The sequence below is a fragment of the Aplidium turbinatum genome, chromosome 3, assembly GCF_918807975.1.
Source record: "Aplidium turbinatum chromosome 3, kaAplTurb1.1, whole genome shotgun sequence".
NCBI classification, from domain to species: domain Eukaryota; kingdom Metazoa; phylum Chordata; class Ascidiacea; order Aplousobranchia; family Polyclinidae; genus Aplidium; species Aplidium turbinatum.
In genome coordinates, this window is record NC_137474.1 from 26,441,691 (window position 1) to 26,585,869 (window position 144,179).

The following is a 144,179-nucleotide window of genomic DNA, read 5'->3' on the forward strand; positions in this document are numbered from 1 at the left end:
CCTAGCCAAAGAAAAGACTTTAGTGCATTTGTCAAATAAGCCTACTTTGCACCTTTTAAAATAAAACTTGATGATCAAGATAAGTCTTGGGCACGCCACAAGGTATGCAAGCAGTGTATCGAGAGTTTGCGGATGTAGACCAAGGGAACACGAGACAAATTGCCATTCGGTATACCCATAGTTTGGCGAGAGCCTAAAAATCATTACACAGACTGTTACTTTTGCTTGGTGCAAACTTCAGGGTATAAAAAGAAAAACAAACGTAAAATTGAGTACCCAAGTCTTCCATCAGCTATAGCCTACCTCCAGTGCCTCATTCAGCTGAAATCCCAGTTCCAGTTTTCGTTCAAACACCTATGCTCGAAGATTTGGATCATGATGAATGTTTTAGTGATGACAAGCCTAATGATGAAGATTTTGCAATTGAAGATGATTCAGAACGTGTAGTATTCCATCAACATGACTTGAATGATTTGGCACGAGATTTGGGACTAGAAAAAAAGCTTCGGAACTCTTAGCATCCAGACTAAATGAAAAAAATTTACTTGGGAAAGGAGCGAAGGTATCACTTTCGATCGAAAGAAAGTGCGTTTTTACCGTACTTTCGAAGTGATAGTAGCTTTGTGGCCGAGATCTGACCTTAAACCTGGTGATCCTAATATTCTAAATGAGCCACTTGTTGACAGAGAGAAAATTATTTTCCCACCTCTGCATATAAAGCTCGGCCTGACAAAGCAATTCGTTAAAGCATGGTCAACCGAAAGTAGCTGTTTCAATTACCTCGTTTTGGCTTTTCCTGGCCTGTCAATACAAAAAATTAAGGCTGGTGTAGCCTATTTAATTGTCCACAAATTTGGAAACTCATCAAAGATGAACATTTCAGTGGTTCAATGTCAGAATTGGAAGAAAATGCGTGGTTATCATTTAAAAACTTTGTCAAGGGATTTCTTGGGAATACTCGGGCAGAGAATTATATCTAAATTGTTCAGAAGCTATTCGAAAGCTACAAAGAACTCGGCTGCAACATGAGCATCAAGATGCATTTTTTGCATAGCCGTCTTGCTAATTTCCCGGAAAACCTTGGTGCGGTCAGCGATGAGCAAGGAGAAAGATTCCACCAAGATTTGAAGGTGATGGTGGAAAGATATCAGGGAAGATTGGATTTAGATATGCTGGCTGACTATTGCTGGAGTAATAAGCGAGACTGTTCATAGCTTGAACATTCCAGGAAAAGCTACAAGTGTAAATTTTTGCCTTAAAACTCGCACTTTATTTGTCCTGCAGAAGCAATATCCGTTTTAAGGAACAGAATATAGCTGTATGAATGTTTATTTGAAAACCATGGAGTTACTTTCGGTTGCTTGTAGTTCTTAAAACGTTTTATACAATAAACGCAGATCTCTTAAATGTTGTACTTTTCTGGGTTATGAGACAAAGTGGTGGGTGCCTAGCTCAAAAACTTGACGTGATAGAGAAAAACCGATGTCATTTTTGGATTCAGCGCCCAAAAGTTAGTCAAAAACAATTGTAAGATCAAAGTCAACAAAAATTGTGTTCCCTTGTGTTATCAGTGGTTGACTGGTTTGTTAGGCATTATAGAACATTTTCAGGCATTATCGAACATATTCAGGGGTTGTCGAGCATTTTCAGGGGTTGTCAGGCATTGTAGAGTAGCTACTTTCAGGCATTGTCGGTAATTTCAAGGCATTGTCTAAGATTTCCAGGCATTGTCGATCATTATCAATGGTTGACAGGCTTGTTGTTAGGCATTGTCGGAAATTTTCAAGCATTGTCGAACATTTTTAGGTGTCAGGGGTTTTCAGGCATTGTAAAGTACTTTAGATTCTTTCTGGCAGGCATTGTCGGCAGTGGCGTAGCTAGGGAATGTGCTGCCCGGGGTGGATTCAGATTTTGCCGCCCCTTCAAGAAAAAGCATGTGAAAACAGTCCCGGATTTAGGGGGGGCAGAGGGTGCAGGTACCCCGGACCCTCCGATTTTTAAAGGGCCCCCTACGTAAAAAAAGTGTGATTTTTTTTTCTTTTAGCTTTTGTGGTTTCTGCAAAATGCTGTGCAGTGCTGGATGGATGAGGATTTCCAGGCATTGTCGAACATATTCAGTGGTTGATAGGTTTGTTAGGCATTGTCGAACGTTTTCTTGGGTTGTCGATCATTACCAGGTTTTGACAGGTTTGTCAGGCATTGTCGATACTTATGATAGCCAGGTCGTTTAAACGCTGCTGTGTTTGTGTATACCGTAAATACGTTTACAACCTACGCAAAATAGAAAGGGATCATTCTGCTGCGCATGCAGAGCTGGGAATAAAAATGCATGAAAATGTTCGACAATGCCTGACAAACGTGTCAAAAACCAATAATGATCGACAATGCCTGGAAATCCTAGACAATGCTAGGAAATGCCCAACAATGCCTGAAAGTAGCTTAATCTAGAATGCCTGACTACCCCTGAAAATGCTAGACAACCCCTGAAAATGTTCGACAACGCCTGGCAAACCCGTCAACCACTAATAATGATCAACAATGCCTGGAAATCCTAGACAATGCCTGGAAATTCCCAACAATGCCTGAAAGTAGCTATTCTACAATGCCTGAAAACCCCTGAAAATGCTCGACAATCCCTGAAAATGTTCGACAATGCCTGAAAATGTTCCATAATGACTACCAAACCTGTCAAGCACTGATATTGAATGACAATGCCTGGAAATCCTAGATAATGCCTGGAAATTCCCAACAATGCGTGAAAGTAGCTACTCTACAATGCCTGACAACCCCTGAAAATCCTCGACAATCCCTGAAAATGTTCGAAAATGCTTGAAAATGTTCCATAATGACTACCAAACCTGTCAAACACTGATATTGATCGACAATGCCTGGAAATCCTAGACCAGGGGTTTTTAAACTTTTTGAGCCGCGCCCCCATTTGACGTGCCATCCAAACTTGCGCCCCACCAAACTACAAAATTAGCAAACATTAAAGTGTAATGACTACAGGAATTTATATTTAGCTTTCATCAATGTGAGGGATGTAATTGTTTTTGGAAACCAAAAGTTTAATTCGAGGCTTTGTAGCTGATAATGACTACTTCAGATCGGCTTCACAATCAATAAGTTTGTTTCGATGTTTTGTTTTTATGTTCAAAATTGTAGAAAGGCCACTTTCGCACAGATAAGTGGGCAAAAACGGAAGAAGTGTGCGCATCGCCACGCTACCCACTCCCTTGTATATGTGCAAATGTTTAACCCAAAAATCAGTTAGTGGCATTGCTTCATAATCGTCTTTTGCACTGGAGTTACACTTTATTTCCAAGAATTCTTCTTGCAAACCGTCGGGAAGAATGTCCTCGTTAGCAAGAAAGGGATTTCTTGTCATCTTCCATTCTGGAAGGTCGGTGTCACCCAAGTCTGGGAAATAGCGTTCGAATTCTTGTTTCAAAAGCTCACCTTCCAGTTCAAGTTGCTTTTTGTCAAGTGCAGTATCTAGGTTGGTAAATGAAGCTGCACTTCCTATTTGTATTCGGCGGTGCCACAACCCCAGCTAAGCTTTGCCACAAATGCTCGAATGGAATCATAGCTATTAATCCGGTTAGTATTTCTGCCCTGCAAGAGCAGATTTACGATATTGAGGGCCTCAAAAATGTCCACGAGGTATGCCAACTCCAGCTGAAACTTCTCTGATGAAAATGGCAGAAGGAGATCTTGCTTCCCATGAGCTTCCAAAAATAGCATCAGTTCATCTCTCATTTCATACACGCGGGCTAACTGATTACCTTTCGATAACCAACGAACAGATGTATGGAAGAGGAGAGTCTTATGGTTCGAATCCATATCCTTGCACAGCTTGGTAAACAGTCTCATATTGACGGCACTGGTTTTGACGAAATTGACGGCTCGTATGATTACTGTAAGCTTATCTTTCATTGCAGCTGGTAGAGTCCTGGAGGCCAGAGCCTCACGGTGAATCACGCAGTGAGATCCAATGGCATTGGGACTTTTTTGCTTTATCCTGGCAATAAATTCACTTAGTCACACGCGTTTAGTCACATAGTTTGACATCGCTTGCGCCCCCCTTGTGAACCTTTCGCGCCCCCCAGTTTAAGAACCGCTGTCCTAGACAATGCCTGGAAATTCCCAACAATGCCTGAAAGTAGCTACTCTACAATGCCTGACAACCCCTGAAAATGCTCGACAACCCCTGAATATGTTCGATAATGCCTGAAAATGTTCGACAATGCCTCACAAGCCTGTCAACTACTGATAATGATCGACAATGCCTGGAAATCCTACACAATGCCTTGAAATTCCCAACAATGCCTGAAAGTAGTTAGCCTACTCTACAATACCTGAAACCCCTGAAAATGTTCGACAACCCCTGAAAATGCTCCACAACCCCCAAAAAGCCGACAATGCCCGACAATGCCTACAATGCCTGACAATGGGTATTTAAAGGTACCCTCTGTGACTGTGATTTGTTTTCAATCGCCAGAATCTCCATAAAGCAGTCCATGCGGAACGAGAATGTGACGTCATCACAAGCAATCCATACGTCAACTTGAAAACGAAGAAAGTTTTATTTAAACAAAAACCAAAAAAATATATTAAAAATAAAGTTGTTTTGCTTTGCCAAGTTTGAAGTCAATGCATACAGCCATAGCTACGCTGTTAGCCTTCAAACATTGTTACGCACCACTGAGTTGCATATCTAAATGTAAGATATCTATGGTTTACCGCTGTGACCATCAACAACAATTTGTACTGAGACTTCAGCAATAACTGGATAACAATTACTGAATATCCATGTTGCCAGATTATTTGAAAATCTCTAGCCCATCTTCACTAAAAGGCCAGACCAAAAGTAGCTCAATCTTTTCTTTATAAAGATAGTGCAAAGACTCAGTATTTGTAAACTTGCATTTACAAAAACTAAAATTACATCCTATTTACTTATCAAACCAGTAACATTACTTAATCCATGCTACTTCAAACCCTGTAGCCTAAAAAAATTTGACAGTTTATCATGGTATGCACATCAAACTTGCACCTTTGAGCAAAACTACTTTCAATATCACAAATATTGATATCATATTACAATGAAAAAATCATAGTCAATGTTCTTTCAGAACATCATTAAAATGATATTCCTAGCCTACTTCATAATGAAGCAGCTACTCAGATCACAGCATTGAAGAAAGTTGACTCCCAGGTAGTAGCCCAACTTCACACTCAATCCTCGCCAAAAAATACAGACCACATTGCCAAACAGCACTATTTACATTGCCTGATGCATCAACTGCATGAATTGGTTGACAAAACATAAACAACATAACATGTGTTTTTCTATTTGATTGCTGTTGCTCTACTACTGTGTCCTAGATAGCAAATAGCTGAGCATATCAACCCCAGGACGAGCAAAGACAAACAGCAGTTTAAACAAAAAAAGCAGAAAAAAACTCAGAAGGTTACAAGCACCCAGCAGGGTTTCAAAATTCTACTAACGAAGAAATGTAGGCTAGTGTGTATATCCTAATGAATATCTATAATAAGCTTACCTCAACTCGCCAAATGCATTATTTTACACTTACTTTCTTCAGATAGTGAATCGAAACTTACATTCTGCTAAAATTTCTACACCAAACAGGCCTACAAAAGTTTCCAAAATTGTCGATGCTACATTGACATACCTACAAAGAAAAATGTTAGTGTGTTTCATACAAAATGTAACACTATAAAGTTACGCGTTGGGCTCGCAGTCGAGAGCCTGCATGTTCGACTCCAGCCACCCGCACTTTCTGTTGTTTCTCTGGGCAAGAAACTTTACGATAATTGCCTCTACCCAGTGATCGATTTCGAGTAATGGGTAGTACCAAATTTAAGTCATAAGTAGAGTAGACAACCGGAAACAGACATTGCCGTCGGCTGCAGCGTGGGTCAGGTGTACGTCGGAAGGCCTACACCGATGCATAGCGCTTAAGTCCGCTTACCCGCAATGCAGGATAAAGATATAAAAAACAAACAACAAACAAATTGATTCAAATAACTTGACATTTTTGCCCAAATGATTTTTACAAACAACTACATTACTAGGATATTGAGGAAAAAACCTCATAAAGTTACCAGTAGCCTATCTCTGTAGCGCACTCAGCATGGGGCTCAAACCCGCCACCAAAAATGAAGTTTTTGTATGTTCCCCATTTATACCTTTTGCTTACAGGTTAAATATGAATAAGACACAACAGGGCTGAGCATTATAATATATTTTATATATTTACAAATAGTTTTTACATATTTACAAATAGTTTTAACAGTCGAACGTTTTCGGCTAACTTAAGCCTTCATCAGGAACCTGAAAATATCTATTTAAAATACAATAAGTTTCAACTTCTTGAAGGTAAAATTACATCAGGAAAAGGCAACTAGGCCTACATAAATAACTACAAAAGCTATTAACTCCAAAAAGCTCAGCTATTAACTACAAACAAATTTGCACCACAGGGAACGTGATACATCAAGTAAATGTTGAGGAGAATGGACACGCCTCCAGCAAATAATTGTTTGTTTAAATTTTGGTTGTAGTGTTTGATTAACACTAGCCTACTTCCTGAATTTTGGTATCAAATTGAGATTTGCCTATGCGCAAAATTTTAAATAAGTCAGTAGAGAATTTTCGATCTGTGCAAAAAGAACACTCCATGTCCATGATATGGTATTTGATGGCACTTTTCTTTAACTCCCTAAAGTTCTGATGCTCCCGTACTCTCGTGGTCAAATGTATGGTGGACATACCGATGTATCGTACGTCAATCCCGAATCACATGGACATGTAAAACTGTAGGCTATCATAAAGATTGCTTCCTCCCTGTAGAAGTCTGTAAAAATATAAGATGTTTAGAGCAAACTTTTAAAATACAATAAATGCACACACTGCCAACAGTTTGCAGAAATAACTTAGATTAAGCGATATTAAACTGCGAAAAGTCGGTTCAAAACTTTTTAATGTCGACTGTTTGTTTTGTCGTTCCTGCAAGTGGTGGGGGGAGGACAAGAACAATTGCTGAGGTATCAGCAGCTTCGCTAGTCATTTTATAATATTTTACACTCCACTTACAGTACACAATAATTTCTAAAATAAATGAAACATGTTTACTGTCCCTCAATTAGACATTGTACTAACCCATGAACCATGCCACATGGTTCAAGAGGCAACATTTTTGGTGGATCATGGGTCAGAACTGTTGGTGACAAAGTTCCATCTTAGCTTTACTTAATTAGAATGAAGTAAAGTCTAAAAGAACTGTACTAACTCCTGCACTATATAGCCCATTACAATTTCTGAATTCTATATCTCGATGCTAGCTGTATTTAAGTTTCTGTAAAGCTCCAAACGCAAATGAGAAATTTTACTGAAACACCTCAAAATCACACCCCACCCTCTAACTTGCAAAATTTTAAAAGATTCAATCCAGAACTTTCCATAAATACTATTGAACTAAATGCAACTTATTTAGCCAATAAAAAATCTACTATAAGGTTTTATTCGAATTTTGACGGGGGTGGCTCATGGGTCCATACCTTCCCGGGGGCAAATTTTTTTTCCCACGAGATTTCTGTCTGATTGATTCTAGTCACTCTAAAAGTAAGATTTTCCGAAAGTGTTTTGAGAGATTGGTTGATTCAGATTGCGAAATAACTATTTGCCAATGAAATTCTGCAATGATAATAAAATATAAGCTTTCCCTAACCCTACTTTTTTTGAAAAGCTTTTGTGCACAGCAAAAATTAATTAAAAAAAAAAAAAAGTTTGACTTCGACGGGCGTCGAACTCACGATCACCATGCAGAGGATGAAACCACTGAACCAACAGTGCCAACGAGAAAAATTGCATTCACACGGTTTTAATACAAAGTTTTACCAAAATATGTAAATGAGACAGAAATCTCGTGGGAAAAAAAATTTCGCTTCCCGGGGAAGGTATCGACTAATAAACCACTTTTCACATTAAAAGCTATAATTGGTTAACTAATTACTCTATGATGACGAAATTTCAGCACAACTCAGTGTGATCACTTCAGTAGGCTATATTGTGTAAAAAATTCAACCACATAGGCCTATAATTATGCGATCAACAAAAATATTTAACAACATTGACGGTGATCAGAGTGGTTCAAGGGTGCAAAGGCGTTTGGACCCTTGAACCACTCTGATAAGCTAGACCAGGGTTACTCAACTAATCTTAACAAAGGTCCAGTTTGACAAGTTCAATATTTTTATCGGTCCGGTGAATAAGTTATTTCACACGCAAGTTAAACTACTGTATCTGCAGTTCAGTACCAAACCACTTTTTTAGATAAAATGTAACTCGAACTGGATATCTGAGAAAGTGTTGCGGAGTCTGGGAGTCGAAGACCCCAGCAACTAGGGTATAAATCCCATATAATACAAACGTTGCGTTTTTGCAACAGACAAGTAGGTCACACTTTGTTCTATTTCTAGGTCGAACTGCTTGAGATTTTGCGGTCAGTCCAGTTTCATTAGTTAGGTTAGTGCTGTAGGAGTCAGAAACAAGTTAGCTTATCTGTTTATTAGCCATACTGAAGTTTTAACATAGTTCTGAATTTCGACAAATTTTTGGAATAGCCTACGATGGCTGCAAGAAATATTCGGTAAGTTGCATTTTTATATGACAAATTTTCTTTAGTGTGTATCTTAATTTAATGTAGCCTATTAGGTATTGCTTGGTTCACTTATATAAAATCTAGCTGTATTCTAAGTAGAAGTGTTTTCGTGTTCAAAATGCGTGGCAATTTTTGTTGCTTTTTCGCAACGTTTGTCATCACAGATGCGCTGAACGATGCGTTTTCGCAACGTTTGTCATACCGTGAGCTTTCGATGTGCGACCGCTCTGCATTGTATTATGGATTGATTGCTGTTGATAATGAAATATGCTAATCTGTAAATAAAGTTTTCTTTACAAACTATAATCTGACCCCTCAACCCATCTGCTATCTGTCTTTGAATGTTTTATAACATATTATATTAGTTTCGTACATACCGTAATTACAATATAAAGAAAACCCCATGCAAAAATATTTAACCGTTATCCAAGTTAGAATTCATTTGTAAATTAAGAATTATATATTAATTATTAAAATTCTACAATGTGCTTCAAAGATCTGTTGAAGGTTTTCAAGTAATACCCCACAAGCCTGACTTATCTCCCATATCATAACAATTTTTCAGTGTTACAGGAAATCTTTTGTGCTAACTGTTGGCCTAATTTAGTGATTGTTGTCGAAAGAAAATTACAGTGTTGTTCTACTTTTCTAATTCTAGTTTTCTCACACGTGTGGTTAATTATTTTGTCTCCATTGTTAGGAAAAAGAGATTGGATGAAGTGTTGGAAGAACTGGAAAGATTCTCTGACAAAAAAAGTTTTGAAGAAGAAATTTATGATAACATCACTGCTGTTCAAACGTCTGAAGAAATTACAGTGTTTATCGCTCCACTGGATAATGGAAGTATCACTGATGAAGATTCAGGTGACGAAGGAAATGTGCAGCTGGGCAATTTACCGCGTGATCAGCTTACGCTTACGGCTGAAGCTATAGTGGCAAGGCCCCGCACCCGGGTTCCTAGCGCTCCAGCACAAAAAAAGTCAAGACTACGAAAATGAGTCAATGAAAGCTTGCCCACGTCTGACATTGAGCTAAATCACACCGTATAACGGCCGTCTGTAGCTGATCTTCCACGGACACCAAGTGAAATTTTTGAGCTATTTTTAGACGACGATGCCATTGAAGTTTTACAAATTGAAACCGTAAAGTAGGCTATGCATCTAAAGCTGGAAATCACAATTTTGTTCTATTAGCTGAAGAAATGCGAGTGTTTGTCGGCGTATTTTTTTCCAGCAATAAATATTGCAAACTGCCAAGCTGACTTAGTGTACGGTATACTAATTATTACAATATTTAGCGAATATTTAGCTAGTTGGCGAAAGCGAATGGAGTGAGGTGGTATGGGCATGTTTTGAGAAGGGATGAAGATGATGTTTTGAGAAGAGCGCTGGAGTTGCGAGTGGAGGGTCGTAGAAAACAAGGAAGACCAAAGAAAACGTGGAAAAAGCAAGTTGAGGAAGAAAGTAGCAAGGTGGGCTTGACAAGAGAGGACGCGCTAGACAGATTGATGTGGAGGCAGGGTGTGAAGACGATTGGGGCACTTGGAGGTGAATCCGGCCACCCTTTGTAACGGGGACATCACCGGATTAAAACTGGACTACCACTAACTTACTACTACTACATTTCAGAAAAAAACACTGTCACAGACAGATCACAAACTGATATGCATACAACTAAACTGACTAAATACACTGCCGGCGGTGTGACAAACGATGCGTTTTCGCAACGTTCGATTTTTGAAAATATTTCAATAAATCAACAAAACTTAAAAAAAATTTTGGCAATTATCATCCCTTTACACACTATGAAAGATGATATGTGACCTTCACGAACTTTTTAAGCATCTTTATTTTTCATATCTTGTATGGGTTAAAACTTATTGATAAGGTTAAAAAAGTAAAATTTTAGGCATTTTGTGGCAGCAAATGCCGAGAAAAATAAAGTCGTACTTTATTTACAGTTTGTGAAAATTTGGTTTATGAAACTAAGGGTTGGATGCACCAACACCAATTAACTTAAACAAGGATTAAAGTTAATGATTGTTTAACTAAACAGTGATTAAAGTTAATTCGTTGTTGGTATGCACCAACAAAAGTTTGTTCATGATTAGTTGATCAATGATTTAATCAGACTGCTGATGGTTTTTGCTAAGTCATAACTGTAGCAATGAGTATTTCTTTGATTTGTTATGGGATTCAATACAGTTCAGTGGTAGAAAAAAGTACATACGGTACATTGTTTGTTCATGGCAATGGCAAAGAGCGTTATATTTGCTGATAAGTTATTTGTAGGGGGTATGTTAAAATACAAACTTGGATTACAAACTCTCAGTACCCCCCAAAATAATGCCACTGGGAGTAAAAAAACATACCATGAAAAAAAATTGGGTTGCCCCTACAATAACTGCCCGCTATCGGGGGGTTTTACGAGCGATTGTCAAAATACATGAGATTTGATACCTAAAATTTGAACTGGTGGTCATAGAAGGCTGGGACTAATCTCAAAAGTTTCGTTTTGAAAAGTTAAGAAGTGGCCTATTCAGAAGTATCAGGTGTATGGATTGGCCCAGACAGGCCCATTTTTGTCCGAAATGGCCTATCGTGATTGTATGAAATTCAAAATTTTACCCTAGTAAAGTAAAGGGGGGTCCCATACTTGATTCAAGTGTCGGGTATGAGAAGATAAGGTTCTCATTGTACTAAGCCTTTGGCACTAAGGAGAGTAGGGTGGCCAGTTCCTTTCTCTCGGCCGCCTTTATTTCAGCCACTACGCCCACCCAATATATTACACCCTGGGTAGAGGTGAGCGGTGTTTTCAACAACCAGCTGAAGCCGGTAGTCGAACCAGGTTTGCATAATTGGAAAGCCAACGCCTTATCCGTTGCGCCATCCCACCCTAGTAATAGGGGATATTTTTTTTGTTTAAAACGTTATAATTCGAATTGGTACTTTTAAATGAATCATATGCATTATGTAATCAAGATTTTCTTTTTTCACTCCATCCTACTGCACATATTGCAATATAACAATTTCTGCTATTTGCTTTTAGCCTAATTACGATCTTTCATTTTTGCCTCAAAATAATTTTCATCGCACAAAATTTTGCAACACTGTAGGTTACATCATTATAACATAGCATGATGCCCTTCTTTGTATACCGGACACTTGTATCATTACTCGCTAGTGAACTGATGGATGAGCATTATCGCTATATCTTATGTTAAAACTTTTAAAAAAATTGGCCTTTCAGCAACAAAAATGTCTTTTTTTCATAATCCTGCCCCTCCCCACGGTCAAAAATCGTTCCGGCGCCCCTGGCTACAATAGCCAAATTTTGGTAAGTAACCCATAACCTCAACTATTTCATATACCGTACAATTTTAAATCAGTTGCTGTCCATGAAAAGTGAAGAACCCTTTACAATTACATTTTGGTCATTCTAATTCAATCACACATTCCATAGATCAAAAAGCGCAGCCTGATGTTGCAATTACCAAGAACTAATACAATACCAGTACTAGAAACCTTTGTTGGTAACTTAATCAAGCTTTAAACCTACTCTGGAGCTGTATTAACTCTGTTATTTAACTTGCCTAGTTAATCACAGTTTGATCATGGATTAAACAGCCCTTGGTGTTGGTGCATACTTGTAGTTTAATTCAAGATTGTAATTCAAGATTGTAGTAATTGTAGTTTAATTCAAGATTAAGTTAATTGCAGTTTAATCACTGTTGGTGCATACGAAAGTCTCACTTAATTGTAGTTTAATTCAAGATTAAGTTAATTGCAGTTTAATCACTGTTGGTGCATTCGACCCTAAGGGTCGAATGCAGAAAGGTAGCTCAAAATAAGCCTAGCTTAACGCCAAGCTCTTCTCAGGCAAGCGGAGTTTTAGTCAAGCTCGGCTTAAAACTTGAGCGCGATGCAGAAACTAATTTGCAAGGTCGCTTGGCCAAGCCACTCTTTGAGCTGCGCTTCATAATAAAACTGGTTTTAAGCCACGTTTTTGACGCAAAGTGTGACGTCACTCGACTTGCCATGGTGATTTTTTGACAAAGCATGTTGACAGCAACTAGCAAGCATGTAGTGGTAGACAACAATTTGTAGGCTACAAGTAGCAGTTGTTTTTTAACAACATTGTAACTGAAAAATAGCAGTGAACCAAAACTATCTGGAGGTTTGTCAAGGGGCTAAATAGGGAGGGGTAGGCTATTAATAAAAATTAAAAGTATTATTGAAGTCTACAAAATGGCGAGAGAGAGAGGATTCTTTATGAGAGCCAAAAAATCAACTAGCAAGTATGAACAAACAGCAACTTGTACAAGTACTGTAGAGTTTTTTCTTTTATATCTACAGAACTTCGTTGATAAAAAATGGTTGTAGAAAGGCAGAGCCTCATCTTACTGAATGTATAGCCATAAAATACCTTACCTGCATGCTGTACTACAGCCTCTGCAGGTATACTTCGGAAATAGTTTTTACAACAAAAACATAAAATTGCCGAAGTGATAAGCATTGGTTAATCATGCATCCAATATTTTGTTTGCTAGCAAGAGGAGGATAACAAACGTTTGTTTATTTTTTACCAGAAAACGGTTTACTTTTTAGCAATAACATACGGTACTTTATGGATACATTAGACTTGCTTGAAAGATTCATTGAAGATGAAGAACCAACGGTTAACTTATCACGCAGGATGATTAGGGATGCACAAAATCCATTTGACTATTATGATGATGACCAGTTTCATGCACGCTACAGATTTAGCAAAGCTGTTGTAGTAGAACTGTGCCAGCAACTATCCGATAGTTTCACAGAGCGAAGTCAATCCCTCTCACCAATGCTACAGTTGCTTGTTACCTTGAGATTCTATGCAACTGGACATTTTCAACGGAGTGATGGTGACTTGATTCAATGTCACCAAACGACTGTATGCCGTACGGTAAAAAAAGTTTCAGCATATATAGCTGCAAGGAAAAGCACATTCATAAAGTTTCCATCATCGCCAGCAGAAATTCTGCATACCAAACAAAAGTTTTATGCTATTGCCAATTTTCCTCGTGTAATAGGTGCAGTTGATTGCACACATATACCTATAGTTTCACCTGGTGGTGAAAACGCTGAAATTTTCCGGAACAGAAAAGGCTATTTCTCAATAAACACCCAGTGCATTGTTGATGCAGAATTACGCATTACAAATATTGTCGCATCATGGCCAGGAACAACCCATGATTCACGGGTCTTTGATAATAGCCGGATTTGTTCCCAATTTCAACAAGGCAATGTTAATGGAATACTGCTAGGAGATGGTGGTTACGCTTGCCGAAGTTATTTACTGACTCCGCTGCAAAACCCATTAGGTGCAGCACAAGTGCGCTATAATAGAAGCCATATCAAGACACGAGGAGTTGTGGAAAGAGCTTTCGGTGTTCTTAAACAAAGATTCCGCTGCATGAGAACGCCGCTGCGGACCAAATTAGAAAATACATTGGTTATCATTGTTGCAGTGGCCTGTCTGCACAATGTTGCTATCTCTCACAATGATATGATTACGGGAACGGACTTCCAAGAAGACGTTTCAAGATATTCACATCAAAATGACAACAATCAACAAGGCAACTTGTTTCGAAGCCAGTTTATCACTGAACACTTTTCTTAAAGGACTTCTGTTGCTCTGCTGCATTACCATCATTTCTGTTAACTCTGTACATTTTATTGTCGAATTTACAAACAAAACCAATGCAATGAATCGTTATAGGTAAATTGTTCGTAAACAGTTGTTCGTAACACAATTGTTCGTAAAACAATTGTTCGTAAACTGTTGTTCGTAAAATGAAATCCGTAAAACAATTCTTCGTAAAGCATTTCTTCGTAGGCCTATACATCAAATTTCAACTGCATGCACGAAAAAATGCTTTAGGAAGAATAATTGTTTTACGAAGAATTAATTTTACGAACAATTATTTACGAACAATTGTTTACGAACAATTGTTTTACGAACAACTGTTTACGAAAAAACGTCGGACACCGCAATGGATAAGTCTACTGTGATTTTTTCAAATTGAACAGTTTAGCTTCATGTTCTTCTATCATGAGCTTGCGTTGCAGCTTGAAATTGGCCATTTTTGCCAAGTGTTCTTCCTTGGCCAACTCCAGTGCTTGTCTTTTAACAGCAATTTCAGTTTGGAGCAGTTCTCTCTTCAGCGCATCTATAGAAGTACTTGCCTTCCGCTTTAGCTTGGGAGCGTTCACACTTTTGCAAGTGCTAGACCCCATTATTTGTTCATTATCATCATCAACTGGGTGTAACACCACTGTGATACTTGGATCATCACTGTCGTCTTGTTGACTTTCTTCACCTGCAAGAAAAAAGATAATGTACAACAGTAGTTCACACATTTTCTAGTACCAGTGTTTATTCTGTGGCAGTACTGACTATCCATCTGTGCTATTGGTTAACTTTATGCAAATTGTCAATGCTTGTTCTTGTTACTCAAATCAGCTTCTGAGTTTTATGGTATCATTGGTTTTTGTTTTCTGTCAATCTGTTGGGAATTACAACTTCTTGATAAGGATTCTGTGTGTGTACTACTGAAAGAATTTGTAATGAAGTACAATCTTTAAAGACAGGTTTCTGATGAAATAGTATAATGAGATAGATTAAACCTCACTCGATATCACTCTTACCACAAAGGACGTCCACATTGGCTTCATCAGCTGCAGGGGTGCTACATGACGGTATTGTAGCATCAACTTCAGCATCATCATCAAAGGGATTATTCAAACTTTCTATCTGAGCAGGAATCATGCCTGTGTGTGTAAAAATTATTGATAAATGTCTCTGTTTGAAGCAAGTAGAACTGTATATTGTAAAAGGTAAAATGCTACACTTACTTGCAATTTTTTCCGCAATATCGTCAGGAGCAATGATGGGCTTCCCCCCTCCTGTTGCAAAAATTTCTCGACGAATAGCTGCTTTGTGTTGTTTCGCTCGAAATTTTAAATTTTTCCATAAACTTTGCAATTGCTTTGTTTCTCTCTGCGGCCCTTGTGTACTCGAACAGAATATATCGGTTAATTTTTGCCATGTATTGCTTTTCATTTTGGTGGTGACTTTGTCGGTTTGTTTGCATTCAATAGAGTGAAAGAAGTTAAACGTTCCATCATTCACAATTTCCAGTAGTAACTTCTTTTCTGCCTCTGTGTAATTGCTGGATCTGTTTTTTTTTGGTAGTACTGTTGTAGGCCTACCAGTATTAATTTCCATGTTTTGTTTATTAGCATTCATAACTTATTATTATCCTACAGTTGTATGTATTCCACATGTAACTCAAATAAATCTGGTCAGAATTTTCTCTTTAACCTGGTCGTATGAAATGCTTCTAGTAAGCTTCAGCATTTCCAGAAAGGCCTACAATGTTCTACAGACGGAGAATGCACATTTTAGCAAGCTTCAAAAAGTGCCCTGCACGATGGACTGATTACACAACTTCACCGCAATCCTTTGAAATCGAGTTTGCAAAAATACTTAAGTCAAGATGCGCTGTTGTTAAGTCGCCTTTTTTGGCGACTTAAATTGGTGGCTCAAAACCTGGCATGAAACGAGTTTTAAGCTAGGCTTAAAGTAAGAATAGTTTCTGCAGCGCAAAACTCGGCTCAAGCCACTATCTAAGCTCGACTTGCTTAAAACTAGTTTTGAGCTACCTTTCTGCATTCGACCCTTGGTGATGTGGCCAATAAAAAGTAAAAATTTAAAGCTTGTTAGTAATTTGGAGGTGCGCTTAAAATTAATGTAAAGTTATTGGGTTTTTATAATTTTTGGTATTTACGTGACTGTAAAAAAATTGTGGTTTTTGTTGTTTTTTAAAATAAGGCTAATTCAACCCTCACGCAATCTCATTCAATTGCTCACCTGTGAGCGACAATTTGAGTGTGAAAAGATAGGCTAATAACTAGTCCAACAAAAGTTTTATATTTTAAGTAACTTATAGGCAGGGCCGGATTAACCATTAGGCTATAGCCTTAGGCTCTGGAAAAATTCGGTCCTCAATTTTTGTAAGGCTGGAAGTGATACAGATCCAGTACAGTTTTTGTTTAAAAACGAATGACTGGGTTCAACCAATACATATGAAGAGCCCATTTCCAAAACCACGTAAGCGCCACATTTACCGAAATTGAGTTTGGAGCAGGCCTTTTCAACCTGGGAGTCGCGAATCGTTTTTCGGAGGTTGGCCAGGTGCTTGAAATTCCAGTGTATTGTTTTCAATTATTTTTTGCCAGAAAAGATTAAAAACTGTGTTTTTTTCGCAATCGCCCATTCCTCTACTTGAGGTTATTATATCGTTTAAGCTTTCAGACGTTGCAAAGGCTTTAACTATAGGAAACCATTCGATATTTTTCACCAAGTTCTTAATTGTAGCTTACGTTGTTTTGTGCAGACTAAGTAATGATAACCAGTAACAACGCTATGGTAAAAAAGCAAATTATGTAGAATCCTATGCAAAATATAGAATTCTCACAATCGTTTTCAATAGCATTGAAAAAAATTGGTGTCGGATATTTTGTTTGGAAGTTCTTTCAGCAACAGGTGCACGCATTGATAAACTTAATAGTTAAACAATTGATTGAGTTTCGCTTTTAGCAGCATGATCGTTGCTTGCTTCACATTCACACGTTTATTAATAGTTAAAAATATGCAGCACCAACCATCTCACTGAAATTGATTTAAATAAATCCATAAAAGATTGCAATAAATTCAACCGGTGAAAATGCGAAAACGTAGATTATTCTCATTATTTCTCCTATTATCTAGCCAAGCTTGATAGAAAATGGAAATAACAATCGGAGGAAATGTAATAAAAGCCGTGATAACATCGCAAAAAAAACGTTTTTCGTTTCGAAAGTTTACGTTGGAACAGCAAAACTAAAAATAACAGGATGTGGGCATGAATCAAGTTTGGTTAAATTTTGCATTAAATATGCTTTTGTTGAATACTTTTATGACGGGATGCGAGACTACATTGATTGCTCTGAGGAGGTCGCGGTGGAAAAAAGGTCGAAAACCCCTGGTTTAGAGTGTCATTAGGTAAAGTATTACCATAAGTACCTACTATCCTCTTCTTTCTTTCCAAAATTTTTTCCATCTGCTTCAAACTTGACAATAAAAATTGTGTTTGTTTCCAAAACCAATTATGAGTCATTTTTCTGTTATGTTTATGTTATTTTGCAGTAAATAATTTCAATTTTTCATGTATGTATTTTGACTACTTTTTGTAGCTTGGTTTGCAAAATGAGGCCCTTCTCTAGTAAACAACCTTAGGCCTACAGTACCTTAATACGGCCCTGCTTATAGGCAACTCCAAATATTTGTCTGTGTTTAGATGGTTTTGAATGTGAGATACAAGAAGATTGAAGGAATGGTTGGTCCTGTTGAAAAGCTGAATGACGAAGTTGAATCAGTGAATGCCTTTTACTATCTAGGAGATAGATTGAATGCCAGTGGTGGTTGTGAAGCGGCAGTGACTGTGCAAAAGTAGGTTTGGTTGAGTGAAATTCAGAGAGTGTCGAGAGTTGTTATGTGGTAGAAGATTTCCGTTGAAAATGAGAGGAAGAATGTATACTAGTTGTGTGAGATCTGCAATGCTATACGGAAATGAGACATGGTGCTTACGGAAAAACGAATTGGCGATTTTAAGAAGAACTGAGAGAGCGATGGTGAGAGCAATGTGTGGTGTGAAGCTGGTGGACAAAAGGAATACCGAGGAACTTATGAACTTGCTTGGGTTGAATGAGAATGTTGATAAGTCGGCGAATGGAGTGAGGTGGTATGGGCATGTTTTGAGAAGGGATAAAGATGATGTTTTGAGAAGAGCGCTGGAGTTGCAAGTGGAGGGTCGTAGAAAACAAGACCCAAGAAAACGCGGAAAAGGCAAACTGAAGAGGAAAGCAGCAAGGTGGGCTAGACAAGAGGACACGTTGGACAGATCGATGTGAATCCGGCCACCCTCGGTAACGGGGACATCACCGGATTATTAAAGCTGGACTACTATTGCTTTAGAGTTTAGATATGCCACGAACGTGCAGAAACCAGCAGATAGGAAAAATGTTGAGGGTGCAATATCAGTTGGCAGATCAGGAGATCAAACACCAAGATTATTTGGATTTCCAAGACATTAGTCAATCGAATGGGAAGGCCATAGGCTACGCTTCATGCCCAGGTGGGAACTGCCAGGATTAGACTTTGTCAGTCCGAGGATGAAGATTCCTGAAATCATTCACACAATTCAGTTATAACCTAGACTCGGCATGGAAGAATTTTCGAAAACTCCTCATTTCGGCAAGCAGCATCCCCTTCCTAATTAGAGGACATGTGTGTCAGAAGCGTAATGCTTTATGCCAGTCATTGTGGAGGACATCAAACGTTTGAGCCATAATGACAATGCCATGGTGAGGTGGATACTGGATACCCTCAGAGCGACGGGCGGACAGAGTATCCAGTGAACTATTCAGAAGGCTTGGCATCCACCAAGCAGAATAGGTTGTACGGTGGAGGAGATTTGGTACGGCCACGTGCAACGAGTAGAAGAAGACTCCTGGCCTAAGAAGGTTTGATCGCTGGAAGTAAAAACGCGAAAGACCAAAGAAAAGGTAGTGCGAAAATATGCGGGTTGCGGAGCGACATCGGAAAGCGTCAGATCTGTTTGTTGGTTATAGGCATAATTTCTTGTGTGCTTGCGCCTTTACCTACAGAAAAGGAAACACTCTTTACTTTTCTAAAGTTTAGTGCAATGTTAGATGCCATCCGGAGGGTTGCGACTTTATGTTTAATCATTTAGCAATGTGAAAATCTATTTTTATTAGTTAAACAAGCTCCCTAAACATAGCGTAAAGTATTCTTTAACAGCCTTAAGGGACCCTCCACGAGAAAATAAAGACGTAAAACCATGCACTAACTAACTCATTTAATTCCGCAACTAGACGTTTTGTTTTTGTTTTCTCAAATCAAAAATTCATAATCAACAAATGAGTACCTGTTGTGTAAACCTGTTGTGTAACAATGTACAATTCCAAAAAGAACAACCTTTTATTAACGCATAAACGGCGTTTGTTTGTACATACAAGACTGCCACCACGCGGTAAAACAAGGTGACCCGACTTGTCACAGGGGCCGGAACAAAGGCGAATCACACCATAAAAAGATTAAATAAAGTGAACTACGCGTAAAAAGGTATTTCATCGATGCGTCGCTGTGACGCATGCATAGGCAGTAGGTTGATATCCGCAAAGAACCGTACAAAATTACAAACCGATCCAGGGATTTCATAAAATTTAATCGAAAACAAAACTAACTATTGTCATATTTGATAAAAGTTCAACGAACATTAGGGGTGCACGGCGGGGGTGCTTTTTATTGCATTACGCGCCTAGCAGCGGGTGAGGGATGACAACATAACGGAGACAGACGTTGAAACACCTCTCCAGAGACGACACTGTTGACTGCGGAACCTCTTGACCGACCTCAAGCGGGCACGGGACTTGTGCAAATCATTATGTAATACTGCTCAGTGTGTGGCAGATGACCGTCACCGCATCAGGAAAGCTTGTCTATGGCGTGATAGAGATGCATGAGGGACAGACAGTGGACGGGAAGGCACGAACGCCGGTCCCGCCCCACCGGGTCGCGGGTCAGCCACGACAACGCATTGTAGTTTTCAAGGACAAATCTGAAACAAGACGACGACACGAATTAGGACCAGCAGCGAACGACGTTGCCGTTATATTGTCACTTGTGCAAACTTATACAACGCACGATGAATACAGCATTGTCGCCAACCAGGCATAAGAGGCCTACCTGAGCACTACCGCCGTCTTGTTCGAGTCTAGCGGATGTAGGTTCGGCGTGGAGGCCTCCTCGCTGACACTCGCTGTAAAGATACAAATATCAGCCACGATTTGTCCAAATGGAGGTCAGGTCATGACTTCGACTGTATTGCCAGGAAAAACACTCCACGATCAGATTAAACCAAAGGTAAGTGTTAAAAACGTAAAGTGTAGGGTTGGGTGATAAAAGATAGTTTTGTAATGGAATCCCTGAACACATCTTACTTCGTATGTGCAGCGCAGAGCGTAGGAACACCGGGCATCGGGTACGCGCTTGAGGACAAGTTGACCAGAACCATGATGGTAGTGGACCCGGTGGGGCCGTGGACACCATATATCCCAGGGCCAGTGGTTGCTGCAGTAGGGACGCGTCTTCGGACGTGCCATCGCTCGACAGTAGTCTCTCAGTGGGATTATGTGGCTGAGGAAGTGATGGAACGTCAAAAAAAACATCAAACTTAAACGCAATTGCGCATTTGCCTGGAGCAGCACCGCCACATGTTTGCATGGTTAGAGGAACCGAACAGACTTGGACCAATTACAATAATTGTAATGATGATCGTAATTGAGACTTTTTGTTGTTGTGTAATTGCAATTCCAAAAGATTTTGGTCCAAATTACAATTACATTTGGTAAGTCACAGGCGTGGTATCAGCACAGTAGTTTTGTTAAGCCGCTAGTTGGGATTGAAAATTGACAACTACATCGCAACCCGATCTTTATCAAATGCAATTCTATTAGTTTTTGAAAAAAATCAAACTGTAAAAACTTATCGATAAACATTTATATTAAAACGATGTTAAAACATTTAATTTTTGCAATTATTTGAAACATGCAATTAATTAGATTCGGAAGTGCAGTAATTGCAATTTGAAAATTTCAGAACAATGCACTGTAATAATGTAATGCAATTATCAAAAATGTTGATGTGCAAATGTAATTGAACTGAAAATCGTGTAATTGATCCAACTCTGGAACTGACCTTGCTGAATGCATCCTCGTCACCGATTGAAAAGTGGTTGTGATTGGCTGCTGGGGACGTGGCATCCATGAGGCTGGGAAAGTCGGTAAATATGTCCTCATCCACCAACCCACTCAGCACGTCCGCTGGGAGGATGGCTGAAGGAAACATGAAAATCAGCAAACCTACTTGCCGATCTAACCAAGGTCGCGCTTGCAATGTTCCGCGTGAACAGACCAGATTAATATTTAGCATCGTGTATTACTTGGGAAGACAGGTCACTCGGAATACGTGAAATCGCGAACAATACTCAGCACAATCGCAGAGGATCAGCACTCAAATGACAATCAATGGTTTGACCGGTTTCACATTGAACGCACCGACCCAAATGTGCCATTAACCAAAAAGTAATCCGACCCAACACAAAGCAACGGCGCTCTTATCTTTTGGCGGCCTCATGAATTAAACTATACAACCGTTAAATGACGTACATGTGTCGGTTTGGTAGGGATCTTCCTCGGTGGCGGCGTGGTTAGATCCAGGGAGCTGAGTGACGGCCGATGTAGGGAAGACGTAGATGTGGGTGCATGAGATGTCATTGGGAGTCTTCAGTTGGGAGCTCTGACTCACAGACATGCTTGAACGGCCAAAGTTATTGGTCAACACCACATCTGTATTGGAAAGAAAGTTGTTACACCTCGCAGACATCTCACGAACCTGTTGATAGCATCCCCTATCCCAAACACAAACAACGTTTGAGTTGATACCTTGACGTTCGATACTTGATTAAAGACGTGATATCATCTTTCTACTCGTTTTTCAAGGAAACCAAAACAAAGTAGCAGCGGCCACACTCAGAGAGTCGACAGCGACTGACCTGGCATTATTCTGAGGGAGGCGTCAGGCTCGAGCGAAGTCAAACATGCGCTTATGACGTTGGCGGATTCTCCACCCGACTGGAGCTTGCACTGCGAGCAACTATCACGACGACCGCTTGATAGAAGGCACTTCCTGTTCAGGTACTTCGCCCAGTCTGTCAAATGACGTTGTCATCAGTGTGAGCTCATAGGTAGCATGTTGATGAGTCATGTTGACGATATCAAACAACGACCATATGAATAAGTGATGGCAGTGGAGCCATCGACGACTCCTTTATTAGCAATGCCATTAATAAATGCTTGGTATCCACATAAATAGCATCATGAATCATAAATGAAATTGTAAAATAGAGTTATTTCTGCAACGGGCCATCTGTTGATACCAAGGATTCTTAGCCGGGGTGGATTTACCCCTCGGGTAAATTTAAGCCCCAAGGGGTAAATTTATTAAAGTAGGAAAAATAAAGAGCATGACATACCATGTAGTCAAAAATGACGATAGCTGGACCAGTATTTTACTTTTACAAATATTTTTTATTGCTTGGAGTCTTTCAAATGTCACATGTAAACAAACGCATATCACTGTGATTCGCCGGTTAGTTCTTTGTTTTGTAAAAGACCAAAAATTATAATTTAGTAAAGTAAAATACGTATTACGTATACTACAAAAGTTTAGTGGACTTGTGGCAGCATTTGTGTATCTAAATAGCTGGTGGAAGGAGAAGCGATATTTAAGTCTTCGGGTAAACGAGAGTGGCAAGGTTGACAATCCCTGATGATCTACCCAAAAGATCAATAGAATATAGAAGAGGTTAAAAATGCTGAACACAGCTGACCTCGTATCTCGCCGTGGCTCAACCTTCCCAGCTTCCCAATCACAACTCTCCATGACTTGGCGGAAAATCTGGAGCAGGTGTTGATACAAAACTTCCACAACTTTGCGATGGCGTCACTCCTCACTGACGCGCGATGCTTTCTCCCCACCAGGAGCCTCCTGTGCGACATCTTGTGGTCAGAAAGCAGCAAGCAAGAAATCAAACCGCATCAGAACAAGATTGATAGCCACTGACCTGGGCGGGACTGCGATGTTGATGCAACCGCACTCCAGCAACCCTCCTCGACGGTCGGTGGCGGTAACGAGCACATACTTTTGGTTGTGCGAGAGGCAGTATGAGACGTACAAGGTGTTGGACTCGACTGTTCGGTTAACGACCTCATTGTTACGCTCGTGAGGCAGGGATAGAACATAAGGGGGTAAATACAAATTGCTTTTGTGGCTCTGCAATGTAACAATCACAAGCATGCGGATTAAGAAAGTCACACAAACGACAAGCGTCAACGCAGTTTACATAAACACAAACTCACCAGGTTAAAATCGTTGAGAGATTTTTGCTGAGAAACTTTTGGTCCAAATCCGGTCATGGACCTAACACTGCTCTCTTGCGGCATTGTTTTACGACATTGCGAAAAGACGCTAAAGGACAGCGACCTGAGCACGTGACTAAATGAGGCACTTCCGTTCGATGACGTGGCTTGGAGGACTCGGTCAACCGGAACAATCTGGACGTGAAAGGAAGAATTTGATTGGTGCACTGCCTAAGAGCGGGTACTTGAAGAAGCCATTGTCAGTGGCAACTGGTAAAACTTGCCTGCAATATGAGATGGTCCTTGATCGGCTTGGGTAGAGATTTCTGCAAAGATAGGAAGCACTGCCACAGACCATGAGACATCGTGCCCTCGAACGGATCAAGGATATAGACGACGATGGAAGATGCGGTGGTTGGGTCATAGGGAGCAGGATAGGAGGAACGGGAGTCTTTTAACCTAACATCATAACACAGGTTGGATAGTGGCTACCTAGCAATTTACTTTGCACAGCGCCTGAACTTGATCGGGACATCATTTTAGGATAAATTTGGTTTGCAATTGGTTCGCTGAGTTTTCAAATGAGGTCCGTTTTCCCGTATTAAATCTGTTTTTTTTTTTTAAATGCAGCCATGACACGTTAACCCTTTGAGGACCAGTGGTACACTTATGTACCCCAGATTAGACCTGTTAAATATTTTCATTTTTTTAGCCTCTCGCATTGATTCCCATGGTTTCCAATGAGAAATCCGAAAACGACAACTATTTTGCTCTCAGATGATGGGATACCTTGCCTCAAGAGCCCTAAATACTTTTTGTCTACCTTTGCCAAAATCACCCATTTTCGACCTGCTACGCTATGATCCAGGCGGTGGAATTCTATACTTCAACATAAACACTTTCATCAATGCCCTTACGATAGCTAGCTCACCAGTGTTAAATCAATTTCTGGATGTTTAGCAGAATTTTAGGAAGTTTGGAGGGAATTAAGGGCAGCACTTATCGCCACTAGTGTTGAAAAGACATCTTACTTGTATCAGGCCACATTTACACATCTTTTGAAATTTCTCAATGGGTCTCTAAGAGAAAAAGATAGAAAATCTCAGGCCTCTTTCTGTAAGACGAGACCCATTGCGGAACATATAAGCAAAAGTGCTGCCCTTAATTCCTCCACACTTCTTAAAATCGTGCTAAACATCCAGAAATTGAGTTTAGACTAGTGAGTTATAGATGAAAGGTGTTTCTGTTGAAATATAGAGTTCCACTGCCTGGATCATGGCTTAACAGGTCAAAAATGGGTGATTTTGGCAAAAAGTAGTCAAAAAATGTCTATGGCTCTTGAGGCAAGATAGCAAAATGGTTGTCATTTTCGGATTTCTAATAGTGAAAACCATGGGAATCAAAGCAAGCTAAAAAAAAATTGAAGTTATTTAATTTCAAACAGGTCTAATCTGGGGTACATAAGTGTGCCACTGGTGCTCAAAGGGTTAACGTGTGATGGCTGCAGAGCAGTAGAAAAACCAAATTTGATACGGGAAAACATATTCCATCTAAGGATTCCCCACCCTCGAAACCCTCTTATCTTTGTTGCACCAGAAATTGTGTTGACCGGATAATTTAAAAGGTTATCAAATTTATCATCACTGAACTTCTACGCAACATGGAGAAGCCGAAACAGGTTGCTAGACCTTACCATCTGCTTTGTCTATAGTGAAAATACAAAAACGCTCTTAGTTTGATAGCAGGCATGGCCTCACTTGGTTGGCTGAGGGGATGGCATGATGGCGTTGCGTGACTGGCTGGGCAAAATCGATTGCACACTTGGTGGCGTGGGAGGGATGCATTGCGGGCGGGATCGACTGTCCCGGATGTAGAGTGATGTCAGATCGAGACTTTGTTCCTCTTTGAGCATTTGTCCTGCGGATAACAATGTGGCGGTTGGAGCCTCGAATGAGAATGCATTGGAGCAATCTTTGCCTACAATCAGGCATACCCACCTAAGCTGACCACGCAAGCGTGTGCATACATCTGCAACTTGTCGGCTTCGTTGTTGGATTGATAGTCACTCAGCCACGAACAACCTTCTGGAGGATCAGAGCTGATGTTATCTTCTCCCACACGCATGATCCCGGAGTCTTTAAAGGCTTTGTTGTAAGGCTTTAATCGTCCCAAGCGATAGGACTGCAACAATAGTAGGTACCAATACTGAAATGTTCACGTAGGCAGAGGTTATTGAAGATGCACCTTTTGTTACATGATCAACTGCACCAGTGAAAACTGTGGTAAGCACACGGTTAGTATCAGCCACCAATATCACCACTCACCTCGAAGAAGGAGCTCAATTCTTTAAAAAACAATTTCGCACAAGTTAACACTTGGTTGGTGTCAGGGCTGAGGACGACATAGACGATGTCGCGCGGAGGGGAGTATGGCTCAAGCAGCAACTTCTCCCAATACTTGAGCGCACTAGGCGCGATGGCAAGCCAGTCCTGATCGTAACCTACCACGAACGACGGAATGGGTTGAGGTTCTGCGTCTGAACATGAACGAGCATGGTTAGTGGCAAACAACACAACACGAAGAATTACTCGGCCATCATAACTTACTTTTTCCTGCTTCTTTGCAGAATTCCCTCCAGGTGAGGGGGCCTTTCACGTGCTGCGTTGTTTCGAAGGATCTTGTGGTCCGCTTTTTCTGGATAGCATCTTGTAACACTGGCTTAAGTGACACTAGAAGGCGGTAGAGATCGAATGTGCTGGCACTAGCCAACGCGTCGCCTGCAAAATACTTGTGATGATGTCACTGCGGTGACGAGGTGGAGCAGCAAGCAGTAGCAACAACTCACATTGTGACGTCATCCAGGGATGAATGGAAGATAAAAGAGATTGCGCATCCACCTTGACGGGATGATCGAAGGTGGACAACCCGCAAGTTAAAGCTTGAGCGAACGCTTCACATTCATCTACAAAATACGAATCGACCGTGATGTCATTGTGACGCAAGGAAGTACAGCCGGTCATTGAGCGCAGTAACGCACAATGCAAATCAGCTGCAATTGTAACTATCTACTTGGTACAACTCAATCCTTTCACGAAGATCAATCACCTCTTCGCGCCACAAAGTTTTCAACGTAATTCCCGGAACTTGGGGCGGTGGAAACTTGCACGAGGTTTGAAGTGGTGAATGGGGAGAGGCAGTTGTCCATCGTTAAAAGGAGAATGTCATCTGCAACACAAAACATCAAGAACCTGTTGTCCACTAGTTTCTTTATCAGCATCGCATTTCTGTTGCTGGCCCACGACATGCAACATAGCACTGGGACCGAGTCGAAGGCACAAACCTTGGAGAGAGGAACTGTCCAGCTTGCGGGCGTGAATGATCTCGTTTTCATGACGTGCTCCGACCACTTCCAGTTCATCTTCCAGAAAGAGCCCGGCGCCTACGGAAGCGATGCGGTTGCGAACAGCGCTGTCGATCAAAACGAGCGTTAGCAGCAGCGAGATTTGCATCAAGGAGGAGGTGGTTATGAGCTCTTTTAACTTATAGAACGTCGGTAGAAAGTTCGTCTTGTTGTACCAATGTACCACACGCACATGCAGCAAAGTAAAATAACGGATTCAGTATATTTACTCTTTAAAGGCGCACAAAAATTCGTTGAATCCGGTGATGAACTTAGCTTCGTGATTTTCAAACTGGTTCAGAATTGCTTGCTGTACCATTGAAAGTGAAGATCGCTCATCTAAACAATGCCAGGAAGCAACCGCCATTGATTATGACAAAACACGAGCTACTGACCTGAACCCGCAGCTGCAAGGATACTGCGCCTCCTGGCCGGATAAGGCGGGAAGGTAGCCGAGCTCCACGTCCGCGCCGTTAATGTTCGTGTTGCAGACGCATAGGGCGCATTGGTCGAACGACTTGTCCCAAAACAAGTTCATAATCGAGTCGGAAAGAAGAAGATTCAAGAAAAGTGCTCCACTGCCGTGTTGGTCAACGTACAACCTCTTTGCAGAAAGGTGGGATCCCGGGGTGGGGTAGGAACGGGGAGATTCAATGCTACGGATCCCTCCTTGTCCATGACTAGGGGTGGGAACGGAATAAGGCTGGCCCGATGCGGGAGTCCGTATTGAAGATAGGCTGGGTGTGCCGGGAGTGAGTCCCCCTGGCATGGTGTTGGGTGTAGTCGGAGGAATAAAAGAACCGGGAACTTCGTGGGGGAATATAAAATTCGTAGGCGGAACATTGGAAGGAATCTGCTAAAACACAATGATTGACAAAACGGAATATGTTTAGTCAACATTTGCCGGTTTCATCATTAAGATGAATGCGCTCACCTCCCAAGACGGCTTGTATGGCTTGTCAACCACAGATATTTGTCCGAGCCTGGAGATGGTACGGTAGTTTGTTGGAATTGGATGTCTGCGCATGCGCGAACCGGATTTGTCATCCTGAAGCGCAGACGATACAACCCGCTGTGTGGCGTCACCATGCGGCATATGCACGGCAGGATCGAGCTTGTCCACGTCGAGGTTGCGTTTGTAGAAGCCGTGCTCTGTGACATTGACCGTCGATTGGTCAAACGTGGACCCGTTGGTAAGCAGGTGGTTAGGAACGTAGCGGCCTTCGGGAGAGAAAGCTGGCTCCAACGAAGGTGGGGTCGGGAACATTCGTTGCAAATCTGTTGAAAAACCTGACGTGATGATGTAGCCTACAGTTGGAAATACAAATCCTGAAAACAAAGATGCTGTGGAAGGCGATAGTTCGGTTAAGATATTGTAGGCGTTTGCAGAAACCACAGACGAAGTGTATGCAAACCTTGAGTGGCGTAAGACGTGGTGGCAGGAGCAGCAGGCAGCGCAACAACATCACTGACTTCTTGAGGAGGAGTCGGAGCACCCTCTTCTTCATCTTCTTCCAACATTGGACTTTTTAGATCATCCATGGAAAACTATGACAACAAAACGCAACGTCACGTGAACACTACCAACTACAAGCAACATTAATGAGGCATACGACCATATGTCGTAAAAACTGTGTGGCGTGCATTGAGCTGGTCACTTTCTACCAAGTTATTCAATTGGGATCCCTGCCAAATCACAATTCTACAAGCTTAAAAGTTTCAGTGTCAACATGACATCACTAAAGTTTTGAGGCGATCATTTAAATGTTGCTACTGCAAGATCTTCCTCTTTATTTGAGCTTCTGGAGCCGAGAGTATCCTTTCACAATCCCAGGTTCACCAGTGTCCCTGACTACACTGGAAGGCTACTAGAGCAGCAAGTCTTTGGTTTTGTCATCCAAGAAACGCAGACTTTTTACTCTGTTAGGCGGATTGCAAATAATGCATTGTTGATGATACGGCCTGTGGTCAATTCCTCAGCATTACATTCACAAGAGGAAGATACCACGCCAACCGCGAGATAACTAAAAGCATCACGGACTGATGAACGAAGTTTTGGTGCAGTCCGAGATATTTCACGATGACCTGGCAAACCGTACTCACATCCATGTCTGATTTGTTTCCCATCGACTTGTTGGAGCTAACATAGTTTCTGGATGACGGAAACATCGCAGGGGTAGGGCCACCACTCTGAGCTGCAACAAATCCAGTCGGTAACATCTCGTGAAGAAAAATAAATCAATAAAATAAAGTTATGTTCGGTACAAACAGTAAACCGGATGACGCGCGCCGACTGTTCAAGCAACGCATAACGCATTGCATTCATTACTCTACAACACTTCCACATGTGCACAGAGCATTAAGACTGAGTGTGGTCGTCTTACGTGGTATTCCATTCAGTATGCCAGAAGATGAATTTTGGATGAGGAGGGTTTCAAGGTGGCTCCTACTTGATGGCTCCTGTGAACACGAAATCTGGTTAATGAATAATTCCATACAAAACGATCGGTTAATTAGAAAGTATACATGGCTTTCTGGGCAACATCACCTAGGACCAGGTTTTTTTTTTAAGGTTTGGTTTGGGTGACCGCTAAGTAGTTTTAAGAGACCGCAAGTGTTTCATTTAAATACCAAAAAATAGCCATATTTGCTTAAGACATAGCGAGAAACAACCATTACTTTTCTACTGTAGTTGCAAGTCCAAATTTTGGGAAACCGCTGGAGAAATTTGGGGAACCGTTTCGGTCCCCCAAAACACCTTAAAAAAAACACTGCCTAGGACTATTTCTTACTTTCATCATTTCGTAAAACGACACTAAGTCAAAACACTTAAATACTTTTGTAAACTACCAAGTATTAATTTGGACACAAAGTGTAAACAAAAGCTGTCAATAGCTCCAAGTAACTTGTATTTCCGGGCATAATACTTTATTTTGTCGGGAGCAGTGGCAGAGTGGTTAGCGCGTTGGGCTCGCAGTCGAGAGCCTGCATGTTCGACTCCAGCCACCCGCACTTGCTGTTGTTTCTCTGGGCAAGAAACTTTACGATAATTGCCTCTACCCAGTGATCGATTTCGAGTAATGGGTAGTACCAAATTTAAGTTATAAGTAGAGTAGACAACCGGAAACAGACATTGCCGTCGGCTGCAGCGTGGGTCAGGTGTACGTCGGAAGCTTTACCGCAATGCAGGATAAAGATATGAAAAACAATTCATTATCGAAGTTCCACTATGAAAATAAATGACCGAAATATTTAAAACGCATTTATCTCAAAAATAACTTTATGGAAATTGGGCCCTTCTTGAATTCAAGTATTCAATTGTTTCCGAACTAGTTGATAGCCTGCATTCTGTAACATAGTCAAAATCATCCCGACGTTTATTAGTCAAATCTTTATCTTTTTTCACGAAAAATTCAACGGCCTCAGCTTCTATCATGTTACCAATTACCACGCACCAAGTTACAAAGCAGTTTGAAGCAGTAACATTGTGTAGCATTTCATACCGTTGTTTTTGTATGTGTATTTTGATAATGTTCGACTGTAATATATTTTCTGAGCTTTATTTTAAGGTAAGAAATTTAGTCCGTTTTGAAAAACAGTAGTGTCGATATTGCAGCTACAGTTTCTCTTTCAGAGTGAGTGTTTGTTCCTTTTTGCTCAGTTCAATTGTTTTCATTCTTGCAATTTGACAGGGATAGGAAGTACAATAAGGCAATGTAGCCTACTAATTGTACTGTCTTATATTACAAAGAAATGAGTTAATCTCTTGCCCTTTAATTGATCATTATACCACAGGTTAAAAATTTTTGGATGACGTCATCATGACTTTTATAAGCAAAAAATAAGCAAAATGCCTTTCCACCACTAGTGGCGCTAAATGCTGCTTCTTAATCTTCTAAATCCCCTTACACTTCTCAAAATAATGCCAAATATTCAAAAGTTGATTTTCACTTGTGACCCAACAGTAAGGCATTGGATGAAATGTTTCCAGTTGAAATAATGAGTTCTTCCGTCAGGATCTTGGTTTTTTAAATGTCAAAGTGATCAAGTCAAAAATGGGTGTTTTTGGTGAAAATGGAAATGTTTAGGCTTCTTGAAGCAGAGTATCCCATTATCTGAGACATAGGCGTAGCCAGGGGTGCGAAAGGGGCCATGGCCCCCCAAATTTTCAAAGTTTGGATTCCGAAGTTGAGCCCTTTGTTTAAAATATAATGAAATTTGTAGAAATTTATAACGTTTTCCAAGACATCTGGCTATTAACACCCGCAAGGATTTGTTTTAGACACACAGAAAGACACCAATAAATTTTGCAAATCGTAAATCGCGCAAAAAATTTACGTTTCTTTTAACTAATTTGTGGAGCAATTTCAGAATGGCTTACACTGTTGGGTTTTTGTGTAGTTATTGAGTTTTTGTGTAACTGAGTTTTTGGTGTTCTCTAATTTTAGCCGCAGTTTTTGCCCGTTTGTGTGTACGAGCTACCTTTAATAAGTTAATAGCTGTTTATCTGCTAATAAATTTCATACAAATATTACCCTAAAAGTGTTTCCAGAGAGCGCTATAATCCATTATTTAAGTGTAAATTTGCAAAAATTTTCCGGGGGCGCATGCCCCCGGACCCCCCTACAATACGCGTGCCTTCGGCACGCTCTAACCCCCACCAGTTTTATTGCTTCCCTTGCTCAACCCACCAGGATACGCCACTGCACATCAGGTGGCGATGGCTTAATCAAACACTTTGTCGTTCTCATCATTTCATCAAATATTTGGCCCACCCCAAAAATTTTTTTCTGGCTACGCCACTGATCTGAGAGCAAAATCGTTGCCATTTTCGGATTTCTTATGGTCAAAATCATGGAAAATAATGCAAAAAACTAAAAAAAAGATGCTGTCCCACCGTTTTAATATTCTTGACATCATGTTCAACAATGGATTGTCCAGGCCAGGGGGAGGCGGCTGGCCAGCCTTGTTGAGGGCACTTCTTGAGGTTTATGTCGGAGAACATACTCGTTGGTCCTGCGCTATCATCGAGGTCGTTGAAGGCGTACGGGTCAGTGGTGGTACCTAGTTCGCTCTTGACCGGACCTGGAAAGCAACACAAGTGAAGAAAGGGGAACCTTGTTTTACCATTGGGCTAAATGTTCTTGTAGAAGAGTTAAAGATGAATTTATGTGGCAAACACGGTTGGAGGTTTGAAGCAATGACATGAGAGTATTCGACCTGAGATATCATCATCTCCAACAGTAAAACAAACTTCATAAGATAACTATGTAACAGCGACACTCACCAAGCAAAGAGTGCTGCGCATCAGAATCCAGAGCAAATGAAAACGACGGATCGGTGTTCAGGAATTCGAAATCGTCGGAGCCAGCAGGGCCACCTAGCGGGCTCGAAAGCGCAACTATCCCGCGCAACTTCATCCGCTTGCTGCTTGGACTAAAAAAAATCATGACAATGGCAGAGATAAGAATGATAGTTCAGAAAATCAGTCTCATGCTTTCGTGGGTAATGAGCCGCAGCCACATTGTAGTGAACCAGCCCCGACGTAGTCGTTATGCGAGATATCTACCCCACTACCATCCAATCGATGCCTTGCAAGTCGTGGACGTCACAATGAAGCAGACTACAATTTATCATTAAGTCGCCTTACATCCAAACCAAATGTCAACAGTAGCGGTTCCTACCAGGAGTATGGGCGTTGTTTGGCACTGTACTTGCTGCTTAGAGACTTCCGAAAGAAAGGGCGATTGTGACCATCAAATTGAACAGAAGGCAATTTCGAGGATCGCTGGACATAGGGAAGCTTGTAATCCTTCCAGTCTTCAATCTAAGAATATCAAAGTAAATTGCAGCAATCCCAAACAATATTCACTAAACATCATGCCATGGTGGTCACATACATATAACTCAATAGTCATAACATTGTATGACCACGCTCGGGGTGAGGATGGTTAATCATCAAAGTCAAATAAAAGGATCCATATGTTTCAAAGCGAACTTTCAGCAGAGCATGTCAAAAGCTAGAAGCCAAAAGGTAACAACTACAATTTCATGAAAACTCACCATCCTCTGAATCTCTAATGAACCTTCTTCAGTTGTAGGCACTGGTAGGTTAGACAACGATGGTTTAGCCAACTCTTTGCCTTCCCAAACATCAGAAATACTGCCCAGGGGAATGAATGGCGCCGGCATCTTCTCGTTGCTGTGCATGTGATTTGACAAGACCAGGTTTGGATTGACTTCTTGGAACTGCTGAAGTTGAGGGATGGTCTGAGGATTGGGTTGGAGGGCGAGGAAGCTGTGTGGTGTCATCATTCCATCGCAATCGTATGCGGGGGTGGTCGTGGATGAGACTCCTGCGCCATAAGTCGAACTTTCTCCCCCAGCTAAACCTTCATCCATGCATCGATGGTGGAAAGGGTTGTAGTTGTGAATGAGCGAAGGTTTCTGGATGTCACCGAAACCAATCGTGTCGTTGGTGGCGATCGACCTGTTTGATGCGTCACAATAAGTGATCGACCATCAACGGGTCAAAATGATTAAACTGAATAAAAAATGAACACTGATCTCAATCAAGACGAGGTTTGCTACTCTAAACAAGGCAGGAAAGAAAGGAATGCAAACATTCAGGAAATGCACATTGCACAGCAACATTCAATGAGATGCAGGCATCTCACAAGGATGGCATGCCTAATATGTCGCATCTTAAGCTCACCTTGCAGCTTTAAAGGAATCCGAAAAACTCCACTTCAAGGGGGGTGTGATACTGCTAGAAGGAGGGTGAATCCCATCGGGGGGATTCGTTTCAGAATGAGTAGGGTTGGTGCTCATTGAATCTTGGCTCAGATTAGATTGTGAGCTGCAAAACGAAAATCAAATTAATACCACACAATGGTCAATCATAGTTAACGAAACCAGAAGGATCCATCGTTCAAGCAACAACTCCATCACAAAACAACATGAATTGGACACAAGTAGTAGATACAATAAGCAATACTTGAACATTTTGTGTCGTTGGCTCACACTTGCATACCGTCACATGATGTCTTGCAACCATGATTATTTTGTCAAGTCCGAGCTTGCGTCATTTAGACCCACTGACCCAAGCATAGTTTCAACATTCAACTATGTTGTAAAGCATCGTTACCGATGTACAATGTTCTTGGTACAGGGATGGCAGGTACATGTGATATTGTAATAACAGCAGTTTGTTCATACAGAGCATGTTGAAAATGGTCAATCTACGTGAGCCAGACCTCAAAGGTCGACCTTTCTAATGATGTACGTAAACACAGTTACAACTCTGTAATGCTTTCAAGGTAGAGATTGAACACAGCAAATCAGAAAACAATTGCAAACCTCTGGCCACTTAAAGACGGGGTCTCAACGGTCGGCATGGCTGCAGACACTGGTGTGGGTATAGGTCCGGGTTCAGTGGCGCGTTTGCTATTGGCTCGGACGCGATTGGTGAAGTATCCTGGTTGGCATGGTAACGGCGTTCGTATGAAGCCAGTCTTTGCCTTCACAGGATCGGGGGCTGCATGGAACAACAAGGTGAATAGACAAATGTCGGTCACGTCTATGGGCGATCGTGGTACACTCTGCCGCAAATCCCATGTCAACAATATATGCGGATATAATATGAGCAATCCAATGAGAAGACCTAAAACAATCAGTTGCAGCGAATCGCCGTTTTTGTTTTGGACCAGTTGTCTGGTAGGTTTTCATGAAAACCGATTCTGCCTATTTTTTGGCCATCAAGTTACAAAAATAAAGCTGTACTGTGCAGTGTATGCATGAAGAAAAACCCAGATGCTTCAGAAACAGTGATATGTTCTTTTTAGTTTCCTTGGACTCGCAAGGAGCCAAAGTATGCTGTTTCATTCGTGTGCACTCTGCCAGGAGGCAATGGGATGTGACAGCCATCTTTGGCTTTTTGTAAGTCTTACTCTTTGAAGGATTGTTGCAGAAAGCAAGACAGACTTACTTCGCTGGGATGATGGCTCAGTCGTACTAGATACTGAAGCTGGCCCATACGGGGTCGCGTTCAATAAACCGCCAGGTGTCGCTGAAATACAGAAGACAATCAGCCCTGATGTCACAGTTCTTTCTATCTCTTACACGAAAAGAGATTTTGGAAAAATTGATGACGTAGTTTATTGAAATATCAAACATTAAACAGTCAAATAAATGTAGAATAGTTCTATTTTTCGAGATTGTACATTGCTTCCAGAAATACTCCGACTTCAAAATAGATATAGGCCTGCGCTACTAATTGCAACAGCAACTTTACAACCTGAAATAACATCTTATTCTATTCAATATCAACTAGGACTCTTCAATATCTTCAACATACTTTTCATTATGACTTCTCAACTTCTAATCCCCACCCATAATACAAAACTCTCTCAACCAAGAGCCTCAAACACGCGGACCGCGAGGACTTTTTGTGCGGCCCGCGAGGCGTTTTTAAATTTTGAAATAATTAACAATTACAGTACAATGAGCACATATTTTTGCTACAGATTTAGAAAGATAAAATGCACTCTAAATTTACTCAAAAAATCTGAACACGCCAATCAAACTTCACACGACTTTTAAGCACTACTGTCGCACCATATTATTGAGTGCGAGAAACTCGTATTGTTTTATCACAATCACAGTTGAGCAAACAAAACCCAGACAACATACCTGCAGCAGGGGTGGAAGGTTTCACGTCAGGCGGAATATGATTAGAAGATGAAGGTACAAGAACGAGATGAGACGGATAATTCATATGAATCCCTCCTGATTATCACAATTGTGAATGTACTTGTATGAAATGCCATTATAACTTTATAATTATTGTCTTGTCACATTGCTCGTAACTGCATGTGTACAAAACTTTCGATTGTTTAAGGGCAAATCATCAACTTTCGTCCATTATATATATAATTGATTTGATTATACTGTATTTAGCGTAGATCGGCTTAATCTTAGTTGAAGCTTTAAACTGTCGCTTCGCTAACCTCTGGTGAAAGATAAGCAAGTCTCAACAACTCACCTACAATGACCTCGACAACGGGAGGAACAGGTGCATGGGAATCTCCATCACCCATCATCTCTTCCTGAATAGACAATCATCACACTTACTAATCAAAACATTTGTTATCAAAATAAACAATGCCAGTGAAGTTATATATTCTGATATACAGTAAAGTGAAAATGTATCCTACCATGGTGGCATCGTCCATGTTCCCAAGTGGGTAGAAAGGTTTCCATTCTTCAAGCAATTTTTGAACAGTCGACTCGTGTGGTCGGTACACCACCCCGGTTAGCTTCCCTTCTAAGCCGTAAGGCGAGAGTATCACTGCAACACATGCCAAACGCTCACTACCACACGACTACTTTAGTCAAGAAAGCCAACGTATAACCAACAACAAGCGAGTATATTCACGAAAGTGAAAGTGATCTAGCAATGAAGCAAAGACTAACATACCAGAATCTGAAACGTTGTTTTCATTCACTTGCTGAATGTAATGATGGGTCAGTCTTTCCACGTTTCCATGGCGAGTTATTTCAACTGTCGTGCAGACTGAACTCTCACCGTGCAAGAAGAATGAGAAAGAAAAAGAAAATCGATCACTGAAATAAAACACAGCAAGTTGAGCTTCCGCATATCAGCTAGTGACGCAATACGGCGGCTTTCCATCAGAATTGCGGAAGATGTCGCAACGACTTTATGAAGGTATTAACGATTCCTGCGGAAAGTGTTGAATTAAAACTTTATTCCATTGCTAAGAATGATCAATCGAGGTCCACGTGTTCTACTCAGACCGAGACAAACCTTAGTAGCATGTTGATGGTGTGAAAAAATTTACACATTTACCACACTTTCAGAATGAAAGATGTTACTAAGGCATCCAAATCATGATCCGAATTCATACCCGCCTTTGCAATGCATTTCTAAGGTAGGTTTTACAACCAGAGTAATTGTTTTGTGCATACAATGATCGAAGCGCGAAACAGCCGTTAAATTGAAGCCGGTAACACACTTCGGAAGGTATTTAGTGCCGCAGCAGACTATGGAGACTTATGAAGCTGAAAATCATCTCGCCGTACCACTGAGTGGCGATATAGACAATACAATTTGTAACAAGGCTCATATCGACACCTCATGGAAGTAAGGAAACCGCGTCTGCTGGCGCCAGTGCAGATCACACAAAACCTTCATCACGTTTGTCATTGCTGCAAAAACACTAAGGCGCGTGTCCAACAACAGCAAGCCACTAAAGATGCGCCTTCATAATTCGGCGCTCTTCGTCTAGCTTAAAATTGTGCTAGCAATGTCAAGCTAATGCACCTTTCGCGAACTTCAATGGCATTGCAGTTAGCTAAGCAAAACACTGGAAACAGTAAAACTGGTCCAAACGGTTATTTGATGAAATAAATTGAATTTTTCGTGGTTTACATTTTAAAAATAGTGAAATCACAATCTCCCTTTGACAGTTGAAACTGTACATTTGTACCAACATAAAAGCACACGTGATTCCAACACTGCCCGGCATCTACTGTTGCACTTTAAGCATTGATTGAAAGATACGTGTCTGTTTCTCTAAATCAGTGGTTCTCAACCTTTTTCAGCACAGGGGCCAAATTCCAAACCTAACTTTTGTAATTGTAATGGGCAACAACAAAATAAATGCAATTTAATGTGAAACTTGATGTTGACTTTGACTTTTAATAAGTTTCCCAAAACGAGGGTAACTTTGAAAAGTACAGTACTCAAACGCTGGTTAAGATGATGGTTCGTCAATCGGTTGTGATATTTGGATTTAATTCCAACCATTTTGCTGTAAGCTACGTTGGACATAGGCATTTTTCAGTGCTTTACCTTATCAAGCTAGGATACTTCCCTCTGGATCTCGACTCCAAAAATGAAGTAGATGATCACGTTTGAATGCTTGCGTTAGTTTTACATTTGACTGCAAATCTAGCAGCTCCAACTGAAAATCATTGCCTCTATCGCCATAGATGTTGCAAATATTTTCATCATGGGCAGGAAAGAATATTGAACCGTTATTGCGACTTTCAAATTCATCAATCATGTCGCTAATAAGCTTTGTTTACTTTCAAATGATCCGTTAACTTGGCGCACTGGCTTAACCATCGAACGGCAGCATAGGCGCCGGGTTTTGAAAATTGCCGGGGGGGCAAACTTTCTAGCCGACTGATTGCTTACATTCAAAATGCTGATGTTTGTTTGTCAGCATTGATGTTTTTTTTGCGTCTATCTGCCATTGTATATCGCCAAGCTTTATAATGTAGGCTCAGGCCTCGAAATTCACGGCGGACATACCGTCATAGCATGTGATGTCCTCGGGAAGTACCATCTAGATCGGTCATATTTGTCCGCCGAGAAATAACACAGGAACTAGCGATACAAATCGTCATTGCATAGCACGAACAATTGTTGCAATAATAGATTTTCCAGCGCATTCTAGCGCGCATCTAGAAAATGTGAATACTGTATCCCTTAGCTTCCATTCAAGGAGGAAAACTTTCGATTTTTACGTTGCTTCAACGATTGATGACATTGAATCAGCGTAACAAAGGTGAATTCTTCGCTAAGAATCGATAGGAGTACAGGTACTTCTACACTAATCACGCGCAATTTAGTTCAAGTTTTACGTCACAATGTCTGGCTTTGGTCTCCGAGTAATAATGATACGGCAAGGTTGGTTACTAAATTAGATTATACGAGTAGGCTATTGCAGCAAGATGCAACAAAATTTGTTAAGTTTTGGTATTACAGTAAGAAAGAAAAGACCTAAAGAAAATTCACTTTCGCTCACATGACACGCAAAAACAAACTTAAAGAAAAAAGCCTGTGAAACTTTGCACAGCAGAAAATAGTAGCGTTGGTGTAGAAATTTTCCGACTCCTGCCCAGAGTATTGTGACGCAATAAGCCACACGACCTCGTTCGGGGGAAGTTAATCAGTTATGTGACGTATTGACCAGCTACACGGCGCTTTGACTCTTCAAGCGCAAGTCGTTGGTCTGATGAAAGCCTTTCAGAGTGACTTTACTGATTTTTTAAAAAGCCTTCTAAAACCGTAGTTATAGTTCTGAAATGGTGATAAATTATTATCAAGATAAAGTGATTAAGCATGACGATCGACGGCTAAAACTAGTGTGTCCGCCGTGAGACTTGATTTGTCCGCCGAGATAGCTGCTCAGACCGGACACGTTTGTCCGCCGTCAACAAAAACGAATGTTGAGGCCTGTAGGCTACTTCGAATTCTATGCTAGTCACTTTGAACTTTAGCTCTTAATACGCGTAGATACTAAACTGAGCAAACTGCACTTCGTTATTGACACTCCCAAGAAAAAACAAAGCAGAAGAAATCAAGAAAAACGTTTTTCAATCATTGTTACTATGCTTCAACGGCACCATGCTGGCGTTTATCAGCTACCGTACTTCTGTTTCTTTTGTTATCCTAGGAGCAGCGCTCTTGTTGCAACAAGTAGATCTTTTAATTGAGATCGATCCGCAATGAAGGTCAAACTAACGCAAATTTGAACTTACAATCATTTGCTTTAGGATTTTTTTAAAAATAATTTGCGGGGGAGACAGCCACCCCGAGCTAAATTCACGGGGGGGCGCCGCCCCTCCGCCCCACCGGAGTCGGCGCCTATGAACGGCAGTAAACATGAGCATTGAGCAGGTATCCATAGTCCATAGTCAGCACCAGTATCTGCTATAAATTGCTCAAATTTGCCATGATCAAGCGCATTTGCACGAATCCAATTTACTGTTGATGTTACGATTTCACCTTCAATCATTATACACCTTCAATGACCGTGTAAAATGCTTCATATACTGTTAGTGTTAGCTTACCAGTGTATAATATACAGAAATAATCGATTCGATATACTGTAGTAGGCCTACATGTAGTAGTAGTCCAGTTTTAATGCGGCGATGTCCCCGTTACCAAGGGTGGCAGGATTAACCTCCAAGTGCCGAGTTACGATCCAATCCGAGTTACTATCCGATGGTCATCAAAGACAATGTGGTGACCGGTCATAAACACATCATAATAACATTTCAATACAATAACGTACTATCAGTGGTGCCACATCACAGGAGTAACATTATCCTCTTCACGAATCACGCCATGTGCTAACAAGTCCATGAGGAGTGAGGACCATGATTCTGTCCTAACATACTCATCTGTTGCAACTGAACACAGCTTTGACGAGTCAAATGTGCTTAGAAGATTTGAACGAAATGCACAAAACATATATAACCTATCTCTGTTGTTGTGCCGACTTGCCGTAAATGAAACCAAAGTGAGAAATTGCTCGCACATGTTAAAGTCTGGTGTAACTCCCCTGATAAACACAGCTAATTGCTCTGTATCCATAGTGTGGAGAAACGTTGGCATTTTTGCCTGGAACACTTAAATTATGTGACAACCATGTATTCTCGCCATTTTAGGCAGTTCTAGCACAAATAACATTTTGATGCATTGATGAGTGCTGCAGCAAGAATGGTTGCAAATTGCATGCGGCCCGTTGGGTCGCGGTCGAGAATTACTGCCCTAGATAGTCTGCCAAAGCTTCTTTGTTAACTTAATCCTGGTAGTACAGTATTGCAATGCATACTTGCAGAGGCTTTGAACCACTGACGCAAGTTCGGTGGCCAAGATTGACAGATTGAAATCAATTTTGCTAATTGTGCATTATTCCAACTAGGTACCTCTTATTTGAAAGCTGTTTTGAAATACCACATTGCACAACTGCCCATGCTAATGCCAAAAATAAAACCAACCATACCTTCTAATTTCTATTGTGGTAAAATGATGTGTTTACAAACTTAATGTTAGTTATTGAGATGGAGGTTTTCACAGTGTTCAGAAAAAAGTAATTTTATTACCGTCATGATGTTAATTGCAAACAAACCTTATATCCTCATCTGTATCCAAGGAAAATGGCTTGACAAAACACTGACCCAGTCTAACGAAGTTTTCATGGAACAAGCACCTGTGAGAAGCGAACGCATTGTTAATACTAAGGAGGCCAGCTGATCAGGAAATGAAACGCGTCAGCACTATACCAGGATACCATTCTTATTAAATAATTTATGTCTTTGTAAATGTCGTTCAAAAACGTGATTTTATACGATATCAGAAAAAGTTGAGTCAAAAAGCAACCTAATAAAATTCACATACTATTACTGAAAACTCCAGCTGCACCTTATGAACAACAAGGCTAGCTACTGTGCATGTTCAACACATAACAGATCATATCAACCAACATAAACGCAATGAAACATTCGGTAGTGACAATACTACACTTTCACAAACGACACACTCAGTATGAAGTACACGATCTTACTCATACAAATCATGACCATAACACAAAGGCTGGTACAGGGATTGCTACGGTTTGCATGGAACATGCTATGGCATAAACTCTTTCACGCTTAATAAAATAATTACAATTTAAGTGCTGTAAATTGTTGCAAGTATGTATATTTATAGTATTTATAGTAAAACAATAAAATCTTTATATGCATGGGAGGTCATTAGGCAATGAAACAGTTTTAGTAAAATAATATATTTTCTGCTTTGTTGTATTTAGTAGAAATGATAATGGATGGAAAGCTTACAAGAGAATTCACGATCAGTCATTAGTTTCAGCAAACTCAATTACCTTTCTACAAGATTGTGAATAGCTTTAAAAAGTAACCTTCTGCATTCGTATGACAGGCCGTCGTCCCAGCATCCTTTATCCTCATCTACAACAAATCAATTGTGAACTTTAATAAACCTATAGTGTACATCATTATTGCTATAAATTAAGACCTTTGTTTCATGCACTAAGTTGGCAACCGATGGTAAATGTTTGTTTTAGTGACCTGTGACAGAAATCTAGGTACAAATCTACACTAAAATAACTACTTATGAAAATTGTTGAGCTTCTTTTGAAGATAACCACTGATGAATCACGGACTGGAAGAACACTCAGTGATTCCACAACTCCATGCTGAATGCCATAGTATTGCCATACCACTGGAATAACATTGCCATAATAGGAGGGAACTGAAGATGGTAATGGTGGGATGCGATTTTACTTACTGTGCAATTGCATTGTCAGTATATCGACGGTCGAAAACAAAAAAGTCGTAAGTGCAGTTTTACACTTTGGAGTAAAAGGCAAAAAAACAAAATTTTTTTTTCTTTTTTAAATTTTGTTATTTTGAACATTAATATCTGTAACTATTAAATGAAGCACGTTTCTATACTTTACTGATTGCCACATTTCTTTTTCAATGAAATTTTCAAATAAAAGGAATTAAGAGCAATTTAATCACTTGTGTTACGTTATGTTAATGTGTTACATACGTCTTTTTTGTTTTCAAATTTTTCATGAATGGCTTGGGATATCTCGTTATACAAGCACGATAGAAACAAGCTGGAAATAGTAGTAGATAGCCCTAAATGCATAGGTTTTGAAAATACAAAAAAGCGAATTTCTCAAAAATGTCACTTACGACTTTTTTGTTTTCGACCGTCGATATAGTGTTAGTTGTGTATAAAGACTGAGCGACATCAAACACTTTACACACTTTTTTTACAAATTGCTGCTGGCTAGTTATTGTGGTTTGCAAAATGACCTAACTTGATCAAGGGGGAAAAATTTTTTGAAAAAAAAAATCATTTAAGCAGGCCACACTCCCCATTTTTTTGGCGAAACCCCAATAACCCCACTATTTGCTATATCTCATCCCGCGATGGAGGTAGAGAGCTAATTTTGCCACCAAAAGATGCAGAATATAAAAGTTTATATCCAACTTATGAATGTACCATAGCCCTAAACCCTTTAGTTTTTTCTATAATTGAGAATAACTGTTTTTGACAGTAAAATTTGCATCTTTCGTAACCAAATGCTTGTATTTCAGATCATGGCTCAGATCAATGTCATTAAGCTATTACATATAGCCTTTATTCAAACTCACAACTGTATAACTAGTACAGTCATTGAACAGAAGACAGTATTGTTGTTCTCAAACTTTTTCACAGAATTAAATCAGTACAATTTTACAAGTTTCCTTCACCAATATACAGCACTGTGCACTGGTACACAAAATTTTATGATGATTATCTCAAAATTGATTACAAAGATGTAAGAAGTCGAATAATAATGAATTTTCCCCAGGTCACCAAAATAATGCTTTTAAGCTGGTTAAGTAATTACCTCAGGTTTTAAAACTGCTGGCGTTAAATATCACATCAAAATATACTCAGCAATATGTCTGTGATAGAAACTCTTTCAACATTACTTAAATGTAGGCTATATCCTTTGTTTACAGGTTAGAGGTTATAATAAAAAGCTATTACACAATAAATGTCACGTCAGAGTATTCTGAGGAATGTATCTGTAATGCAAAAGCTTACAAAATTATGCTGTTTGCCAACACTCCATCATGTAATTAGGATATTTTTGGAGGCAGCATGAGTTAAAACTTGGAAAAGGTCCCAATTTTAAGCCTACTGTCTCTGATGTTGCAAGTCTTGTAGAAGAAGACATTCGCCAAACTTGGGTTTTTGCAAACTTAGGAAGTGTTTTGTTATCATCTCAAAGAATTAAAGAAAAGATCAAAAGCAGTTTAAATCTTATTTCTAGTTTGAAGGCACAACCAAGAAAGAGACTCGCATCTCCAAGCTACTTGCAAAAAATTGCCAGTTTTGAAAAACAATGTAGGCTAATGAGCTATTTGACATTTGCTCGTGTAAATGCAAATTCGCATTTGACAGTACCATCAATGAAGAAGATATCCCCTGTACAGACCATTGGAGAACAAAGATTATTTGCTCTTGTCCAATGTCTTCAAGCGTTCATCCAAAAGAGCTAAAATTTCTTTTAGATCAGCGTTCAGAACGTAACATGGTGATTGGTGGTGTTGATGTGGCTGTCAGTCGCAAAAATTTGAAGCAAATGCAAGACAGAACTCTCAGAACTTGCCATAAACACGCTAGTGATGAGTTTGATCTTACTAGTAAGTAACAGTAATGAATTAGAGACATCTTCTGAAGAGGAAATGCCAAAGTCATCATCCAGTCAGTGAATTAAGTGTATGAGTGGCAGTGAAGAGAAAATTGCTTCAACATCATCAACTTCAACAAAAAATGAGAAGCTTCATGAAAGCATTGTAATGTTTCTGAGCCAGCAAAGAAATGCTTATTGACCACAGTGAAAAATGGCTGAACCCAAAGACAGCTGCGCTGGGTGCACTGCATGCCAACATTGATGTGTCTAGGATTTCAACAGCAAAAAAAGCAGACACCAAAGCTCTGTTGTGGTCAAACCGTCCGCTGGCGGCATTTATGGTAGCAACTTCTGCATTTTCACCATGTCTGACAGCAGGGAGTATTAGTAAGGATGATTGGGAAGTGTTTCGAAACAACAATACTTCTTGTGAGCGATTGATAGGCCACGTGAAGAAAACAATTATATAATAGCCAAAAGATCCGTGACACAAGTGATGTTGACATAAAGACAAAGAGTTACGTTAACAATGCATATTATTCGCAATGAGAAATTAACAGGACAATGTAGTTTGTCTAGCATGTATTGTATAGTTTTGTGTTGATTGTTTCATGCCTCATTATTGAATAAAACATCACTGTTCTTATACAGCTTACAAGTTTGATTTAAAGGTTATGTTTAATAACTGAATGACAACCGTGCAAGCCAAGATCTGAAATACAAGCATTTTGTTTCAAAAATGGTCCAGATTTTACTCTCAAAACAGTTTTTCTCAATTATAGAAAGAAGTAAAGGTTTTAGGGCTATAGCATGTTTATAAGTCGGATAGAAACTTTGGTATTCTGCATCTTTTGGCGGCAAAATCAGCTCTCTATCTCCACCATGATACGAGATATAGCAAATTGAGGGGTAATGGGGATTTTGCGACAAAAACGGGGAGCGTGGCCTGCTTAAACAATATTTTTTTTCCCAAAATTTTTTTTCCTTGATCAAGTTAGGTCATTTCGCAAACCACAATAACTAGCCAACAAGTAAGTTGGTCGGAGTGTTACACCCTAATCAGCACTCTGAGGGTGGTAAACTGGTAAAGTAGATAATTACCATCTAAAGTTCATGAGCATGGCCAAATGGCCATAGCTCAGTATGTCAAATTCAATTGCAGACGGCAACACTAAACCTACAATAAGTTTATACCTAAAAGAGTGCCTTAAATTAAACTTTGGGCATAATTATGTTTTTGTACCACTTTATTAAAACTATAGTTTGTTTGTTTATCTTTATCCTGCATTGCGGGAAAGCGGACTTGAGCGCTATGCATCGGTGTACGCCTTCCGACGTACACCTGACCCACGCTGCAGCCGACGGCAATGTCTGTTTCCGGTTGTCTACTCTGCTTATGACTTAAATTTGGTACTATACCCATTACTCGAAATCGATCACTGGGTAGAGGCAATTATCGTAAAGTTTCTTGCCCAGAGAAACAACAGCAGTGCGGGTGGCTGGAGTCGAACACGCAGGCTCTCGACTGCGAGCCCAACGCGCTAACCACTCGGCCACTGCTGCCGACTAACCACTCGGCCACTGCTATAGTCATTGTGTAGTGGCGGCACTATATATAAAAGATATGTAGCGGCAGTATTTAAAGATGTATGATCATTGATCACCCATATAGCTGCAGTACTGCAGTAGTGTAACGACATCCCGAGTGCGGTAGTGGTGGGGATGAACAGAGAACGGCGTCTATATTCTTAGTAGTAGTTTATTGTGATTGCACAAGCCAACTTGACACATTGGAACAAAAAAGAGTAAGACCAGTCTGGCAAAATTAAGCCTTGAATTCAAATAGAATACAAACGGATTGAAATCAACCTTGAAACTGAAGCCCATAACGAGAGTATAGTTGGAGCACACTGCTCATCTTAAAAACTATTGAAACTACTTTTCTACATTCGACTGCACGTTGAAACTTCTTGAAACATATAACAAACTTACTTATTGAAAACCAACTCATTCCATAACTTATCGAAACTTACATACCAAGAGTTAAGACTCCTACTAGTTTTTATCATCTAGAAGTGAGACGCTAGACGTTGCAGTTTAAGAACCAGGTTGTAGATTACAGTGACCTTTGGTTTATCATAACTCAAATGGATTTTAGCATGTCAGTTGCTGGAAGGAGCCTGAGCCTGAGAGCCTTGAACCTGGAGGAGGAGGAAGAAATAGAAAAAAGAACAGATCGAGAAATTTACAGACAAATGGATGAGACATGAGGAGAGTAGATACAAAGGATGGTAGAAGAGTCTGACAATGAATCTGAAGAAATGAATGACAAAACAAGAGAAGACATAGTTGTTGGAATGGAAGATTTAGAGGAAGAGAGAAAAGATGTAACTGAAGAAAGTGTAAATGAACAGAGGAAAGAAAAGAGAACAAATTGAAAATAAACAAAAAGCATGTTGGAAAGTACCTTGCAGTGTTTTGGGAGAAGCCAAGAACATATTATTGGGAAAAACTTCTGAAGGTCTTTAGAGACGAGGTTAATGGAAAAGTTGAGCAAGCTGAATTTTAGTTTTTGCACAAGAAATTAATTTCAGAAGATGCAGTGCATTAGGACTGGCCAACAAAGGAGGACAGATATCCTCAACGTTGAAAATTATTTTTGGGGCCTTTCAACTGCAATGTTAACTACTGCCAGACGTGCAAAATCATATTTTGGTTTTGCCGAAGAAGAGGAAGTAAAAGAAAAACTTGAGTTCCCAAGTAAATATGGACTTCATAATGCATAAACTTCTTTGTTTAAACAAGATGTTACAATTTCATCCTTATCTGTATTATAGCCTACCTATTTCTTCTGCTTTGTGTTGCTTTTAACAAACAAAATTTGCTGTGAAAATTGATTGTGTTTTTTTACCCAGTGCATAGTTTTTATTGCCCCAAACACTGGGAAAAAAAAACAACACAAAATATTCGATAAAAATAAAAAGAATAAACATAGTGCTCCAATTTTTTGGATACATCAACGGAGTATCAATATTTATCAATAGAGAGTAAAATTGGACTTTTTGGCCTATTTTTCAGTGAGAAAATCAAAAGTTTGTTAATTTTGCATTTTTTTGCCCCACTTGACCATATATTCAGTCGCCATCTCCGCCTGAAGCAGACTGCGCATCAAACACGGGTCATCCGCCTCCACGAGTCACGGTTTTGTTTCTTTGTTTTTTGAGTGCTACACTTGCTCATTGTAAAATTCGTACTAAAATGTTGCACAAATTTTACGATTTAACTCCCAGTCTCAAACTGTTTCATGGAAAAATACCAGACACCAAAGTCTATTGGTCTATTCGAATGAGTTACCTTTCAAGCCTTGTTGACAAATTTGATCAACATGAGGTTCATCTCCCCACCAAAATATCCACAGCTCTTTTGCAAATGAATCCTGCAAAGCAATGCGAAATTTCTGTGAAATTGCATGAGAAGATTATTTAAAGTTCAATTCAAGTAATACAGAGCCTGAAGACGTTCACAATTGGAAACATGGTCAGCAAGAATTCACATTTCACAAACAACTATATATATATATGTTATGCAAATAAAAGAGTGAAGAACATATAACAAAACATATTTTCAAATTTGTTTTGATCACTGTTACTCTTCTGCAACAAATAAGACATGACAAAAATGCCAGCTGGGTAAAATTAACAATGTGTCAAGTTATCACTACCGAGTACCGGTACTTATGATTGAACTAGTAAAAAAAATCCACCAAAACAATTCATACAAAACAAGCCACTGAAATTTACAATGACAAATGAAAAGTGCTGCATAGTGTGTATCAGGCGCATGGCATGAAGTGAAATGCACAAGACACCACACACTTCAGTGACGTCATCCAAACAGCACAGTTTCCAACACAACAAATATCATTAATCATGACAGCCTTTAAATGGGCAACTAGCACGGAGTTGACTTGGATAAGCTGTGTTGAGAAAAAAGGACACAGTGAAATATATAAATTATGAAAAACAACAGTATTATGTGCCACCGGTATATACTTTTTATTCATAGCCTCAGGCAACATTGCAGCGTACAATTTAAGATTTGTTAATTTCTTCAAAGCAGCTACTTCTGAAATTATACACAGGCAGTTCTTGTAGTCAAGCTTCCTTCCGATCAACCCTTGACGTGTTTTAGTTATATTTTGTAAGAATAAACTAACAAATAAAGCAATTTCAAACTAACCATAACACTAACAGTAACAAAATATTCATAACAGTACAATATGTAGACTGTGTGATGGATAAACTCACCACATACAATATATAAAAAAAGTCATACGAAAGACTAACTACACGGCTTCAAATCTATTTTCAATGAAGCATAAGTGAAAATAAGCAATATTTAATAAATCACCTCAATACACAAATATATTACACAGGCCAACAAAAAACATTTGACACAAAGTGTGAGAGTCATTTTAGAATATTTCAAGGACCCTGAATTTGAAAATGCAATTCGTTTTTTCTAATTGGCTCTAGTTTTTGATATATATATATATAATATAATATATTGGAAATTTAAAGTATTTTTGAAATCGTTACCCAAAAACTTTTAATGAATTGGCAATTACTCACTTTCAGCACTGTTTAGCATGATGATGATCTCATAATTGCGTTTGACTGGTTGCTATTGCAATAAGTTCAAAATACAAGCAATTGTTGAAATGAACTGCGATTAATGGAAGGGGGGGATGAATGTTTTAAAAATGGTTGAAAATCAATGCAATACCAAAAAATAGCTTGAAAATCATGTGTTAATGAATGCAGTTTTATATTAAAAAGGCACATACTGAAATTGGTTACTTATACAGTAGGTGATTGCAATCTCTTTGCAAGGATGATGGTCTTCACAATAAAAACACTAACTCTGTCTTGTGAAGACGCCTGTGCAATGCACAGTGTGCATGGGCTGCTTAATGTGAACTTGATGGTACACATTCAAGCATACATAAACTTTACAGGGCCACCAGCTTTGTCCAATGGCAAGGCAAGCCAAGACAATTGAAGCTGGTTACATGCTGCACTGCCGCAGCCTTCATCCACCTTCACATTCACAACTTGATCAGCCTTTTCCGTCATTAAGGACTTGGGTACTTTGGACTACGTTTTGTCTGGACTCTACCTTTCGACCAATCTGGCATGGGTGACCCTTCTGGGAGCAGTTAGATCCGCCAGTACAGCTCTAGAGAGTACTTGTAGTAGTAGTAAGCCAATTTTAATCTGGATTTTAATCCCGGTTATCAAACGTGGCCGGATCCACCTCCACATCGATCAGTCTAAAGTATCCCCATTTCTCAAGCCGACCTTGCTCCTCCTCAACTTGTTTTTTGCACATTTTCTTGGGTCTTCCTTGTTTTCTTTGACCCTTCACTCGCAATTCCAGCGCTGTTTTAAAACATCACCTTCATCCCTTCTCAAAACATGCCCATACCACCTTACTCCAATCACCTTCGCCAACTTATCAACATTCTCATTTGTTCATAAGCTCCTCAGTATTCCTTTTGTCCATCAGTTTCACACCACACATCGCTCTCACCATCGCTCTTTCAGCTCCTCTTAAAATCGCCAGTTCGTTTTCCCATAAGCACCCTGTATCACTTCTGTACAGCATTGCATATCTAGTATAAATTCTTTCTCTCATTTTCATCAAAAATCTTCTACCACGTAACACCTCTTAACACTCCCCGTATTTCAATCAACCAAACTTTACCCTTGCGGTCACTGCCGCTTCACAACCAGGGTCTGCTACTATTCGGCTAGTCCGATTGGGCTGATCCGATTCGGCTAGTCCGATTCGGCTATTACCCTTTTCGGCTACAGCCCGATTCGGCTAGTCCGATTTGGCTGATCCGATTCGGCTAGTTCCCTATTGGGCTACAGTCTTTAGCGGTTAGTTCCCTATTTGGCAATTTTTTTGAAAATCCAACGATAATCCTTCTGTAATCCAACATCGTTTCTTTTGCATTCCGACAAAGAAAAACAAATTGAAATGAAATTTAGCGAAAAATGTTTGAACTATTAAATTTAACTGTTTGCTCACATAAAATGGACAACGACGTCTTCTGTTTATTTAGAGAATGTTGTAATATCGCTTCTTTTATAGTTGAAATCATCGAAGCTTTAGATGAGTGGGGTTTAGACCTAACCATTGAGATCTTAAAACTAAAAAACGAATTAAATTTATTTTTGAACTATCAATGTTTGCTCAGATAAAATTGACGTGTATCATGCATCGCCGTCTGCATGCAAACTTAGAATATATTAGAATCCTCAACTATTACAAAATTCTAAATCCAACGACGCCTTCTGTTTATTTGCACTAGAGAATTTTGTATTTTATTCCACAATAGTTGATCTCGAAGCTTTAGATGAGTGGAGTCAAGACCTAACCACTGAGATCATAAATCATATTTATGACACCGGTTACATCCCCAGTGATATGGTACGATCCATATTCATAACTTTACCAAAAAAAACCGGAGCAACAGAATGGTCACTCCACAGAACAATTAGTCTTGTGAATTACGTAACAAACAGCTCACTCCGAATCATGTTGATGAGATTGAGACGAAAACTACAATCGGAAATTTCAACAGCACAGTTTTTATTTGTTTCAGACAAAGGGACCACAAAAGGAATTTTTACATTAAAAATGATAACAGAGAAATGTATGTCCGGTTCTTCTGTTTATTTAGAGGATTTTGTATTTTAATTCGACAATATGGTTTCTTTTGCATTCTTGCATTTTATCCAGTGTTTACCTTTGAGTGCTTTCCCAGACGGCAAAATCCGTCATTTTTACATTCATTCAACGTCTGCAGACGTTGAATCAATGTAAAAATGACGAGTTTTGATGTCTGGGTTCGTTCAAAATATGTGTTTTACATGAAAATAACAGTTTTCATGATTACCAATAGGGGTTAATGAGATGAAGTCTCAGCCAAAACGTGTCAACGAAAAAAAGACAGTTGCCAAATAGCGTTTGCCATAAAAGATGAAGTTAAAACCTAAGTGGCAGTTTAGAGTAAACCTGGGTTTCGGCGTTACATGACCTGAAATTCCTTTGGTTAGTTCCTTCGTTAGAGTCTCAGTTGATGTTACTTGATCATGGCAGAGGAATCGATTAGTACGCAGCGCAAAGGTGAGGTTTTTCTACATGATGGCTACATGTTTCAACTAGCTCAATATAGTCCAGACGGGCTTAAGAAATACTGGCGTTGTTCCCGACGTGATGAGAAATGCAAGGCTCGCATCCACACTTGTGTGGCAACAAATCAGGTAATAATGTGTGTTATGATGACTATATTTTGATCATTTGAGAAAATGTGCCAAGAAATGTCAAGTACTTGAATTGTAATAATCGCAACCATTGTTCACCTGCATTGACGTTGGACCTGGGAATGCACCACGGACTGGCCTACCCTAATAATTACAACTGCTTTGATAGTGACGTTGTGCTATTACTCATTACTAGGGCCATTTTTTTTACCTAAAAAATTGAAAAATATGACTTTATTTTTTGAAATATATGATAATATATGACTTTGTTTTAAAGCATCAAATTTATGCTAATCTCTAATTAATAACTCGTATGTAAGTTTTTACATGTATTTTGAACAATAACACACTCGAACAACTAACAAAACACTTCTGTTTCGCTTGACAATCATTACAAAAATGCAAATGTCTAATGCATCCACTGGCGCCGACTTACGGGGTGGCCAGCCACGCCACCCCATAACCTCTATGGCATGATGGCAGCCACCCCGTTTAGGTTACATTACTTACTGCAAATAAATGTAATTTGAACGGACGTTTAAATCTTTTTTTGATCATTGGTTTTCGCTTCAAGTCAACGTAAAGCAAGAGGTGAACCAATACAGGATTGCGAAGAAAATGATTGTTTTTGTCACAAGCATGATACTCGCGTAACATCAAGCAAGCTACGTGAAGATTACGCAACACGTGGCTACGAGTTTTTTCCTTGTTGTTGTTGCGATCGTTTTATTTGTTACTTGTCATAAGTCATTGTTACATTTGTTAGGTTTACAATGGGATTTATTAATCAATAAAATACGATCTTTCCATTGCCTCCCTCAAAAATCTTTTTTGAAAAATTTTAAACTGCTCATAATATCGCTATAAATTATGCCAGCTATAAAATACTTGGAAATAAAATTATCTCGATGATTTATAGCTCCACCTCCTAAATGAATATCTATTTTCAAATTTTATTAAAAAAAATGCAATTTTTGAAACTTTTTGAGTTTTTATTTAAAAAGTGCACCTAGTAAAGTAGCAGTGTTAACGTTCTGCAAATTTACACGTTTACATGATTCTATTCGAGGAAAGCTACACCCCCTGCCAATTTCCAATAATGAAAGCAACCTTTTTCAATTAGTCAAGATTTTGCATTTTGAATTATTTTCCGATTTCAATTGGAGTGTACTGTCATCTACGTCTTGCTTTAATTTCTACTTTGTTATCTACTTCATGCAGTAATAATGTAATATTGCGTGTCAATGCGTGACAAATTGTGAGGCGGGAATTTATTGGTCTTACATAGGAGTTGCTTGTTACATCATAGAAAAAATTACGAAAAGTTGTCCTGTAAAAGTTTGAGGAGGGAATTTATTGGTCTGACATAAGTTAGGAGTTGCTTGTTACATCATAGAAAAAATTACAAAAAGTCGTCCAGTAAAAGTTTTCCCCGACATTCCAGTTTTATTCAGCATAAAGATGCCACCGAAAAAGCGTTCAACTGTCGCAACTGTTTGATCTATTTGCAAGCAATGAAACAAGATCATTAATGCTTCCAAACGTGGTCTGCATTGTGAAAATATACTTATCGTTGCCTTCCACCACCTGCGAGGCGGAGCGATCGTTTAGTAGTGCACTCAGGCGCATAAAAACCTACTTGTGATCTACCATGACGCAACAGCGATAGAACCACATCCTAATTTTAAATGTTTATCAAGCTGAAGCTTAACGGTTACAACTTGACCAGTTGATTAACAGTTGGATTGACAGAGCTGCCGTTCGCAAAAATACTTTTGCCAAATGTTAAATGTCGGAGCGACAACGTAACAATAAAATTCACAACATACTTCCTGTGGTTTGTTGTAAAGTTGTTTTGTAAATAATCGAGCTACAAATCAGGTGTGAAAAGACAATTGCATCTACGAAACACGCTTAGTAAAAAACAAAAACATGCAGTTTGAAAGTTTTTAGGTTGCCATATTGTGCTATCCGCCACCCCGTGCAAAATTAAAAGTCGGTGCCTATGCCGGTGTCATAAATATGATTTATGATCTCAGTGGTTAGGTCTAAACCCCACTCATCTAAAGCTTCGAGATCAAAATACAAAATTCTCTACTGTAAATAAACAGAAGGCGTCGTTGGATTTAGAATTTTGTAATAGTTGAGGATTCTAATATATTTTAAGTTTGCATGCAGACGGCGACGCATGATACATGTCAATTTCATCTGAGCAAACATTAATACGGTTCAAAAATAATCGTTGTACCACGCATTAAATGCTTTATCGGGATTGTAATCCGGCATTGCGGGACCATCTAATGACCCTAAATTGTTTCAACTGCTTGCAGCTCAGTAAATTGTTTCAACTGCATACCGCCTTTCATAAAACCTGACCATTTATTCCGTTATGATGTCACCATTGAGGGTGGAAGTCACTAACCCACAGCGTTCTCAACTATGAAGACACTTTACCCATGGATGTCAACTAACCTAGTTCTCCTTTTTAACAACGATTCAATGTCCGACAACATTGAATCGATATAAAAACGACAATATTTCCAGCGGATGTAAATTAGCACTTCGGATTAACACTTCGTTAAAATAAACATCGGGAATTGCAAACAAGACTTACAGCGCTGGTGATTGCAGCTGGATATATTCAATACAACAGTAGTGACTATGATGCGCTGACCTAATTCTGCGTCACTCTTTGATAGTACATATTTTCGACATTTATTCTACGATCATGCTATTGCAAAATTAAATAATTGGCTAGAAGAAACCGGCGGCCAAACTTGGCCGACGGAGGAGGTAGCACAGGCGGTCATTCAACCACTACTTAGCGGCCATGGCCGCCGGCTGCTTTAAGGCTTGTTTCAGATTTCAGTAGGCCTACGCACAAGAGAGCAACAATACGCACAAAACACCTTTTCGGTCACGGAGGCACACGAGCTCTTTAACTACGACAAGGTAGCAATCCAAAGAAGAGGGAAAAACGAAATAAAAATCAAATAAATTATTGTTTTTAAAAATGTTCAAGCTTGGGGACGCATTAACATTACACAGTAACGTTGTATCAGCATTTGATCACAATATATCAACAACAAAAACGTTAATTTCGCTAACTGCTGACTTCTCCGTGCTGGCGTGCTCACTACTACCACATGTCGTGTTTAGCAACAATGCGAGAAAAAAGTAGTCACGTGCTCAGTTGACCGACTTTGCCGCCTTCTTCATGCAATTTCGTCTCTGGGCAAGCAAATTTTTGCAGTATTTCAGAGTGACGTCGCCGATCGCCATTTTGTAAACAAAAACTTTTCACCGGCGAATATTTTCACTAGCCAATTGGACTAGTACTGCAACATTTCTACTAGTCCGCGCAAATTTTCACCAGCCATTGGCTAGCGGACTACCGCTAAGATCGAACCCTGCGCTTCTTAAATTTATCTCTTAGATCTTCCATTGTGACACACAACAAAACTAAATCATCAGCATACAGTTAGCCTATATCCAACAGTGAATCTTCTCTTACACATTCGGTGATTACATCAATCACAATTGCAAAGATTAGATAAAGAGAGAACAGAACACTAGTGTACACCGACTTTTGCAGAAAACTCGTGTGAGAGGGCAGATCTAATATGAACTCTCGTCCTTGCACTGATATAAAGAGGAATGGCCCGTTTCGGTGAGTCCGATTCGGTGAGTCCGATTCGGTGAGTAGGATTTGGTGAGTCCGATTCGGTGAGTCCGATCCCTTAACGGGGGATTTTTTCAATTTTTTTTTTAAATTATTGGGTACCGTAGCCTAATTATCATTGCCGTTTTAGGGTTAAGGGTTAGAGGTTAGTAACTCACCGAATCGGACTCACCAAATAGTAGCAAACCCGATATAAAGACCCATCAGGCTTGCACGTGTGCCTCTGGTAGTTCTTCTTTTCTTATCACTAGGGCAATTTTTTGTCACTAAAGTTATATACTTTTTTTTGGTTGTACCAATTAACAAAAGAAATGTAGAACTAAAATTTCATGGTTGTGGGGTCAATATTTGAGAAGTTATAAAGTTACTAAAAGTCACTTTTTGTGCTTTTAGGCTACTTTTCATTTGTTAAGTTACCGTATTTTATTTTGCATACGTTTTTTACCTAATTTCCCCATTTATTTATCTTTTTTTTGCTACTGGAGAGATGAATTTAAATTCTATGTAATGCCCAGACTTTTAATATATTTTCTACTATGGTACGGATTTAAGTTTGCACAAGTCCATGCTGGTTCATATTGCGTGTATTCTCAAAAATTCGTAAACGTTAAGTAATTTTTTCGAAGAAACAAATTATGTTATATAACTATATTTAGCCACTTGTTTTCTCTGCAACAGCTAAACTGTTTGATTGACAGAAATTTCTTGCCAGAGAATGTAAAACATTACATATGTGTATTGTGTAATTTGAATGTGTAATTATAATTTGAGCACAAATTCAAACTAATTTAGATGCTTTTTATGTTGAATTGCTGCTACTGTATTTCTTTCGCTTTCTTGTTTAAATTGCTTGAATAAAGTTACTTTTTTGCAAAATTAAAGTTACATTTTTGAGTTTTTTAGGTTACAAAAAAACGCCCTACTTATCACCAATTCCATCACCTTCAGAACTCTATCAAACACATTTTCCATGTCCACGAAACACATGTACAAGTTTTTTTTTCTTTGTCTGAATACTCCTCTTGCAACCATTTCAAAATAAAAACGGCATCTGTGATTTCCTTCCCAGGCATAAACCCAGTAACCCACACTGCATCTCGTCCAGGTTAACAAAAGATCTTATTCTATTCCCAAACACTCTTTCCACTACTTTCATTGCATGCACCAACAGTTTTACACCCCTATATAACCCACACTCCATCACATCACCCTTTCGATTGAAGATGTGGATCAGTGTATCACCATGCTCGTCTTCCATTCACACTGCCTTTTCTTGAATTACTCTCTTTATCCAATCTGCTACAATGTCGACTTTTAACACTTTAATCCGTTTTCTTCGTTCATCATCACTTTCATAATATGTTCTTGCAAAATTCTTCCACAACCTTTTTCACTGAAACCAAGTCTTCCATTTCTTCGTTTGATACATTGTCCACAATCCACATCTTTCCCATCCTGCTTCAGAACCTTCATTAACTTGTATACTTCATTAGGACTGCTTTTTTAATTTGGTCAATTCCTGTTCAGCTTCTTCATAGCTTCCGCAACTATTTACTTTGCCAGAGTTTTCAATCGCTTGTAGTTGAACTTAGTTTCTCCTGATCTATTTCTGCACCAATCCTTGTAAACTTTTTTCTCACCAACCACTTCCCTCACCACCACGTATCTCCTCCATCAATTCTGCCTTTTGTTTTCTCACAAACTTGCAAAACTCCAATCTTGAAGGATCTCCATGTCACATTGTTGTGAAGAAGACTTTCAACTCTCTTTTTAAAGCTATCTCTTGTTTCGGCATCATCTAATTTCCAAACTTTTCTTTTGATCACCCTTGTTTATTTACAGTCTTCTTGAGACCTCTCTTGTCAGTCGATGACCCCCAATTTATGTTGAAGTTTGCATGGTATCGCTTTCACATCTTTGCTTTGTTGTCTGTTCTTCCAGCATACCAACTCAAAGTCAATTTTGTGTTCATTTCCACCAAATTTTGTTTCCACATTTAAATTTGAGACAGATTGTTGGATGTTGGTGCAAAAAAACAATTGCTTTTTTAAATTTTGTTGAAATTTAAAAAAAAAACAAGTGCAAAAAAAAGACTCACATCGCTAGTTACTCATCATCATCATAATCCATCGTCGGTTTGCTCCCAACTAGTGGGGGTGGCCGATTGTTTCCGCGCAGCAATTGTTTTTATCCCTTTTCTCCATTTCACCCTGTCCCTTGCATCTTCCTCCTTCAGTCCGACTTTTTTAAATTCATCCTTCACTTGTTGTTTCCACGTTCTTCTTGGACGACCGCGTTTCCTCTTCCCATCCACCTTTAGATCTAGTGCCTTTCTAAGAAAACTTCCTTCCTCTTTCCTTATCACATGTCCATACCATCTTTCTCCATTTGCCCTTGCCATTTGGTCTATGGTCTCTCTCATCTCTAGCATATCCAACAATTCTTCAGTAGGGTGGGCCGTTTTTGACTTTTTTTCGAAATTCAAAAACGGCTAGTTATAAAAAGTGGCACATGCATGAAAAAATTACGTGTGCAAAATTTCATCAGTTTGGGGGTGCATCTTTTGCCCCCGCAGGGGGGTCAAACTTTCAATTTTTTGAAAAAAAATGGGAAATTTTACTTTCCGTTTTAACATAATTTTTTTTATAATTTTTCTAATGGCTAGTTACAAATTGTAAGTAGGATGTACCCAGAACTTTCTTATGTAAAGGCATGTTCGAAGCTTAAGGTTTACTGCCCCCGCATCGACGACAAAAATGCTGAATTTTCACCAATTTGAGATGCTATTTTGTCATTGCTCAATAAACAAACTTGTCGCAAAAGGGCGAGATGGAGTTAACGCTGTACGCTCATTTATGTTCTGTCCATTAACTTTGCAGGATGATACGAATGAGGTACGAACATCAGAACATATTTATGATAAAGAGTTACAAAAAAAAATGAATAACGTTTTGAAGTCAAATTCTAGAGGTGGGCCTAAATTTCACCAAAATTTGGACCAAATGAAAGAATCTGCAAAGCAAAAATATTTGAAATCGGTTGTTGTACTTGTAGCCTGAGTGTTTCAATTTTCTGCAATGTACTTGCCCTCAGGAAAATCGTGTCCCTGTTACAGAACAACAGTTCCTTCTTGATCAAAGAACAACTCGCATAATGGTGATTGATAAACATGATAAATCGGTAACAAAATCTAAGTTTAAACGTTTTCCGAGGAGAGTCGCAACTCAAATGGAAAGTAGGCCTATCATGTGCATAAATTTGCAAAGCATATATTTTGATGGCCGAAAAGATTAAACCATCAAACAAAATGAAATTGCCGGGCGACTTCGAAAACATTTCGCAGTTGAAGAGCACAATAGCCTACTTTACTTGAGGAGCCAAGTTCTCATTTCAATGGTCATTTTACTGTAGCCAACTGATCTAATGTGTCAATTAGCTACCGGGATTCTTGAATATCTTGAATCCAATAAAATTAGCTACGATAATGTAATGGCAATTGGATGCGATGGAACCGCAATAAACAAAGGTCAAAAAGGCGTCGTGATAAAGCTCCTGGAAGATCATTTCCAAAAGCCACTTTAATAGTTAATATGCCTACTCCATAGTAATGAATTGCCTCTTAGGCATCTTATAAAAGATATGGCAATACTAGCAGACCTGATAGCTTCACTGGGCCCATTATAAAGCAGCTAGCCACTGTCACACAACCAGATGTTGTAAAATATAAAGCAGTTCCGGCACCAGAGATTGAAATTGATGAAAATGACCTCAGCACTGACCAAAAATATCTTCTACACATGCACAGAGCAGTGAAAAGTGGAGATATAGGCTATCATTATCAATTCATTTCGCATATAGGAGTCCAGGTATGATGAACCACTCAAGATGGTTGAACACAGCCAATAGAATTCTACGTTTATATGTTGCATCTAACGCGTCAGCTGTATTGGTGGAACGTGTGGACCATATTATGAATGTTTATATTCCAGTATGGTTTGCCATTATACAGGAAAGCAATTTCACTAATGGCCAAAAACATTTCTTTAAAATTCTACACTCTGCTCAGAAGCTATCGAATAAAGCTTGCAATATCCTCAACAAAGTAATATAGAGGAATGTGTTTTATGCCCATCCTGAAAACATTTTGATTGCACTCATATGATATATCATACCAAAGAGTAGGCTATGTAAGGGAACTATAGGATGGAGAAGAATTTTTAATTCAAGAATATTATCACCTCACAGCACTCGTCAGCAAAAATTCACCCTGTCAATATTGCAGTTCAGTTCCGAACGTTACTTTGAGATGATAGACTGGCAAAATATTCCAGTTACGGAACCCCCTGCAATGCGTGGTGTTGACAGCAATGTGATAAAAGAGCACATCAAAACAAAGATGCCTTCACAACAGTTGTTTTCTCTGCCACACACAACAGATGCTGATCACATGTGGTGGACAGCGTTGAAAGAGATGGGTAGCCTACTTTAAAGCAATATTACAATCGAATCAAGGAAAAAAATTCCTAGGTTCCAGTCGAAACAAGATTTTATGATTCATTAGACTTTAACCAGAACTAAATTTGAGCAAAATCTGGGGAACTGGCTAAAAGACCTTGTTGTTTGTTGTATTTTTAACACAATTTCGTTTTTTTTTGTTAACACAAGTTCTTTTTTATCGTTACATTGCTGTCAAACAAAGTTTACTCTTGTATGTGGTTCTGTAGTAGCCTATCAAGTGAACGTTTAATGGTTTGTAAATGACAAATTTGTGTAAACAAAATCATGATAACAATTCACGTGGAACTGTACAGTACATTCCATTTACGGAACCTGCAGATCATATTGCTTTTATTCTGAAGTAAATTATAGGATTGCGTTTGATAGCTGCAACTGATCAAACGTAGCCTACTACTGCTTTTAATTTAAGCAAGATTACGTCTTATAGTTTGTCAGTTCGTATCATCCTGCAAAGGTAGTGGACAGAACATAGGCTAAATGAGCGTACAACGTTAACACCATCTCGCCCTTTTGCGACAAGTTTGTTTATTGAGCAATGACAAAATAGCATCTCAAATTGGTGAAAATTCAGCATTTTTGTCGTCGATGCGGGGGCAGTAAACCTTAAGCTTCGAACATGCCTTTACATAAGAAAGTTCTGGGTACATCCCACTTACAATTTATAACTAGCCATTAGAAAAATTATAAAAAAAATTATGTTAAAACGGAAAGTGAAATTTCCCATTTTTTTTCAAAAAATTGAAAGTTTGACCCCCCTGCGGGGGCAGAAGATGCACCCCCAAACTGATGAAATTTTGCACACGTAATTTTTTCATGCATGTGCCAATTTTTATGACTAGCCGTTTTTGAATTTCAAAAAAAAGTCAAAAACGGCCCACCCTATTCTTCAGTCCTTTTTTCCCTTCTCGTTTTCACCCCACACATTACTCTCACCATTGACCTTTCCGTTCTTCTCAGGATTGCCAGTTCACTCTCTCTCAATACCCATGTCTTGCTACCATATAGCATTGCAGGCCGCACACAGCTCCGATATACTTTTCCTTTCATCCTTAGTGAAAATTTTCTGCCATACAACATTTCCCCACATTCCCTGAACTTTGCCCAGCCCAATCTTGCCCTTGTTGTCACCGCTGCTTCACATCCACCACTTCCATCTATCCGATCACCCAGATAACAGAAGTCTGTCACTGTTTCGATGCCATGGCAGAACTCATCATCATGGCCTTCCACTTCATTCCTTCCTTTACTGCACTTCCCACAAACAAAACACTTCGCCAATCTTGTTGCGGCTCTCTTGACATTAGCACATCTTGCATGTACCCACTTTCCACATTCCTTGCATTGCATTGAATTTCTCATCACTAGGCTAGTAAACGTTAAATAATTGTTTGTTTGGTTGTTATAAACTTGATTAGAGCCAAATAGCCATTTATATAACTTGGAAATATGGCTGGAATTATTTCAAGTTATGTCCATGAAATTAACGACACAACGTTTAGTCTATGGAATGGATACTCGCAAATGCCGAAAAAAATAATTTTGCTTTATCTAGAGCCAATTCGAAAAAAACAAGTGCATTTTAAGAATCAGGGGCCTTGAAATAACGACTCTGTACCTGTGAAAACTTTTTTTTACTTAGCTAGATGTAGTGTGTTCAATCCTATATCCAAAAATATATTGTCATCAAAAAAATAAAAAATTGTAACAAAGAATATATTGAATCTATGAACATCGAACTAACCTTCACATCGAAACACTTTACAGTGGTTTTCAACAAGTATTAATGGTTTTACTTGAAATCAACTCACATGATTAGTCGGTAAACTGTGGACATCTTTCTTGGGAGAACGACGCCACACAGCCAAAATATCAAGAGAGAGACACTTTGTGAATGCTGTGAGGACAGGGTCATCACTTAAGGTAAGAGAATCAGAAGAAAACTTTTGCCACTTGATTCCACTCAAGTCAGCCTGAAAAGATTAAACACAACTTTAAACCCAATTTTGCAGTCTTCACTTATGCAAAATTACTGTTCAACACACAGGTTTTAAACTGAAGACTGCACAACTAATATACCATGTGACATGGTATTGCTTTAAGTTGCATTGTAAATTATGTTGTTGCTGATAGCTTTGTTACTACGTTGCCTTAAGTTCCTTTGTCACTTTTACTGACCAGTGTTAATTTTCAGTCTGATTTCAGTTTGCAGTTTCTGTCTTCAGAACAACCTAGCTGCATTTTAGCAGAATAAACTTCTCTAATAGAGGAATTGTAGATGGTTTCACTACACCATGTAAACTGGGTCTGCTACTATTTGGCTAGTCCGATTCGGCGAGTGTCCCATTCGGCGAGAGCCCTTTTCGGCGAGTTCCCTATTTGGCAATTTTTTGATTTTTTTTTTAATTATCGGGTACCGTAGCCTAATTATCATTGCTGCTTTTACATCGATTTAACGTCGCTAAATGTTGAATTAAGACCCTACCTCTAACCCCTAACTTCTAACCCCATCCCTTACCCCAACCCTAACCTCTAACCCCAACCCTAACCTTTAACCCTTACCCCAACCTTAAAACAGCAATGATAATTAGGCTACGGTATCCAATAATTTAAAAAAAATTCAAAAAATCACCGAATAGGAAACTCGCCGAAAAGGGCACTCGCCGAATCGGGCCATTCCGATGTAAACTAGTGGTCTCAAACTTGTTTTCAGAAAAAATATGTACTTTGCAATGTATTAATGCTAAAAAATCAATGCTTTGAGTTTGACCTTGCTTCTGATTTTTATACAAATAAAGAAATTTGACTTACCAAAGCAAATACTGTTGAATGACAATCATCCAATCGAGCTCCATTTGCTACAGAGTTCGACGTACTCATTATGACTTATACGTTATACACATTCAACCAAACTAGGCATAGTAGTGCTTGTTTCATCTGCTAAAAGACTCCAATTTGCCACACACTTTCTTGTTCAAACATTACAAAACCAACTTTGGCATCTGACAGCCTAACAATTGCTACAAAAATAAACAAACAAACAAACAACATAAACAGTAGGTGATAAATACTGCAGTACGGTACCACTAAAAGGGAGATCAGGAGTCAGGACATTCTGTCAAGGCTAACCTGCCGCAAGACAACTGACTGTGGCGGATATCTTGTATATTACACAGATTTATATTATCAATATTTAATTCCTTTCACAATTTATTTCACTAGGCACTTGCTGTAGCACAAAAGTTATATAACAAGCACGGTACTTCAAACAAAAAGTTTGATGCTAAATTTTTCAAAAAGCAAACAAGATGTAAAATTGTATATATTCAGGCAATACGTATGACCATAGGCGTCGATTTTTTCTCAGATGAGAGAAATTCTGGGTGGGCAAGAGTTTCAAACAGATTTCATTGAATGTGTATATATGTTCGCAAATTTGCAATGGTTAGTCTTTCTCACAAAGACGTTTTGGAAGCTGGATTTAAGAATGCGCGAATAGATGTTTGACTTTGATTCATGTTTAGTTTAACAGGCCTCGAAATTCGTTTTTGTTGACAGCGGACAAACGTGTCCGGTCTGAGCAGCTATCTCGGCAGACAAATTAAGTCTCACGGCGGACACACAAGTTTTAGCGTCGATCGTCATGCTTAATCACTTTATCTTGATAATTCTTTGCCATTTGAGAACCATAGCTACGGTTTAGATGGCTTTTTAAAATTTCAGCGAAGTCAGTCTGAAAGGCTTTCATCAGACCAACGACGTGCGCTTGAAGTCAAAGCGCCGCATAACTGATTAACTTCCACCGAACAAGGTCGTGTGGCATCTTGCGTCACAATGCTCTGGGCACAAGTCGGAAAACTTCTACACTAACGCTAGTATTTTCTGCTGTGCAAAGTTTCACTAGGCTTTTTTCTTTAGGTTTATTTTTGCGTGTCATGTGAGCGAAAGAGAATTTTCCCTGGGCCTTTTCTTTCTTGCTGTAATACCAAAACTTAGCAAATTTTGCTGCATCTTGCTGTAATTAAATAACCTACTCGTATAATCTAATTTTGTAACCAACCTTGCCTTTATCAACATTACCCGGAGATCAAAGCTAGACATTGTGACGTAAGACTTGAACTAAATTGCTTGTGATTAGTGTAGAAGTACCGGCACTCCCATCGATTCTTAGCGAAAAATTCAACTTTGTTATGCTGATTCAATGTCATCAGTCGTTGAAGCAACGTAAAAATCGAAAGTTTTTTTGCTTGAATGGAAGATAAGGGATACAGTATTCACATTTACTAGACGTGCGCTGGAAATTATATTATTGCAACAATTGTTTGTGCTATGCAATGACGGTTGGTATTGCTAGTTCCTGGGTTATTTCTCGGCGGACAAATATGACCGATCTAGATGGTACTTCCCGCCGGTACATGACAACTGGGCGAGACAAAGTGTGGGCGATACCCACTTTGGCGAGACCAGGTGGGCGACGAGCCAGGTGGACGATGAGTCATGTGGGCGACGGCCGACGAGTCATGTGGGCGACAAACCAAGTGGGCGACAAACCAAGTGGGCGACGGACCAAGTGGGCGACGGGCCAAAGTGGGCGACGGTTGCGAAAGTTTATTGGTGGTGACATATATAATTTATCTAGTTGCTTTGCGGCGTCACGGTTTATCGTAAAGCTTAAGAGAAACCCCTCAGAAAAGAGACAAACGAATGGCCAAAGAGTGGTTGAAGTCATCGAAGCTTGTCAGTCGTTATAAAGTCATATTTTCTGTTTTAGATCATGAAATATGACTTTTAATTTTTACTTTAAAATACAATAATTGATTTGTGGAAGGGAGGCAATGAGAGTTCTCACGCTGAGTTTTACGAAGCTCTGGAAGCAACATTTTCATTATTTTTTGTAGTCTAGCAATAGCGCTTGTTGTTTGATGTTAATTTGCATTGTGACATCATCTTGACACATTATTTCACAACACACAATCCAGTCTCTGAATATTATAAACACTTGCGGTAGGTCACTAGGTCAGCCAGTGCTGAGATCTTAACTACTAAGTAGCTGGTTTGGTAGGTACATGCATTAGACATTTGAATTTTTGTAGTGATTTTCAAGCAAAACAGAAGTTTTTTGTTAGTTGTTCGAGTGTGTTATTGTTCAAAATACATGTAAACACTTACATACAAATCATTAACTACGGAGATTAGCATAAATTTGATGCTCTAAAAATAAAGTCATATTTTTCAATTTTTAGGTCATAAACAAAATGGCCGTAGTAATGACTGTCAGTCACAATGTGTGTAGTGTATTGAAATGTGATTGTTATGTTATGCTTATGACCGGTTACCAGATTATCTTTTGGCAACCCTGGCAAGTATCCCGGAAGGACATTCTGTTGTCAGTAATTAATCAAAGTAGAAGTGCATGTTATTTCTGTATATAATACACCAGTAAACAGACAGAATATGACATTTGGCGACGAGGAAAATATTTAAATCTGTAGCCTATTAGTTCAAGAGGTCCAAGCAGACAGTGAATTGTTCTTATCGTGTTGTCCAAACTACTAGTGAGCATCATGAATGGAGCTGCAGTTACCTGCGAGGTGTCAGCTGTATTACCCTTTGATGTCAATGGTGATACACAAAGCCAGGGACAACGTTGGAAGCGATGGAAACGGGCGTTTTCATTGTATATCACTGGAAAAGGTGTCACCAGTGATGAACAAAAACAGGCTCTGCTGCTGCACACTGCTGGTGTGGATGTGCAAGAAATTTATTTTTCTTTGGTTCCAGACAATGAAGGTAAAACTCTGCAAGAGACTTTAACATTGTTGGATGATCATTTTCTTCCTAAGGCTAATGTACCTGTCAGTTTGTACCTACCAGTTTGTACCTGTCAGCTAAAATGTCAGTTTAGAATGTCAAAGCTCACATTTTTTGGGCATGACTTGCACCAACAAGGGGTAAGTCCCAGTGCAGAGAAAATTGCAGCTATTCAAAAAGCACAACCTCCAACTTCAGCTAGTGAAGTCAGATCATTCATGGGTCTTGTTCAGTTTTCAGCTAAGTTTATCCCAAATTCAGCAACCATTGCAAGGCCTATACTAGACTTGACCAAAAAGACTGCAAAGTTTCAGCTAAGTTAAGCTATTCAAATTAAAAATTGACTACAAAAATGCAGCAGCCTAACGATTGAGTCAATTCGGGTCTAAATTTAGTTAAAAATTAAAAAAAGAGAACGCTTCTGCGTAGCTTCGAACTCATTCCCTCTGAAATACCAGCCGGAGACATATCCTACGCGCCACCGAATCAGTTGAACATAATTGTCGAATTTAGAACTTATATAGGCACTCTTCTCGTCTTTTGCTTTGAAAGAGAAAAAGAAAAAAATGTCTATATAGCAGGGGTTCTTAACCTTTTTTCTTTCATTACCCACTTCCGCTACTTAATAAACCTATATTCCCCTCATACTTTTAAAACTGACTGAAAAATCAAAATGAATCCTAGTAACCTGTGTGACATATCCCAAAGCACAATGGTATTTAACAAAAAGAACAATTTCAATGAGAAAAATAACATTAAAGATTGTCCATTAATGTCAATGCGATTTTTGTTCTTGCTTTTCAGCGACGATCGAGTCAATGTCAGGCTCTATTTTTGAGATTGCACAACGCAAATCTGATTCCAGATGAATTGTAAAACAATGCACTAGGACTCGGTGTTTGTTAAAAAATATTACTTTTGTGACTAACTAATCAGATTTACTTCCTTGGATATTCGAGTAAAACTTAAAACAATTTCCCACTTCCAGACCAGAAAGAATTTCCCACTGCATGGATATTCAGTAATTTCCCACTGGTGGAAAATTTCCCACCGTTTAAGAACCACTGGAGTACACATAGAACAACAAACCCAACTTCAAATTACCCACTTGAAATCCTCAAATTCCCCACTAGTGGGTAATTACCCACAGGTTAAGAACCCCTGCTATATAGTGACGTCATGATCGGTCAAATAGTGTTTCAGATTCAAAGACCAGAGTCGGTCAAATAGGATGCAACCTAATTCGTACCTTAAGAAGATCGAGTGAAAAAATTAAAAAAAGCCGAAGTCGCTGATCGCAGTTTCCGCAAACATTTTTAAATTTCTCGCAAACAAACAAGAACTCTTAGGATCATTACCAGAAATTCTAAAATGTTTGTGGAAACTCTGATCAACCCTAACCCTTTTTAAATGTTTGCGGAAACTCCGATCAACCCTAACCCTTTTAAAATGTTTGCGGAAACTGCGATCAGCGACTTTGGCAAACTGTTAGGATCATTACCGGAAATTTTAAAATGTTTGCGGAAACTGCGGAAAAACGGAAACTGCGATCAGCTACTTCGGCTTTGTTCTATTTTTTCTCTCGATCTTTTCAGTTTGTTTGTTTGCGGAAACACCCTAACCCTAAACCTAACCCTTTTAAAATGTTTGCAGAAACTCCGATCAACCTTAACCCTTTTAAAATGTTTGCAGAAACTGCAATCAGCGACTTCGGCAAACTGTTAGAATCATTACCGGAAATTAAAAAATGTTTGCGGAAACTGCGGAAAAACGGAAACTGCGATCAGCAATGGTGTATTTTTTTTCTCGATCTTTTCAGTTTGTTTGTTTGCGGATACCGCTAACCGATACTTCGATACCCTAACCCTTTTAAAATGTTTGCGAAAACTGCGATCAGCGACTTCGGCTTTTTTTAATTTTTTCTTTTGATCTTTTCAAGGTACGAACTGACGGTACGAATTGTTCATGGTACAAATTAGGTTGCATCCGGTCAAATAGCCACTGTCAAAAAAAAGCGCTTTTGGATAGTATCAAACTCATTCACTCGCGAACACCAGCCCGAAAAAAATCGCACGCGCCATGGACTCAGTTGAATAAAATTGTTGAATTTAGAACTTAAATAAGCACTTTTTTCTTCTCTCGTCTTTTGCTTTGAAAGAGAAATAAGAAACGTCATGACCGGTCAAATAGTGTTTCAGATTCAAAGACCGGAGCCGGTCAAATAGCCACTGCCTTAAATAAAATCAAATATTGGTTAGGTTTGCCACTATTAATAAATTGGCAGTGGCTTTTTGACCGGCGCCGGTCTTTGAATCTGAAACACTATTTGACCGATCATGATGTCGCTACATAGACATTTTTTTCCTTTTTAAAGCAAAAGACGAGAAGAGTGCGTATATAAGTTCTAAATTCGGCAGTTATGTTCAACTGATTCGGTGGCGCGTAGGATAAGTCTCCGGCTGGTGCTCCAGAGAGAATGAGTTCGATACGGTACTACGCGGATGCGTTCTTTTATTTTTATTATTACATTTTTGCGTTTTACATACATTTTAGGCAGTGGCTATTTGACCGGCGCCGGTCTTTGAATCTGAAACACTATTTGACCGGTCATGACGTCACTATGCAATCACTTATTTTCTTTTTCTCTTTCAAAGCAAAAGACGAGAAGCGCGTATATAAGTTCTAAATCCAACGCTGTTATTCAACTCGTCATGTGGCGCATGCGATACGTCGCCGGCTCCTATTCTTGAGGCACTAAGTTCGATACTACTCGGAAGCGTTTTTTTTTTTTATTTATTTTTTTTTTTTTAACTAAATTTTGACCCGAAGTGCACTTTTGTAGTCAATTTTTAATTTGAGTTGTCTACAGCTCATTTTTATAGGTCTTTTCAAATGGGAGCAATAAAGTTAGAGTTTTTTTAATTTGCTGGAATTTGAGAATTTCTCTGGGTAATTTTCCGTTTGTAGCCGTGCTAACTATAGCCTACTACATAATTTTTCATTCATGCACGTTTTAAACCTTTCAAGGTTTTGCCACCTTTTCCCGTTCATTAACGTGCTGGTAGGACTATATCGATTTTTGTAGTTGGTATCTTTTTGTCCCTAACGCGTTGATGACGAAAAAATAAAATGATTGATTGATTGATGTGACCGTGTTTGCCGAACGAAGCATTACATTTTTGCTCTCAACAAGTTAGTTATATACAATGCTTCTTTTAAAAAAATGGTAATGGTATGTAAATGTAATGCAACTCAAATTAAAAATTGCCTACAAAAATGCACTTCGGGTCAAAATCTAGTTAAAAAAACAAAAAAAGGAACGCTTCCGGGCAGTGTCGAACACAGTCCCCCTAGAATAGGAGCCGGCGATGTATCGCACGCGCCACGTATGGAGTTGAATAATATGGTCGGATTTAGAACTTATATACGCCCTTCTCGTCTTTTGCTTTGAAAAGGAAAAAGAAAAAGAGTGACTGTATAATGATGTAATGACAGTCAAATAGTGTTTCAGATTCAAAGACCGGAGCCGGTCAAATAACCACTGCCATACTTCTTTTAAAAGAAATGATAATGGTAAAACCATTTTTTAAAGAAGTATTGTATATAACTAACTTGAGAGAAAAATGTAGGGTCAATTCTCAAATTCCAGCAAATTAAAAAAATTCTAACATTATTACTCACATTTGAAAAGACATAAAAAATGGGAAAATTGACCACAAAAATGCGCTTCGGGTCTTAATTTAATTTAGATAAAAAAAAAGAATGCTTCCGGATAGTATCGAACTCATCCCCTCTAGATTGGCAGTCGGAGACGTATCGCACGCGCCACGGACTGAGTTGAAGAGTACGTGTTGAAGTTAGAACTTATATCGTCGCTTCTCGTCTGTTGCTTTGAAAGAGAAAATGAAAAAAGCACTTATGTAGTGACGTCATGACCGGTCAAATAGTGTTTCAGATTCAAAGACCGGAGCCGGTCAAATAGCCACTGCCTATTTTTATTGTACATAAATAAATCTGAACATGAGTATTTTAATTTAATTTTATTAATCAAATGATGTTTTTTGCAAAAGGCAATTAAATTATTGAACCGGGGTTCCTCCAGCTTTTGGAATATTTCATTGGGTTTAGTTCTACTAAGAAGGTTGAAAACCACTGCAATAGGCTAACAACACATAAAATCAACTTATTATGAATGACAAACTCTAAATCAATTGGTAATAAAACTAATATCTGTATGCTTTGCTTTAAAATTGTCATGCCTGCGTAACCCAGGAGACAATACTATAATATCTTGGCTTTGGGGTCAATACTCTACTTCGTTTTATTATACTTTAATTGCAAAGAAACATTTACACACTTTTATAGTTTTATTTCCTTATTTCAAGTCAAGAATTTGAAAGCAACCTCAATAAGGTTTACATTGCAATGATTGTTTTAAGAACAGCGTTCAGGCCATTTGCCCCCAAAATATTGCTACGTATGATATGAGATGCTTCAATGAGTTCAAAATAATCTAATTTGCTCATCTCAAACTCTCACTTTTCAATCTTAGGCTAAGTTGAACAACCAAAAACAGCCATTCATGGCGACAGCTGCTGTTTCAGCAGTGCTAGTTTATTTGCTTCTGATTGGTACATTTCACGCACGTGATCACTCTAAGAAGTTAAATTATCCCGATCAACACGATTATTCCAGTCAGTATTTTGGCGGATTTTAGGACATTCGACCACGAAATAAAAGCTTGGGCACAAGAGTTCATGACTTTATACAGATGGAAGAGGCACACTGAATGAAGAGTTAAAAAGCTAAACTATTTCATTGTTCAAAACATAAAAAAAAATAATTTAGGGTACAAATTATCCAAATTGTGCATGATCTTGTGCCTGACGAATGGACATTCAAATCAAAGTAGACGGAAAGACAAGTCAACCAAACTTTGAGTTTATCTCGATATATCTTCAAGCATGTCATTCAAGCGTCATATCAACTGACAAGTCAAAAATTTGCGTGCATTGGAGTTGTGTTGAACGGATGAAGCATTGAAGCAGCTCGCGTTTGAATTTTGTTGAGCTTCCAGACTCAGTTTATTGTGAAAATTATCTGATGTTTGCCGTTTACAGTTCAGTTCAGTTTGTTTTTATTTCTGACCATCACAACGAAAAAGCGATATATAACAAACATAGCAGAGGAGCCTGGTTTTGTCTGCGGTGGCCGACACTTGTCTGAGCCCGGAACAGTCGGTTATTATCGCAACCATTGTACATAGCGTCATTTTAGCGTGTACCTCAGGGATATCTAGAGAAGGGGATATGAAGGCTCGCAACGATTGCCTTATTCTCGTGACACTACCAGGGCGGTAGTTTGTAGTGCTTTAAACATGTGGTTCTTTTTAAAATCGTAGAAAGTTTTGTAGTGCAGCTGGTACAGTGAGCTACAGGAGACAGTTAGCAAATGTTACGTAGAGCATATTTAAAGAATACTTGCTTCCAAAGACAGTTGAAAAGTTACCAGTAAGCTGTTTTTTTGAACAAAGCCTTCGCGGTAGGCTAGATGTAAAGCAAGTATATGGGTAGTTGAATTAACAAGCAACCATGAGCATGCTGTGAATATCCAGGCCTGATGCTAATAGCGCAATGCAAGTTATCATAACAAAATTTATTAAACTGCTATCGGTGCCAATTGTCATTTTACGATAAACACAGATTATTTACGATAAACAAAAGCCCTTCTATTGTCAGACGTAATAAAAGCCTTCGTATCCCCTTCTTTAGATATCCCTGGTGTACCTATGGTACCAATTTCATGTATCGTAGTGTATTATTTGTATTGTTGTTCATTCTTTGCATGCCCTTTGTATTTACGTGTTAACTTAAACGTGAGTGATTCAAACAATTTGTGTATCGTGTGTTTTTATTCATTGGCTCACAATTGTCGTCAATTCTTTTTTAGTTATGCCATGTCAGCCTGTCATAACTAGGGTTCGCTATGTTCCCGACAATTATTCACCAAATCAAACGTCATATAAAACCGTTATGGTCTACTTAACCTAGCTGGCATCTTACGTCATGGAAATTGCTAGAAAATGTCCAAATATTGCACCATCGGTCGTAAGACCTGATGAAATATTGCATCACTACCTTTGAACACCGGTTTGAATTGCGTGACAATGTCTTTCGTTATGACGTCACAGTACTGCGTACGTGAGTTTGAGATATTGAAAATTATTTTCGTCATTCGTAAAATTGTTGCTTGAAAGTGAGTCGCAAATTTAACTGTTTTGCTTATTGCTTGCTAGCTGGACAAATTTTCCGTCTTTTATCCAAGTAATCTGTTCTGTAGTGACAAGTTTTAGTGGTGTACGGCGTTGCATTCCATTTTCGACAGCCAGGTGGCTAATTTTACAGAAATACAATTTTGAATAGACGTTTCAAAGGAGTGTTTCTTTTTCGGTCATTACATACAGACGAACGGATTCGGGAATCTTTTGTTACAATTTTCCCACGAAGATGTGGCACGAAGCAGCTAAATCCGTTTTCGGGATTTTGCTGTACTTCGTTACGTACCACAAACCTAAGTTGTTTCTGATAGAACACAAGGGTCGAATTGCCTTCGCTGAGCACCCCAACATCGGGAGCTCCCACTCTCGCATGTAAGGCAACGTCGACCAACGGGTGTGAGGAGTAGCGACCCTCCCCCGCACTGGTGACCCCCGACGTTCAGAACAACGCAGGGCACTCTGCCTTTGCGTGTCTCGGGCAAACCCAGCCCTCAGACACTGGTGGGGTGTTATGTGGCACGAAGCAGCTAAATCCGTTTTCGGGATATTGCTGTAGGCTACTTCGTTACGTACCACAAACCTAAGTTGTTTCTGATAGAACACAAGGGTCGAATTGCCTTCGCTGAGCACCCCAACATCAGAAGCTCTCGCATGTAAGGCAACGTTGACCAACGGAGGAGGATTAGCGACCCTCCCCCGCAAAGAGATTATGGTTTACCGCTGTGACCATAAAAAATAAAATACGTTACTTTGTCTAGAGTTTGGTACTGAAGCAAAATAAAAGACGAAGTTGTTGGTTGGTAGGCTACAGAAGCAAAGAAATAATAAAAGAAGATCTTGTTGGTTGGTAGTCTACAGAAGCAAAAGAAAATTAAAGACTTTTCTTCTCAGTTGGTACTGAAGAACTTCAAGTTAATAATTAAAGGCGTTTCTTTGTTGGTTCTGAAGAAAAAACAACGTTGACATTCATTTGAAGAAAAAAGATTAAAGACAATCGATCTGTGCTTGAAGATTCAAGTGAACGAATCCAAGCAAGTTTTGTGGAACTTTTGGACTTCATTCATATACCCTTACATCTACGGTATTGTGCATTTAAATTCTTTTTTGTATTTTTTACGGTCTTTGCAGTTAAGTTTTTTATAACTTAATTTTGTGTGTTTGTGTAACTCAATTTTTTAATTGTTAAATTTAGCCCCAACATTTAATATGTCTACACTCGGTGGCGACAGGGACTCGGCCGCCGTAGACTCGACTGAGTTTAAGCCTGATGATGTTCTTTGCGGTCGGGCAGGACATTCTGGGGAGGGACCCAGTAACGATGAGGCTAAGTCAGTTCGAGAGGCTCGGCATCTTAGAAGGGATATTTTGACTCAAATTGGGGAACTTTCTGTAGCCCTAGGTTCTTTGAGTGATGAGCAGGAACTGTTAATTTTTAGATCTAAGTTCTCTACTTTAGAAGAGGAATTACGGCATTTCCATGCTCTTTTGACTAAAATTTTTAACTCTGCAATCTTGGCAGAACTTCGTGATAGGGTAGATCCCGAATTTAACTCGTTGAAAAATAACTTCGAACAAAAAGAAAGTGAGTTCTCAGATATGTTAGATGCTGACATACATCCTGAGGATAGCGCCTCAAATGTAAGCACTAGGATGTCAAGGAGCTCGTCACGAATAATTGCACAAATTAACCTACAGCTAAGACGAGAGGAGCTCCAGATACAAGCCGAGGCCGAAGCGAGAGCTGCTGAGGCCGCCGCGAGAGCTGAGGCCGAAGCTAGAGCTGCTGAGTTCGCACTCAAAGACGCTCAGTTGAGGGCTGAACAACGTAAAGAGGTAGTTTTAGCTGAATATCGTTCAGAGTTGGGCTCCCGGCGTAGCTCTAAGAAGGGATCTTCTAGGCATTCCAGAAGGGAACATCAATCACAGTTTAATTTACATAACCTTTTCCAGACGCCTGTTCAATCTGTAAGTGGACCAGTGCAATCCACACGTTTTCAAGCTGTTTCAGGAGGTCTCGGGGCCGCAGCTAAGGGTGTTCCGAAGGCTGTAGAGCCAAGGCCTGTGAATTATAACCGAACTCCTCCCCCAGAGCGTGCAGGTCACGGGGCCGCCATTAGCAGTAATGCTTTGCCCCCTTCACAGTTTTCTGCGCCGCTGGTTTTTGATCGCCCAGCTACACGTAATCTGGGTGGTTGTGAGAGGCATGTCGCGTCTAATGATTTTAAAGTGTTTGAGGATCGTGATCAGGCTGTGCATGTGACTGAGCCCCCTCAGCCCCTTAAGGGATATAGTTTGTCTTCTCTCGCTAAATCGAGTTCTCAACAACAGGATTGCTTTTTTTAATACCAAAATAGTAGGACGTTTTTCGATAAGGCGGCCTTGATTGGTTACGATGGTAATAATATGCCATTTATCTTCTTTAAAAATCGTATTACGGCCTTAATGGCAGCTTCGCCCTTTAAGGGGACTCGTTTGACTTTGTTACAAGCAGCTTGTGTTAGAACAGCTGCGCAAACGATTGCTAATTTGGTTTCCGACACTCCTGGCTTGTCAGAAGAAAACAGGATAGAAATGTCGTTAGCTCGCTTGTCCCAGCGTTTTGGGGTTCGTGGAGGTCTTTTCGCCGAACCAGAAATTAGAAAGTATCGCTATGGTAGCAAATTGACTTCGATCTTTTCCAGTGATTTGAAAGAGTTTAAAGATGAATTGTCGCAGTGTCTGCTCTACGCGCAAGCTTATGGTCGGCGTGACAAATTGGAAGGACGTTTTGTTTTGAATTTGGCTAAGCGACTCCCGTTGGACGCTAAGCAGCGTTACCTTGACTTTTTAGGTGATCAGTATGGTGGTACTGATGAGCCTACTTTTCAGAGTTTGTTTGAATTTGTTGTACGAGAGGAAATGCGTAAGTCGACTGATTTTAGCATTATGCTAATGGGCGATTCTGGTGAGTCGCAGCATTTTAAAAAGTTTGGCAAAGGAAAATTGCCTTCATGTCCGGTTCGGCAGACGTCGGTAAAACCCCATGATGATGTGATGTCAGAGAGTTCGCAGTACTCAACTGCTGTTGGCGCACCGCGCGGTGGTGTGGCCATACGTAGAGACATGCCGGCATGCATTTGTTGTTCGTCACGGTCAAGTTGAATATCATTTTTTGTCTAATTGTAAAGAATTTTTGCGCTTGACACCTAAAGATCGGAGAGATGTCATTGTGAAAGCTGGCAAATGCTTGAATTGTTTGCGCCAGCATATGGTTAGGGATTGCGTTCATGCAAATAACTGTCGTAAGTGTGGGCCTAACAACGATAGGAAACACTATTTTCTTCTGCATGATTTTTATGTGACGTCACGTGATTCTCTGGGTTCGATCGGCAAAGGTGATGCTGGTGCCAAAGTTCCTGTGCGTAATGTTAAGATTGGAAATGTTAAAGCAGCCTTTAATCGCGTTACTGCTGCTCGTGTTTTGAATCCGATGACTGGCAAATCGAAGTTGGTGTATTGTCAGCATGATCCTGGTTCGCAGTTGACGTTTGTTTCGAGTGATTTGGTGTGCAAACTTGGCCTTAAACCGTATGATAAAGCGTCGTTTAAAATGGATACTCTGGCTGGTCAGAAACCTACTTGTGCTAACCTTGTTAAACTCAACATTCAGTCGTTAGAGACAGATGAACTGTTTTGTGATATAACTTCGGTGGTTAACCCAGCTTGGGCTGACGATGTTAAAACTTTACCGCGTAAACAGGATTTAAGTGGTTTTCGTCATTTTCATGACGTGAATATGTTTCATTTGAATGATTGTAGTACTGTAGATGTACTAATTGGCAACGACAACGCTTATTTGATGTGGGCAAAAGAAGAACGTGTTGGTGAAAATCGTAGTGAACCGCATGCTTTACTCACTCCTCTCGGTTGGTTGGCTTGTGGTGGTAAGTCACCCTTGGATGAAAGCGTTGCAAATGTGTGCAGAGTGCAGACGTCTTCAGAGTCGGATGTCATCTCTGGTTTTCAGCGTAAAATTGAGTCTCGTGATATGGAAATAGCAGACCTGAATAAAGTCATTCAGGATTTGACGTTGCAAAATGAAACCTGTGAATTGTCTCGCAATGACATTTTGGCTAGAGAATTTGTTGAACCGAATATTAAGTTGAAAGATGGTCGATTTGAGATACCTGTACCGTTGAAGGAAGATATTGATTTACCTAACAATTTTGTGTTGGCGTCAGATAGAGCTGCTGCTTTAAGGAAGAAGGCTTTAAAACAACCTGAACTTTGTGATTTCCTTACTGACACCATGAAGGATCTTAAATCTAATGGCTATATTGAGCGTGCTGGTGAAGCAGGAAATGTAAAGGGATTTGAATGGTATTTACCTTACTTTGTTACGTCACAATTAAAAAAGCGCATTGTTTACGATGGAAAGTCTGAATTTCGAGGAACTTGTGTTAATGATGTAATGTTTTCGTGTCCTGATTTGTTAAACTCTCTGGCAGATCTCTTGGCTAGATTTCGGCTTGAAAGGTTTGGTTTCATGGCTGATGCGATTAAATACTTTTTTCACATTTTGGACTCTTCAATACGTAAGCCCAATTTTATTGAACTGCTTACGTACACAGGCAGTGCCGTTCGGATCGTGAACGAACGCCTTTTGGTACCTTTGAGTGACGACCCTAGGGATTTTACTGTCATCACCCCTGCCTCACTTTTGACCCCATACTTAGACTCATACTGTGCTGTTGGGCAACCACATGATCGTGACCAATTAAGAAGGGATTATCGGTTCAATTTGTCACTTTCTCAGCAGTTTTGGAGTAAATGGATCGATTACGTGTTGAGAGATATTTCGTGCCTCGCCCCCGTAAAGAACACCTAAGTGTTAGGGTTTGAGCCTGGTTTTGTCTGCGGTGGCCGACACTTGTCTGAGCCCGGAACAGTCGGTTATTATCGCAACCATTGTACATAGCGTCATTTTAGCGTGTACCTATGGTACCAATTTCATGTATCGTAGTGTATTATTTGTATTGTTGTTCATTCTTTGCATGCCCTTTGTATTTACGTGTTAACTTAAACGTGAGTGATTCAAACAATTTGTGTATCGTGTGTTTTTATTCATTGGCTCACAATTGTCGTTAATTCTTTTTTAGTTATGCCATGTCAGCCTGTCATAACTAGGGTTCGCTATGTTCCCGACAATTATTCACCAAATCAAACGTCATATAAAACCGTTATGGTCTACTTAACCTAGCTGGCATCTTACGTCATGGAAATTGCTAGAAAATGTCCAAATATTGCACCATCGGTCGTAAGACCTGATGAAATATTGCATCACTACCTTTGAACACCGGTTTGAATTGCGTGACAATGTCTTTCGTTATGACGTCACAGTACTGCGTACGTGAGTTTGAGATATTGAAAATTATTTTCGTCATTCGTAAAATTGTTGCTTGAAAGTGAGTCGCAAATTTAACTGTTTTGCTTATTGCTTGCTAGCTGGACAAATTTTCCGTCTTTTATCCAAGTAATCTGTTTTGTAGTGACAAGTTTTAGTGGTGTACGGCGTTGCATTCCATTTTCGACAGCCAGGTGGCTAATTTTACAGAAGTACAATTTTGAATAGACGTTTCAAAGGAGTGTTTCTTTTTCGGTCATTACATACAGACGAACGGATTCGGGAATCTTTTGTTACAATTTTCCCACGAAGAGAGTAGGCTATGGTTTACCGCTGTGACCACAGTTTAAAATATGGCACAGTCGCAACACTTCGTGACGAGACTTTTTACTCTCAATTTTATTCTGTCAAAAGCTTTTTTTTCTCACACGCTCAACCATTGTTGCAGTGGTGCTGCAATTGTGTTTGCCGTAATCAGGGATATCTAATGAAAGGGATACGAAGGCTTTTAATACGTCTAACACAACATTTCATAAACTGGGGGGTAAATTTCCTCGTTTTGGGGGGTAAATGAGCTAGCCTATCAATCAAAGTATCCACATCAGTTGACGGGGTAGAAAAATTGTGCCAGTTGTAGGTATTGGTATTGTAGATATCATTGCACCGCGTGACGGAGATAGCTGGAGATGATCTCAATCAAAACTTGAAGGATGACATCATCAGTCATCTTCAAAACTGGCAGGAGGAGTTTGAACGATATTTTCCCGAGATAAGGCTACTGGCAGCATTTTGATGAAAGTAGCGAGATATCCTTTTGTATTTGAAGTGAAAGATGTTCCTGAAGCAGTCCAAGAAGAATTTACAGAATTAACAAACGATTCTTTTGCAAAAGATGAGTTTCACTCTTGCAAGTTAGAAAAGTTTTGGGTTAAAATATATGATTGCTATCCAAGGATAGGTAGGCTATTCAAGCTCTGAATGTTCTGGTCACGTTTTCTTCAACTTACCTAGCCTATGCGAATGCGGCTTCTCCGTATTGCTTAGGCAAATCTAAACCACGAAGCCAACTTCATGTTGAATCCGATATTTGTTGTGCATTATCTCCAACTTTACCAGACATTGAACAACTCGTTGCCAGAAAGCAAGGGCAGCCGTCGCATTGAATATAACTGATGGAATTTGTTACTTTCGTTTTTTTTTAAATGAGTACGGTAGGCTATCATTTTATCACTATCATTTTATCACTATCATTTTATCACTATCATTTTATCTATTGGGGCTAAATCTGACATTCATCGAAATGAAATTTAGCGCAAAATGTTTGAACTATTAAATTGAAATGTTTGCTCAAATAAAATCGACATGTGGGCTATCATGCGTCATCGTCTGTATGCAAACTTAGAATATATTAGAATCCTCAACTATTACAAAATTCTAAATTCAACGACGCCTTCTGTTTATTTAGAGAATTTTGTATTTTATTTCACAATATCGTTTCTTTTATAGCCTAGTTGAAATCAGGGATCCCTGCCTAGTTGAAATCAGAAATCAGGTACTTCAGAGATCCCTGGTTGAAATTATCGAAGCTTTACATGAGTGGGGTTTAGACCTAACCACTGAGATCTTAAATCATATTTATGACACAGGAAACATCCCTAGTGATATGGTACGTTCCATATTCATAGCTTTACTAAAGAAAAACGGAGCAACAGAATGCTCACTCCACAAAACAATTAGCGATGTGAATCATTTAACAAAGATCTTACTCCGAATCATGATGACGAAATTGAGGCCAAAACTAAAATCGGAAATTTCAACAGCACAGTTTAGATTTGTTCCAGACAAAGGGACCACAAATGGAATTTTTACATTAAAATTGTATGTCCGATTCTTCTGTTTATTTAGAGAATTTTGTATTTTATTCCACAATATCGTTTCTTTTGCTTGCATTTTTGCTTGCATTTTTGCTTCTTTTGCTTGCATTCTTGCATTTTATCCAGTGTTTAGCCTACTTTTGAGTGCCTTCCCGGACGACAAAATCCGTCTCTCTCTTTCTCTCTCGTTTGACTTGTAGTAGCTTAGATTGGCAATGCCTCATCGTGCAGCCATGATACGGTAGTTGGGTGCAGTTTTCGAATACCAATGATTCCACTTGGGGGCCGTAAGATGGGGCATTCATGGAGTATGTGTTGCATTGTTTGTTCTACAGCTCCGCAGACACATATCGGCGTATTATGCAACCACCACCTAAATAGATTAGCTCCAGTGCAGCCAACATCACATCTGATCCTGTTCAATGTGACCCATGCCTTTCTTGAGAGGTCTGCTCCAGGAGGGATGGAGAGTGCTGGTATAACTGAAAACTGGGGAGGGATATGTGGCAGCTCGTTCCATTCCTGGGCCAATGTCTCCATGCAGCTGAAGTTTTTATCCACAAGCTGTGTAGCATATCGATGGAATGGGCGCCTTGATGACAGGCGTTGGGGTCTGAGTGGTCCATATCTTTGGGAGTGACTGTGGAGAAGGTGTTGAGGATCGAGTCTTGCATGCAAAGCCAGTTTGTGAGAGGCTTCTTCCCTACGGACATGAGCAGGAGCAATGCCAGCCAAAGTTGGCAGATAAGCAGTAGGTGTGGGGCGGAGACAGCCAGTGATGATGCGCAAGGTGTCGTTAATGCATACATCCATCTTTTTTGTGTGTCTGCTACGGTTCCACACAGCTGTGGCATATTCGGCTGAGCTGTAGACCAAGGCTAGTGCACTTGTACGCAAGGTTGATGCTCGGGCTCCCCATCCTGTTCCTGCAAGGCTTCTCAAGAGGTTATTTCTCGAGGTAACTTTGGCACGGAGTGACTCGATGAGGGGTCTGTAGGTCAACTGTCGGTCAAGTTTTACTCCAAGGTAAGTTGGGTTTGGAGTAGGCTATATGGTGAAGGATTTCCTTTTAGCGAGACAGACAGTTGACGCTGGAATTCCCGATTATTTAGATGGAAAGCGGAGATTGTTGTTTTCGACGCATTCAGTTTGAGCCTCCACTTGTCCAGATAGTCAGCCACCAGTTTCAGGTGGCTGACTATGACAAAATCCGTCATTTTATATGTCTGCAGACGTTGAATCAATGTAAAAATGACAAATTTTGTTGTCTGGGTTCGTTCAAAATAAGTGTTTTATGTACTGATTAACAATAGAGGTTAATGAGGTAGTCTCAGCGAAAACGTGTCAACGAAAGAAAGACAGTTTCCAAATAGCGTTTGACATAAAAGATGAAGTTAAAATCGGTTAAAAAAGACTGTAGCCGAATAGTAGCAGACCCCCTCTATCCAGGGTGTAATAAATTGGGTGGGCGTAGTTGCTGAAGTAAAGGCGGCCAAAAGAAAGGAACTGGCCACCCTACTCTCCTTAGTGCCGAAGGCTTAGTACAATGAGAACCTTATCCTTTCATACCCGACAGTTGAATCAAGTACGGGACCCCCCTTTAACCTTATGTAACTTACACTAACTGTTTTTTGTAGGTGACTGCACCAGCTGTAGCCCTACTACAAAACTTTCTGCAATTTTGAAAAGAAAAGCATGTTTCACGCGCTACAAACTACCGCCTTGGTAGTGTCATAAGAATAAGGCAATCGCTGTGAGTCTTCGCAGTTCGGATCCCCTTCTTTAAATATCCCTGGAGTAATACTATTAGGCCTACGGTAATAGTAAGCTACTTTGATATGTGATCAATATGAAGACAGTTGGAAGATGTGGAATTTCATTTATAACATGTGATGATGAGGCCAAGCAACCTGCTGCTTGTCTCCCGCGCTAGAGCAGTGGTTAAGTGCCAGACTCAAGATCAAGTTGAGCTGGTTTGTCTCTCGGTGTGTGCGCTTAAGCAACGCATTTTAGAATTGTTCTCCATTCAGCGGCAGCTTAAGAATGGAATAACCCACAGACAATATTCAAGAACAACAGGAAACTTCACTCTGTCAATCTCGGAAGCGTCAGTGCTTCAAAGCCTCTTGGTTACAAGAGTAGGTGCTCACTGCCTTCCTACAATCCCTCCTCTGTCTTCCTCAACCATACTTGCAATTGTTTCTTGTTGTTTTTTGATTTATTGAGTTAGCGAGTTGGGATAAAAACCTGATTTTGTATAAACTTATAATGGCTTTAACAACGATAACTTAAATCCGTGGTACACATTGGCATTTCTCTAGCTTGCTATTTCGATAATGAAATGAAATTCAACACAATGGCAAATAGTCTCCAGAAACCTACGGCTCCAGGCACGCGGCAAAGGCGACAATCAGAGATTAAACGTATTGGTCATCAGGCGGGCCACGTCACGTAGAACAGTGAAAGAACGCAAATTCAACGTTGCTTAATTCAGCCAGCCAAGTTACAAAATTCATCACAATTATAATGGAGAGGGCAATTGACCCGTCGGAACATTTCGGCCCCTAATTATGGCACATAAATAAATAAAAAGTTGAAGTAGAAGGGTCGATTCCCGAAATGCAATAGCCTACACAGAAAGTATGTAGCTACATCAAAGCTACACAGAAACGGTGACTATCCTTTTATAGCAGTGCAAGGCACTGGGATACCCTGGCCACAATGGCCTGGCGAATACTTACACGATTAACGATTAATATCTACGTTAGTTTCAAGAGACACACACAGTAGCAAACAAATCAAAGCATTACACAGTAACTAACTAGCTACTTATGATGACGCAAATCACTGAGATCGCTGGCGAATACTTACACTTACCTCAACTTGTAGGTTTTAACTGCCCTTTATCAGAACTGACGATGCACTGAATAAGTGCGAAATATATTTTCTGTAACATCTACTGACAACTGATCCCTGTTACCTTAGCAATTGAGGTTTTAGCTTTCTAGATATGGAACAGGGATCGTTTCAGAATAAGACTAGGTCAGAAAGCGAGGCAGACTCCGACGCAGCTCAGCATCAGCCAAGAGCAGTTAGCTAATGATAGACTATGTTATGAGAGTTTGAATTTTGTGTTATCTGGCTTTGAAGGTTGCCAGCATGACAGCCACAACAAATGTGCAAACGAAAATGCGTTGTGGTCGTCGTTCAGGCGGCTCTTCCCCATAATTGTGGTTGCCGTGCTGGCAACCATCAAAGCCAGATAGCACAAAAAACTTATTAATTTGAATTTCTCTGCTGGCTATGTCTTTCTTTATTACATCATAGAGTACAGTGGAAGCAATAAGTGTTCTTGATGTTGCTGTGTATTTTCTTCCAGTGCTGTGATTTTGACGTATTGGAATACCTACGATTTATGCTTATTGCTTATTTGTAAAAACCCCACAGCTGTTAAGTGAATTTTGACAGTTTTCGCGCAAACAATAATTTTTAAGGAAGAAATTTTATTAAAAAAAACTTTCTTGGTTTTCGAAACTAGTTATTCTAGAGAAGGGGATATGAAGGCTCGCAGCGATTGCCTTATTCTCATGACACTACCAGGGCGGTAGTTTGTAGCACGTTAAAATGCGGTTCTTTTTGGAATTGCAGAAAGTTTTGTAGTTCAACTGGTACAATGAGCTACAGAAAACAGTTAGCAAATGTTACGTAGAGCATATTTAAAGAATACTTGTTTACAAAGACAGTTAAAAAGTTACCAGTAAGCTGTTTTTTTAACAAAGCCTTTGCAGTAGGCTAGATGTAAAGCAAGTATATGGGTAGTTGAATTAACAAAGCAACCATGAGCATGCTGTGGATATCCAGGCCTGATTCTAATAGCGCAATGCAAGTTATCATAACAAGATTTATTAAACTACTATCGGTGCCAATTGTCATTTTACAATAAACAGAGATTATTTACGATAAACAAAAGCCCTTCTATTGTCAGACGTAATAAAAGCCTTCGTATCCCCTTCTTTAGATATCCCTGTACTAGGCCTATATATAGTCATATATAACGACATATAACTAAATATAACTATATGCACTTATAGTTATATAACTATAGTTATGATAGTGTAGTATGTAATACACAATTGGTTTCTAATCGGAAGTAAACTTTACTTACCCTTACCTTAGGGTTTAATCTTGCAAGCAAAAATTTGAATCACACCCATTGTAGTTTCGAAAACCAAGAAAGTTTTTTTTAATAGAATTTCTTCCTTAAAGATTATTGTTTGCCCGATAACTGTCAAAATTCACTTAACAGCTGTTGGGCTTTTATTAAATAACCTCATATTTATAGTCTAGCTTTGCTCTCACATGGCTTGGACGTGTAAATTGTTTTGTTATTTGTATTACAAATGATCGTAAAAACCGCCATTCATTAATTACAGAATCATTTTTTAGCATTGTAAGCTATCACGAAAATGGAGCTGTGGGAAGACTGTGCATTAAAAATCTTCATTGTTTTCGTTGTTTTACATTCTTGAATTGCGTCTCGCTTTAATCACAAAAAGACAATTAATACACAAAGTGCTTCCAAAACTTTTACTGTTTAGTTTTGGTAATTTCGCAAAACAACAGCTGCTGATGGTGGCCGAAAAAAAGGGCTTCAGCAGGGCGACATTGGTCAGCCAAGCGACAGCGCGCGCAGCCAGAAAAACGTGCCAGTAAGTTTAGCGAAATTCGTCGACGTACAGACAGCGCGACGTTAACTGACTTGAGCGACTTTCACGTTCGGGGCGCTTACGCGCCGCTGACTTTATTGTCGATTTTCGGCAGCGTTACGCCGGTTAAACGATGAGCAGATCGGTGGCGGCTGGCTGGCGATTATCGCCGGCGGGTCGCCAATAACTTCGCTAGCGTGTAGCTGGCTAGACGCCAATCTTTGTTACTTAAGTATAAGCTTGCGTAATAAAGTAGCCTATGTGTTAGTTCACGATATAGACTACAATCCCAGAATCCCGATAGCTCAGTTGTTTAGCGCGTGACTTCGTGAACGAAGAAGCTTCAAGATCAAGCTGCGCTGGTTCGACTCTTGGGGTTTGCGCTTGAGCAACGCATTCTAAAGACTGCTCTCCATTCAGCCGCACCCGCACCTAATGGATGAAATAATTCCCCAGCAACAAGACTTCAACAATCGGAAACTTCACTCTATCAATCTCGGTAACCGGCCCTGCGTCAAGAGCCTTTACAAGTAGGCCTACTACGGTATGCGAAGCGAAACTACCAGGGATAACCTATCAAGGCTTTGTCAGTCCGAGGATAAAGATTTAAAACCAACCAACCCAACCAGTAGCCTAACTGGTTAGCCCAACAAACGGCATTTCACCGGTGGCGATTACCATGACATCATATCGAGTAACCTTAATAAAAAATTAAAGTACAAAATGTAGGCCTAATTAAAAGTAAAGTAAACAATATCACACCAAATCAGAAGAATCGGTTTATTTAAATACAGAGCTTTCGCCACACAAGTGTGGCTTCATCAGTATAAACTGCAACAATAATAAAGAATGATATACTATTAAGATGGTTATAAAATTTAATGAAAGTGTTAAAAAAGTAGATAATATAGTAAAGAAATAGAAAAGATCAAATATTATACATAACTATAAGACTATAGGTCAATACACTAGATAATAAGATGATAATTAACATGTAAAAATTCAAATCTATTAAAATTGTAATTGGAGAGAACTTTTAACTATAAAACTAGTTTCTACGTATTGTAGCTCCTATCATTTGATTAAAACTAATAATTAAAACTTTTAATTAATTAAAACTTTTTATTAAAACTTTATTTTTAAACTTTTTTTTTTTATTAAATTTTTTTTTATTAAAATTTTTATAATTAAAACTTTTAATTAGTCATTTTATTTGACTAATTAAAAGCATTGCCCTGGACATTTGATTTCGACCTGGAGAGAAAGAAGTTGCTGTTACTTTGAAAAACGCAGAAACCAAATTGTACCGTAATCATAATTTTACTGTAGTCTACTATTCACGCAACAGACGAAATAAAAGTTTCTCTCTCGTTCTTTTTTATTTCCATTCCTCGGAGCAGAACGATTGTGGAAACGTAAATGCAGCGTTTTCTCGAAAAAAAAAATCACATGACTGGAAACGCACCACCGTCTTTCTGGCAGAATAATTTTTCCGCTTTCCGCCTAAAAAAGTTATCCGTGAATAAGTGCGAGGCACAAAATGCGACATGACATACCTTCGAACGATCTACGAATAAAACTATAATCCGCAACACGTGCCACTTAAATTTTACATGCATCGGATTCAGTATTAAATTACCTTTCCAGGGATGTGCACCAATAGGTCGGCATTTGGAAGGAACTCCCAGCAGAACGCTTCAAAGATGGAGCATATATTTACGATAAACATTAAAATAATACGATTTTTGCGTAATAGACACCACTCCAAACATCTTCAAATAAAACTATAATCCGCAACACGTGCCACTTAAATTTTACATGCATCGGATTCAGTATTAAATTACCTTTCCAGGGATGTGCACCAATAGGTCGGCATTTGGAAGGAACTCCCAGCAGAACGCTTCAAAGATGCAGGAGGATACATTTACGATATTCAAGAAAATAATACGATTTTTGCGTAATAGACACCACTCCAAACATCTTCGAATAAAACTATAATCCGCAACACGTGCCACTTAAATTTTACATGCATCGGATTCAGTATTAAATTACCTTTCCAGGGATGTGCACCAATAGGTCGGCATTTGGAAGGAACTCCCAGCAGAACGCTTCAAAGATGCAGGAGGATACATTTACAACAAACATTAAAATAATACGATTTTTGCATAATAGACACCACTCCAAACACCTTCGAATAAAACTATAATCCGCAACACGTGCCACTTAAATTTTACATGCATCGGATTCAGTATTAAATTACCTTTCCAGGGATGTGCACCAATAGGTCGGCATTTGGAAGGAACTCCCAGCAGAACGCTTCAAAGATGCAGGAGGATACATTTACGATATTCAAGAAAATAATACGATTTTTGCGTAATAAACACCACTCCAAACATCTTCAAATAAAACTATAATTCGCAACACGTGCCACTTAAATTTTACATGCATCGGATTCAGTATTAAATTACCTTTCAAGTGATGTGCACCAATAGGTCGGCATTTGGAAGGAACTCCCAGCAGAACGCTTCAAAGATGCAGGAGGATACATTTACGATATTCAAGAAAATAATACGATTTTTGCGTAATAAACACCACTCCAAACATCTTCAAATAAAACTATAATTCGCAACACGTGCCACTTAAATTTTACATGCATCGGATTTAGTATTAAATTACCTTTCCAGGGATGTGCACCAATAGGTCGGCATTTGGAAGGAACTCCCAGTAGAACGCTTCAAAGATGCAGGAGGATACATTTACGATATTCAAGAAAATAATACGATTTTTGCGTAATAAACACCACTCCAAACATCTTCGAATAAAACTATAATCCGCAACACGTGCCACTTAAATTTTACATGCATCGAATTCAGTATTAAATTACCTTTCCAGGGATGTGCACCAATAGGTCGGCATTTGGAAGGAACTCCCAGCAGAACGCTTCAAAGATGGAGCATATATTTACGATAAACATTAAAATAATACGATTTTTGCATAATAGACACCACTCCAAACATCTTCGAATAAAACTATAATCCGCAACACGTGCCACTTAAATTTTACATGCATCGGATTCAGTATTAAATTACCTTTCCAGGGATGTGCACCAATAGGTCGGCATTTGGAAGGAACTCCCAGCAGAACGCTTCAAAAATGCAGGAGGATACATTTACGATATTCAAGAAAATAATACGATTTTTGCGTAATAAACACCACTCCAAACATCTTCAAATAAAACTATAATCCGCAACACGTGCCACTTAAATTTTACATGCATCGAATTCAGTATTAAATTACCTTTCCAGTGATGTGCACTAATAGGTCGGCATTTGGAAGGAACTCCCAGCAGAACGCTTCAAAGATGGAGCATATATTTACGATAAACATTAAAATAATACGATTTTTGCGTAATAAACACCACTCCAAACATCTTCGAATAAAACTATAATCCGCAACACGTGCCACTTAAATTTTACATGCATCGGATTCAGTATTAAATTACCTTTCCAGGGATGTGCACCAATAGGTCGGCATTTAGAAGGAACTCCCAGCAGAACGCTTCAAAGATGCAGGAGGATACATTTACAATAAACATTAAAATAATACGATTTTTGCATAATAGACACCACTCCAAACACCTTCAAATAAAACTATAATCCGCAACACGTGCCACTTAAATTTTACATGCATCGGATTCAGTATTAAATTACCTTTCCAGTGATGTGCACCAATAGGTCGGCATTTGGAAGGAACTCCCAGCAGAACGCTTCAAAGATGGAGCATATATTTACGATAAACATTAAAATAATACGATTTTTGCGTAATAGACACCACTCCAAACATCTTCGAATAAAACTATAATCCGCAACACGTGCCACTTAAATTTTACATGCATCGGATTCAGTATTAAATTACCTTTCCAAGGATGTGCACCAATAGGTCGGCATTTGGAAGGAACTCCCAGCAGAACGCTTCAAAGATGCAGGAGGATACATTTACAACAAACATTAAAATAATACGATTTTTGCATAATAGACACCACTCCAAACACCTTCGAATAAAACTATAATCCGCAACACGTGCCACTTAAATTTTACATGCATCGGATTCAGTATTAAATTACCTTTCCAGGGATGTGCACCAATAGGTCGGCATTTGGAAGGAACTCCCAGCAGAATGCTTCAAAGATGCAGGAGGATACATTTACGATATTCAAGAAAATAATACGATTTTTGCGTAATAAACACCACTCCAAACATCTTCAAATAAAATTATAATTCGCAACACGTGCCACTTAAATTTTACATGCATCGGATTCAGTATTAAATTACCTTTCCAGGGATGTGCACCAATAGGTCGGCATTTGGAAGGAACTCCCAGTAGAACGCTTCAAAGATGCAGGAGGATACATTTACGATATTCAAGAAAATAATACGATTTTTGCGTAATAAACACCACTCCAAACATCTTCGAATAAAACTATAATTCGCAACACGTGCCACTTAAATTTTACATGCATCGAATTCAGTATTAAATTACCTTTCCAGGGATGTGCACCAATAGGTCGGCATTTGGAAGGAACTCCCAGCAGAACGCTTCAAAGATGGAGCATATATTTACGATAAACATTAAAATAATACGATTTTTGCGTAATAAACACCACTCCAAACATCTTCGAATAAAACTATAATCCGCAACACGTGCCACTTAAATTTTACATGCATCGGATTCAGTATTAAATTACCTTTCCAGGGATGTGCACCAATAGGTCGGCATTTGGAAGGAACTCCCAGCAGAACGCTTCAAAGATGCAGGAGGATACATTTACGATATTCAAGAAAATAATACGATTTTTGCGTAATAAACACCACTCCAAACATCTTCGAATAAAACTATAATCCGCAACACGTGCCACTTAAATTTTACATGCATCGGATTCAGTATTAAATTACCTTTCCAGGGATGTGCACCAATAGGTCGGCATTTGGAAGGAACTCCCAGCAGAACGCTTCAAAAATGCAGGAGGATACATTTACGATATTCAAGAAAATAATACGATTTTTGCGTAATAAACACCACTCCAAACATCTTCGAATAAAACTATAATCCGCAACACGTGCCACTTAAATTTTACATGCATCGAATTCAGTATTAAATTACCTTTCCAGGGATGTGCACTAATAGGTCGGCATTTGGAAGGAACTCTCAGCAGAACGCTTCAAAGATGGAGCATATATTTACGATAAACATTAAAATAATACGATTTTTGCGTAATAAACACCACTCCAAACATCTTCGAATAAAACTATAATCCGCAACACGTGCCACTTAAATTTTACATGCATCGGATTCAGTATTAAATTACCTTTCCAGGGATGTGCACCAATAGGTCGGCATTTGGAAGGAACTCCCAGCAGAACGCTTCAAAGATGCAGGAGGATACATTTACGATATTCAAGAAAATAATACGATTTTTGCATAATAGACACCACTCCAAACATCTTCGAATAAAACTATAATTCGCAACACGTGCCACTTAAATTTTACATGCATCGAATTCAGTATTAAATTACCTTTCCAGGGATGTGCACCAATAGGTCGGCATTTGGAAGGAACTCCCAGCAGAACGCTTCAAAGATGGAGCATATATTTACGATAAACATTAAAATAATACGATTTTTGCATAATAGACACCACTCCAAACATCTTCAAATAAAACTATAATCCGCAACACGTGCCACTTAAATTTTACATGCATCGGATTCAGTATTAAATTACCTTTCCAGGGATGTGCACCAATAGGTCGGCATTTGGAAGGAACTCCCAGCAGAACGCTTCAAAGATGCAGGAGGATACATTTACGATATTCAAGAAAATAATACGATTTTTGCGTAATAAACACCACTCCAAACATCTTCGAATAAAACTATAATCCGCAACACGTGCCACTTAAATTTTACATGCATCGGATTCAGTATTAAATTACCTTTCCAGGGATGTGCACCAATAGGTCGGCATTTGGAAGGAACTCCCAGCAGAACGCTTCAAAATTGCAGGAGGATACATTTACGATATTCAAGAAAATAATACGATTTTTGCGTAATAAACACCACTCCAAACATCTTCGAATAAAACTATAATCCGCAACACGTGCCACTTAAATTTTACATGCATCGAATTCAGTATTAAATTACCTTTCCAGGGATGTGCACCAATAGGTCGGCATTTGGAAGGAACTCCCAGCAGAACGCTTCAAAGATGGAGCATATATTTACGATAAACATTAAAATAATACGATTTTTGCGTAATAAACACCACTCCAAACATCTTCGAATAAAACTATAATCCGCAACACGTGCCACTTAAATTTTACATGCATCGGATTCAGTATTAAATTACCTTTCCAGGGATGTGCACCAATAGGTCGGCATTTGGAAGGAACTCCCAGCAGAACGCTTCAAAGATGCAGGAGGATACATTTACGATATTCAAGAAAATAATACGATTTTTGCATAATAGACACCACTCCAAACATCTTCGAATAAAACTATAATCCGCAACACGTGCCACTTAAATTTTACATGCATCGGATTCAGTATTAAATTACCTTTCCAGGAATGTGCACCAATAGGTCGGCATTTGGAAGGAACTCCCAGCAGAACGCTTCAAAGATGCAGGAGGATACATTTACAATAAACATTAAAATAATACGATTTTTGCATAATAGACACCACTCCAAACACCTTCAAATAAAACTATAATCCGCAACACGTGCCACTTAAATTTTACATGCATCGAATTCAGTATTAAATTACCTTTCCAGGGATGTGCACCAATAGGTCGGCATTTGGAAGGAACTCCCAGCAGAACGCTTCAAAGATGGAGCATATATTTACGATAAACATTAAAATAATACGATTTTTGCATAATAGACACCACTCCAAACATCTTCAAATAAAACTATAATCCGCAACACGTGCCACTTAAATTTTACATGCATCGGATTCAGTATTAAATTACCTTTCCAGGGATGTGCACCAATAGGTCGGCATTTGGAAGGAACTCCCAGCAGAACGCTTCAAAGATGCAGGAGGATACATTTACGATATTCAAGAAAATAATACGATTTTTGCGTAATAAACACCACTCCAAACATCTTCGAATAAAACTATAATCCGCAACACGTGCCACTTAAATTTTACATGCATCGGATTCAGTATTAAATTACCTTTCCAGGGATGTGCACCAATAGGTCGGCATTTGGAAGGAACTCCCAGCAGAACGCTTCAAAATTGCAGGAGGATACATTTACGATATTCAAGAAAATAATACGATTTTTGCGTAATAAACACCACTCCAAACATCTTCGAATAAAACTATAATCCGCAACACGTGCCACTTAAATTTTACATGCATCGAATTCAGTATTAAATTACCTTTCCAGGGATGTGCACCAATAGGTCGGCATTTGGAAGGAACTCCCAGCAGAACGCTTCAAAGATGGAGCATATATTTACGATAAACATTAAAATAATACGATTTTTGCGTAATAAACACCACTCCAAACATCTTCGAATAAAACTATAATCCGCAACACGTGCCACTTAAATTTTACATGCATCGGATTCAGTATTAAATTACCTTTCCAGGGATGTGCACCAATAGGTCGGCATTTGGAAGGAACTCCCAGCAGAACGCTTCAAAGATGCAGGAGGATACATTTACGATATTCAAGAAAATAATACGATTTTTGCATAATAGACACCACTCCAAACATCTTCGAATAAAACTATAATCCGCAACACGTGCCACTTAAATTTTACATGCATCGGATTCAGTATTAAATTACCTTTCCAGGAATGTGCACCAATAGGTCGGCATTTGGAAGGAACTCCCAGCAGAACGCTTCAAAGATGCAGGAGGATACATTTACAATAAACATTAAAATAATACGATTTTTGCATAATAGACACCACTCCAAACACCTTCAAATAAAACTATAATCCGCAACACGTGCCACTTAAATTTTACATGCATCGGATTCAGTATTAAATTACCTTTCCAGTGATGTGCACCAATAGGTCGGCATTTGGAAGGAACTCCCAGCAGAACGCTTCAAAGATGGAGCATATATTTACGTTAAACATTAAAATAATACGATTTTTGCATAATAAACACCACTCCAAACATCTTCGAATAAAACTATAATCCGCAACACGTGCCACTTAAATTTTACATGCATCGGATTCAGTATTAAATTACCTTTCCAGGGATGTGCACCAATAGGTCGGCATTTGGAAGGAACTTTCAGCAGAACGCTTCAAAGATGCAGGAGCATATATTTACGATAAACATTAAAATAATACGATTTTTGCATAATAGACACCACTCCAAACATCTTCGAATAAAACTATAATCCGCAACACGTGCTACTTAAATTTTACATGCATCGGATTCAGTATTAAATTACCTTTCCAGGGATGTGCACCAATAGGTCGGCATTTGGAAGGAACTCCCAGCAGAACGCTTCAAAGATGCAGGAGGATACATTTACGATATTCAAGAAAATAATACGATTTTTGCGTAATAAACACCACTCCAAACATCTTCGAATAAAACTATAATCCGCAACACGTGCCACTTAAATTTTACATGCATCGGATTCAGTATTAAATTACCTTTCCAGGGATGTGCACCAATAGGTCGGCATTTGGAAGGAACTCCCAGCAGAACGCTTTAAAGATGCAGGAGGATACATTTACGATATTCAAGAAAATAATACGATTTTTGCATCCTGTAAATGCTGAATTCATGGCAAATCGTTTGTGGGTTATGTTGTGTGTGTTCATGGACCTGTTAACAGATGTCTGTGGCTTTGCACCCGACTCAAGTTCAAGCGGCGCCGGTTTGGTTTTTGGAGTGTGCATTTGAGCGACGCATTTCAGTACTTCTTACCATTCAGCGGCACCTAGTGGATGGAGCATTTCTCCGCCAACAACTATCGGAAACATCACTCTGTCAATCTCGGTAACCAGTCCTGTTTCAAAAGCTTCTACAAGTATGCGAAACGGACATATTAAGGCTTTGTCAGTCTGAGGATAAAGATTCAAAAACCAACCAAACATGTCTTCATATTGCTTTACGTCTTTCACAGATACTTGTACAAAGCAGAAGAAAAGAACTGGCGGTCGCAAACGCAAATTAAGCGATTGTACGACATCCATTGCTAGCTTTTGCATAAAAGAGTTAAAAGACATACAGAAGGAAGCAGGAAACCAAACTATCTGCTGTTTTGAAACTACAATAGCCTATCTTTCTTTGCCATAGTAAACTTCAATATGTTCTGTAGTTAATTTCTATTCGGTAGGCCTACTCAACTTTTAGCTAGACCCCGGCTGTGAATATGGAGTTTATTTTTCCGCTTTGTTGGTCAGAAATACAAATACGTATTATACTGAACTGGCATTGCAACCTCGAGAACTCCACACAAGTTTGAAAGCACATGAAATAATTTAACACAATTTGTTGTTAACACCTATTGTTAACAATTTGTTAACACCTGTCCTCACAAGCAAGCAATTTCCTTCTGCAACCAGAGGACAAGTTTACTCCAGTTATGTGAGGAGTGTCATGCTCTATGGCTCTGAAACGTGGGCTACTTTAGCAAGCACCGTCAAGCGCCTACAACGTAATGACAGAGCGATGGTAAGATGGACCTGCCTGGTGCCTAGTCAAGCCTGAAGACAACATCCAGTTTGAGACTCTTCTATCAAAGCTCAAACTAAAAGACATCAATGAAGTCCTCCAATTAGGCAGACTGAGATGGCTTGGTCACGTGGAGCGCAGCTCGAGCTGGATCTCACAGGTCAGATGTGTCAACATCGCAGCACAGCGGGGTCAAGGTAGACCAAACTTTCTTTGGGAAGAACTTGTAAAACGTGACCTTGTAGCCCTGAACATGGACTCTGCCAACCCAATAAATCTCGAGGTGTGGAGGGTAAGACTTTGTTCTCGACAGACAGACAGGCCACACCCTCGACATGAGGACTAATTCATGGCCTGTATAATCAAAATTAGTTGATGATGATGTTATAATGTATTTGTTTTCATTTTTGCAGAACAAGAACATGATTCCACCGGCTCTTTCTTTGACTTTGTAGCAAAAGAGGCCAGACAAGTGTCAAAAGTAATCAGGATGAATTTCCAAAACGAAGTGATGGAGCTGGTTAAAAAGTACACACAACAAGTGGAATCATTACTAGTAGCCTATTATATTAGTGTGCCATTTCTGATGTTTCTACACTTTTCATTGAAATACATTGTGATGAAACAAACTTGAAAACGGTTATTTCATGCTACAATTCATCTTAAGATACGTGGTGCTCAGATCTTTTTCATTTTGCCATGAAACTGCTCCAACGTCACTGAAATAATCTTTGAAAGATTCGCGTACATTCATGGCTTCAGATGAGCTCCGTCTTCCGGTGCGACGCATTTGAGAAATGCCCTCCATTCACCTAGGTGACGGTCCCATTGCTATCTTTATGGTCAGTAGAATTTGGACTTTGATATTGTGTACCACACTCACGTCGGAGAAAATTGTGAAGAACAATGGCTGCCTTAACAATTGCAGAAGTAGGAGCAACTAGAAGAGGACGACGAAAACATCTAAACTTTAAAGCTAATATGCCAAAAGCATTTTCTACAATTCGTTGCGCACGCGACAGCCTGCAGTTCAGTGGTTCCAACCTTTTTTTTATCCGGTAGACCCTTTTAGTCAATATTCAAACCTAAATTCCCCCCTATAAATTTTGATTGTTAAAAACTCGTTTACGTTAATATTTTAATCTAAGTCTTGTAAAATAAAATAAACTTTCACTAGTAATAAGCTTTTTAGCCTGTAATATTCCTTTTCATACTAAAATAATTTAATTAATGAAGAACGTTGCTGAAAAGTATTTTATTCCTAGAAAAAGACCAAAAATGAGATACAAAAATCAGCTGAAAGTCTTCCTCAACCATGCAAACATTGATCTGGATTCATGGGAACAACTTGCTAGCGACAGATTACTCTGGGTAAAAAGAATTTGGAAAGACGCGAAAGAAAAAAACAGGATACAAAATGCCCTTGAAAAACGAAACACTAGAAAAGAAAAGCTAGAACTACCACGTCTCCCACCCTCCATGCAATGTGATTTTTGCCCACGTCTTTTGCATCATAAATTGGGCCTCCAAAGCAACATATGACATCACCATCCAAAGCCAAATTCGATTTGAAAACGAAGCCAATGCTCGGACACAAGCTGGAGCCAACGACATTCAAGGCAGCAATGGCCGAGTGGTTAGCGCGTTGGGCTCGCAGTCGAGAGCCTGCATGTTCGACTCCAGCCACCCGCACTTGCTGTTGTTTCTCTGGGCAAGAAACTTTACGATAATTGCCTCTACCCAGTGATCGATTTCGAGTAATGGGTAGTATCAAATTTAAGTCATAAGTAGAGTAGACAACCGGAAAAGACATTGCCGTCGGCTGCAGCGTGGGTCAGGTGTACGTCGGAAGGCGTACACCGATGCATAGCGCTCAAGTCCGCTTTCCCGCAATGCAGGATAAAGATAAACAAACAAACAAACAAATATCAGAGTCAATGCATTTAACAGTCTGTGTGAAGCTTGTGATTTTTTTGTTTCGACAACTCATGAATGGGGTGAAAGAGTATTGGACAGAAAATAACAAACATCATTCTACACGTCTAATCTGTTTCTTTGTTTTGTTCTCATCTGCAACAGTTAACAAACCTGATTTGCATAGATAAGTGGAAGCAAACGGAGGATACCTTGAATAGCTTTCTCTGCCACTTTGGGATAGGAATTACACATTAATGGCCTAAATCTAGCGATTGATTTTTTTAAGTCTCTTGCACAAGAATCCGTTTTGAGTTCTAAAAATTCATTCTGCAATTTATCGAGAAGCTTTTCCATCAACGATGTGAATGACTTTCGTGTTAAATCAAGCTCATCGTCACAAATTTCAGGAAAATATCGAATGAATTCCAGTTCTCATGTTGTGAGATGTTACAAAATCAATTCTTTTTCCAAACTTGTTCATTGACAAACAGAAGAACTTGACAAACAGAAGAACTTGTTCATTGACCAGCACCAGCACCTAAGATAATTCTTTAAATATGGTGACATGTTTAATTGTTCATTCTAACTTTTCTCTTTCAATTATCAAGCTTGCTGGTGAAAGCTTCCAACGCATCTTTAAATGCTGAGCAGTACTGGACTCTGCTCATGGAAAGGCCACCCAAGCCAGGCTGGTCGAAAGGTAGAAGCAAGACAAAACGTAGTCCCCCCGCGATCCTGACAGCAGAGCCTTCTAGTGCCTTAAAATAATCTCCTAATGACAGTGACATAAATTCATCACTCTTTTCCAACCTGCCTTGAGCCAGCATGGAAGCAGTACAGTTTGTAAATTCACATGGTATCAATATGTCAATGGCTCATGGATACAACCCATGTTTATGCGCAATCTACTTCAAACGGAGATGGCGATTGAATATATAGGCCTACCGTATATTGGTGTTTTTCCTTGCATTTTCAAACTCAGTTTATTTAATGGAGCTGACAGACAAAAATAAATTGAATTGAATTAAATCTGTCATCATTCAGCAATGAAACAAATTTCAATTTTATTTAAAGGTCAAAAATTAATTTAAGCTTGTCTCTGAGCTCTAACACTCGTTTGGTTACGTTTCCTCTTGAAAACCATTGAGTATTTTGCATGACAAAGAACTAGGCCTACCCTACGGCCTACGTGATGGTTTGCATCCATGTCAGTGCACAGTTGCTTAAATAATCGGGAGTTAAGGGCTCCTTCTTAACGCTCTAAAGCTCTGGTCACGGCCAACTTACTAGGCTTCTTCTTTCGTATGAGAGGTTGTTTTTGGACTACATTAAACAACCTTAAAACAACCTCTCATACGAAAGAAGACTTACTAGGCTTAAACAGCTTTACAATTCTAAAACCAAATTCCCCCTTGAAAATTGCAAAATTCCCCCCTAGTGGGAAATTCCCCCCCCGGTTGGGAACCACTGCAGTGTAGTTGAATATTTTTTTTATCATGAGATAGGCCTGAACCAGGGTAGGGTCACATCAAGTTTTGACTAAGGGAAAAAGCTTCATCTACAAAATAATACAAACGGCATTGATGGTTGGTTTGTACCGTGTAGCGGTTTATCTGCTGGAAGTCCAAGCTGCCCACTGATTAATAGTTTTCCAAATTCAGACTGAGCGAATATAGTAGAATCGCTGTGTCGCTATAACTTAATCTGCACAAATAACCTGTTTGGATAAGGTCCTTGTGTTTTACTTTCTAAGCCCGAGTGGAAAGGTTGCAGGAACAAAATAAAATGGTCCCTCGTCTTTTACCATTATAATCCACACCCGAAATGTAAGCGACTAAGCGTACCATAAGGTGGGGCTACTTTAAACACTTTTCATAGTTATTTGCGTGTATTTTTCAAAGTATTTATGCTAAATATCTCAAATTTGGTCATCATTGGGTGCAACATAGTCCACTGTGAAAAGTACTACACACACATTGATACAGCCAAACAAACAAAACAATAGGTAGGGCTACTTTGAACACTGTCCAAAGTTATGCACATCAACATAGCGCTAAATCGCTAAAAAACACTATAGATAGCGAAAAAAAAACACTAGAACACTAGATGCAATCCAAAAAAACTAGATCTAGTGGAAAAACACCAGTAGTGGCACCATTGACACTGAAAAACCGACCTATTGGTGCACATCCCTGGAAAGGTAATTTAATACTGAATCCGATGCATGTAAAATTTAAGTGGCACGTGTTGCGGATTATAGTTTTATTCGAAGATGTTTGGAGTGGTGTTTATTACGCAAAAATCGTATTATTTTCTTGAATATCGTAAATGCATCCTCCTGCATCTTTGAAGCGTTCTGCTGGGAGTTCCTTCCAAATGCCGACCTATTGGTGCACATCCCTGGAAAGGTAATTTAATACTGAATCCGATGCATGTAAAATTTAAGTGGCACGTGTTGCGGATTACAGTTTTATTCGAAGATGTTTGGAGTGGTGTTTATTACGCAAAAATCGTATTATTTTCTTGAATATCGTAAATGTATCCTCCTGCATCTTTGAAGCGTTCTGCTGGGAGTTCCTTCCAAATGCCGACCTATTGGTGCACATCCCTGGAAAGGTAATTTAATACTGAATCCGATGCATGTAAAATTTAAGTGGCACGTGTTGCGGATTATAGTTTTATTCGAAGATGTTTGGAGTGGTGTCCATTATGCAAAAATCGTATTATTTTAATGTTTATCGTAAATATATGCTCCATCTTTGAAGCGTTCTGCTGGGAGTTCCTTCCAAATGCCGACCTATTGGTGCACATCCCTGGAAAGGTAATTTAATACTGAATCCGATGCATGTAAAATTTAAGTGGCACGTGTTGCGGATTATAGTTTTATTCGAAGATGTTTGGAGTGGTGTTTATTACGCAAAAATCGTATTATTTTCTTGAATATCGTAAATGTATCCTCCTGCATCTTTGAAGCGTTCTGCTGGGAGTTCCTTTCAAATGCCGACCTATTGGTGCACATCCCTGGAAAGGTAATTTAATACTGAATCCGATGCATGTAAAATTTAAGTGGCACGTGTTGCGGATTATAGTTTTATTTGAAGATGTTTGGAGTGGTGTCTATTATGCAAAAATCGTATTATTTTAATGTTTATCGTAAATATATGCTCCATCTTTGAAGCGTTCTGCTGGGAGTTCCTTCCAAATGCCGACCTATTGGTGCACATCCCTGGAAAGGTAATTTAATACTGAATTCGATGCATGTAAAATTTAAGTGGCACGTGTTGCGGATTATAGTTTTATTCGAAGATGTTTGGAGTGGTGTCTATTATGCAAAAATCGTATTATTTTAATGTTTATCGTAAATATATGCTCCATCTTTGAAGCGTTCTGCTGGGAGTTCCTTCCAAATGCCGACCTATTGGTGCACATCCCTGGAAAGGTAATTTAATACTGAATTCGATGCATGTAAAATTTAAGTGGCACGTGTTGCGGATTATAGTTTTATTCGAAGATGTTTGGAGTGGTGTTTATTACGCAAAAATCGTATTATTTTCTTGAATATCGTAAATGTATCCTCCTGCATTTTTGAAGCGTTCTACTGGGAGTTCCTTCTAAATGCCGACCTATTGGTGCACATCCCTGGAAAGGTAATTTAATACTGAATCCGATGCATGTAAAATTTAAGTGGCACGTGTTGCGGATTATAGTTTTATTCGAAGATGTTTGGAGTGGTGTTTATTACGCAAAAATCGTATTATTTTCTTGAATATCGTAAATGTATGCTCCTGCATCTTTGAAGCGTTCTGCTGGGAGTTCCTTCCAAATGCCGACCTATTGGTGCACATCCCTGGAAAGGTAATTTAATACTGAATCCGATGCATGTAAAATTTAAGTGGCACGTGTTGCGGATTATAGTTTTATTCGAAGGTGTTTGGAGTGGTGTCTATTATGCAAAAATCGTATTATTTTAATGTTTGTTGTAAATGTATCCTCCTGCATCTTTGAAGCGTTCTGCTGGGAGTTCCTTCCAAATGCCGACCTATTGGTGCACATCCCTGGAAAGGTAATTTAATACTGAATCCGATGCATGTAAAATTTAAGTGGCACGTGTTGCGGATTATAGTTTTATTCGAAGATGTTTGGAGTGGTGTCTATTACGCAAAAATCGTATTATTTTAATGTTTATCGTAAATATATGCTCCATCTTTGAAGCGTTCTGCTGGGAGTTCCTTCCAAATGCCGACCTATTAGTGCACATCCCTGGAAAGGTAATTTAATACTGAATTCGATGCATGTAAAATTTAAGTGGCACGTGTTGCGGATTATAGTTTTATTCGAAGATGTTTGGAGTGGTGTTTATTACGCAAAAATCGTATTATTTTCTTGAATATCGTAAATGTATCCTCCTGCATCTTTGAAGCGTTCTGCTGGGAGTTCCTTCCAAATGCCGACCTATTGGTGCACATCCCTGGAAAGGTAATTTAATACTGAATCCGATGCATGTAAAATTTAAGTGGCACGTGTTGCGGATTATAGTTTTATTCGAAGATGTTTGGAGTGGTGTTTATTACGCAAAAATCGTATTATTTTCTTGAATTTCGTAAATGTATCCTCCTGCATCTTTGAAGCGTTCTGCTGGGAGTTCCTTCCAAATGCCGACCTATTGGTGCACATCCCTGGAAAGGTAATTTAATACTGAATCCGATGCATGTAAAATTTAAGTGGCACGTGTTGCGGATTATAGTTTTATTTGAAGATGTTTGGAGTGGTGTTTATTACGCAAAAATCGTATTATTTTCTTGAATATCGTAAATGTATCCTCCTGCATTTTTGAAGCGTTCTACTGGGAGTTCCTTCCAAATGCTGACCTATTGGTGCACATCCCTGGAAAGGTAATTTAATACTGAATCCGATGCATGTAAAATTTAAGTGGCACGTGTTGCGGATTATAGTTTTATTCGAAGATGTTTGGAGTGGTGTTTATTACGCAAAAATCGTATTATTTTCTTGAATATCGTAAATGTATGCTCCTGCATCTTTGAAGCGTTCTGCTGGGAGTTCCTTCCAAATGCCGACCTATTGGTGCACATCCCTGGAAAGGTAATTTAATACTGAATCCGATGCATGTAAAATTTAAGTGGCACGTGTTGCGGATTATAGTTTTATTCGAAGGTGTTTGGAGTGGTGTCTATTATGCAAAAATCGTATTATTTTAATGTTTGTTGTAAATGTATCCTCCTGCATCTTTGAAGCGTTCTGCTGGGAGTTCCTTCCAAATGCCGACCTATTGGTGCACATCCCTGGAAAGGTAATTTAATACTGAATCCGATGCATGTAAAATTTAAGTGGCACGTGTTGCGGATTATAGTTTTATTCGAAGATGTTTGGAGTGGTGTCTATTACGCAAAAATCGTATTATTTTCTTGAATATCGTAAATGTATCCTCCTGCATCTTTGAAGCGTTCTGCTGGGAGTTCCTTCCAAATGCCGACCTATTGGTGCACATCCCTGGAAAGGTAATTTAATACTGAATCCGATGCATGTAAAATTTAAGTGGCACGTGTTGCGGATTATAGTTTTATTCGTAGATCGTTCGAAGGTATGTCATGTCGCATTTTGTGCCTCGCACTTATTCACGGATAACTTTTTTAGGCGGAAAGCGGAAAAATTATTCTGTCAGAATGACGGTGGTGGAAACGCTTGGGTGCACACTGCACACGGTCGATACTCGATAATAATCGATTAGACCAGGGGTTCTTAACCTGTGGGTAATTACCCACTAGTGGGGAATTTGAGGATTTCAAGTGGGTAATTTGAAGTTGGGTTTGTTGTTCTATGTGTACTCCAGTGGTTCTTAAACGGTGGGAAATTTTCCACCAGTGGGAAATTACTGAATATCCATGCAGTGGGAAATTCTTTCTGGTCTGGAAGTGGGAAATTGTTTTAAGTTTTACTCGAATATCCAAGGAAGTAAATCTGATTAGTTAGTCACAAAAGTAATATTTTTTAACAAACACCGAGTCCTAGTGCATTGTTTTACAATTCATCTGGAATCAGATTTGCGTTGTGCAATCTCAAAAATAGAGCCTGACATTGACTCGATCGTCGCTGAAAAGCAAGAACAAAAATCGCATTGACATTAATGGACAATCTTTAATGTTATTTTTCTCATTGAAATTGTTCTTTTTGTTAAATACCATTGTGCTTTGGGATATGTCACACAGGTTACTAGGATTCATTTTGATTTTTCAGTCAGTTTTAAAAGTATGAGGGGAATATAGGTTTATTAAGTAGCGGAAGTGGGTAATGAAAGAAAAAAGGTTAAGAACCCCTGGATTAGACGATTACCAGTTTGGATTGGAAGTTTCCTTTTCCTGGCTGGCAAGAAATTCCTGCTAAATTTGAAAAACTGGCAGTTTATTTTATGTGTTTGACAGTGAAACGAGCAGTTTGACAGAATTTTGGCAGTTTTTTGAAACTTGTTTGGCAAAATTAAAAAAAATTTGGTGTTTTTTGAAAAAGATGGCCAATAAGCAGTCAGTGGCGTATAGGGATGGGCGAAATAGAATAATTACGGTAGCTATATTAGAATACTGAAATTGAATATCATATAGAATACAGACGAAATCGGTTAATAGTATACCGCTTAAACGTATCAATCGTTTATTTGAATCAAAACCTGAAATCCCAAACCAAATCCAATCTAATGTTCAGTAAAAACATCAGTTAAACGTATACCGCTTAAAAGAATAAGTCGGATAAAAGCATCAGGACTTGCTTCTCGTTTGTATACTTCATTCATTTAATCGTATAATTGTACCCATAAGCGAAAAGAGAATGTCTCTTTTTTGCTTCGCATAATTGTCTGCAATGTTCAAAGGCGAAATGAAGCAAAGGTGAGACGGATGCATGCGATCGAAACAAAGACAAGTGTCTGTAATCCCAGGCCATAATCTTACCGGTATGTGCTAGACAGCGCACTACAAACAACCAATTTTCGCACAGCTGGGCTTCATTAAAATAGAAGAGCAGACAAAAGGAATAATCACACTTCCCAATGAAAGAAGTTTAAATGCTTTTGATGTCATCTGTCGGCGACTGACCTTCCAAGGAATAGACACGGACAAATTACTTCGGCTTGACAAGTGTCTGTAATCCCAGGCCATAATCTTATGTGCTAGGCAGCGCACTACAAACAACCAATTTTTGCACAGCTGGGCTTCATTAAAATAAAATAGCAGACAAAAGGAATAATCACACTTCCCAATGAAAGAAGTTTAAATGCTTTTGATGTCATCTGTCGGCGACTGACCTTCCAAGGAATGGACACGGACAAATTACTTCGGCTTGACAGGGAAATGTTGAAAAGCATGTCCAAAGTTTAAACCAGAAAACTTTGGAGAATTTTTTAAAAATTGCTGAAAAAAAGTAGCCTACCGTTGTGAAACGCAGTGCGTAATTTCATTTGTGCAGTTTCGTTCAGTTGAAGAACATTGCAAATTAATTATTTTACCAGACAGCGCAAAAGACATGAAAAAAATCTTTGCGATTTCAAAACAAACAATGTGTGAGACGTGTTTTTCTACCATACCACTATTTTCGTAGGCTACGTTCCATACTCAAAACTACACAGCTGGTATAATACGAACTAAAAATGGGTAACACTAAAAGGCGGAAATGCGGAAGGCGGAAATAAGCCGGGCATGAAATGGCGTATTGTCCGCAGAAGTAGCGATTTAATACCGATGTAGAAAAGGCGGAAATACGATCTTGGCGTCCATGTTGTTTAACATAGCGATAACTTCATTATGAAAGAATGAAATGTTGCAACATTTGTATTTTGCTTCTAAAAAATAAGAAGGATGGTGCAATATTTCAAATGCAGTCCTCAATGACAATTTTGTGAATATACTTTATGACAAAAAGCAAATATATGAGATTGCTAGTTGCTATAACTTTTTTTGTGATAGTAATACATAGAAAACACTTGCATTTTTGGAATCCTCACCCTTAAAAATAGTGAAATCGAATGTTTGATCACCTCTCTATCATCAGGGGGCGCAACAAATGACATTTTTATGTTTGAGAACTCATCAGCGCCACCAAGTGATCAACAAATTTCAAAATGGCATATTTAGTGAATCGGTTGATCAATTTTCATAATTTTTTTTTTGTTGCATTCAGAATTTCATGCACATCAACATATCTAAAAACAAAAAAATTCCAAGAGGGGCGGGTTGACTTTTTGAAGAAAATCTGTTGAATTATAATGGAATGACTCATAGAATTCCTTCAAATTTTCGAAATTTACTCCAATAACTGTGGAATTAAAACAATTAAAATATTTAATAGCATCAAAATTGCTTCTAAATAATATCTTTCAATGATATTTCAACATAAGAAAATGTTCGGTATTGAGTTGTGGCTAAAAATCGCATTTCCGCCTTTTTACCATCACGGCGCCCTTTTGTAAGGCATGCTGCAAAACTCCAGCTCGCTGATTTCAGCACGTCAGATGCCTGGTCCGAGGAATTGAGCACTGTGCCAAAAATAAAGTCTCGCCTCGTTCTATTCGATGTCTCTCCTGCCTCTTCACTCCCACTTGGTTCTGAGCTTCAGAGAAGGGAGTGGGTGACACTGAACCGAATAAGAACGGGAGTTGGCCGCTTCAATGCTTGCTTGACACGCTGGGGCATAAGGGACTCTGCTGCTTGTCAGTGCGGTGCGACGGAGCAAACAGCTAACCACATTATCTTTGGGTGTCCCATCTATTCCCCTCCCAATGGAATAACAGGCCTCCGTACACTAGATGACTTGACGAAAAGTTGGCTCCAAGTCCTTCCATTCGGCTGACCACAAACTTTCTGCTTCATACGAACGACGACGACGTCCTATTTCAATGAATTCCTTTGAATTTCTAAAATTTACTCAAATAACCGTGGAATTAAAACAGTCAAAGTATTTAATGACCTCACAATTGCTTCTAAACAATATTTTTCAATGATATTTCAACATAAAAGTAGGTTCGGTGGTGAGTTGTTGTTAAAAATCGCATTTTCGCCTTTTTCCTATTTAAATTCCTTTAAATTTTCAAAATTTACTCCAGTAACTGTGGAATTAAAACAGTCAAAGTATTTAATGATCTCATAATTGCTTCTAAACAATATCTTTCAATGATATTTCAACATAAGAAAATGTTCGGTATTGCGTTATGGCTAAAAATCGCATTTCCGCCTTTTTCGTGTTTCAATGAACTCTCTTTAAACTTTCGAAATTTACTCCAATAAGTCTAGAATTAAAACAGTCAAAGTATTTAATAACATCACAATTGCTTCTAAATAATATTTTTCAATGATATTTCAACATAAGAAAATGTTCGGTATTGAGTTGTTGTTAAAAATCGCATATCCGCCTTTTTCCTGTTTAAATAAATTCCTTTAAATTTTCGAAATTTACTCCAATAACTGTGGAATTAAAACAGTCAAAGTATTTAATGACCTCACAATTGCTTCTAAACAATATCTTTTTTTCAACATAAAAGTAGGTTCGGTATTGAGTTGTTGTTAAAAATCGCATTTCCGCCTTTTCCGTGTTTCAATGAACTCTCTTTAAACTTTCGAAATTTACTCCAATAACTGTGGAATTAAAACAGTCAAAGTATTTAATAACATCACAATTGCTTCTAAATAATATTTTTCAATGATATTTCAAGATAAGAAAATGTGCGGTATTGAGTTATAGCTGAAAATTGCATTTCCGTGTTTCAATGAACTCTCTTTGAACTTTCGAAATTTATTCCAATAACTGTGGAATTAAAACAGTCAAAGTATTTAATAACCTCACAATTGCTTCTAAACAATATCTTTCAATGATATTTCAACATAAGAAAATGTTCGGTATTGAGTTATAGCTAAACATCGCATTTTCGCCTTTTCTGTGTTTCAATGAATTCTCTTTAAACTTTCGAAATTTACTCCAATATATAACTCTAGACTTAAAACAGTCAAAGTATTTAATAACAATCACAATATTGCTTCTAAATGATATTTTTCAATGATATTTCAACATAAGAAAATGTTCGGTATTGAGTTGTGGCTAAAATTGCATTCCTGCCTTTTTCCTGTTTAAATAAATTCTTTTGAATTTTCGAAATTTACTCCAATAAATGTGGAATTAAAACAGTCAAAGTATTTAATGACCTCACAATTGCTTCTAAACAATATCTTTCAATAATATTTCAACATAAGAAAATGTTCGGTTAACTTAACTTTACAAACAAAAGTGCGATCAAAGGTTGCATTGTCTCATGTGCAGCGTAACCTGGGTTTTTTTTTTCGGTCATTTATCGGTCATTGACCGATTCTTTAGCAAAATGTCCGAAAAAAATATAGTCAATTCGGTCAAAATGTCCGAAAAATATATAGTCAAATCGGGTGTTGCAAGGTTGAGTTTCGCTGATGAATGTTGAAGAAAGTTTTCTCTGATAAAACACGACAACGTTTCTCAGCGAAACTTAATGTTGTAGCTCATAGGCGCCTAACTATTTTTTTGGCCGTGGGGGCAAAAGTGTGTTTCATCAGCAGCAACGTAAATTCAGAAAAAAGGTCACGCAGATGGATGACATAATTATGTCGTCACACTAGGATTGCTTTTATTGCCACACTCGGAGTTATCGCTACGTTCGACCTACCGTTAATTATTATAAACAAAACTCGACCACTTCGGTTAAGCAATGCGTCTGCGTAGGCTTAGCGGTTGATGGACTGCAGACATATCTTTCTTAAAATCAATGATGACTGACAGGGCAGCCACAATAGCCGGATGTGACTCTATTTCATTCGCACGAGTTAGAAGGGGAAAAATAGGATTCTGAGTAGGGATGTGCCGATTCTTAAATATTTGCCGATTCCGATTCTTTGGTTAAATGATTAAAGTTTGCTTTTATTGCCACACTCGGAGTTATCGCTATGTTCGACCTACCGTTAATTATTATAAACAAAACTTAACCACTTCGGTTAAGCAAACACATGCCATGCGTCTGCGTAGGCTTAGCGGTTCATGGACTGCGACTCTTTGAGCTAAGCACAACATAAAGTTTAGCAACGAATTAGATTTATTACCATGAAACAAGAGACGAAAAGGTTTACTAAAAAGTAAAAGGTATACTGTAAATGGAATGACAATGTCTTGAAAATGCAATGCAAATACTAACTTGATTATACGCTTGAAAATGTACCTGTTGAAAGTAAAATCATTCACGTTTACATCAATTCAACAGCACGTCACCTTGAATAAATTTAAAAGTTGCTGACATCCGTAAACAGCCCTTGAAAAATAGTTACGGAGAGACGTTTGATTAAGTTTTCGACTTGACATAGCTCCCTTTTCACTACAATATCGCAACTTATGACTGACCTGTTTTCGTGTTGCAGATGAAACAAAAGATGCGCACATTCCCGCCTTTGATCAGGTTTCTATGGCAACGATCATGTGTGCGCTATGCAGTTTGCGCGAGTCCGTTGTTGCGTTGATTATTCCGCATGTGCGCAATACCGTTTGTACCAGCCCTTGTTGCGTTGGTTGGTGGTTACGTTGTGCCGAGACTTCAAGTTCATTTTCACAGCGAGCAATTCACTGCCGCGACAATTCACTGCAGAGGTTTCGACTTTCGAATAGTCTGGTCAGTTATGCACGTTTTAGGGCTGTTTTGTGCAAATTTGGGTAGACATTTTTCATATGCATTTTCAAGTTCCTTAGACACATCAGACTCAAAATCCGTCTGGAGCCCAAAAATTTTGGGGGTGGAAGGTCCCCAAAATGCCGCTCCCGTTTGGGGGGTAGTGATGGCTAGAGCGCATGTAGAAAAATTGTTTTATTTTTTTTTAAATGGCATATGAGTACTTGTTTGGGGGTAATTTGGCCTGAAAAACCGTTTGGAAGCATCCTTTTTAACCCAAAACAATCATTGAAGCAGATAATGGACAACAGTTGTCCAAAACACTAAAACCGTATGGATAAAATGACCATTTTTGTGTAGGCTACGTGGCAATATGCGAAAGCGGAAGGCAAGTTTACAGTAACCTGGGCAGTGAAAGGGGTGCGAATTTAGTTTTAAATTGCATTTGCACCAGACAGATTAACTTTTGAGTTTTAAGAGTAGGATTGTTAAGCAGTCAGTCAGTCAGTCTTCGGGAAGCATTGAGATTGGTCAGTCACAAAGAGAAATCCAACTATAGGCCTACTAGCCTATTCCCTCCAAGGAATACAAAAATTAGATTCCTCTTTTGTTTAGTCTATTTCCAGCAGGGAATAGAAAAGTTTGACTTCCCTTTATTCAGTCAATAGACACACCATTGCAACAAATCTTTCTGAGTTACAGTACGGTACATCTTTTGTTTGTCTCCTATAATATGACCTAATATTGGTACAAACCAAGCAGTGTTAGAATTATCCAATAGGCTATGAAAACTGATTAGTGTTAGAATAAACAAGCTATCACTTTTGTGGTTCTGACTTCACCATCCTGATTACACTAATTTGCCAGAAGCAGCCAGAATATGACAAAATTTGTTTGCCTTATCAAACTACAGTATTTGTGGGTTGATTGTAAAGAACACCAAAACTTTCACTCGTCCCTGTCACACCCCTGCAACTCAGTCACAGCTCTCTCGTGGAGGCACAAAGGACAAGGCTGGTTTTATCAACTGCCACCTTACGATCAAGCTGTACTCTATTATTAGGTCTAAAAACTTGATGCAAGTTTTGTTCCATCATGGGATACCGGTAACCTTATCTTACTATAGCACTCTTTGCTTCATTGAAGAACTCTCAGTTACAGTAAAATACCTTTACTGCAGATCAGGTGGAAGAGTATTGCCAATTGCCCTACGACATGGTGTATTTACTGTGGTAGTGGATGACAACATCGACTAAAGCAGCTCCAGTTCTGCTGCAATTCATCACTTGCATGGAACATCCGTTTCAATCCTGCAGTTTCAATTGCATAATGATCCAGATGAACAGCGGGTCAGAAGAGAGTATGCAGACATGGCGACAGATGAGGTACACCAACTGAAGTCAAATAACGCATGTTCGCTTGATACCTTCCTCAATGTATCATTTGCAAATCTGCCTAAACATGCACAACGCTCCCAATGCACTATGCATGACTTTGAAGAATCTTCTCGACACCTGCCCAAACATCTAGACCGCGTCGCCGCCACTGCCCAAGGGTGGTAAAAGGCAGAGCCCCTCGACCCTTGAAGTGGCGAAGAACAAGGTTCAAACAAAGAAGAAGAAGAATCTTTCAAAGAAAACATTCAACTGATACTCCAACAATAAAACAGTGAAGAAGATTACTGCTGAATGTGAAGGATGCTGTCAGCAATTACTGCAATGTAAAGGGAAGAAGAAGATTACAGTACCGGTACTCCTCCTTCATGGGTTGCATACCATACAACTAAAGCAAGAGATCAAACTGCAAATATCACAACAATCAATAACATTCTTCCAATAATCGACCATGTGAGTCATAGCTGGGATTTGCAACTGCACATTATGAGCATTGCCAAAGATTATACAGCATATCTGAATCCCGGCCAGGTCGCTGTTGGTTGTTCACTGTTCAGATTAACCGCTGTACGCAATGAAGAAACAGATACAGTGGTTATGTCCACACCAAGACGATTACTTTTGTTTCCTAGGTGGATTGCATATTGAACATACTGCTCTACTCTGTGTTGGACAGCTGCTGAAAGGCACTGATCTTGATACGATTATCAACTCGACTGCTTTACATACTGTCGGATTGGCCAATGCCATATGTGATGTGAACCACATTAAAAAAGCAAGATACGCTTTGCAAATGACAGCAGTATGCTTGAAAAAACTTTCAAAGGATGCTTATGAACTATCAGAACATGAAGACGGACAACAATCATGCCAAGATTGGTTGTCTAAAAGTAATGAAAGTACAATGTTCAAGTATTGATTCAACATCCTACAAATCATAAAAACAGTTCTACTGTACGTGAGATCCTTGCGAGAGGCTAACCTTCCACTTTTCATAAGCATAATCGAAGAATTAATACCTCCATTTTTTTGCATTGGATCACATCAATTATGCTAGGTAGTCGTCAGTCTTCATACAAAACTTAAGATAAATCGAAGTGTTACACATTCTATTTGTTTGAACACTTTACAGCTGGTCACGTTGTTGTAAATTCTGTGGGACAGCAATTCCTCAAAGTAGCGTTTGACCAGCGCCACGAGCAAAACAACAAACAAGTAAAAGCATCCCAAGGAGGATATATCAATCTGGTCAACAAGGAAGATCTAGACTTTCTATGCAAGATCGAGATATCTCTTCCAGGGATGCTTCACTACCTGGAGAAAGTCGATGGTAAGAATAATACTATGACCAAGCAACACAAAGAATGTTCAGCGGCATTTATCGAGCAGTTTGTGCAGGACTGTAAAAAGATATACAAAAAGCTCCATATTAACCCATTCAGCAGGCAACAACAGTAGGGTGTAACACTTTACACACTTTTTTTACAAATTGCTACTGGCTAGTTATTGTGGTTTGCAAAATGACCTAACTTGATCAAGGGGGAAAAAATTTTTGAAAAAAAAAATCATTTAAGCAGGCCACGCTCCCCATTTTTGTGGCGAAACCCCAATAACCCCACTATTTGCTATATTTCATCCCACGATGGAGGTAGAGAGCTAATTTTGCCACCAAAAGATGCAGAATACAAAAGTTTATATCCAACTTATGAATGTACCATAGCCCTAAACCCTTTAGTTTTTTCTATAATCAAGAAAAACTGTTTTTGACAGTAAAATTTGCATCTTTCGTAACCAAATGCTTGTATTTCAGATCATGGCTTAGATGAATGTCATTCAGCCATTACAGATAGCCTTTATTCAAACTCACAACTGTGTAACTAGTACAGTCATTGAACGGAAGACAGTATTGTTGTTCTCAAACTTTTTCACAGAATTGAATCAGTATAATTTTACAAGTGTCCTTCACCAATATACAGCACTGGTATATATACAAAATTTTATGATGTTTATCTCAAAATTGATTACAAAGATGTAAGAAGTCGAATAAAGAATTTTCCCCAGGTCACCAAACTAATGCTTTTAAGCTGGTTAAGTAATTACCTCAGGTTTTAAAACTGCTGGTGTTAAATATCACATCAAAATATATTATACTCAACAATATGTCTGTGATAGAAACTCTTTCAGCATTACTTAAATGTATATACTAGACTAGCCGAATCGGAATGTAGCCGAATAGGGAACTAGCCGAATCGGACTAGCCAAACAGGCCATTTCGCCCCTGCACAGACCATTGGAGAACAAAGGTTATTTGCTCTTGTCCAATGTCTTCAAGAGTTCATCCAAAAGAGCTAAGACTTCTTTTAGATCAGCGCTCAGAACGTAACATGGTGATTGGTGGTGTTGATGTGGCTGTCTGAAGCAAATACATTTGAAGCAAATACAAAACAGAACTCTCAGAACTTGCCATAAACACGCTAGTGATGAGTTTGATCTTACTAGTAACAGTGATGAATTAGAGACATCTTTTGAAGAGAAAATGCCAAAGTCATCATCCAGTGAATTTGAGTGTATGAGTGGCAGTGAAGAGGAAATTGCTTCAACATCATCACACCTTGTGAGTTCTAATGTTTGTAAATTAACAGACAAAAGACTTGCATCCCAGTGCCGTACAAGGTTCATCAGTTGTCTTAAAAATGAAAAGCTTCATGAAAGCATGTAATGCTTCTGAGCCAGCGAAGAAATGAAGCTGGCTCAGAAGCTGGCCCAAAGACAGCTGCGCTGGGTGCACTGCATGCCAACTTTGATGTATCTAGGATTTCAAAAAGCAGACACCAAAGCTCTGTTGTGGTCAAACTGTCCGCTGGCAGCATTTATGGATGCAACTTCTGCATTTTCACCATATCCGACAGCAGGGAGTAAGGATGATTAGGAAGTGTTTCGAAACAACAATACTTCTTGTGATCGATTGATAGGCCACATGAAGGAAACAATTAATAGCAAAAAGATTCGTGACACAAGTGATGTTGACATAAAGAAAAAGAGTTATTGAGAAGTTAACAGGACAATGTACTTTGTCTAGCACAGTGGTTCACAACCTTTTTGTCTTGGTGGAACCCCTTTTGGTGCCTTCAAAGCGGTTGCAGACCCCTAAAAATTTCTATTTGAATTTTTGGTATATCGCGTCTCCTTATGGAATCATATGTTATATAAGTTTCGAAGGAACACACTGAGAAGAATTTGCTGAATTCGCAACGCACTTGACGATTGATGAAATTATGTTATGAATTATGAGCTATAATTTGTTGGCACACAGGATCAAACATCAGTAATCTATATGCTGAGGATGTTTTTCTATAAATTTTATCAAAAGTTAATAGAATACTTGTGACCGTTACAAAGAATTTCTCTCTTTTTTCATTTGTAATCAATATTAATTCGTTATAATCACAGTCATTGCAAAATCTGTGAGTTGCATTTCCAAGTTAATCATTGATCAACAATCTGCTGTCTCAAAAGAATTAAGTTGAACATAGCCAACATTGTTTTATTAAAAGGTTTAAGTCATTTATATGGTATTTTTTAGTTAAAAAATCAAACCTTTGTGCAATGTTCTTTGCAATTTTAAACGACGCACCAGTGGGTTGCAACTTACAGTTTGAGAATCACTGTAAGCTAATACATAAACAAAGCACAAACAATTTTTAAATTTTGTAATTTATCAATCATGCTGAAAACTCAGAAACTTTCGCGGACCCCCTGAAATTGCTTCACGGGCCTCTTGGGGTCCGCGGACCCCCGGTTGAGAACCACTGGTCTAACATGTATTGTACATATAGTTTTGTGTTGATTGTTTCCTGCCTCATTATTGAATAAAACATCACTGTTCTAATACAGCTTACAAGTTTGATTTAAAGGTTATGTTTTTAATGACTGAATGACAATTCGTGCAAGCCAAGATCTGAAATACAAGCATTTTGTTTCAAAAATGACAGATTTTACTCTCAAAACAGTTTTTCTCAATTATAGAAAGAAGTAAAGGTTTTAGGGCTATAGCATGTTCTTAAGTCGGATAGAAACTTTGGTATTCTGCATCTTTTGGTGGCAACAGCAGCTTTCTATCTCCACCAGGATACGAGATATAGCAAATTGTGGGGTAATGGGGATTTTGCGACAAAAACGGGGAGCGTGGCCTGCTTAAACAATATTTTTTTTCCAAAATTTCTTTTCCATTGATCAAGTTAGGTCATTTCGCAAACCACAATAACTAGCCAACAAGTAAGTTGGTCGGAGTGTTACACCCTAAACAACAGTTTACAAAGCTGAACTCGTCGGCCATTTTTCCAGTAGAGGTTACTGTTGATTGTAAGAAAATCTTTGACTTGGGAAAGGCACAGTACAACAACTTCAAGAAGACCCGTTTTGTTGAAGGGACAGATGATGTAATAAAAACACCAATCAGAAAGAACGCTTTGAAGCTGCCAAGCACTGCTGGGAAAATTCAAATGGAATGCCCTAAAATGATGTTTAATCCTGCAATGATGAACAAGCTTCGTGATGCCTGTTGGAACAGGAAAGAACTTGCAATAGATGTTTTTTGCTTCGAATTTACAGGTTTGAAAGAAGGCCTTTTATATTTTTTATGTCTACTTTTTCTGTAGTTTTGTTTTATTGTTAGCCAGCAAATTAGTTGAAAGTAATTCGTAATATGCGTACAATTCTTAATGTCTGTATTTGTAGGGTTACCAGAGTGCCTGGCAACCAAAGATGGTTTACAATATCACAACCCAAAATCAAGGATCATTGATTGCTTGACAAGAAAGTCAGTCACTTATCCAAAAAAGGCAGATGAGCTTGTGCTTGATCTTTCTGTCATCATTCGAGCTAAAGCTGCTACCGTGAAAAAAAATTCTACATTTGAGGAATTTACAATAATGGTCTTAAATGAGACAGCCAGCATGGGAGAAAGGCAGCACAGAATTGACTTGGTTGCAGATCAATACCACGCCTTAAGCATATAGAGCATTACAAGGAAACAACGTGGGTCGGACACTAGCTCAGAACTTAAGTTTGAAAAAACGATCTCCTACCGCCAAACTTTTCTGGCTCATATCTTACAAACTCGGCAAACAAAACGAGATTGAACCAACTTATTGCTGACCTCAGCAAAAAGCATCATTGGTCATGGCAAAAAGACTTTTGAATCACTAGCGGTAGTAGTGTTTGGGCCAATTTTGGCAATTATGATACAAGCTATGATGATCACCTTGCCTTAGAAGAGGCTGATAACAGGATTGTTTGCCACATTAAGGATATGTTGCGAAGTGGTTTGTCAACACTATGTGTACGGACTGTGGATACAGATGTAATTATCATCCTCCTTGCTTTCATGAAGCAGTTTATTGATTGGAATGCCAACCAACACCCAAATAACTGTGGACTTTGGCTCTGGAAAACACAGGAAGACCACCTCCATCAATGCTGCGTACAATCATTTAGGAGAGGCTGTCTGCTTGGGTATATTGTTTTTTCATGCATTTGCTGGAGGAGATGCAACAAGCTCCTTTTACAAAATTTCTAAACGCAGCTGGTTCCATATGTGGAAGCAATATCCTAAAGTGGAACAACTCACAAGAGTTTTCCAAAGGTTCAGCTGGTTACCATCAGAAGCATGTCTGACTGAGAGCATGTCAGATATTGCTGATTTTGTTTCATTTGCATATGCAAAAAAGGCCAACTTGAATCGACTTCGGTAAGAGCTGTTCGTCTCATCATCATCGAATGAATTAAGGGACCTTCCACTTACACTTAATGCCCTGACTCTACATGTTCATTGCAGCGCGTATCAGGCAGGATGGATATAATTATGTGGAAACACTATAAATCAGTCTGTTTAAACATTGCGGTTGGGTTAAATTGCAGAATGAGCTGAGCATTCAGTGGACAACAGATGCAAGAGCACAAAATTTGGAAATACTGACAAAGACTTGCAAGTGCAAGATAGCTAAACGTGACACCTGTCAATGTGCAAAGTTAGGGTTGCAATGCCTTAGTTTTTGTACCTGTAAGAGACAAGGTGTAGTGTAGCATGACATTGAAGAAGATCATTTCATTGAGTAAAACAAACAACAACTATATTATGTACGGTACGGTAACCAACTAACCATTTGCAAAATATTGTGCTTTTTGACGTTGTTTTTGCAATTTTTTGCTATTTTAATGTATAACTGGCTTTGTGATGATTTTAGATGAAAATAGGTGCTTTTAAACGATTTTTTTGGGCCAAATTACCCTAAATTGACTACCCACATGCTATAATTTAAAACATTTTGACATTTTCTTGTATGCGCTTCATTGTCTTGTAGCCCCAAAAGTGGGAGCAGCCGTTTGGGCACCTTCCACCCCCGAAATTTTCGGGCTCCAGACGGTTTTTACATCTACTGCACCTAAGCAACTCGAAAATATAGGTGAAAAATGTCTACCCAAGTTTGCACCGAAATGTGCATAACTGACCAGACTAGAAAGCAACATCGAGTCTGTTTGCAAGCGCATAAAGCTAAACGCACGCTCCGTCTACGTAGCAAATTATGTTGTTTTTGGGTGCATTCAACATCTGATGACATTGAATCGACACAAAATGGTAGGCTAGATTTTTCCTATGTCGCAGGCAGCAAAATCAGTCATTTTTACATTGATTCAATGTCTGCAGACGTTAAATCAATGTAAAAATGACAGATTTTGTCTGGTGTAGAATTGTAGCATCCTACTCGTTCTAGTGATTATTTATCGCGAAGCTGTTGCGGTTTGCATTCAAAAAATGTTGTCCTGCTGCCGATCGCTAGTTTATCTATTGTTTTATGTATCAATACAGCATAAAAAGTTGGCGCCTATGTTGTAGCTAGTCAGGAAGTGCAAATTTTGGTTTGTATCAGCTACTTAAAAGGAAATATTTCATCAGAAAAAATGACCGAAATAAATAAAAAATGACCGAATTTTTTCAAGTCATTTCGGACAAATGACCGAAAAGTGTCAGCGAAAAAAAAAACCCAGAGCGTAACGTTTCGAACAATAACGTTATACGTTAACGTAACAATAACGTTTCGAGAGATCAGTTTAAATTCATATCCATAGGCCGAAATCTTTTTCATTTCCAACATCAATCAAAAATTTTTGAAGTCATACATTGGAGTCATAGCTTACATTTATCATAAGAAAAATAACTTCTTATAAACGAACAATATAGCTAATGAAGTAGAAAAAGAATTACATTAGTTTTGTAGATTAGCGCATGCAAAATAGGTGCCGGTAAAAGATACTTCTCCTGGCAAACATGATTCGTGGAACCACTGTCGGCAAGTGACGCAAAAAGCTTGTTTTTCTTCTGGCAAATTTCCACAGCAGTGAACCGCTGTGCAGCATGACCAAGCCAGAATGTTACTAGGTGTGTCAAAAATACTTTTGCACATTTCTTGTGCAATTTCTGTTAACTGATAATTCTCGTACCAAATTTTTTCAACGTCTCATTTTGCTTTCCAACGTAAAGCTATAGATTTAGGAATGAGGTCACTAACTTGCTCTATTAGAAGACTATTTACCCAGTCTCTACTTGCAGTAGATGGAATGTTTGTTGGCAGTGGAAGTTTATTTAAAATGCAATAAACATTTATGATCAGATGAATTCCGCAATCAAAAGAGTTGTTTTGTCTTGGAATGTCAGAGCAAGAACACAATTTCCAATCATTTGCACATGTACTTTTCCCCGCTACGGCAAAGCTCGCTCAAACTATGGCGAAAGTTTGTTTCATAATGACTTTTAATGCGGAAATGTCTGTTGACAAAGAGTCTATTGAAGCAATTAATTTTTTTATATATTGAACGACAATGATGAACCAGTGGAAGCCGGGATTGACAACTACAAGAAGATTATCATAATTCAACGCTTCGTTGTTGCAAATGAAGCTGGCAATTTGTTCATGCAAATTTCTCGAAGCGCATGACAATAAAAAGCTGTCACACAATAGAAATGTTTCACACTTACTAGATGGCTGCTGCGTATACTGTTGTAGGATGACTTTTAGGGCTCTGTCAATAGTTTCGTCTACTAGCCACTTCTCATTATTTAAACATTGGAACAAAGGCAAAGAACTCCTTTCTTGAGGGACTTTGGTGACACGTTCTTTGTCTCACGGATATCCTGAGACTTGTGGCTCATGTTTGACTGTGTCCGCATGTTTCTCGTCACTTGTTTCTTAAAATGATGCAACATCGTGTTCTACGATGGAGGATAGATTCAAAGTATCATTGATTGAGACGCTTTCTGACTTTTTTGGAGTGGAAGATTTTCTGATAACTTTCAATGACTTACGATTAGCCGGAATAGCCGGGCATTTAGCGTCAGGGGCAGCAGAAACGGTATAGTCAAAATCGGAACGTCTTGGACGTTTGCGTCCAGATTTCACACCTTTGCCTCGATTTTGTTTTAACATTGTCGACAAAGAATAGCGAGCGCATTCCTGAGGAGTATCCGCACTTGGAATCTCCAGCGACATTTCAACAGCTATCACGTGAAAACATTTTCCAGTATCGTATTTTACGGACCATAAGGCGCACCCAACTATAAGGCGCACTATCAATAAATTGCTTTGATCAGTTTTTTGTTCATACATAAGGTGCACCGGACCATAAGGCGCACCGGACCATATTTAACAGTAGTATCGGTACTGGTTTTGAGTGTAGGCAATACAGCACTACCGCACTTGATCCATACATTAGGCGCACCGGACCATAAGGCGCACGATCAATTTATGAGGAAAAAAAGAATTTAAAGTGCGCCTTATGGTCCGTAAAATACGGTACTTGGACAGCTGCATTTTGATGGTAGAGGATACAATTTCACACTATGCACTTTTCCGTGGTAAGGATTTACCACGGAAAACGACAATGTGGATGCACAGAAACCTACAAGGCCTCGCTTGATGCATAGATAAGCCATAGCTGTTTGTGTCATTCGATAATGCTTTCCTTTTTCGATTTCTTTTGGCAGTGGACTGGACAATCATTGGATAAAATTTCGTGAATAATGTTATCTATAGTGGTGATCTCTGGCAAAACAACGTTTTGTTTCGATACAGATAAATGATAAAACATTTTCTTATGTTGAAATATCATTGAAAAATATTGTTTAGAAGCAATTGTGATGTCATTAAATACTTTGACTGTTTTAATTCCACAGTTATTGAAATAAATTTCGAAAATTGAAAGGAATTTTTTTAAGCAGGAAAAAGGCGGAAATGCGATTTTTAACAACAACTCAATACCGAACATTTTCTTATGTTGAAATATCATTGAAAGATATTGTTTAGAAGCAATTATGAGATCATTAAATACTTTGACTGTTTTAATTCCACAGTTATTGGAGTAAATTTCGAAAATTTAAAGGAATTTATTTAAACAGGAAAAAGGCGGAAATGCGATTTTTAGCCACAACGCAATACCGAACATTTTCTGATGTTGAAATATCATTGAAAAATATTGTTTAGAAGCAATTGTGATGTGATTAAATACTTTGACTGTTTTAATTCTAGAGTTATTGGAGTAAATTTCGAAAGTTTAAAGAGAGTTCATTCAAACACATAAAAGGCGGAAATGCGATTTTTAGCTATAACTCAATATCGAACATTTTCTTATGTTGAAATATCATTGAAAGATATTGTTTAGAAGCCATTGTGAGGTCATTAAATACTTTAACTGTTTTAATTCCTCAGTTATTGGAGTAAATTTCGAAAATTAAAAAGAATTTATTTAAACAGGAAAAAGGCGGAAATGCGATTTTTAACAACTCACCACCAAACCTACTTTTATGTTGAAATATCATTGAAAGATATAGTCATTTCCCTAACCGCAAATTTTTGGTAAAATAACCCGAAACACGAATTTCAAAATAAACAGGCTAATATTTGTTCAAACTCAAAAACTGAAATGGCACAGGCAAGGAGATTGCTATCTCTATTTCTGCACTAAAAATTAGACCAAAACTGCTTTTCAGATTTTAGTAATCAGCAAATGTTTGACCTAGTCCCAAAACCCTGTCCCTAATAAAATTGAAAACTTTCTGATCGTCTGCACTAACTTTGCTGTGAAATCTCTTCTGGTGAACCTAGAATGACCATTGAAACATCAATGAAATCGGAAAAGAATACTCTACCACCATGCGGCAAATAAAAGTTCAAAACAGCAACCGCTAGATGGCGATAGTCGATGTCGTGTTTTCGAGCATTTTTGCTACTGTGTAAGAGCGGCCCTGCTTTTATCGTATCCGTTTTGATCTGGTCATGGAAAAGGTAAGGAAGTGTAATGAAGAGTAGCCTTTGCCTAGGGTGCAGATATAATTCAGATATATGCATTAGAGAATGTGCAAACTTATTGTTACAAACTGCTGTTCAGAGCCGGAGGCAAATTTACAAATGTCAATCAATCAATGGTTTATTTGTCAATAACAGGAACATAGTGCATGTTTGAAATGGGTCATTCCATATCAAAACAGCCAATATGAAGATATCTTGTATATGGTACCTCTCAGATTTTGCTGAAAAGTTGTCATATTATGCTTTAAGCTACCAAACAAAAGAATCCTAAGTTTTAGATCAATATCTCAAACGGTTTTCCCATGGCGGCCATTTGAATTACAGGCGCTACCCTCGTTTTTGACTTGGGGGGGTAGCGAATAGCAATTGCAGCCATTTTCAGAGCCCCATAACTTTTATTGTAATTGTGGTAGAAGACTAAAAGTTGCTGTGCTAGTTCATTATCAACTATACTACACAATTCAATAGTAACAAACAACATCTCTTGATGCATAAGTGTTAGGTGGGTCATCAAAATCCTGTTTTTTTGCCCCGTATAAGTGATTTTTTCAATTTTCAAATGCTTCTACCACCCAAACCAATCAAAATATTTCTCTAAAACCTAATTATTTGTAATATTTGGAAACTTTTCTTCTGCCAACTTGAATTTGGGAGTTGTGGTGCCATTAACAGAGATCTTATAGGGTTCTGAAAACCCTATCAGGCAGAAATGGCCCTTTTTTACCCCTATGTTTAGAGCCCCGAATGACCGCGTGGGCATTTTATGGTCATTCTGAAATTTATACCAGACAAACACATCCATTTATTCTTTCATTTCATGAAATAAAATCTTTGAGTATCAAACTCCTTCACTATAAATTTTATGTTTTTAAAATGTAACATTTTGGTCATTTTTGGCAAATAATCTCAAGTCCTTAATGTAGGTCAGAGAAAATTCAACAATGATTTATCATGAAAACAGTTAAAATAAGTAGGTTCTATGCTTAGTGATCATAAACATTGGAATGCTGATATTGTTGACCATTAATTTATGTTCAAAATGATGTTTTCACCTCTTCTCACCCATGAAAAAGTACCCACCTGCAATCAATAAGCTATTATTTGGAGATAAAATTGTAGGAAAATGATCAAGTCGTGTTCAAAAATTAAATTGTTTTCAATTTGCACTATAATTCTGCATTAGGCTATGTAAAATACATAGCTCAAATCAGCTCAGTTGAGTTTGAATATCATCTATTGTCTAAGAAACTGTGGAAGTAGTGTCACAACATTTTCACAATCTTTTTGGTAAAGTTTGTATTTTCGAGCACTGTGTCTAGGTTTCTGGTACACCGACACAACAAATTATATGTTGGAATAGCACCCAACAAGGCATTTGTCTTTGTTCTGGCAGCCACATCAAAATGTTGTTTACACGCCTCATGAATTTTACGAAAACATCACCATCACCATGTTTATCTGAACGTTTAATAATATTTCCAGTGAACCAAATCATCATCATAGATACAAGCAATGTATATTCCTGGTTGGAACAGAGTTGAGATTTTTGTTTGATCTGAAAGCAAGCGTTCTTCATCCAAATGTTTTGCATCACCGATTTGTTCTGCACTGATGTCAGTGAATGTTAAATTATGTAACATTCTTTTCATTCGTACTATATTGATGGAAATTGGAATAAAGCAATGGTGTGAACGTGTTCCTTTAATAGTTTTTGTCGAGGCATAACGTCTCTCCTATTCATACTCTTCTCAACCATGCACCAATGGGAAATGGCCTCTTCTTCCTCCTGTGAATGTGGTGCCGAGGAACAGACCGCAGACCACATCATCAATGACTGCTCCATCTTCAAGTCACCTTTAGAACAGAGTGGAAAGTCTGCGTGTCATGGATGATGAAACCAAAGACTGGCTGCTCTCTAGTAGCCTTCCAGTGTAGTACGGTAACATCGTGAATCTGGGGTGGTAAAATGATAGACCCTCGGCCCCAGAGGCTCACACAACAACGACAATACTCTTCTTTATTTTTTTTTATCATTGTCTGCACTAATGAAGAATAACTGAATGTTTTTGATGTTTGTTGTTGCCCATTCAAACATCTGTAATGGTGTCAAAATATGGTTTGCATTGGGGGCCTGAAGACTTGCACGTGCTGTAAGACGCTTGACAGTGCCTCCAATTCCGTCACATGGGCTTTTCCCTTGCAAAGTTGCAAAAAAGTGCCATTCAGCAGAAATACCAAAGTCATGTTTGTGATAGCACAGGTTGGTGAAGTTCTTATAATTTTTATATTGTGAAGCTGCACTATTGCTAAAATAGATTACTTTGTGCAGATTTGGGATAAACTGTTTTAGATGAGGTAACAAGAGTGAGTCACAAAGATGGATCATGCATTCCCTTTCATTTTGTGCTGTAGCCTGTAACATTGGATCAAGTATGACAAATCAAAAATCATAAATATCTTAAAAACAATACAAAATCAGGTGAATAGAAAATTTTGCCAAATTGGAAATCTACCTAAAAAATACTCCTAAAAGGACCCATCTACAGATCCCTAAGCATTGTGCACTGCTTGGTGAGAGTGGTGTACCAACAACCGCACAATTGGAATATTGATTTAAGCTAAGCATTTTGGGTTTGCTACTATTCGGCTAGTCCGATTTGGCTGCAGTCTTTTTCGACTGGTTTGTTAGATTTACGAAAGGATTTTGTTGAATTACAGAAGGATTATGGTTGAATTTTCAAAAAATTTGGCGAATAGGGAACTAGCCGAGAAAGACTGTACCCGAATAGGGAACTAGCCGAATCAGACTAGCCAAAACGGGCCATTCCGAAGCATTTTACATAATGCAGAATTATAGTGCAAACTGAAAACAATTTATTTTTTGAAAACGGATAGATCATTTTCCTACAATTTTATCTCTACATAATAGCTTATTGATTGCAGGTGGGTACTTTTTCATGGGTGAGAAGAGGTAAAAGCATCATTTTGAACATAAATTAATGGTCAACAATGTCAACATTCCAATGTTTATGATCACTAAGCATAGAACCTACTTATTTTCACTGTTTTCATGATAAATCATTGTTGAATTTTCTCTGACCTACTTTAAGGACTTGAGATTATTTGCCAAAAATGACCAAAATGTTACATTTTAAAAACATAAAATTTACAGTGAAGGAGTTTGATACTCAAAGATTTTATTTCATGAAATGAAAGAATAAATGGATGTGTTTGTCTGGTATAAATTTCAGAATGACCATAAAATGCCCACGCGGTCATTCGGGGCTCTAAACATAGGGGTAAAAAAGGGCCATTTCTGCCTGATAGGGTTTTCAGACCCCTATAAGATCTCTGTTAATGGCACCACAACTCCCAAATTCAAGTTGGCAGAAGAAAAGTTTCCAAATATTACAAATAATTAGGTTTTAGAGAAATATTTTGATTGGTTTGGGTGGTAGAAGCATTTGAAAATTGAAAAAATCACTTATACGGGGCAAAAAAACAGGATTTTGATGACCCACCTAACACTTATGCATCAAGAGATGTTGTTTGTTACTATTGAATTGTGTAGTATAGTTGATAATGAACTAGCACAGCAACTTTTAGTCTTCTACCACAATTACAAGAAAAGTTATGGAGCTCTGAAAATGGCTGCAATTGCTATTCGCTACCCCCCCAAGTCAAAAACGAGGGTAGCGCCTGAAATTCAAATGGCCGCTATGGGAAAACCGTTTGAGATATTGATCTAAAACTTAAGATTCTTTCGTTTGGTAGCCTAAGGTATAGTATGACAACTTTTCAGAAAAGTCTGAGAGGTGCCATATACATGGGTGGTTGAGTTGATATGGAATGACCCAAATAGCTTATGCAAAATGTCCCGGATCATTTAAATCCAGACATCTCCATTTTCCCAGCATGTGACGTAATATCTTTTGCATCCATGCTGCCTCTTAACTTTTTCACAACCACCGAGGTCGAGACGTTTAATCTAAATAACCAGACATTTTTCACAAAAATCTTCTGTATTTACATCGTAAAAACATCTCATATGAAGGTAGGACGCACAAGGTAGACGCAAGGTAGACGAGGTAGACACACAATCTTGACATGAAATGAAAGCATACATCTTCAGCTACCTGAAGATGCAAAGCTTTGCCGTAAAATTTAAAACATTCAATGTACAATTAGCAACTTTCCAAACGGTATTTTTTCTAATTTCTAAAAAAATTAAAAATTGGCAGAAAAGTATACTTCATTATAATCTTTGCTACCCAAGCATGATGCAATAATATGAAAATATATGTAGTTTAATACTTTAATATAATGCGAAAACAATTCTGCAATCTGCATATGAGAAAAATTGTTCTTCGTTTCTGCGCGCAATGCTTTAGGACAGGGGTCACCAACCTTTATTGCATGCGGGCCACTTTGGCACTAAGGAGAGCTGTGGCGGGCCGCACTAATAAAATTTTAGGTAGGTTGACTCTAATGCTAGAAATGATCGCATTTCGTACCCAGTAAGTTATTCAGCGTTACATGTTGTTACTATTTATCTTAGAATACCGCAGCAACAAAATTAGTCGAACAACGCTACTGCCAGGCCGAGCTCCATTAACAACACTTTTGACTTCTTTAACAATGTCTAATAAACGAGACCACTTGTTTTGCGCACTTGTAGCGAGGCGAACGGTTTCATTAGAATATTCATCGCCAAGCAAGAGTGATGTTGTCACTTCGCTTCGCAAAAGATATCTTGCAATTAACAGTTTCAGTAACCAAAGAAATGTTTGACACGTCGCAATACAGGCAACAACAGTGACCTGCTATGCTGCTAACATACCAGCGAAAAATAGGCTCCAATAACAGGGAGAAAGAAACTAGGCACCATGAAACAAACGCTTGTAGAAATCACGGAAAAAACGTTTCTATCGCAACTCATAAACGGTGTTCCCTCTAAAACAGCAATGAGTTGGTTTTTCATCTTTTCGTGAGAGTCTATAAAACCGTATTTCTCGATTATTAGACAACTGTCACTTGCGGTGCTTATCAGCATGGCAAGAATTGTTGATTAACAACATTTTGCAGTAGGCTACCAAACTAAATATTTTCATAATACAACCAGAAGTTGTCTTATGAAAATATAACCAACACCTGTCAGAAGATATTTCATTTTCTTGATACAACCAGAAAATGTCTTTAAATTTATATATAATATTTTGCCACTTTATTATAAATTGAGTTGGCACACCGGCCTATTTTGCTAACAAAAACTTGCTTAAAGGGAACACTGCTCGTGAAACACAACGACGGTGAAACGCACACTAGTGTTTACATGACACTTACAAACTTAAAGTAAGCAACCCTATGCTCACAGACAATTTCGAAATTCGAAAACAGACGTTTTAATCAACCACTGGGACAGTGTGGCTGGACTTCGCATTGGAATAACGTTAAGCGACCCCCACCTAGAACTACAATCTGAATGGTTGGTCGGTGGAATCGTATGCAAAGCGAAAATATGCTTCCCGGAAAGTATTTTTTACCTTCATGCTCATTGACTCCTCAAGAAAAGTAGTTTTGGTTACACTTGTACGCTGATACCTTCCGCGGGCCGCAGCGATACACCGTGGCTAGCCGCATGCGGCCCGCGGGCCGCCATTTGGTGACCCCTGCTTTAGGAGACACAGCAGAATGAATACTGACAAATTTGGAAAATTTTAAAGGGGACCTGAAATGAAAAATTAAAACTTTTTTGGTGATTCTTTACTGTTTAAGTATTATATTTTTCGAAAAAATTTTTTGATATGCCTTTTTGTTTGGGAGATACAACCAAATAAAAATTAGCCACCTGGTGGCGCTATGTGTCTTGTGATGTCATCGGCTGGCAACCAAGTAAACAGCTTCATGCATTTGCCTTAGAAACGTCGCATAGGTCATTGTATATTGAGCATAAACAAGATGTCTGAAACAAGACAAGGATTTATATTTGAACCAAAAAGACGGCGACTTGACAGCGAAGAACATCATTCTAATTCGTGCTCTGACAACACCAGTTCGGACAGCAGTCGGATGGAAAATTTGCATTGAAAAAAATGTAGGAAAATAATTTGCTTGAACCAAGTGGTTTATATCAACTAAAAGTAGCCTATGTATTCAGAGTTGCCTAATATGTCTACCCTGCCAATGTTTTACTGTCCTACTGACCTGTTTCAAACTCTTGTTGTTTTCTCGCTTTGCTATTCGATCCAAACGTCCGATCGTACTCACAGACCAGAACCTAGGTCGATCGAGTTTTGTAGGTACTGTATTGACAGTGGCTTTCACATATCTTGAAAAATCAAAGACAGAAGAAACAGCTTCAGGGATGAGCAGGTGTCTGGACTTGGTGCCTTGTAGCTATGCCTGTAGATCACGTTGGTAATCGCTGGCCAGAAAATGATTGCTGCACACACGGCAGTGCTTGTTTACAGGTGGGTTTTTGAGTTTCATCGCTGAGATCCATTTCTTCAGCTTGTCGTCATTATTCAGAGGTAAACGATGAAAGGTTACCCCTTTGACGATTTCCCGGTTAGTACAACCGGGAGCCATACAAGAAGCCATCATTTTAAGGGCGTAAAAACTCCCTTAGCACAAAATTGTTCGCTGTTTCGGTAGCCTACGCGATTTGTTCCTGGTATTTGCACGCGAAACAGAAGACCTTGGATGCCGCTTTGCCAGCCAATGACGTCATCAAAATTTTTGACCAATCAGAATCATTCAATTCAAAAAAGTTTTTTTTAGGTTTTTTAATTAATGGTAACACAAAAAATAAAAAAATTGTTGAAAAACGTTTTATTTCAGAAAGATCTACAAATACAAAAGCCATGTATTTTCGTTGCAGTGCACCTTTAAGCAAAAAAGTTTACGTAATTTACAGTCTTTTTGATCAAAAAATTTTTACATTATTTTGCCTGAAACACCTTTTTTCTTGTACGTATGGATACGACCTTGGTCATCATGGCAAAAATCCCAAGACGTGTATATACGTCCGTGGCCGCGCAAGAGTTAACACATTGACTGCCAAGCCTATTTTCCTTAATGCAGCAGTGGAACTCGAGCATTAGCGTCGGCAATAAAAATAAGGTTAGGGTTAGACATTCCTTCCAGTCGTTATGCCACAGCCATAGATTTGCTCCTTAGTCAACACCCTGATGGAGCTCTGCGAAAGAGGCGTGTGGATGGATATCAAAGCACGAAAGCCGCAAAACGTGGACGCTTCATTGCGAACGGTGAAGGGAGTGTAGATTTACAGCCAAGCGATGAGCCTCTTGATGTGTCCGATTCCAGTGATGACGCGACAACCTCATCCTTCGATGCAGCATCTGATGATTCCGATTCTGACAGCTAGTTCTATCAAACAGACTTAACTATGTAATATAACCAGCCGGGAAAATGAAATCGATTTGTACTGACTGGAATGTTGAATCAACCCAAAATTAACTTAATTTTTTACCTGTGAGTTATTCAACGTGAATTACAGTAACAGGGGGCGCATTGCGCTGCTCGCTTTATCGCTACTTTTTGGTATTATTACATCACAACAAATCAAACAGTGCGGTCGTGATAGACTACTCTAGTATATTTTTCGCTTCTCGTTTTACATGTTTTGGTACAATTTTTTTCGTTATAAAAGTTCACAGCAATTGCCGAGGCAATTTCAACTTTTGCCGTTTGGCCTTGGCAACGTTTTTGTAGGGGTTTGCAGTTATGAGTTAGGGCTGTAATAGTTAAAATATCGAACAAAATTGAAATAAATATCGATATTGAAAAGATATCGTATCGAAAATTCGATATATCGCCCAACACTAATTTCCACATGTTTGGGAGGTTCTTGCCTCGGAAGACGATCAAGGATGGAAGAGCTTCACCGGCACCACTGCAAGAGGCTAACACTGTTGTGTCAGCACAACCTTGACCGGAGGAGACCTTGGCATATCCACATTCCACAGCCTATATTGATATACTTGCATATTTCAAACATGTACTATGTTCCTGACAAATAAACCAATGATTGATTGACATTTGTAAATTTGTCTCCGGCTCTGAACACCCCCACACTAGCCTGTATAATATACATGTTTAAATAAGTTTCTACATTCTCTAATGCATATATCTGAATTATATCTGCATCCTAGGCAAAGGCTACTCTTCATTACACTTCCTTACCTTTTCCATGACCAGATCGAAACGGATACGATAAAAGCAGGGCCGCTCTTACGCAGTAACAAAACTGCTCGAAACACGACATCGACTATCGCCATTTAGCGGTTGCTGTTTTGAACTTTTATTTACCGCATGGTGGTAGAGTATTCTTTTCCAATTTTATTGATGTTTCAATGGTCATTCTAAGTTCACCAGAAGATATTTAACAGCAAAGTTAGTGCAGACGGTCAGAGAGTTTTCAATTTTATTAGGGACAGGGTTTTGGGACTAGTTCAAACATTTGCTGAAATCTGAAAAGCAATTTTGGTCTAATTTTTAGTGCAGAAATAGGGATAGTAATCTCCTTGCCTGTGCCATTTGAGTTTGAACAAATATTAGCCTGTTTTATTTGAAATTCGTGTTTCGGGTTATTTTACCAAAAATTCGCGGTTAGGGGAATGACTATATAATTGCCGTTTTTACATCGTTAAACGTTGAAATCGTGCAGAAAGGAATAAAAAAAAAATGTTTGAACTATTAAATTATAATTCGTTATGTCAGTTCAGTTGAGTTGTTTTTATTTCTGACCATCATATCAAAAAAAATACACGTCAACATAGCAAAGGTGTAGAAAAAGGTAGAAGCGACAAAACGCGAACGTTAAAACGTGCTTGTGACCGAAGTAAGTTATTGAGTTGAAAGAAATTTGGCACGGTTGCAACACCTTCAGAAAAATTTAAGAAATGAAGGGAAAATATAAAAAAGAAAGTGTTACAAAAAAAAATCATGTTTATATCTATAAGTTAGTACTTTTGAATAGTTAAAATGATTAGTTGGATCAACAAATGCGTGGCCTACAGCTTGGATTGAAAGGAAATTATTGCGTACCGTCACCTAGTTATCCCGACCAGCAGAAATTGCCGCTTTTACATCGTTTTAACGTGGCTAAACGTTGAAATTGTGTAGAAAAGAGAACTTTGCTGACTAGGATACGTTGAAACTGGGAAACATTCACAGAAGCCCTTCGATTTGTTCCAAGAACCCATTTAGCCTAACAGTTCATTTGTACATTGATTCAACGTCTGAATACATTATCTTAAAAATGCATAATCTTAAAAATGCAACGTGTCGAAACCATGCATTAAATGCTTTATCGGGATTGTAATCCGGTATTGCGGGACCATCTAACGACCCTAAATTGTTTTCACTGCTCGCAGCTCAGTAAATTGTTTCAACTGCATACCGCCTTTCATAAAACCTGACCATTTATTCCATTATGATGTCACCATTGAGGGTGTGAAGTCACTAACCCACAGCGTTCTTAACTATGAAGACACGTGTTTTACCCACGCATGTCAACTAACCTAGTTCTCCTTTTTAACAACGATTCAATATCCGACAACATTGAATCGATATAAAAATGACATTATTGCCAGCCGATGTAAATTAGCACTTCGGATTAACACTTCGTTATTGAAACATCGGGATTTGCAAACAAGACTTACAGCGCTGGTGATCGCAGCTGGATATATTCAATACAACAGTAGTGACTATGATGCGCTGATCTAATTCTGCGTCACTCTTTGATACTACATATTTTCGATATTTAATCCACGATTATTCTATTGCGAAATTAAATAATTGGCTAGAAGAAACCGGCGGCCAAACTTGGCCGGCGGAGGAGGTAGTACAAGCGGTCATTCAAGCCCTACTTAGCGGCCATGGCCGCCGGCTGCTTTAATGCTTGCAACGTATCCTAGTCATCAAAGTTCTCTTTTCTACACGATTTCAACGTTTAGCGACGTTAAAACGATAGGCCACACATTTGGTTAGCCTTTTCATTCTGTTACTACAATGTAAAATTGAACTGTTAGGCTAACTGGGTTCTTGGAACAAATTTTTGCTGGTAGGGATAACTAGGCTACGGTACCCGATAATTTCCTTTCAATTCAAGCTGTAGACCACACATGATCCAAACTAATCATTTTAACTATTTAAAAGTACTAACTTATAGATATAAACATGATTTTTTTTTGTAACATTTTCTTTTTTTTATTTTTTCTTCACATCTTAAATTTTTCTGAAGGTGTTGCGACCGTGCCAAATTTCTTTCAACTCAATAACTTACTTCGGTCACAAGCACGTTTTAACGTTCGTGTTTTGTCGCTTAAGTTCTATCTTAAAAACAACTGAGCGGACATGACAAATTCAAGCACGTTTTAGCGTTCGCGTTTTGTCGCTTCTACCTTTGCTATGTTGACGTGTATTTTTTTTGATATGATGGTCAGAAATAAAAACAACTCAACTGAACTGACATAACGAATTTTAATTTAATAGTTCAAACATTTTATTTTTATTTTTTTCTGCACGTTCAGCGACGTTAAAACGATGTGAAAACAGTTAGGCTACGGTACCCGATAATTCCCTTTCAAAAATAAAATTTCAAAAACTCGCCAAATAGAGCACTCGCCAAAAAAGGCTCTCGCCGATTAGGGAACTCGCCGAATCAGATTAGCCGAATCGGACTCGCCGAAATGGGCCATTCCGCAGTGTTACAGTGTACAGTACAAAAGAATGGTTGTCATAACCAGTCACTACCACACCAACTGCCAACAGTTCAAGAGAAGACATTTTATAAAGTTGAAACGATAGTAAAGTACAAGTAGAGTTAAACAATAATTTTAATTTATTATGACAAAACAACACTTCCAAATCCGTCACACTAGCCTGGCTTTTGTGTAAGCAATAAACTCAACCAAATAAAAATATATATACAATTATGAAATCTCATATATTTGCTTTTTGTCATAATGTGTATTCACAAAGTTGTCATTGAGGACTGCAATTGAATAATTGCACCATCCTTCTTATTTTTTAGAAGCAAAATACAAATGTTGCAACATTTCATTCTTTTGTGATGAGGTTATCGCTATGTTAAACAGTATGGACGCCAAGATCGTATTTTCGCCATTTCTACATCGGCATTAAATCGCTATTTCTGCGGACAATAGGCCATTTCATGCCCGGCTTATTTCCGCCTTCCGCATTTCCGCCTTTTAGTGTTGCCTGCTAAAATTGCCTGCTAAATGTTGCCTGCACGCTTTGCAATCAAAAACTTTAACGGTCAAAGTTCGCGTTGTGACGTCACAGAGATCGGTTAGATTAAAAAAAGTCCGATTGCCTCAGTTTGCAGAAAAATGCTTTGATCGTACAATATGCTCTCCCAGTCAGCAAAGCTGGTCATTTTTACATTGAGTCAACGTCTGCAGACCATAAATCAATGTAAAAAGGACCAGTTTTGCTGGCCGAAACATACTGCATAGTGTTATGTAACACAGAACTAGTAAACTCTTCAAAGTGTAACCAGAATTGTAAACAGTTGTAGGCAGGCCTCGAAACTGAAGGCGGCCATGGCCGCGATTAACATACAAAAACCGACATTTTGTCCGCCGGGTCTCGCCCTTCCTTCGGCCGCATTTGTCCGCCATGAAGTTCTGAGAAAAATTTATGCAAGTGGCCTTGTGAATAAAGTACTTTGCCACTTATAATCACAAAGGATTAGAAAGCAGTCAAAGCACTTGATAAATTATAATACACACTGTTTATGCTTGAATTGTTAACATTATTGATTGACCAAGCAGCTGATGTCTGACATAAGCAGGATGCAAGTGACATCACAATACACTTTATTGATGCGATATATTCAGTCTTCGAAATTAGCGTCGGCAATAAAAATGCCGAGGCCACACGAGCGCTTGTAAGGTTAGGGTTAGACATTCCTCTCATGTCGTTATGGCACAGCCATAGATTTGTTCCTTAGTCAATACCCTGATGAAGCTCTGCGAAAGAGGCGTGTGGATTAGTATCAAAGCCCGAAAGCCGCGAAAAGTGGCCGCTTCATTGCGAACGGCGAAGACGGTGTAGATTTACAGCCAAGCGATAAGCCTCTTGATGTGTCTGATTCCAGTGATGACTCGACAACCTCGTGCTCCGATACAGCATCTGATGATTGCGATTCTGACAGCTAGTTCTTTATCAAACAGACTTTTTGTTGTTTGCAGTATCCCAATTGTGCCGAAATTATGTTAGTGTCTACGTAAATCGAGGCAATCTTTTCGCAGGGAGCTATTAATTTGTTACCAGTACCTGGTTGAGCAATTAACGTTATTTTATGATAATTTAACGTTGCTAGATGTCGACTTAATGTAAAACAAAGGTAACTTTCTTAAATTGGGCATTGTTGATACGCAATATAACCCGGAGGAAAATTAAATCGATTTGTGCTGACTCGAACGTTGAATCAACTCAAAATGAACTTACTTCTCCGCCGTGAGTTATTTAACGTGAATTACTGTAACAGCGTGCGACGAGCGTATCTTGTTGCTCGCTTTATCGCTACTTTTGGTATTATTTCATCACAACAAATCAAACAGTGCTGTCGTGATAGACTACTTTAGTATATTTTTCGCTTCTCGTTTTACATGTTTTGGTACAATTGTTTCATAATAAACGTTCACAGCAATTGCCAAGGCAATTTTAACTTTTGTCTTTTGACCTTGGCAACGTTTCTGGCGAAGTAAAATTGTGCAAATTTCGAAGACTGTATGTTGATGCGTGTCGAAGTTCCGATGGCCGCCATGTGCTTGTGATTGGCCGGCGAACAGCTTGCTTCAGTCGGACACGTTTGGCCGCCGGAAAGAAAAAGTTGTTTCTAGGCCTGGTTGTAGGAAGTATCAGTTGTAATGTGCGTTGCAGCCTAGACAGCACAGACATCTTCTCAACAATTACACCCATTCACAATAAACCTTTTTTTTAGTAAATTGGTTAAACGAATCAATCGTATAATCATATCAAAACGTCGGGCAAATAGATGATTCGATTAACCGATTTCGTCTGTACATGCAGATATCTATTCTGGAATAATTGACCGTTTTTAGTATCCACACATTTGAATGAACATCACAAAAATTGCTTATTGCAGTATAACAAATTTAGGCTTTCTAACTGTTCACCAACAGGATCTCAACTCAGGCCTCGAAATTCGTTTTTGTTGACGGCGGACAAACGTGTCCGGTCTGAGCAGCTATCTCGGCGGACAAATTAAGTCTTACGGCGGACACACCAGTTTTAACGTCGATCGTCATACTTAATTCCTTTATCTTGATAAGTCTTCGCCATTTGAGAACCATAGCCACGGTTTAGGCTTTTTAAAATTTCAGCGAAGTCACTCTGAAAAGCTTTCACCGGACCAACGACGTGCGCTTGACGCCGTGTAGCTAATAAATATGATGATGATGATAATGTGATGATTGTTAAAAATTTAAATTCTATGAACTTTTTGTGTCTGATGCAAATAAATAATAAAAAAACAATCCGCCGCATAACTGATTAACTTCCACCGAACGAGGTCGTGTGTCTTCTTGCGTCACAATGTTCTGGGCACGAGTCGGAAAACTTCTACACTAACGCGTAGCGCTACTATTTTCTGATGTGCAAAGTTTCACTAGGCTTTTTTCTTTAGGTTTATTTTTGCGTGTCATGTGAGCGAAAGTGACGAAAAGAATAAACAAAACATTAGAAAAAGCACAATTATTTTTTCCCCTCTCCGTGATGCGGTTGCCTCTCCAAAATAGTATCAGTATTCCACAAGACCACAGCAGGCTCGAAGTTATAATCAGCGCAGTCAAGGCCATTCAAACATATGCGCATGATTAGAGCTTCAATAACATCGATCTTCAAAGACGTGCGCTAATCTCCACGAGATCACTGCTTGTCGTTAAGATACGTGATACCGAGATCTATTTCGTGTCTTTTCTCCAGACCGGCTAGTTGAGGGAAAAGAGTAAATGCGAGCTCTTCTTTAGCGATAAAATATGCGATTTCAAACAATCTCTTAATTTGATTTTTTTTTTGTCACTCATATTGTCGATGGCCTTGATGACCGGAAATTGATGGCTTGGGGTAAACGATGTGTTGTGATCTTTGACAGAGCTAATCCTTACATTCGTTGTTCCTTTAACACTTTGCTCCTCAAAGGGAGGCCAGATTTGGCCCCCCCCTCATATTTCCTTTAATTATTTGAAGCACAGTAACGCCATGCACTTGGTTTTTCTTGACTTTTCCTAAAATTGCCAGGCGGATCTGATGATATTAAATTTGATGCTAAAAGTTGTGTAGTTTTCTTGTAAATTCAAGATTTTGGTGAATTTTTGCTATTTCTAGCTCACTTCCAGCAAAGCGTGAAACGGATTACATTGCGATGACAAGCCATAAGCTCATAATTGCTTCGTGCATCGATATGCGCGAGCAGAGAGAAGCATCCTCTTGCTTTCCTTTGTTTGGTTTGACCTCAATAATACAAAGCGCGTTATTTCTTATGCTACAAAGAAAAGCCAGTGATCGCAAAGCTGTTAATTAGAAACAATAATAGCAAACGTTTTTTGCGTTATCAGCTCTACAAAGAAGAATAGCAATCCACGATCAAAATAGTAGGCTATGGAGGCCACAAACTATTCAAAACAGTTGTTTCAAGCAGATAATAGCCTATTCATTGACGAATATAAAACGTTACAATAAGAAATCTTCTCTTGGATAAAAACACGAAAACCTGGTTTCGAAATAAACGTTCTATGGAAATGCTCTCATTGACAAAACTTGCAATTGAGGAAATGTATCACTGCAAATGCTTTTGGGAGAAGCCGGAGAAATAGCGTTTTTGCAAACAGTAATTGTGAGATACACTCAAAATTATGAGATAGGCTCCATTTACACGTATCAGCTAACTCGATGGCGTCCCTTCAATGCTTTATGTCGCTTACTTGTTGTTCTGTCCTGTATTTTTGTTTCACAGTGCACTGTGTTTTGTTCCAAAGAGCGCAAAATAAAGATGATAATGCCTCATCTACATTACAAAATATTTTGTAATGTAGGCCTACAAACAAAATGTACAATGTACACAATGTACATTACAAGATATTTTGTACTGTAGACGAGGCATAAAGTTAGGCGTCACATAAGACAAACAACAAATCAGCTTTCTTCATCATTGATTCAACATCTGAATACGTTGCGCCAATGTATAAGAGGCCGGCTATCGTGAAGACCCGCCATTTATAAACGATCCGATTATACCAAAAGTGGGACAAACTAGTGGATCAAAGAATGAATAAACAATGCTGAGAAAACTAAATCTAAGTGACGAACAATACCGATGTCTTCATTTATCTTGGAAAAATGCTGCCTAAACTTATCAACAAAAAATACCGTAAATAACGGCAAGGATCCCGAAAGCAGAATTTGCTCGACTTTGGCATGAATTTAGTCAGACATCTACAGTAATAATTCCACACATACAATAACGGGCTCTCAACTGCTGTAAGATACATAATAATCAACCTGGTTCTGGGCGATTTGTGCAACAGTTTAGGGGAAGACACTACTTGAAATGATGCACCACACAAAAGATTTTCAATGAAGACTGAGTCTAAAAACCGATGTGGATTGTGCTGCACAATAACTTCAAGTTTAGGACAAAAGAGGCACAAAATATCACGATAAAAATAAAGACCTTGTGGGAAATTTTCGAGAATCATAACACGATGCAAATACCATAAACGCTTAGTTTGCATGCTGCTCTAAGCTGGCCGGCAACTACAAAGGTAGACAATAGCCTACAGGCAGTTTATAATTCGATAACAGCGCAATAAACATTATAAATACGTAAACTGACAATTTTCTTTTACAAACGTTTTACGTCTAATAGTAAATTTTCCCCCAACAATTTTTTGTGAAGCACTTGCAAACCACGGTTTTGTAAAATAATTCATCATTATTATTTTTTACTTCTCGGATATTGTAAAACGTCATCAGCAAAATCACAAAAAAAATTTCATTACTTCAATGTAGTAGGCCTAAGAATTTTTTATAAAATTGTAGCCACGTTGTTTCAACAAAGAAGCCATTTTTTAGCAATATAAAGTTATGGAAAATAATTTGCAATCCTGCAAATGGTTGGAAAGAATCTAGGAAATCTTCTCACAATCTGGCACAAAATGATTATGTTTATTGTATCTCTGTAAAATTTTTTACGACAAACTTTGAAGCTTTGTTATAATCATTTTTATCTTTGAAGTCAAAAGTTATTTTTTTTTTTTGGCCAGAAACATAATCACTGCCTTGCTGATGTTGTCGCTTTTACGCGTATTTTTAGTGCTTCAAACAACAAGGACCCAGTCAGCAATCCAGTCCTTTTACATTGATTCAACATTTGTAAACGTTAAATTTATGTAGATTTGCTGACTGTGAGTTATTTCACATTTCCTTTGTTTACGCATGTTCCTCAATTCGCTGTTGCATTATTACGACGCTGGCGGACTAAAAATGTATTTTCAAATTGATTGACACAATCTTCAATAAAAAGTGAGCTTCCAACTTAGCTTTGTTGATGTAAATGCTGTATTTTTTGTGGATGTAATTTATGAGTCATGTTTATAAACACTCGTAAGCGAAATGACTTATGATGTGGCCTGCATGATATTTGTGATGCGACTTGACACAAATCCACAATTTCAAAAGCACCTAATTTGAACTTAGAAATTTCAGATAATTTCAACAACATGTTCATTGTTCAATTGTCTTCTCTCTACTAAAAATATTCATACTACGAACTCAATTGTAGACCTAAAATACACAAACGAAGATGTAAACAGCTATTCAAGCAGGCTAAGGTGTTACTTATGAGAAATTTGGTTCCATAAAACTAGAAGCTAGCCATGAGTTTCGGAATGCATTAGTTTAGGATAAAAATGTAAGACAACAAACGCAGTTTTGATTTTTTTTCAAATTCGTGTAACAATGTTACTCTGATTGTAACTATTTTAGAATCAGTGAGTAGCTTACAATAAGATTTGCTCGCAAGTCGTAAATTCTAATCAATGCAATGATTCGGCACACCGCACACACACTTCGTGCATTCGATCGAGCTCTTTGTTATTTAGAAGTTTGCATGAAATCGGATTAGCACGGTAATTAAATAGCGGCAAGTTAAATCAAAATTGTCGTTTTTGGGTACCTTTGCAAAAATTGAAATATCAAGTTTAACATATAAAATTTTAAAATAATGACTTTTCAAACTTATAGACAAATGATTTGCTTTCACACCAGTGCAACTTCTGTTGAAATAGCATCAGCGGATAACACGTAACAGCTGATTGAATTTGATCCAAAAACGGCCCCCCCTTGAGCAGTTAACTTCCAAAAAAACGTTGAAAAGCAAAGGGTTAATATATGCGTCTATCACCACTAAAACTCCTAGTAGTAGGTTCATCGCCCTCATTCTCACTTTCAGAAATTTCCCTGGGCCTCTTCTTTCTTACTGTAATACCAAAACTTAAGTTTTGCGGCATCTTGCTGTAGTAGCCTATACTCTTATAATCTAACTTTGTAACCAACCTTGCCTTATCAATATTACTCGGAGATCAAAGCCAGACATTGTGACATAAGACTTGAACTAAGTTGCGCGTGATTAGTGTAGAAGTACCGGTACTCCCATCAATTCTTAGCTAAGAATTCACCTCTGTTACGCTGATTCAATGTCATCAATCGTTGAAGCAACGTAAAATTCGAAAGTTTTTCTGCTTGAATGGAAGGTAAGAGATACAGTATTAACTTTGTCTAGATGCGCGCTTGGAATGCGATAATTTCGCATTCCCAGCGCAAATTATATTCTTGCAACAGTTGTTCGTGCTATGCAATGACGATTTGTATCGCCAGTTTCTGCGATATTTCTCGGCGGACAAATATGACCGATCTAGAGGGTACTTCCCGCAGACATCACATGCTGTGACGGCGGACATGTCCGCCGTGAATTTCGAGGCCTGTCAACTTGGTGGCAGTTAAACCTGCACTTCAAAAACATCTCTCTGAAGAAGCAGATGTGGCTGGCACACAAAGATATTATGAAACTAACTGGACATAAACAAGAAAATTCGTTTTTATCTGCTTTCCACCAAACAATTGGGTGTTTTTAACAGTTGTAGTGGATGCTTTCATTTTCAACAACGTGAGATAGGTAGCAATTTCTGAAGGCGGGGAAGCCAAATTTGCTGCTTCATCTTCACTACTGCATGTAGCATCTTCAATCCCACAGCTCAACAAGTCGTCCATGTCACTGCAGGCCTACTGGCACAGTAAAAGCTAAGACAAAGCCAACTACCCATACGTACTTCCACAAGACTGTGACGACTGCAAAGCGTTTGACGGATGCAACCTAATTCGTACCATGAACAATTCGTACTGTCAGTTCGTACCTTGAAAAGATCGAGAGAGAATATTAAAAAAAGCCGAAGTCGCTGATTGCAGTTTCTGCCAACATTTAAAAATTTTCCGCAAACAAAAACTCTCAGGATCATTACCAGAAATTTTAAAATTTGCGGAAACTCCGATCAACCTGGATGCAACCTAGTTCGTACCCTGAATAGTTTGACCCTCAGTTCGTACCCTGAAAAGATCAAAAGAAAAAATTAAAAAAACTGAAGTCGCTGATCGCAGTTTCCGCAAACATTTTTAAATTTTCCCTCTGAAAAGATCGAGAGAAAAGATAGCACAAAGCCGAAGTCGCTGATCGGAGTTTCCGCAAACAAACAAAAACTCTCAGGATCATTACCGGAAATTTTAAAATGTTTGCCGAAACTCTGATCTCAATCCTAACCCTTTTAAAATATTTGCGGAAACTGCGATCAGCGACTTCGGTAAACTCTTAGGATCATTACTGGAAATTTTAAAATGTTTGCGGAAAAAACGGAAACTGCAATCAGCGACTTCGGCTCTGTTCTATTTTTTCTCTCGATCTTTTTGGTTTGTTTGTTTGCGGAAACTCCAATCAGAGTCTTCGGCTTTCTTTAATTTTTTCTCTCGATCTTTTACTAACCCTAACTCTTTTAAAATGTTTGCGGAAGCTGCAATCAGCGACTTCGGCTCTTTTTAATTTTTTCCCTTAATCTTTTCCTAACCCTAACCCTTTTAAAATGTTTGCGGAAACTGCGATCAGCGACTTTGGAAAACCCTTTATTAACTCAAATTTTCCGCAAACAAATAAAAACTCTTAGGATCATTACTGGAAATTTTAAAATGTTTGCGGAAACTGTGGAAAACTGGAAACTGCGATCAGCTACTTCGGCTTTGTTCTATTTTTTTCTCTCGATCTTTTCAGTTTGTTTGTTTGCGGAAACACCCTAACCCTTTTTAAATATTTGCGGAAGCTGCGATCAGCGACTTTGGCAAACTCTTTGGATCATTACCAGAAATTTTAAAATGTTTGCGGAAACTGCGATCAGCAATGTTCTATTTTCTTCTCTCGATCTTACCTAGCCGATACTTCGATACCTTAACCCTAACCCTTTTAAAATGTTTGCGGAAACTGCAATCAGCGACTTCGGCTTTTTTAATTTTCTCTCTCGATCTTTTCAAGGTACGAACTGACTGTACGAATTGTTCATGGTACGAGTTAGGTTGCACCCGCGTTTGACAAGAAAGATCTCTTTAATGCGAACAATGAAACTTGTGCGTTTTCCCTATGCCGGATTGCACCAAATCAATAAACAATTCTTAACTATTTATGTTAACTTAAGTCGTTTAAGTCTTGAGTCTCTCTGAGAATAAATTAATGTGACTGTCTTTGTTCGTTTAAAACGTTATCACATTTTGCCGCCCTCCAGCAAGGTCTGCTACTATTCGGCTAGTCCGATTCGGCTATTCTGATTCGTCTAATCCGATTAGTCCCTATTTTAGATCATAAAAAATGACTTCATTTTTATTTTAAAATACAAAGATTGAACCCGAGTAACTTTGTAAATGCAGTTCAAACAGCTGCTTTTGTGTTGTGGACATTGGAATTTGATAATTTGTCAATAAGGGAGGTAATGAGAGTTTTCACGCTGAGTCTCACGAAGCATTAGAAGCAACATTTTTATTACTTTCTGTAGCCTAGTATTAGGGATGCAACCTAATTTGTATCGTCAGTTCGTACCTTGAAAAGATCGAGAGAAAAAAGTTAAAAAAGCCGAAGTCGCTGATCGCAGTTTCCGCAAACATTTTCAAATTTCTCGCAAACAAACAAAAACTCTCAGGATCATTACCAGAAATTTAAAAATGTTTGCGGAAACTCCGATCAACCCTAACCCTTTTAAATGTTTGCGGAAACGCCGATCAACCCAAACCCTTTTAAAATGTTTTGCGGAAACTGCAATCAGCGACTTTGGCAAACTCTTAGGATCATTACCGGAAATTTAAAATGTTTGCGGAAAAGTGGAAACTGCGATCAGCGACTTCGGCTTTGTTCTATTTTTTCTCTCAATCTTTTCAGTCTGTTTGTTTGCGGAAACACCCTAACCCTATCCCTTTAAAAAAGTTTGTGGAAACTTCGATCAACCCTAACCCTTTTAAAATGTTTGCGGAAACTACGATCAGCGACTTTGACAAACTCTTAAGGCGCGTCTACACAAGAAAGTATTCTTGCTTAGAAATTCTTGCTCAAGCTGGTTTTTAAGCTTGTTTTGTCTACACTCACAATCTCGAAAAAAGATTTTGCTTGAACCGCGGTCAGTCGGTCACGTGAGTATTTTAACAGCAATGACGTCACGTTACAAAAAGTTTGCGATCTTACTCCGAATCATGATGATGAGATTGAGGCCAAAACTAAAATCGGAAATTTCAACAGCACAGTTTGGATTTGTTCCAGACAAAGGGACCACAAATGGAATTTTTACATAAAAAATGATAACAGAGAGACGTATGTCCGATTCTTCTGTTTATTTAGAGAATTTTGTATTTTATTTCACAATATCGTTTCTTTTGCATTCTTGCATTTTATCCAGTGTTTACCTTTGAGTGCCTTCCCAGACGGCAAAACATTGATTCAACGTCTGCAGACGTTCAATCAATGTCAAAATGACGTATTTTGTTGTTTACATCAAAACAATATTTTTCATGATTAACAATAGAGGTTAATGAGATAAAGTCTCAGCGAAAAAGTGTCAACTAAAAAAAAGACAGTTGCCAAATAGTGTTCAACATAAAAGATGAAGTTAAAACCTAAGTTGCAGTTTAGAATAAACCTGGGTGTCGGCGTTACTTGTTACTTTATCATGGCAGAGGAATCGATTAGTACGCAACGCAAACTATTGTGTTGGATTGTGTGTTACAAAATAATGTGTGAAGGTGATGTCACAATGCAAATTAACATCAAACAGCAAGCGCTAATACTAGGGTGCAACCTAATTCATACCATGAACAGTTCGTACCATCAGTTTGTACTTTGAAAAAATAGAGAGAAAAATTTAAAAAAAGTCGAAGTCGCTGATCACAGTTTCGGCAAAAAGGTTAGGGTTAGGGTATCGGAGTATCGATATCCGCAAACAAACAAACTGAAAAGATCAAGAGAAAAAAATAGAACATTGCTGATCGCAGTTTCCATTTTTCCGCAGTTTCCGCAAACATTATAAAATTTCCGGTAATGATCCTAAAGGTGCGTCTACACGACGATTGTTTTCTTGCTTAAGCTAGCTAAACTACTTGTTTGTTTAAGATAATCGCACTTTGTGCCGCTTACTTTTAAGAAACTGAGCGAGTAAGCGAGTGCCCAAGAAAAAATACGCTCCAGAGCGAAAAACTGAGCAGTGAGCACTTAAATGAGTTCTCTTGCTTAGAAATTATTTCGCGGCAAAACCTCAGGTCTACACTCAGTAGTCTGGTTGCTAGTCAAGCAACTAGGAAGTTTGTAGTTGATGCACCCAGTGTTCTTTTGCTACACCTGTTTCTAACTTTTTAACTTCACTAAGGTGTCAGAACACTTCCTTCTGAAGTAAATTGCGTGTTTGCAACCTTATCTTTTTGCAGCATTTTTTATAGAAGTTGAGTTGAGTTGCTTTTATTTCTGACCATGACCATCACAACAAAAACAACACACGTTAACATTTGAAAGCCATTACAGGGTTCGATCTTAGCGGTAGTCCGCTAGCCATTGGCTAGTGAAAATTTGCGCGGACTAGTAGAAATGTTGCAGTACTAGTCCGACTGGCTAGTGAAAATGTTCGCCGGTGAAAAGTTTTGGTTTACAAAATGGTGATTGGCGACGTCACTCTGAAATACTGCAAAACTTTGTTTGCCAGAGGCGAAATTGCACGAAGAAAGCTGCAAAGTCGGTCAACTGAGCACGTGACTACTTTTTTCTCGCATTTTTGCTAGACAAAAATGTGGTAGTAGTAAGCGTGGTAGTAGTAAGCATGCCAGCACGAAGAAGCCGAGATAAAAGATTTTGACCCCAAACCTGCTATCCATCTTTGGAGGACATCTGGCTCCCGCTCATCCAAGAGGTGCAAGAGGCCTAACACGGGATATGTTTTTACGAGGACTGACAGGAAGAAAGCATATGCTGATTTTGATTTTGACATGTCTTCTGATTCTGACAGCGAAGAAGAGCTTGTTATCACTGCGTAATATTAATACATCCACAAGCTTGAACATTTTTACAAACAATAATTTATTTGACTTTATTTCGTTTTTTCCCTCTTCTTTGGATTGCTACCTTGTCGTAGTTGAAGAGCTCGTGTGCCTCCGTGACCTAAAAGGTGTTTTTGTGCGTATTGTTGCTCTTTTGTGCGTACTGAAATCTGAAAGCCTTTAGTTAGTTTCAGTCTAAGCCAAAACACTTATCTTAATACGTCATCAGACAAGTGAAAAGTCAGTAAACTGGTCGGACTAGTGAAAAATCGTGAAGGCTAGTGAAAACGGGGAGCAACTAGTCCGGTGGGCTAGTGCAGGGGTCCGCAAATACTTTTTGGTGCGACCCAAAAAGCAATCGTTCAAAGTCTTCGTGACCCAAACGTTTCGGAAGCATATAATTTTGCGCAAAACACTTTGCAAATTAATATCAATTCCAATACGTTCGTCCCCACTTATTAAGGCCACATCGGGACTGAACGATTTTGGCTGCGGGAGACAATTTTCTACCACTCCTATACCTTTAGTAATTCCGGAATGGACCAAATTGGGTTTAATAAGCGGGTAGACCTATTAACCGTGCGCTTCGTCGTCGTGCAAGCCTCTGGGGCCGAGGGTCTACTCTATTCTTTTACCAGCCCAGACTCAAGATGTTCCCGGACTACGCTGGAAGGCTACTAGAGAGCAGCCAGTATTTAGTTTCATCATCCATGACATGCAGACCTTCCACTCCGTTAGGTGGCTTGAAGATGGTACAGTTATTGATGATGTGGTCTGCAGTCTGTTCCTCGGCACCACATTCACAGGAGGAGGAAGAGGCCAATTCCTCAATGGCGCATGGTTGACCGGAAAAGCCTGACGCCCGTACGAAGACGGTTGAGGCGCATCCATGCTTGTCTTTGTAGTGTCAGGCCGATGGCGATGGGGCATGTGTCGGCGTTGGGGATGAACGAATGAAGTCCGGTGGTACTTGACTTCCTTTCAGAATTCCATTTATAGTCCGCCCAAGTAACCGCAGAGATGAAGTTCATCTGCTGCGTTGATCAGCAGTTGAGCGGCTGGCTCAAATGGTTGTCTTGACTTCAGTCGACTGGGGTGCTGGTTTGGGGAAGCAGAGATCTTGTGGTGGAGAAGATGGTTAGGCTTTAGTGCCCGTCGGCCAAGAAACAGAGTGGCTTCTTCGCGACGAAGCTCAGAAGGTTGGATGCCAGCGAGAATGGCAAAATTATCCAATGGTGTGGGACGCAGGCATCCGGTAACTCTGCGCAGGGCGCTGTTTATGGCAGTGCCGATGTTATGGCAGTGCCGATGTTATGGCAGTGTGCACTGCAGCACCAAACAGGTGCACAGTACTCTGCTGAAGAGTAGACAAGGGCTAAGGCTGCTATACGCAAAGTGTCAGCCCTTGTCCCCCAGCTGTGGCCTGCCAGGCGCTTGAGTAGTGCAGCGTGCTGGGATGTCATTTTCTTGCGCAGTGACACCAAATGGTGGCGGTATGTGAGCGATCTGTCTAGTGTCACCCCAAGATATTCTGGTTCGGGGCAGAAGGTCAGAGGTTTTCTATTGTTCTGAACATGTAGCTCACGATCAGCTTCCCGATTGTATAGGTGGAAAACTGCCGCCAAAGTATTGTTTTCGCTAAGTTTCAGTCGCCAGTTCTGAAGATAAGCTGGGAGAGTTTTCATGCCCTGCCTCAAGGTGTCTTCCAGGCTATATAACCGTGGGCTTAACTACTGTACTGCAATCGAAAGTATGAATTTTCTTGTAGCCTACCAAATTGTACGAAACTCAGCACATCAAAGACTATATGATTGTATTTATTTTTGCCATACAAGTTATATTTATGGTAATTTTAAACCGTTTTGCGACCCACTGTGAATGGTCTTGCGACCCAAATTTGGGTCGCGACCCACTATTTGCGGACCCCTGGGCTAGTGAAACAAAAAGTTAAGATCGACCCCTGCAATCCTGCATTATTAAACTATTGACTGACTGCAACAATTCAAAGTGCCAGCTCACTGTGACTACAGTAGTTGTTAAAAAACAGTTGGTTCACTTCTTGCTTTGGCTTTGTTAGATGATTAACAAGGCTAATTGTTCTGTGGAGTGAGCATTCTGTTGCTCCGTTTTTCTTTGGTAAAGTTATGAATATGGAACGTACCGTCTCACTAGGGATGTTTCCTGTGTGATAAATATGATTTAAGATCTCAGTGGTTAGGTCTAAACCCCACTCATGTAAAGCTTCGGTAATTTCAACTATAAAAGAAACGATATTGTGGAATAAAATACAACATTCTCTAAATCAACAGAAGGCGTCGTTGGATTTAGAATTTTGTAATATTTGAGGATTTTAATATATTCTAAGTTGGCATACAGACGATGACGTAGGATACATGTCGATTTTATGTGAGCAAACATTTCAATTTAATAGTTCAAACATCTTGCGCTAAATTTCATTTCAATTTATTTTTCTTTGTCGGAATGCAAAAGAACAAAAGAAACGATATTGTGGAATAAAATACAAAATTCAATTCAAAACTGTAGCCGAATAGGGAACTAGCCAAATCGGACTGTAGCCGAATCGGGAACTAGCCGAATTGGACTAGCTGAAACGGGCCATTCCGTTCTGGACCACCCTGTCAGTGCTGCTGCCAACAACC

General features: G+C 38.9%; 3 protein-coding genes across 3 annotated transcripts; all 3 read right to left on the reverse strand.

Annotated features, from left to right (window-relative positions):
* Positions 1-3,522: 3,522 nt before the first annotated feature.
* On the reverse strand, positions 3,523-3,873 carry LOC145766664 (zinc finger BED domain-containing protein 5-like). Its single transcript, XM_082578376.1, has one exon. The coding sequence runs from the start codon at positions 3,871-3,873 to the stop codon at positions 3,523-3,525; it is 351 nt and encodes a 116-aa protein (XP_082434502.1).
* Positions 3,874-14,728: 10,855 nt separating this feature from the next.
* Positions 14,729-15,788, reverse strand: LOC145766665 (myb/SANT-like DNA-binding domain-containing protein 3). The gene is made up of 3 exons (XM_082578377.1): positions 15,581-15,788; positions 15,374-15,496; positions 14,729-15,045 (listed from the first exon to the last, which is right to left on the reverse strand). Exons 1-3 carry the CDS (start codon positions 15,786-15,788, stop codon positions 14,729-14,731), a joined length of 648 nt encoding a protein of 215 aa, XP_082434503.1.
* A 3,968-nt stretch (positions 15,789-19,756) lies between these two features.
* LOC145767033 (mediator of RNA polymerase II transcription subunit 13-like) lies at positions 19,757-62,729 on the reverse strand. Its single transcript, XM_082578764.1, has 38 exons — positions 62,549-62,729; positions 61,573-61,710; positions 47,561-47,663; positions 41,870-41,954; positions 41,117-41,197; positions 36,649-36,794; positions 36,386-36,519; positions 36,214-36,277; positions 35,862-35,957; positions 35,158-35,238; positions 34,530-34,707; positions 33,886-34,029; positions 33,234-33,660; positions 32,855-32,997; positions 32,458-32,606; positions 32,068-32,255; positions 29,555-29,630; positions 29,274-29,365; positions 28,586-28,718; positions 28,105-28,448; positions 27,566-28,026; positions 27,111-27,238; positions 26,876-26,995; positions 26,616-26,732; positions 26,377-26,547; positions 26,095-26,306; positions 25,768-25,951; positions 25,528-25,687; positions 24,055-24,229; positions 23,771-23,965; positions 23,476-23,684; positions 23,242-23,399; positions 22,405-22,560; positions 22,019-22,198; positions 21,549-21,685; positions 20,792-20,987; positions 20,538-20,610; positions 19,757-20,409 (listed from the first exon to the last, which is right to left on the reverse strand). Exons 1-38 carry the CDS (start codon positions 62,615-62,617, stop codon positions 20,277-20,279), a joined length of 6,036 nt encoding a protein of 2,011 aa, XP_082434890.1. The 5' UTR covers positions 62,618-62,729; the 3' UTR covers positions 19,757-20,276.
* Between the last annotated feature and the right edge of the window lie 81,450 nt (positions 62,730-144,179).

Excerpts from the sequence above, each read along its gene's own strand:
- LOC145766664 (XM_082578376.1), bottom strand. The coding sequence starts at position 3,873 with ATGAGACTGTTTACCAAGCTGTGCAAGGATATGGATTCGAACCATAAG.
- LOC145766665 (XM_082578377.1), bottom strand. The coding sequence starts at position 15,788 with ATGAAAAGCAATACATGGCAAAAATTAACCGATATATTCTGTTCGAGT. Across the intron at positions 15,497-15,580 it reads TATTGCGGAAAAAATTGCAA|GCATGATTCCTGCTCAGATA; the intron begins GTAAGTGTAGCA and ends TTACACACACAG. Across the intron at positions 15,046-15,373 it reads CAATGTGGACGTCCTTTGTG|GTGAAGAAAGTCAACAAGAC; the intron begins GTAAGAGTGATA and ends TTTTTCTTGCAG.
- LOC145767033 (XM_082578764.1), bottom strand. The coding sequence starts at position 62,617 with ATGAGTACGTCGAACTCTGTAGCAAATGGAGCTCGATTGGATGATTGT. Across the intron at positions 22,199-22,404 it reads CTCCCTCAGAATAATGCCAG|ATGTGGTGTTGACCAATAAC; the intron begins GTCAGTCGCTGT and ends TTTCCAATACAG. Across the intron at positions 20,988-21,548 it reads ACGAGGATGCATTCAGCAAG|CCACATAATCCCACTGAGAG; the intron begins GTCAGTTCCAGA and ends TCACTTCCTCAG.